The sequence below is a fragment of the Cherax quadricarinatus genome, unplaced genomic scaffold (genome assembly GCF_038502225.1).
Source record: "Cherax quadricarinatus isolate ZL_2023a unplaced genomic scaffold, ASM3850222v1 Contig1077, whole genome shotgun sequence".
NCBI lineage: Eukaryota > Metazoa > Arthropoda > Malacostraca > Decapoda > Parastacidae > Cherax > Cherax quadricarinatus.
This window is the reverse complement of record NW_027196103.1, coordinates 1-108,537: the sequence shown is the minus strand read 5'-3', so window position 1 is coordinate 108,537 and position 108,537 is coordinate 1. Positions and strand designations below refer to the sequence as shown.

The following is a 108,537-nucleotide window of genomic DNA, read 5'->3' as shown; positions in this document are numbered from 1 at the left end:
GGTCATCCTTCAGACGTGGCAGAGCGACTTTCTGCGGACATGAGCTTCATTAAGGTCAAGTTTTTGCCTCCTACTACCACTCCTCTCCTGCAGCCCATGGACCAGCAGGTCATTTCCAACTTCAAGAAACTGTACACAAAAGCTATGTTTCAGAAGTGCTTTGTAGTGACCACAGAAACTCAACTGACTCTAAAAGAGTTTTGGAAGGATCACTTTAATATCCTCAGTTGTATCAACCTTATAGGTAAGGCTTGGGAGGAAGTAACTAAGAGGACCTTGAACTCTGCTTGGAAACAACTGTGGCCAGAATGTGTAGACAAAAGGGATTTTGAAGGGTTTGAGGCTAACCCTGAGAATCCTATGCCAGTTGAGGAATCCATTGTGGCATTGGGGAAGTCCTTGGGGTTGGAGGTTAGTGGGGAGGATGTGGAAGAGTTGGTGGAGGAGGACAGTGACGAACTAACCACTGATGAGCTGCTAGATCATCTTCAACAGCAAGAGGCCAGACCTGAGGAAACTGATTCAGAGGAGGGGAGAGAGAAATTGAAGTTGCCTACTTCAAAGATTAAGGAAATGTGTGCAAAGTGGCTTGAAGTGCAAACCTTTTTTGATGAAAATCACCCTGACACAGCTACTGCAAGCCGTGTTGGCAACCTGTACACTGACAATGTTGTGAACCACTTTAGGAAAGTCATAAAGGAACGAGAGGTACAGGCCTCTATGGACAGATATGTTGTGCGACAGAAGTCCAGTGACTCTCAAGCTGGTCCTATTGGCATTAAAAGAAGAAGGGAAGTAATCCCGGAAAAAGACTTGCTACCTCAAGTCCTAATGGAAGGGGATAACCCTTCTAAACAGTAACAACCTTGACACTCTCCCCTCCTCCCATCCCATCAATCATTACCAGATCTTCATTAAAGGTAAGTGTCAATTATTCTCTTGTTATTAATGTATTGTTATTGTAATTATTTTATTGCATTAAGTTTAATATTTCATGTGGTAATTTTTTTTTTCATACTTTTGGGTGTCTTGCACGGATTAATTTGATTTCCATTATTTCTTATGGGGAAAATTAATTCGACTTTCGATATTTTCGACATTCGATAGCTCTCAGAAACGGATTAGTATTGAATGTCGAGGGTCCACTGTGTGTGTGTGTATATATATATATATATATATATATATATATATTATATATATATACATACATACAGGTCTCCCTCAACATTCACGTTTTCAACTTTTGCGGGCTTCATACATTCGCGAATTCCCAACCGCCAAATTCCCAGCCTCCAAATCATTTTTAAGTTTACCGCCATGAGTCCTTACTACCCTCCCTCCGACCCCCGCAACTGGCAGCCAGCCCTCCCACCACTGTGGTGAGTGTTTTGTTTGTTCATTATTTGCTATTAAACTACAGTATAAATAATGTAAACCCATTCATGACTGCATATTGGAATGGCTATTTGGACAGGTATTGGACGGTGACATCATGTGTTTACTCTTGAACACAGCAAAGAATCAAACATTTCTGCTACTGCTAATAATAATAATAATAATAATAATAATAATAATAATAATAAATACGATAGAATTGAAGAAGGAAATTGTACAAAAATACGAGGGTTGAAGCAGTGGTGGAGGAAGTGGTTGACGCATCGTCAGTGTGGCTTTGTTTATGCTGGAGTGAGTATTAGTCTCCCTGCTCTTCCAAACATTTCACAATAATTCATTGTGTTTGGTGCTTGTAGACTGAGTTAGACTGGAGTGGTTGAGGCAGTGGTAGAGGCAGTGATAGAGGCAGTGGTAGAGGCAGTGATAGAGGCAGTGGTAGAGGCAGTGATAGAGGCAGTGGTAGAGGCAGTGATAGAGGCAGTGGTAGAGGCAGTGATAGAGGCAGTGGTAGAGGCAGTGATAGAGGCAGTGATAGAGGCAGTGATAGAGGCAGTGGTAGAGGCAGTGGTAGAGGCAGTGATAGAGGCAGTGGTAGAGGCAGTGATAGAGGCAGTGGTAGAGGCAGTGATAGAGGCAGTGGTAGAGGCAGTGATAGAGGCAGTGGTAGAGGCAGTGATAGAGGCAGTGGTAGAGGCAGTGATAGAGGCAGTGGTAGAGGCAGTGATAGAGGCAGTGGTAGAGGCAGTGGTAGAGGCAGTGATAGAGGCAGTGGTAGAGGCAGACAGAGGCAGTGGTAGAGGCAGTGATAGAGGCAGTGATAGAGGCAGTGGTAGAGGCAGTGATAGAGGCAGTGGTAGAGGCAGTGGTAGAGGCAGTGGTAGAGGCAGTGATAGAGGCAGTGGTAGAGGCAGTGGTAGAGGCAGTGGTAGAGGCAGTGATAGAGGCAGTGATAGAGGCAGTGGTAGAGGCAGTTATAGAGGCAGTGATAGAGGCAGTGGTAGAGGCAGTTATAGAGGCAGTGGTAGAGGCAGTGATAGAGGCAGTGATAGAGGCAGTGGTAGAGGCAGTGGTAGAGGCTGTGATAGAGGCAGTGGTGGAGGCAGTTATAGAGGCAGTGGTAGAGGCAGTGGTAGAGGCAGTGATAGAGGCAGTGGTAGAGGCAGTTATAGAGGCAGTGGTAGAGGCAGTGCCTCTATAACTGTCTCTACCACTGCCTCAACCACTCCAGTCTAACTCAGTCTACAAGCACCAAACACAATGAATTATTGTGAAATGTTTGGAAGAGCACGGAGACTAATACTCACTCCAGCATAAACAAAGCCACACTGACGATGCGTCAACCACTTCCTCCACCACTGCTTCAGCCCTCGTATTTTTGTACAATTTCCTTCTTCAATTCTATCGTATTTATTATTATTATTATTATTATTATTATTATATTATTATTATTATTATTATTATTATTATTATTATTATATTATTATTATATTATTATTAATATTATTATTATATCATTATTATTATTATTATATTATTATTATTATTATTATTATTATTATTATTATTATTATTATTATTATTATTATTATTATATTATTATTATATTATTATTATTATTATTATTATTATTATTATTAGCAGTAGCAGAAATGTTTGATTCTTTGCTGTGTTCAAGAGTAAACACATGATGTCACCGTCCAATACCTGTCCAAATAGCCATTCCAATATGCAGTCATGGATAGGTTTACATTATTTATACTGTAGTTTAATAGCAAATAATGAACAAACAAAACACTCACCACAGTGGTGGGAGGGCTGGCTGCCAGTTGTGGGGGTCGGAGGGAGGGTAGTGGGGACTCGCATTGGTTGAGGCAGTGGTATTTAACCCTTTGAGGGTCGACAGGCCCTCTCCGAAACTCGTTCTCAGGGTCGGCCAAATTTTAAAAAAAAAAAAATTATTTTCTCTTATGAAAAGATAGAGAATCTTTTCCCGATCATAAAGACACCAAAAGTTTGAAATTTGATAGAAAACTTACGGAATTATGCTCTCGCAAAGTTAGCGGTCTCGGCGATGTTTACGCATCGGCGATTTTGCCCACTTTGAGCCCCATTTTCGGCCAATTTCACTGTACTAGTTGACAACAAACATGAATATTTCGCTAGAACTCCATTTTTTCTATCGAATGGGTGCAAGAAACCACTCATTTATGAAATTCAACTATCCAGTACAGTGGTCAGAATTTAGCAATTTTGCCAATTTCACACAAATTTCAAAAGATGCCAATTTCCGAATAGGGTCCAGAATAAACAAGAAAGACATTCCTGGCACTAAAATGACATTTCCTCTAGTCATTAGTCACGTCTCAAGGCCTCTCTTATATTCTTTTGCTTTCCACTTTGAATTTTTATTCTCACAAAAAATATAAGATTTACTGTTATGCAGACTACTGTATTAGTGTAAAAAATGGTATAAATATTATTGGTGCACTTGTGAAAGAATATTAGACTCACCAGTTGACGTGTATTGCACGCTTGGCACGATTTGTTTACTTTTGAAGTTTGGTAAAAATCGAACATTTCTGCTACTTTGAGCTCAATTTCAAGGCACCTTTCTTTGTAAAACCAGTCAAAATCATCTCAATTTCTGTAATATGTCTTCCATTCTATAAAATGAGACCAAGAAAACTAGAATACAACAATAAATACCATACGAAAATACACTGCAAAGTCGCTGATTTATTAAAAAAAATGGTCAAAGTTTTTTTTTTCTCATTATGCACTGTGTGCTGCAGGATTTTTTTTAGACTGTGCACACTGACCACATAGACCCATTCTTTCATATGAAGGCCTACCAGCTTTCTCCCACTAGATTTGAGGCCGCTAGAATTTATGAGTACTAGTACGTCAAAAACCCCTACGCGTAAGACGTACTAGTACGACGAAAACCCTCAAAGGGTTAATAACATACATGTTATTAAGGCATAACATATGTATTTAGTACAATTTACAACGTTTTCATGTACTTTATGATTGTTCATGGTTGGACAAGTTAAGGAAGCAGCATTGTATTATATTTCCCTACAATATATTGGGGCACCAAACATTCACGGTTTTTCAACATTCTCGAGGCTCTTGATCCCTTAACCCTCACGAATGTTGAGGGAGACCTGTATGTATATATGTATATATATATATATATATATATATATATATATATATATATATATATATATATATATATATATATATATATATATATATATAATATATATATACAGGAGGGCCCCACTTATATGGCAGGTTAGGTTCCAGGCTACCGCCGTAAAGCGGAAACCGCCGTAAAGTGGAACACCCTTTTTTTCCACTTATAAATGCATACAAACACTAGATAACAAGTTTACACTAACATATATTATGTTAACAATAGAACCAGGCATCAAAAAACAATAAAAAAAGTACAATACACACATAGTGCACTCATTACTTACCTTAAAATATTTATAGTCTTAATCTAGGGTGAGACAAGTAGTATTTATTGTAAGAAATCAAGTGTGGTATGTATGGTAATAGCCAGGCTACCTTACCAGGCCACCCCACCCACACATACTATTCTATGATATTTAAGCATCCCAGAGCGATAAAATGTATATACGCCCACAGGATGGGTATGGGGTGCATAATAAACATATTAAACTAACTACAGTTCACTCATTACTTACCTTAAAATATTTGTAGTCTTAATGTAGGGTCAGGAGTAAGTAAATGAGATAAAACGAATAAATGAGAGAGAGAAAGAATGAGTACATGAGAGGGGACAGGCGCAGAGTTATGTAAACAAACCAGGCGAACGTAAGTTTTGTAAACAAACGAAGTGTACACATCTGGTTTGTGTACAAGTTACATTGTGTACAGGTTGTCTCTACAATGATACGGTAGAATTAATAAAGAAGAACACTCCCATTCTCATGTAACATCATTTTGAGAAGAAATGAAGCTCTGAGTAAAGGCAATGGAAATAAGTCACACTGACTTTTTTGGGTTATCCTAGGTTCTCTACACGTATGTTGTTATGTATGATAATCTATGTAACTGTATTTGTGTATACCTGAATAAACTTACTTACATACATACGAAAGGAATAATTTTCTACAGTTACCCCCAGTAACACATTTTCTCTTATGTTAGATTAGAGAAAATGTTATTCTTGCCGTCACTTGTACAAGTTATGTGGCTCCCACATCTTATATTTATGTTTATTTATTCTATTGTGGGGTGTATTTATCATCTTTTTATGTTATGTATCGTGTTTATTATATAATTTTGAAAAAAAATATCATGGATGGATTAATGAAAATGTGTATATTAACGTAATATACGACATTTAATGAGACTCGGTGAGTATTGTTATTATTATTATTATTTCTAATATGGCGTCACTTGTGCAAGTCGTCTGCTACCACATCTCACATTTATGTTTATTTATTCTACTGTGGGGTGTATTTATCTTATTTATATGTTATGCATCATGTTTATTATATAATTTTGAAAAAAATATCATGGATGGATTAATGAAAATGTGTATATTAACGTAATATATGACATTTAAATGACTCGATGATTATTATTATCATTACTAATATGATGTCTGGAGACATAAGACACTTACCAATTTTAATGTGTACCTGCATGCCAGCACAGTATGTAAGTTTATTTAGGTACAGGTATACATAAGTATAATTATCAGAGTATATATAAAATATGAAATAACTTTTAAAAACATTTGAAATTTTGGAGTTTCCAGACAAAATGGAGAGACTTAGTGCTTACTGAGCTCATGGAGAATGTAAACAAACAGGGTGGGGCACGGTGACCGTATTAGAAAGTCAGGTGGGGGGAGCCGTATAGCGAGTTTTGGTCATAATTTGAAATGTCCGTATTAGCGGAACGCCGTAAAGTGAAACGCCGTAAAGTGGGGCCTTCCTGTATATATATATATATATATATATAAACTACTTTATAGAAAGCCCATTATTATGCAATGCATTTCAGGCAGCCTTGACCCTTTTAGGGTCCAGACCTCAAATCTGAAAATTCCCCACAGGGTCCAAGAATTTAACCCCTAAATTGTCCAAATGTATATATACGTTCTTACCACTAGCGCCTCGAATATACTATATATATACATTTTATTTTTCATTCCTTCAAAATTGGCGTCATAGGCCTGAGTCGCCTAGACATGAGAGAATGGGTCTGCACACTCAGTGTGTGCTGTATGAAAAAAATCGGGGACACCTGGGTACCACATGGTAGGACCAGTTCAGCTCCATCTTGGGTCAACATCATGGTACATCCTCTTGATTCACTCACGCCTCGTCGTATTAACACTACTATTCAAAGAAAGTGATATAGAATGTGAGTTTAGTGAATATGACACCAGTGGGGCCACTAATACAGTGGACCCCCGGTTAACGATATTTTTTTCATTCCAGAAGTATGTTCAGATGCCAGTACTGACCGAATTTGTTCCCATAAGGAATATTGTGAAGTAGATTAGTCCATTTCAGACCCTCAAACATACACGTACAAACGCACTTACATAAATACACTTACATAATTGGTCGCATTGGGAGGTGATTGTTATGCGGGGGTCCACTGTATTCAAGGAATTAGTGAAAATACAGTGGACCCCTGAGTTTCATGATTAATCCATTCCAGAGAGTCTGCCGAATGACGAAATTGCCGAATGGCGAAATCATTTTCTCCATAAGAAATAATGGAAATAAAATTACTCCGTTCCAGACACCCAAAAATATTAAAAAAAAAAAAAATTCAAATTAAATAAAGATTTACGTACAGAAAACAATGAGAAATCAAGTACATACATAAAATAATAATAACATTACACATACCTTTACTGAAGACTTCTGGGTGGATGGAAGACAGGAGGAGGGGATAGGAGGAAGGTGTACACTGTTGTTTGGAAGGGAAATCCCCTTCCATAAAAACTTCAGGTACCCAGTCCTTATCTGGGGTTGCTTCCCTTCTTTGTTTTTTAATGACACTGGGAACAACTTGAGAGTCACTGGACCCCTGTCGCACAAAATATCTGTCCAGAGAGCTCTGTTTCTGGCGTTTCTTTAAGATTTGTCTGAATTGGGACACAACACTGTCATTGTACATGTTGCCAACATGGCCTGCAACAGCTTTGTCAGGCTGAAGTTCATCCATAACTGATTGCACTTCAGTCCACTTTGCACGAATGTCCTTAATCTTTGAAGAAGGCATCTTCCTCCATCTCTCTTCCTCCTCGTCCTCTGCAGCAATTTCCTGAGCTGTGGTCTCTTGCTGTTGCAGATGAAGCTCTGCAGTGGTTAGCTTTTCATCGTGATCCTCCACCAACTCTTCCACATCCTCGAAATTCGCATCCAACCCCATGGAATTCCCCAGTGACACACTACTTTCCACAACTGGCATAGGCTCCCTAGGGTCAGCCCCAAACCCTTCAAAACCCCTCTCTTGTACACATTGTGGCCACAATTTTCTCTAAGCAGAATTCAAGGTCCTATTAGTCACTCCCTCCCAAGCCTTACCTATAAGGTTTGTGCAACTGAGGATCCTAAAGTGATCTTTCCAAAATTCTCTTAGGGTCAATTCAGTGTCTGAGGTCACTTCAAAGCACTTTTGAAACACTTCTTTGGTGTACAGTTTTTTGAAATTTGAAATGACCTGCTGGTCCATGGGCTGGAAGAGAGGAGAGGAGTGGTATTAGGAGGCAAAAACTTCACTTTTATGAAGCTCAACTCCCCTGCAATTCGCTCTGGCAAGTCTGAAGGATGAGCAGGAGCATTGTCTAATACCAGGAGGCACCTGAGGTCCAATTTATTTTCCAGGAGGTAATTTTTCACAGTGGGGCCAAACACATGATAGAACCAATCATAGAAAATGTCCCTAGTGACCCATGCCTTACTGTTTGCCCTCCACATCACACACAAATTAGCCTTGATGACACTGTTTTTCTTGAACACTCTGGGATTTTCAGAGTGATACATGAGTAGAGGCTTCACTTTGCAATCCCCACTAGCATTACAACAAAACATTAAAGTTAGCCTTTCATAGGCTTGTGTCCTGGCAGTGCTTTTTCCTCCTGTGTAATGTAGTTCCTGTTTGGCATTTTCTTCCAAAACAGGCCTGTTTTGTCACAATTAAACACTTGTCGGGGTTTTAATTTTTCAATGTCTGTGTACTCCTTGAATTCCTGCACATATTTTTCAGCCGGTTTTTTGTCACAACTGGCAGCCTCACCATGCCTTATCACACTGTATATGCCACTACAATTCTTAAATCTCTCAAACCAACCTTTGCTGGCCTTAACCCTTAACCCTTTGACTGTTTTCGACGTATAAATACGTCTTACGAGCCAATGTTTCTGACGAATATATACTCAATAATTCTAGCGGCTTCAAATCAAGCGGGAGAAAGCTGGTAGGCCCACATGTGAGAGAATGGGTCTGTGTGGTCAGTGTGCACCACATAAAAAAAATCCTGCAGCACACATTGCGTAATGAGAAAAAAAAAAACTGATCGTTTTTTTGGAATAAAACGCCAACTTTGAGGTGTATTTTCGTATAGTATTTATCGTTGTATTCGCGTTTTCATGGTCTTAGGTGATAAAATGGGAAACATATTACAGAAATAGAGATGATTTTCATTACTTTGATGAAAACGACCTTGAAACTGAGCTCAAAGTAGCGGAAATGTTCGATTTTTACCAATGTTCAGGAGTAAATAAATCACACCACACGTCCAATACACGTCAACTGGGGAGTCTAATATTCTTTCACTAGTGCACTGATATTATTTATACCATTTTTACAATAATGCAGTAGTCTGCATAACAGTAAATTTTGTATTTTTTTGTATGAATAAAAAATCAAAATAGAAAGCAATAATAATATAAGAGGGGCCTAGAGATGTGACTAATGAACAGAGCATATGTTATTTTAGTGCCACGAATGTCTACCTTGTTTATTCTGGACCCTATTTTGAAATTGGCATCTTTTTTAGTTTGCATGAAATTGGCCAAATTGCCAATTTCTGACCACCATATTGGGTACTCCAAATTAGTAAATGGGAGGTTTCTTGTACTCAGCTGATAGATAAAATGGAGTTCTAAAGAAATAGCTATGAGTTTGGTCAACTGGAAGAATGGAATTGGCTGAAAATAGGGCTCAAAGTCGGAAAAATTGCCAATACGCATATGTCGCCGAGACCACTAACTTCGCGGGAGCATAATTCCATGAGTTTTCGATCAAATCTCGAACTTTTGGTGTCATTACCATCGGGAAAAGATTCTCTATCATTTCATAAGAAAAAATAATTTTTTTTTTTTTTTTTTTCAAAAAATGAGCGACATAGAATGACAGTTTCAGAAAGGGGCCCGAAACAGTCAAAGGGTTAAACTGTCCAAACATAGATCTATGTTCACGTGGGTAGCACTCTGACCTTTATTTTCTCCATTTGAAAGCATGTAAAAAAACGTAGATCTATGTTTGGAGCGCTACGCACATCAACGTAGGTTAAATTCACTAACATCACCACTAGTTGCAGGCATTTTTTAATTAAATCATCATGCAACTGCTTTGCCTTTTCACATATTGACTGAGAAACACTATCTCCTGATAATTATTTTTCGTTCATCCACACCAACAACAGTCTCTCCGCATCTTCGAGTATTTGCAATCTCTGTTTTGAAAACATACTTGCACCTTTAACAACAACAGCTTCCTTGATTGCCTTTCTGTTGGAGAAGATAGTAGCGATGCTTGATTGGGGTTTGTTATACGACCTGGCCAGCTCGGAGGCACGCACTCCACTTTCGTACTTTGTTCAATTCCATAGTAATTTCTTTAATTCCATAGTAATTCTCACCCTTTTTACCACAGGGTTGGCACTAGAAGCTTTCTTGGGGCCCATGGTGGCTTATTTAGCAGTTACAAGCACTAAAAACAATGGAATGATACAAAATGGAACTGTCCGCAGAGGCTTGTAAACAATGGCACACTAGCTGAAGGCAGGGCAGCTGAGGTGCGCTCAGGCTGGATGGACAGGCAGATGCGTTCAAGACGAATGTCCTTACCCGAGTTTTCCATTGCTGGTCGAGCCAGTATTTTTACGCAAAAACGCATCGTTGCCCGATTTTATCGTTAGTTGATGCCATTGTTGGTCAAGGGTCCACTGTATTCAGGGCACTGGGCGAGAGAACGTATATATATATATGTTTGGACCATTTAGGGGTTAAAAAAAATTATTATTATTATTATGAAATGGTAGAGAATCTTTTTCTGAAGGTAATAACACAAAAAGTGCGATAAAGTTTAACGAAATTGCGCTATCGCGAATTTTGCCGTGTCAGCAATATTTATGCATTGGCGATTTTGCCCAGTTTGAGTCTTATTTTCGGCCACTTACATTGTTCCATTAGACCTAATTCTTAGCTGTTTTGCTAGTATGTGTTTCATTTTATCTATTGAGCACAAGAAATTGCTCAGTCAACTATTTTAATTACCCAGTAAAGTGATCAGGAATTAGTAATTTGGCCAATTCCACACGAAGTTCAAAATATTCTAATCTCAAAATAGGGTACAGAATAAACAGTGTAGGCATTTCTGGCACTAAAATAACATTTCCTCTGTTTATTAGTTATGTTTCCAGGCTTTACAGACGAATTCCATTTTGACTTTTTATTCACATTAAGAATTTTTATTCACACCAAGAAATAGAAGATTTACTGATGTGTATTGGACGTGTGATGTGATTTGTTTACTCTTGAACATCGGCCAAAATTGAACATTTCTGCTACTTTGAGCTTAATTTCAGCTATTTTCAGTACTAAAACTAATCAAAATCATCTCTATTACTGTAACTATCCTCCATTCTGTCAAATGAGACCAAGAAACCACAAATACAACTGTAAAAACCATACTAAAATATACCACAGTCACTGTTTTAATTCACAAACACGGTCATTTTTTTCTCATTATGCACTTCGTGCTGCAGGATTGGTTTTATATGGTGCACCCTTACCACATAGATGAATTCTCTCATATCTAGGCCCAAATTTACCACTCACAGCTTATCTGAGTGAGCTGAGCTCATGACGTAGTACAGGTTGGCCATCACTAATCAGGCAATCAGTTATCTGGTTCCATCAGTAATCCAACACTAATTTTGGCTAGCATAATTTCAGATTTCATCATTATACTGACTCAGAAATTGTACAGATGGTTGTGAATTTACAGCAGCAGGCCAGTGGAGGAGAAAGCAGTGATGAAAATGAGGAAGATGTAGCAGAAAGAGTCTCTCTTGATAGGTTAATTAAGTGTATTCTAACCTAACCACTCTGTAATCCAGCAAACTCACCAATCTGGCACACTACAGGTGCCAATGATGCTGGATAAGTGTGACTGACCTGTACTACAACTTGGACCTTGACTTCAAAGTCGTAAAACTCCAGGATGGACCCTCGATGGGTTCAAACTAAATTACGATTACTAGTACATGAGAATAAGAATACAAATGCTCCTTGACTAATGATGGTTCAACTTAGGATATTTTGACTTTACAATGGTGCAAAAGTAATTACTTTGAAGATGAAGGCTGCAAGTACAGGAGGCTCCTACTTTACAATGGTGCAAAAGTAATTACTTTGAAGATGACGGCTGCAAGTACAGGAGGCTCCTACTTTACAATGGTGCTAAAGTAATTACTTTGAAGATGACGGCTGCAAGTACAGGAGGCTCCTACTTTACAATGGTGCAAAAGTAATTACTTTGAAGATGACGGCTGCAAGTACAGGAGGCTCCTACTTTACAATGGTGCAAAAGCAATTACTTTGAAGATGAGGGCTGCAAGTACAGGAGGCTCCTACTTTACAATGGTGCAAAAGTAATTACTTTGAAGATGACGGCTGCAAGTACAGGAGGCTCCTACTTTACAATGGTGCTAAAGTAATTACTTTGAAGATGACGGCTGCAAGTACAGGAGGCTCCTACTTTACAATGGTGCTAAAGTAATTACTTTGAAGATGACGGCTGCAAGTACAGGAGGCTCCTACTTTACAATGGTGCAAAAGTAATTACTTTGAAGATGAGGGCTGCAAGTACAGGAGGCTCCTACTTTACAATGGTGCAAAAGTAATTACTTTGAAGATGAGGGCTGCAAGTACAGGAGGCTCCTACTTTACAATGGTGCAAAAGCAATTACTTTGAAGATGATGGCTGCAAGTACAGGAGGCTCCTACTTTACAATGGTGCAAAAGCAATTACTTTGAAGATGACGGCTGCAAGTACAGGAGGCTCCTACTTTACAATGGTGCAAAAGCAATTACTTTGAAGATGACGGCTGCAAGTACAGGAGGCTCCTACTTTACAATGGTGCAAAAGCAATTACTTTGAAGATGACGGCTGCAAGTACAGGAGGCTCCTACTTTACAATGGTGCAAAAGCAATTACTTTGAAGATGACGGCTGCAAGTACAGGAGGCTCCTACTTTACAATGGTGCAAAAGCAATTACTTTGAAGATGACGGCTGCAAGTACAGGAGGCTCCTACTTTACAATGGTGCAAAAGCAATTACTTTGAAGATGACGGCTGCAAGTACAGGAGGCTCCTACTTTACAATGGTGCAAAAGCAATTACTTTGAAGATGACGGCTGCAAGTACAGGAGGCTCCTACTTTACAGCGCTTCACTTTACACTGTTTCTCTAATACAACGCTTTTATACCCATTGTTCATTTATACAGTCTTCCTACAATAAATATATTTACCACTCACTATAAGCCAAGGACGAAAATATTTTTAGGTAAGCAATGTGTGTGTACTGTATATGCTTAATATATGAAAGTGTAAACATGTTATCAGTGTTTTATATGTAATTGAAAATGAAAAAAGAAGGCTATGTTTCACTTGACAGTGATTTTTCACTTTACAGCAGAAGCCTGGAACCTGCTGTATAAGTGGGGCCCTCCTGTATTTAACTTGTATTAATACAGCAGAAGCCTGGAACCTAACCTGCTGTATAAGTGGGGCCCTCCTGTATTTAACTTGTATTAATACAGCAGAAGCCTGGAACCTAACCTGCTGTATAAGTGGGGCCCTCCTGTATTTAACTTGTATTAATACAGCAGAAGCCTGGAACCTAACCTGCTGTATAAGTGGGGCCCTCCTGTATTTAACTTGTATTAATACAGCAGAAGCCTGGAACCTAACCTGCTGTATAAGTGGGGCCCTCCTGTATTTAACTTGTATTAATACAGCAGAAGCCTGGAACCTAACCTGCTGTATAAGTGGGGCCCTCCTGTATTTAACTTGTATTAATACAGCAGAAGCCTGGAACCTAACCTGCTGTATAAGTGGGGCCCTCCTGTATTTAACTTGTATTAATACAGCAGAAGCCTGGAACCTAACCTGCTGTATAAGTGGGGCCCTCCTGTATTTAACTTGTATTAATACAGCAGAAGCCTGGAACCTAACCTGCTGTATAAGTGGGGCCCTCCTGTATTTAACTTGTATTAATACAGCAGAAGCCTGGAACCTAACCTGCTGTATAAGTGGGGCCCTCCTGTATTTAACTTGTATTAATACAGCAGAAGCCTGGAACCTAACCTGCTGTATAAGTGGGGCCCTCCTGTATTTAACTTGTATTAATACAGCAGAAGCCTGGAACCTAACCTGCTGTATAAGTGGGGCCCTCCTGTATTTAACTTGTATTAATACAGCAGAAGCCTGGAACCTAACCTGCTGTATAAGTGGGGCCCTCCTGTATTTAACTTGTATTAATACAGCAGAAGCCTGGAACCTAACCTGCTGTATAAGTGGGGCCCTCCTGTATTTAACTTGTATTAATACAGCAGAAGCCTGGAACCTAACCTGCTGTATAAGTGGGGCCCTCCTGTATTTAACTTGTATTAATACAGCAGAAGCCTGGAACCTAACCTGCTGTATAAGTGGGGCCCTCCTGTATTTAACTTGTATTAATACAGCAGAAGCCTGGAACCTAACCTGCTGTATAAGTGGGGCCCTCCTGTATTTAACTTGTATTAATACAGCAGAAGCCTGGAACCTAACCTGCTGTATAAGTGGGGCCCTCCTGTATTTAACTTGTATTAATACAGCAGAAGCCTGGAACCTAACCTGCTGTATAAGTGGGGCCCTCCTGTATTTAACTTGTATTAATACAGCAGAAGCCTGGAACCTGCTGTATAAGTGGGGCCCTCCTGTATTTAACTTGTATTAATACAGCAGAAGCCTGGAACCTGCTGTATAAGTGGGGCCCTCCTGTATTTAACTTGTATTAATACAGCAGAAGCCTGGAACCTAACCTGCTGTATAAGTGGGGCCCTCCTGTATTTAACTTGTATTAATACAGCAGAAGCCTGGAACCTAACCTGCTGTATAAGTGGGGCCCTCCTGTATTTAACTTGTATTAATACAGCAGAAGCCTGGAACCTAACCTGCTGTATAAGTGGGGCCCTCCTGTATTTAACTTGTATTAATACAGCAGAAGCCTGGAACCTAACCTGCTGTATAAGTGGGGCCCTCCTGTATTTAACTTGTATTAATACAGCAGAAGCCTGGAACCTAACCTGCTGTATAAGTGGGGCCCTCCTGTATTTAACTTGTATTAATACAGCAGAAGCCTGGAACCTAACCTGCTGTATAAGTGGGGCCCTCCTGTATTTAACTTGTATTAATACAGCAGAAGCCTGGAACCTAACCTGCTGTATAAGTGGGGCCCTCCTGTATTTAACTTGTATTAATACAGCAGAAGCCTGGAACCTAACCTGCTGTATAAGTGGGGCCCTCCTGTATTTAACTTGTATTAATACAGCAGAAGCCTGGAACCTAACCTGCTGTATAAGTGGGGCCCTCCTGTATTTAACTTGTATTAATACAGCAGAAGCCTGGAACCTAACCTGCTGTATAAGTGGGGCCCTCCTGTATTTAACTTGTATTAATACAGCAGAAGCCTGGAACCTAACCTGCTGTATAAGTGGGGCCCTCCTGTATTTAACTTGTATTAATACAGCAGAAGCCTGGAACCTGCTGTATAAGTGGGGCCCTCCTGTATTTAACTTGTATTAATACAGCAGAAGCCTGGAACCTGCTGTATAAGTGGGGCCCTCCTGTATTTAACTTGTATTAATACAGCAGAAGCCTGGAACCTGCTGTATAAGTGGGGCCCTCCTGTATTTAACTTGTATTAATACAGCAGAAGCCTGGAACCTGCTGTATAAGTGGGGCCCTCCTGTATTTAACTTGTATTAATACAGCAGAAGCCTGGAACCTGCTGTATAAGTGGGGCCCTCCTGTATTTAACTTGTATTAATACAGCAGAAGCCTGGAACCTGCTGTATAAGTGGGGCCCTCCTGTATTTAACTTGTATTAATACAGCAGAAGCCTGGAACCTGCTGTATAAGTGGGGCCCTCCTGTATTTAACTTGTATTAATACAGCAGAAGCCTGGAACCTGCTGTATAAGTGGGGCCCTCCTGTATTTAACTTGTATTAATACAGCAGAAGCCTGGAACCTGCTGTATAAGTGGGGCCCTCCTGTATTTAACTTGTATTAATACAGCAGAAGCCTGGAACCTGCTGTATAAGTGGGGCCCTCCTGTATTTAACTTGTATTAATACAGCAGAAGCCTGGAACCTGCTGTATAAGTGGGGCCCTCCTGTATTTAACTTGTATTAATACAGCAGAAGCCTGGAACCTGCTGTATAAGTGGGGCCCTCCTGTATTTAACTTGTATTAATACAGCAGAAGCCTGGAACCTGCTGTATAAGTGGGGCCCTCCTGTATTTAACTTGTATTAATACAGCAGAAGCCTGGAACCTGCTGTATAAGTGGGGCCCTCCTGTATTTAACTTGTATTAATACAGCAGAAGCCTGGAACCTGCTGTATAAGTGGGGCCCTCCTGTATTTAACTTGTATTAATACAGCAGAAGCCTGGAACCTGCTGTATAAGTGGGGCCCTCCTGTATTTAACTTGTATTAATACAGCAGAAGCCTGGAACCTGCTGTATAAGTGGGGCCCTCCTGTATTTAACTTGTATTAATACAGCAGAAGCCTGGAACCTGCTGTATAAGTGGGGCCCTCCTGTATTTAACTTGTATTAATACAGCAGAAGCCTGGAACCTGCTGTATAAGTGGGGCCCTCCTGTATTTAACTTGTATTAATACAGCAGAAGCCTGGAACCTGCTGTATAAGTGGGGCCCTCCTGTATTTAACTTGTATTAATACAGCAGAAGCCTGGAACCTGCTGTATAAGTGGGGCCCTCCTGTATTTAACTTGTATTAATACAGCAGAAGCCTGGAACCTGCTGTATAAGTGGGGCCCTCCTGTATTTAACTTGTATTAATACAGCAGAAGCCTGGAACCTGCTGTATAAGTGGGGCCCTCCTGTATTTAACTTGTATTAATACAGCAGAAGCCTGGAACCTGCTGTATAAGTGGGGCCCTCCTGTATTTAACTTGTATTAATACAGCAGAAGCCTGGAACCTGCTGTATAAGTGGGGCCCTCCTGTATTTAACTTGTATTAATACAGCAGAAGCCTGGAACCTAACCTGCTGTATAAGTGGGGCCCTCCTGTATTTAACTTGTATTAATACAGCAGAAGCCTGGAACCTAACCTGCTGTATAAGTGGGGCCCTCCTGTATTTAACTTGTATTAATACAGCAGAAGCCTGGAACCTAACCTGCTGTATAAGTGGGGCCCTCCTGTATTTAACTTGTATTAATACAGCAGAAGCCTGGAACCTAACCTGCTGTATAAGTGGGGCCCTCCTGTATTTAACTTGTATTAATACAGCAGAAGCCTGGAACCTAACCTGCTGTATAAGTGGGGCCCTCCTGTATTTAACTTGTATTAATACAGCAGAAGCCTGGAACCTAACCTGCTGTATAAGTGGGGCCCTCCTGTATTTAACTTGTATTAATACAGCAGAAGCCTGGAACCTAACCTGCTGTATAAGTGGGGCCCTCCTGTATTTAACTTGTATTAATACAGCAGAAGCCTGGAACCTAACCTGCTGTATAAGTGGGGCCCTCCTGTATTTAACTTGTATTAATACAGCAGAAGCCTGGAACCTAACCTGCTGTATAAGTGGGGCCCTCCTGTATTTAACTTGTATTAATACAGCAGAAGCCTGGAACCTAACCTGCTGTATAAGTGGGGCCCTCCTGTATTTAACTTGTATTAATACAGCAGAAGCCTGGAACCTAACCTGCTGTATAAGTGGGGCCCTCCTGTATTTAACTTGTATTAATACAGCAGAAGCCTGGAACCTAACCTGCTGTATAAGTGGGGCCCTCCTGTATTTAACTTGTATTAATACAGCAGAAGCCTGGAACCTAACCTGCTGTATAAGTGGGGCCCTCCTGTATTTAACTTGTATTAATACAGCAGAAGCCTGGAACCTAACCTGCTGTATAAGTGGGGCCCTCCTGTATTTAACTTGTATTAATACAGCAGAAGCCTGGAACCTAACCTGCTGTATAAGTGGGGCCCTCCTGTATTTAACTTGTATTAATACAGCAGAAGCCTGGAACCTAACCTGCTGTATAAGTGGGGCCCTCCTGTATTTAACTTGTATTAATACAGCAGAAGCCTGGAACCTAACCTGCTGTATAAGTGGGGCCCTCCTGTATTTAACTTGTATTAATACAGCAGAAGCCTGGAACCTAACCTGCTGTATAAGTGGGGCCCTCCTGTATTTAACTTGTATTAATACAGCAGAAGCCTGGAACCTAACCTGCTGTATAAGTGGGGCCCTCCTGTATTTAACTTGTATTAATACAGCAGAAGCCTGGAACCTAACCTGCTGTATAAGTGGGGCCCTCCTGTATTTAACTTGTATTAATACAGCAGAAGCCTGGAACCTAACCTGCTGTATAAGTGGGGCCCTCCTGTATTTAACTTGTATTAATACAGCAGAAGCCTGGAACCTAACCTGCTGTATAAGTGGGGCCCTCCTGTATTTAACTTGTATTAATACAGCAGAAGCCTGGAACCTAACCTGCTGTATAAGTGGGGCCCTCCTGTATTTAACTTGTATTAATACAGCAGAAGCCTGGAACCTAACCTGCTGTATAAGTGGGGCCCTCCTGTATTTAACTTGTATTAATACAGCAGAAGCCTGGAACCTAACCTGCTGTATAAGTGGGGCCCTCCTGTATTTAACTTGTATTAATACAGCAGAAGCCTGGAACCTAACCTGCTGTATAAGTGGGGCCCTCCTGTATTTAACTTGTATTAATACAGCAGAAGCCTGGAACCTAACCTGCTGTATAAGTGGGGCCCTCCTGTATTTAACTTGTATTAATACAGCAGAAGCCTGGAACCTAACCTGCTGTATAAGTGGGGCCCTCCTGTATTTAACTTGTATTAATACAGCAGAAGCCTGGAACCTAACCTGCTGTATAAGTGGGGCCCTCCTGTATTTAACTTGTATTAATACAGCAGAAGCCTGGAACCTAACCTGCTGTATAAGTGGGGCCCTCCTGTATTTAACTTGTATTAATACAGCAGAAGCCTGGAACCTAACCTGCTGTATAAGTGGGGCCCTCCTGTATTTAACTTGTATTAATACAGCAGAAGCCTGGAACCTAACCTGCTGTATAAGTGGGGCCCTCCTGTATTTAACTTGTATTAATACAGCAGAAGCCTGGAACCTAACCTGCTGTATAAGTGGGGCCCTCCTGTATTTAACTTGTATTAATACAGCAGAAGCCTGGAACCTAACCTGCTGTATAAGTGGGGCCCTCCTGTATTTAACTTGTATTAATACAGCAGAAGCCTGGAACCTAACCTGCTGTATAAGTGGGGCCCTCCTGTATTTAACTTGTATTAATACAGCAGAAGCCTGGAACCTAACCTGCTGTATAAGTGGGGCCCTCCTGTATTTAACTTGTATTAATACAGCAGAAGCCTGGAACCTAACCTGCTGTATAAGTGGGGCCCTCCTGTATTTAACTTGTATTAATACAGCAGAAGCCTGGAACCTAACCTGCTGTATAAGTGGGGCCCTCCTGTATTTAACTTGTATTAATACAGCAGAAGCCTGGAACCTAACCTGCTGTATAAGTGGGGCCCTCCTGTATTTAACTTGTATTAATACAGCAGAAGCCTGGAACCTAACCTGCTGTATAAGTGGGGCCCTCCTGTATTTAACTTGTATTAATACAGCAGAAGCCTGGAACCTAACCTGCTGTATAAGTGGGGCCCTCCTGTATTTAACTTGTATTAATTGATTTACTTTTCAGTACTGGTATTTACCTAGTTACAGTAACTATTTGTTTATTTACTTGTTCAGTGACATTTATATGCTTATTTATTTATTTATTTAACATGTATTCATATTTGATTTAAAATATTTTTGGATATCACATTGGAGGGAGGGAGTATGGAAGAAGTGAATGTTTTCAGATATTTGGGAGTTGACTTGTCAGTGGATGGGTTTATGAAGGATGAGGTTAACCATAGAATTGATGAAGAAAAAAAGGTGAGTGGTGTGTTGAGATATCTGTGGGGACAAAAAAACGTTAACCATGGAGGCAAAGAAGGGAATGTACGAGAGTATAGTGGTACGAACACAATTATATGGTAGGCCAGGATGAATTACAGCAGTTGGATATGCTGAATGTTGAAGACAGAGTAAAACAACTGAAGCTAAATCATGTTTATAAAATTGCTCACGAACAGTGTCCAGAATATCTTGCTGTCAATTTTGTCAAGGTTGGGAACCAAAACAATTATAGTACTAGGGGGAGAGAGCACAACTTTGTAGTACCCACAGTCAGTGGCCAGGCTTCAAACACCTTTTATTGTACAGCAATAAAGGAATGGAACAGACTACCCACAAATGTCAAGGCCAGTCATAGCTTGAACCAGTTCAAGAAGACTGCCAAAAAGTGTCTGATGAATGAAGCAACAGAAAGGGAGGGGAATGATTTTCTATTTTTTAGCTAAAATACGTGTAAATTTTACCTTATCCCTAGTAATGACCCTCGTATTGTAGATAGTCGTAATGACCCTCGGGTAGTAGATAGTCTTAATGACCCTCGTATTGTAGATAGTCTTAATGACCCTCGTGTAGTAGATAGTCTTTTTAGTATGATAATAAGATGTTATCTTCATTATAGAATAATAAGAAAATATTATAACCTTTATATTATAATAATAAGGTAAAAGGACCCCAATGGAAATAAGTCACTCTGTCTGACTTTTTTGGGTTATCCTAGGTTCTCTACACATATGCTGCTATGTATGATAATTCTGTGTAACTGTATTTGTGTATACCTGAATAAATTTACTTACTTACTTACTTACTTACTTATGGTTGTGAAGCATGGAGGCTGGAGGCAGTGGAGATGTCATGTGTAAGGGCAATGTGTGGTGCAGATATTGTGCAGAGAATTCGTAATGTGGAAATTAGGAGGTGTGGAGTTACTAAAAGTATTAGTCAGAGGGCTAAAGAGGGGCTGTTGAGGTGGTTTGGTCATTTAAAGAGAATAGAATAAAGTAGAATAACTTGGAGAGTGTATAAATTTGTAGGGGAAGGAAGGCAGGGTAGGGGTCATCCTTGAAAAGATTGGAGAGAGGGGGTAAAGGAAGTTTTGTGGACTTCCAACGAGCATCTGTGAGCATGTTAAATAGGAGTGAATGGAGATGACTGGTTTTAGGACCTGACGAGCTGTTGGAGTGTAAGCTGGGTAATTTGTGAAGGATTTGGGGAAACTGGTTAGCTGGACTTGAGTTCTGGAAATGGGGAAGTACAATGCCTGCACTTAAAAGGAGGGGTTTGGGATATTGGCAGTTTGGAGGGACATCTAAACTGTCGTATCTGAGTGCCTCTACAAAGATAGTGATTATGTATGAGTGATGGTGAAAGTGTTGAATGGTGATGAAAGTTTTTCTTTCTCTTTGGGCTTTTCTTTCTTTTTGGGTCACCCTGCTTTGGTGGGAAACGGCTGACGTGTTAAAAAAATAAAATTTGACTTACAATGGGTTTGTCGGAAGTTAATCCCATCGTAAGTCAAGGATCACCTATACTTAGTTTATGTTGTATTGGAGGTATTCAGCAATTCAATAAAAAAATCTAATTATTGATAAGGTTGAAGCTTGGTACGTGAGTTGAAGGAGTGATGGAACAGTATTGAATGAAAGGCAGGTTTCAGGAATTGTTCAGTGTAGTAAATTGTTGTCAGGATCACATTAAGGAAAGGAAGTGTTTTTCAACAGTAGCTTTGAAGTGGCTGTAGATAGACACTCTGGAATCTTCAGGCAAAGAGTTCCAAATTTTAAATCCTTTTATGCACATTGAGTTTTTACACGGGTTGAGCCAGACACGGGGATTTTTTTTTTTTCAACGAACTGGCCGTATCCCATCGAGGTAGGGTGACCTAAAAAGAAAAACCTAAGTTTTTCTTTTTAAATTTAGTAATTCATACAGGAGAAGGGGGTTACTAGCCCCTTGCTCCCAGCATTTTAGTCGCCTCTTATGGCACACATGGCTTACAGAGGAAGAATTCCTTTCTACTTCCCCATGGAGAACACAGGAGATATCATAGAGATTTTTGTGTCTAGTATTATGTGTCTTGATAGCTGTAACAGAACTCACAAAGAGGTTCAGGGCAGGATTGTTATTAGAATTGATTGTTCTATATGTATATATTTTATGCACAGTAGTATGAGTGAATTTTATGTATATTAAGTTTAGACTTTTCAAGAGTGGGAGTGTGTGTTGTCTGGCACTGGACTAGTTGTTTAACCCTTTGAGGGCCTGTCTTGTAGTTCTGTGGCTTTGAGGGCCTGTCCTGTAGTTCTATGGCTTTGAGGGCCTGTCCTGTAGTTCTGTGGCTTTGAGGGCCTGTCCTGTAGTTCTATGGCTTTGAGGGCCTGTCCTGTAGTTCTATGGCTTTGAGGGCCTGTCCTGTAGTTCTGTGGCTTTGAGGGCCTGTCCTGTAGTTCTATGGCTTTGAGGGCCTGTCCTGTAGTTCTGTGGCTTTGAGGACCTGTCCTGTAGTTCTATGGCTTTGAGGGCCTGTCCTGTAGTTCTATGGCTTTGAGGGCCTGTCCTGTAGTTCTATGGCTTTGAGGGCCTGTCCTGTAGTTCTATGGCTTTGAGGGCCTGTCCTTTATATTATCCCTTGTACCTGTGTACCTGTCTACCCTCTTACTATCATATTATAATCAAGACATTACCATTGTTATTTTTTTACTATTATTCTTTTGGTACTTTAATTGTGAATTTTATTTTGTCAATTTAAATCTAGGTATAATCTTGATCTTGTCAACAACCTATACCAGACTCTAGTGCAATTGCAAGTACCATTTCAAATTGTATTTTTATATTATAAGTTTATATTATAATTCCTACCATCTGTCCATTTAACTTTGCTTACCATTACTTAATTTTAGTCCCTTATATATTTTCTCCTTTATTTTAGCTTTATATAACTATCCTAGTTTATATATTCACAATTGTTAAAATAATCAAGGTGCTATTCTTAGGTGCTAAAGTAGAATAAGTTCACAATTTTGCCATTATATTCCAAAGCTCATTTTTTTGATTACCACTTTATTGGTCACCACAACCTATATTAGTCCCTTTTATATTATAATTTTATACTATAATTCTAACTTTAAAAAATTACCTTTATAGTACTACCTACTATCATATTCCCAAGCTCCACTATTTGATCATCACTTTATTTGTATTAGTCCCTTAGCTCATTATTTTACATTTGTTAAATAATCCAGGTGCTATTTTTTAGCTTAAGACTATTTACTTTGTTTTATACTTAATTCAAACTATAGATTCACTACAAATCTTATGATTACAAGCATTGATCCTGATACCAACCTCTTATTTAATGACTTAAATGAATCAAACAGTAACTGTAATTACTACACTGCAGAACAATCAAAGGCACTTCTCAGTGCCAACAACAACATAACTATATTTAACTACAATATCAGATCTTTAAGCAAGCATTACGATGACCTCATAGCATTACTAAATTCCTTACATGCCAATATGTCCATCATTACACTAACTGAAACCTGGCTAAAGCCTGATAGTACAGATGTCTATGCCATTCCTGGTTACACAGCCATACACAACTGTAGGCCAGATCAACAAGGGGGTGGCACAGCCATATACTACTCAGACCAACTAGAATGTATCACTAATACTTGCACAAGGGATGAACATGGGGAATATATAATAGCTAAATTCAAATCAAAGTACCTACAAAAACCTCTCACATTGATAAACATCTACAGAGTTCCACAGTCAAACATTAGCCAATTTAGTCAAAATCTAGGAAGTATGATAACTGATGCACGCATGAACAAAGATCACTTACTACTCTCAGGTGACTTCAATATAAATCTCCTGCAAGACCAGGACCCACACGTTACTGAATTCACAAACACAATGAGTAACTGTATGTTACTACCAACAGTAACAAAACCTACAAGAGTTACAGAGACTAGTGTTTCCCTACTTGACCACATCTGGACCAACACCATATCCCCTTTAAAATCAGGCATAATTACAGATAATACCACAGACCACTACCCTACTTTCCTCATAACAACTCTTGGTAAACTACCCCAAGACACTACTAAAGTCACCTTCAGACTTCACAATGAGGCAGCCATTAATAACTTCACAACAGCAATAGCAAACATTGATTGGCACACTGAGCTAGAAACCTATACAGATATTGACGAATGTATTAATAATTTTCTAAAAAAAAACCAATACCTCTATAACAAGCACTGCCCTAAAAAAACTAAACAGATGACAGCAAAGAGACTGAACAGTCCCTGGCTAACACCCAGCATTCTCAAATCCATAAATACAAAACACCAATATGAAAAACAGTACAGAATGGGTCACATAACCAGAGACCAAACAAAACGTTACTCGTCAATCCTAACCAGCCTGATAAGAAGGGCAAAAAAATTGTATTATGAGAACAGATTATCCAACTTACGAGGTGATATAAAAAAGACCTGGAAAACCCTATCAGAAATTCTGGGAACAAAAAAGATATCACGAAATAGCGAAATAAAATTAGCAAAAACAGATGAACCCCAACTCCCACCAACAGAAACAGCAAACAGACTCAATGATTTCTTCTCCACTATAGGACAAAACCTTGCCAATAAAATCCCAAGCTCAGATACCCCACCAAATGACTACCTCACCGGCAACTACCCGAACACACTGTTCCTAGCTCCGACTAACCCATACGAAGTCTCCCTTATTATCAACGCACTAAAAAACAAGGCAGGAGATTTAAATACCTTACCACCCCTTATATACAAAAAAGTGTCACAAGTGCTATCACCAATCATTGCAACACTCTTTAACAAATCCATTGAATCCTCCACCTTCCCTACAGTACTCAAAATAGCAAGGGTCACCCCGATCCACAAAGGAGGAGACCAAACAGAGTTGAATAACTATAGGCCAATATCCAACTTACACCCTCTCTCAAAAATCTTCGAAAAATTAATTCATAAACGAATCTACTCCTACCTTATCTCCCAAAACATACTCAACCCCTGCCAATTTGGATTCAGGCCTAATAAAAATACTAATGATGCTATTATACACATGCTAGAACATATATACACTGCAATAGAGAAAAAAGAAGTCCCACTGGGGATCTTCATTGACTTACGTAAAGCTTTTGATACAGTTGACCATGACTTGCTCCACGTAAAATTGTCACACTATGGTATAAGAGGGCACTCCCTCAACTACCTCAAGTCTTACCTCAGCAACAGAAGCCAATATGTGTACGCAAATGGGGCAAACTCTTCTGCACAACCAATTACAGTTGGTGTCCCACAGGGAAGTGTCCTTGGCCCTCTTCTCTTTCTCCTATACATAAATGACCTTCCAAATGCTTCGCAATTACTCAAACCCACACTATTTGCAGATGACACTACATACGTCTTCTCTCACCCGAGCCCAGTCATGCTAGCCAATACTGTAAATTCCGAATTACATAAAATATCTACCTGGATGAGGACTAACAAACTTACACTAAACATTGACAAAACCTACTTCATTCAGTTTGGTAACAGAGCTACAGATGTCCCTCTTAACATAATGATAAATGGATCACCTATCACAAAACTAACAGAGGGAAAATTCTTAGGAATCCACCTTGATAATAGACTCAAATTTCATACACATATACATCAAATTTCTAAGAAAATTTCCAAGACTGTAGGCATACTATCGAAGATACGGTACTATGTTCCACAGTCAGCCCTCCTGGCCCTATATCACTCTCTTATTTACCCCTATCTCACCTATGGAATTTGTGCATGGGGCTCAACAACAATTAACCATCTCAGACCACTAATTACCCAACAAAAGGCTGCAGTTAGAATGATAACAAATTCTCACTACAGGCAGCACACTCCACCAATATTCAATACACTAAACCTACTCACCATACAAAACATCCATACTTATTACTGCACCTATTACATACATAGAACACTTAACTCTGATATTAACCCTCCCCTCAAACATCTCCTTGCAAACCTCAACAGAACACATGACCATAACACAAGGCACAGATCACTCTTTGATGTTCCTCGTGTCCATCTCACACTATGCAAAAACTCAATGCACATAAAAGGCCCTAAAATCTGGAATTCATTACCTGTAAATATAAAAGAAACACTACCTGTTTATAAATTCAAGTCTCTTCTCAAAGATTACTTACTCACCCAAAACCAAATAAATACTGAATAACTGAACATTATAAATTGTATATCTTAAATGTTTCTCACAATTATATCACATAAATGTTAAACCTAAAACCCAATCTAACTTTATTATTTTTTAAATACACTACCTAACAGAATCACTACCTAACTGAATGCAACCATATGACCTGTCTTTGTAATACTCACTTGTGCTTTATAGTTATCTGTTTACATTAATGTTTTATCACTGATTTCATCATTGCTTAGTAGCAGCGCTGTATAGTCCTTGTGGCTTAGCGCTTCTTTTTGATTATAATAATAATAATAATCATTGCTTAGTTAATCTTAAGTTAATTTTAAGCCAGCCCGTAATGCTATGCATAGTATAAGTGGCTTTGGCATACTGCTCTTATCTGTATTTTTTTGTACCTCTGTATGTGTGCACAAATTGGAAATAAATAAATAAAGTCAGGGGTCCAAGTTGTAGTTCTATGCCATGAGCGCAGCTCACTCAGATTAACTGTGAGCAGTAAATTTGAGCCTAGATATAAAAGAATTGATCTGTGTGGTAAATGTGCACCACAAATCCTGCAGCATGTAGTGCATAATGAGAAAAAAACTGCGACCGTGTTTTTAGATTAATACAGTGACTTTGCATTGTATTTTTGTATGGTTTTTACAGGTGTATTTGAGGTTTCTTTCAAATTCAAATTCAAATTCAAAGTTTATTCTCTATAAGGATTACAATGGAAAAGGCGTATGACAGGGTGGATAGGGGGGCAATGTGGCAGATGTTGCAAGTGTATGGTGTAGGAGGTAGGTTACTGAAAGCAGTGAAGAGTTTTTACGAGGATAGTGAGGCTCAAGTTAGAGTATGTAGGAAAGAGGGAAATTTTTTCCCAGTAAAAGTAGGCCTTAGACAAGGATGTGTGATGTCACCGTGGTTGTTTAATATATTTATAGATGGGGTTGTAAGAGAAGTAAATGCGAGGGTCTTGGCAAGAGGCGTGGAGTTAAAAGATAAAGAATCACACACAAAGTGGGAGTTGTCACAGCTGCTCTTTGCTGATGACACTGTGCTCTTGGGAGATTCTGAAGAGATGCTGAGTTTACAGAAATTTGGTTATTGTGTGGTTTACTTGTTGTAAAATAGTGATTACAGAGTGTACCACTAGAACGCTTAGCATGGCTAGGCATTTTGGGCAGACTTAGTTTTATTCTTAATTGTAAAATATTACAAATTATGAGGTAAGTTGGTATTATGGCTAAGTGACTAAATACTAGTTTGTGAGTTTAGCAATGTGAATGTTTTTGTTTTGGTCTCATTTGATAGAATGGAAGATATATTACAGAACTAGAGATAATTTTGAGTGGTTTTATTACTGAAAATAGCTTGAAATTGAGCTGAAAGTATTGTAAATGTTCAATTTTTTGCTGATGTTCAAGAAAAAACAAATCACATCACATGCCCAATACACGTCAGCTGGTGGGTCTAACGTGCATTCACAAATGTGCTGATATTATTTATACAATTACTACAATATTGCATAACAGTAAATCTTCTATTTTTTTGGTGTGAATAAAAATTCTTTGTGAATAGAAAATCAAAATGGAATTCATGTGTAAAGCCTGGAAATGTAACTAATAAACAGAGGAAATGTTATTTTAGTGCCAGGAATGCCTGCATTGTTTATTTTGGACCCTATTTTGAAATTTAAATATTTTGAACTGGCCGAATTACCAATTTCCAGTCACTTTATTGGGTAGCTGAAATAGTTAATTGGGCAGTTTCTTGTGCTCAATCAATAAAATAGAATTGATACTAGCGAAATAGCTAAGAATTTGGTCAACTGAAATAATGTAATTGGCCTAAAATAGGAGTCAAATTAGGTAAAATCGCTGATGCAGTGAAATTTGCGATAGTGTAATTTTGTAAATTTTTTTTGAAAATTCTTGGACCCATGGACAAAGCATAAAACTATGGCTTGGACCCTCAAAGGGTTAAAATCTTCATTATGCACCCCCATACCCATCTTGTGGGTGGTAGTTAGAAAATTAGAGTGGCACATAATGGGTCCAGGGATTGGGTAATCATTCATACAGCTGCTTTTTCTTGATTTGTTTTTGGCTTAACGTAATGTAGCAGATCCCCAGGCACAAATAGTGTAGGTGTGGTAGGAGTAGATTAGAGAGTAGTATAATGTAAGTATGTACAGTCAAACCTCGGTTTTCGCATGCCCTAGTTTTCATGCGATTTGTTTTTTTTTTTTTTTTTTTTTTTTTTTTTTTTTTTGTCCCAGTTTTCATACGTCCACTCGATTTTCATATATACTAGTTGAAAATGGTCCGTACCAAACTCGTCCACCTGCCCGTGTGACTTGGCCACTCATTTCTCAGAATCAAGCACCCATCAAGCACCCACACAAAGCATCCCACGTGTTCGTGGCTCAGTCTGCCTTTGTTCTTGAGTTATGGAGGAATCACTTCAATATCCTCAGTTGTATAAGCCTTATAGATAAGGCTTGGCAAGGAGTGACTTCCAGGACGATGAACTCTGCTTGGAGAAAATTTTGGCCAGGATGTTCCTCGAGATGGATTTTGAAGGGTTTGAGGCTGACCCTGACGACCCTACACCTGTTGTGGAATCTATTGTGTGTTTGGGGAAGTCCATGGGGTTGGATGTGAGTGACCAGGATATGGAAGAGTTGGTGATGACCACAGGGAAGAGCTAGCCACTGAAGAGCTGCAAGACCTTCAACTGGAACAGCAACAGAGCACAGCTGAGGAAATTGCTTCAGAGGAGGAGGAAGAGAGAGGGAAGAATGTACCTTCTTCAGTGATTAAGGACATGTGTGCACAGTGGAATGAGTTGCAAAGTTTTATGGAGAAATATCACCCTAACAGAGCTGTTGCAAGCTGTGTCTGCAACATGTTCACTGACAATGCCTTGTACCATTTTAGGCAAATCTTAAAGAGATACCAGAAACAGACCTCTCTGGACAGATTTTTTGTGCTACAGGGGTCCAGTGACACTCAAGCTGGTCCTAGTGCCAGTAAAAGACAAAGAAGGGAAGTAACCCTGGATAGGGCCTTGATACCTGAATTTCTTATGGACGAGTATTCCCCTTCCAAACAATAACCTCTCCTCCTCCCACTTCCCTCCTTGCCATCTTCCATACGCTATCAAGAGTCTCCAATAAAGGTAAAAGTGATGTTAAATGTTCATTTATCCATTTCATTACTCATTTATATTTATTTCTCATCATTTTCTGTATGTAAAACTATAGTTATTCTCTATAAAATGTATTTTTTGTTAATATTTTTGGGTGTCTGGAACGGATTAATTGGATTTACATTATTTCTTACGGGAAATATTGCTTCAGTTTTCATACGATTCGGCTTTCATCAGACTTTTTTGAATGGATTAATCATGAAAACTGAGGTTCTACTGTAGTTCTATTTAAGGTACATAGTAGCATGTCTTGGAGAGGATACCAACTGATTTGTATACTTTTTTTTGGTTGTGTGGAATGTGGGTGCTGAATTTCAAGTTGTTGTCAAGGAACAAACCTAAGAATTTTCTTACATTTTGTTTTGCAGTGGGAGGACCATTAATCATAACATAACGTAGGTCTTGTCAGTGTTATACTTGAGTTTATTGATAGTCAGAATTTGGATTTGGGTGGGAGATGATAAAAGGTGTGTCGTCTATAAAGAGTTAGGTTATTGAGATGGATCTGGAAGATCATTGATGTACTGTGTATGAGGAAAAGCCGAGAATAATGCCTTGGGGGACCCCTGTGTCGATAGGTCGAGTGGTAGAGGTTATGCCCTTGATGGAGACATTTTGGTGTCTGTTGTTAAGGTAGGACTTTATATAGTCAAGTGCACGACTTCTAATACCATATTGTTCAAGTTTAAGTTGCACTTGAACATTATGGTATCAGAGGTCATGCACTTGCATATATAAATTCCTACCCTAACAACAGACACCAATGTCTCCATCAAGGGTATAACCTCGACAATGCACCCTATCAATGTAGGTGTCCTATAGGGCAGTGTTCTCAGCCCTTTGCTTTTCTTTGTATACATCAATGATCTTCCAAATGCATCTCAGCAACTTAGACCTGTTCTCTTGAAGGTGACACACTAAGAACATTGTAACCTGTAAAATAGGTTGCAGTACTATACGGCTACTCTATTGTAAATAAAAATTAAAAATAAAGTTAAATGTACTGTACAGTAGTAATGTACATGTACAGTACAGTACAGTAGTAATGTACATGTACAGTACAGTACAGTAGTAATGTACATGTACAGTACAGTACAGTAGTAATGTACATGTACAGTACAGTACAGTAGTAATGTACATGTACAGTACAGTACAGTAGTAATGTACATGTACAGTACAGTACAGTAGTAATGTACATGTACAGTACAGTAGTAATGTACATGTACAGTACAGTAGTAATGTACATGTACAGTACAGTACAGTAGTAATGTACATGTACAGTACAGTATAGTTATTTTATATTAACTTCAGTAATTTTATTTACCTTTTGTGGTGGAGAGATATAGGTATTCACATTGGTCAGTAGTGGACGATTAAACAGGTTGTCTGGCAGTGAAGTTGGGTTGGTGTGTGGGTAAGATGGGAATGAGCATCTTGATATTTTGGCTGATTTGGATACTATTTGGTTTGTTTTAACAGATTTTTATGTAATACAGTATTAGGTTCTTGCTAATATTACTTGTTGGGGCTATTGTAACTGTTCTAGAACACATGAAAGTCAGTAAATTGTGGAGTGCATCACCACACTGCCACTGCCACATTATCTGTTCCTTCTGGTAAGTCATTTATATAAATTAGAAACATTATTAGGGCAAGTACAGATAATGTTGCACCCCAGTGGTAACATTCCCCCCCCTCCAAAAAAAAAAAAATTTGTTACTTCACATTCATCTTTTATTCCTCATAATTTTGAAGTTTCCATATTAGTTCCTAATGGGAAGGTCTGTCAGAACCTTTCCTAAAATTTTGATAAAAGAATAAGGAATAAAGATTTTGAACAAAATGTATGTCATCTTTCATTCGTCTACCAGTTTACGCTTTTGTAGTGAAATCCTAAAAAAAATTCAAAATGGACAACTCTGATCATCTGCAGATTCTTTTAAAACCCATGGTGCTATCTCATTGGGTCTTATTTTTTTTTTCTCAACATTAAGTGATGATTTATTTACTACCTCTTTAGTTATTTTTGTATCCTCTAACCTAATTGTTTTAGATTTAAATCTGCTACATATAAAATATTTTCCTTTGTAAATGCACTGAAGCTTTATATTTAGTATCTTGCACATTCACTCCTCCATTAATAACCCTTTCAGGGTCCGTGCCGTAGATCTACGGCTTTATGTTCAGGGTCCAAACCATAGATCTACGCCATGAGCTCAGCTCACTCTGATAAGCTGTGAGCAGTAAATTTGGGCCTAGATATGAGAGAATACATCTATGTGGTATGTGTGCACCACATAAAACAAATCCTGCAGCACACAGTGCATAATAAGAGACAAAAAATTGAGACCGTAATTTTCGATTAAAACAGCGACTTTGCAGTGTTTTTTCATATGTTTTTTATAGTTGTATTTGCAATTTCTTGGTCTCATTTGATAGAATGGAATATATACTACAGAAATAGAGATGATTTTGATTGGTTTTAGTACTGGAAATGGCTTGAACCTGTGCTCAAAGTAGCAGAAATGTTAAAGTTTTGCCAATGTTCAAGAGTAAACAAATGACCTCATAAGTCTAATACATGACAGCTGGTGGGTCTAATATACATTCACAAATGTGGTGATATTATTTATACAGTTATTACAGTACTGCATAACAGTAAATCTTCTATTTTTTGGTTTGAATAAAAATTCATTATGTGAATAAAAAATCAAAATGGAATTCATTTGTAAAGCCTCAAAACGTAACTAATGAACAGAGGAAATGTTAGCTTAGTGCCAGGAATACCTGCATTGTTTATTCTGGACCCTGTTTTGAAATTGGAATATTTTGAACTTTGCATTAAATTGGCCAAATTACCAATTTCCGGTCACTTTATTTTGTTGTTGAAACAGTTGACTTGGCAATTTCTTGTGCTCAGTAAATAGAATAGAAGTACAGTGGACCCTCAGCTAACGATATTAATCTGTTCCTGAAAGCTCATCGTTATATGAAATTATCGTTAGCTGAATTAATTTTCCCCATAAGAAATAATGGAAATCAAATTAATCCGTGCAAGACACCCCAAAGTATGAAAAAAAAATTTTTTACCACATGAAATATTAATTTTAATACACACAAACTGACACTTACCTTTATTGCAGATCTGGTGATACTTGATGGGATGGGAGGAGGGGAGAGTGGAAGTTGTTCATGTTTAGAAGGGGAATCCCCTTCCATTAGGACTTGAGGTATCAAGTCCTTTTCCAGGGTTACTTCCCTTCTTCTTGTAATGCCACTAGGACCAGCTTGAGAGTCACTGGACCTCTGTCGCACAACATGTCTGTCCATAGAGGCCTGTACCTCCCGTTCCTTTATGACTTTCCTAAAGTGGTTCACAACATTGTCATTGTAATAGTTGCAATAGCTGTGTGAGGGTGATTTTCATCAAAAAAGGTTTGCACTTCAAGCCACTTTGCACACATTTCCTTAATCTTTGAGGTAGGCAACTTATTCAATTTCTCTATCCCCTCCTCTGAAGCAGTTTCCTCAGGTCTGGCCTCTTGCTGTTGAAGATGATCTTGCAGCTCATCAGTGGTTAGTTCTTCATTGTCCTCCTCCACCAACTCTTCCACATTCTCCCCACTAACCTCCAACCCCAAGGACTTCCCCAATGCCACAATTGATTCCACAACTGGCATACACTTCTCAGGGTTAGCCTCAAATCCTTCAAAATCCCTTTTGTCTACACATTCTGGATACAGTTTCTTTCAAGCAGAGTTTAAGGTCCTCATAGTCACTCCCTCCCAAGCCTTACGTATAATGTTTACACAATTGAGGATGCTAAAGTGATCTCTCCAAAACTCTCTTAGAGTCAATCGAGTTTCTGTGGTCACTACAAAGCACATAGCTTTTGTGTAGAGTTTTTGAAGTTTGCAATGACCTGCTGGTCCATGGGCTGCAGGAGAGGAGTGGTATTAGGAGGCAAAAACTTGACCTTAACCCTTTGAGGGTTTCGGACGTACTAGTACGGCTTGTTGTTGAGGTGGTTCGGACATGTAGAGAGAATGGAGCGAGACAGAATGACTTCAAGAGTGTATCAGTCTGTAGTGGAAGGAAGGCGGGGTAGGGGTCGGCCTAGGAAGGGTTGGAGGGAGGGGGTAAAGGAGGTTTTGTGTGCGAGGGGCTTGGACTTCCAGCAGGCATGCGTGAGCGTGTTTGATAGGAGTGAATGGAGACAAATGGTTTTTAATACTTGACGTGCTGTTGGAGTGTGAGCAAAGTAACATTTATGAAGGGATTCAGGGAAACCGGCAGGCCGGACTTGAGTCCTGGAGATGGGAAGTACAGTGCCTGCACTCTGAAGGAGGGGTGTTAATGTTGCAGTTTAAAAACTGTAATGTAAAGCACCCTTCTGGCAAGACAGTGATGGAGTGAATGATGGTGAAAGTTTTTCTTTTTCGGGCCACCCTGCCTTGGTGGGAATCGGCCAGTGTGATAATAAATAAAATAGTACGGCTTACGACCCAGGGTTTTTGACGTACTAGTACGCCTAAATTCTAGCGCCCTCAAATCTAGTGGGAGAAAGCTGGTAGGCCTTCATATGAAAGAATGGGTCTATGTGGTCAGTGTGCACAGTCTAAAAAAAAATCCTGCAGCACACAGTGCATAATGAGAAAAAAAAAACTTTGACCATTTTTTTGGAATAAAACAGCGACTTTGCACTGTATTTTCGTATGGTATTTATTGTTGTATTCTAGTTTTCTTGGTCTCATTTTATAGAATGGAAGACATATTACAGAAATTGAGATGATTTTGACTGGTTTTACAATGAAAGGTGCCTTGAAATTGAGCTCAAAGTAGCAGAAATGTTCGATTTTTACCAAATTTCAAAAGTAAACAAATCGTGCCAAGCGTGCAATACACGTCAACTGGTGAGTCTAATATTCTTTCACAAGTGCACCAATAATATTTATACCATTTTTTACACTAATGCAGTAGTCTGCATAACAGTAAATCTTATAATTTTTTGTGAGAATAAAAATTCAAAGTGGAAAGCAAAAGAATATAAGAGGGGCCTTGAGACGTGACTAATGACTAGAGGAAATGTCATTTTAGTGCCAGGAATGTCTTTCTTGTTTATTCTGGACCCTATTTTGAAATTTGTGTGAAATTGGCAAAATTGCTAAATTCTGACCACTGTACTGGATAGTTGAATTTCATAAATGGGTGGTTTCTTGCACCCATTCGATAGAAAAAATGGAGTTCTAGCGAAATATTCATGTTTTTTGTCGACTAGTACAGTGGAATTGGCCGAAAATGGGGCTCAAAGTGGGCAAAATCGCCGATGCGTAAACATCGCCGAGACCGCTAACTTTGTGAGAGCATAATTCCGTAAGTTTTCCATCAAATTTCAAACTTTTGGTGTCCTTATGATCGGCAAAAGATTCTCTATCTTTTCATAAGAGAAAATAATTTTTTTTTTTTAAATTTGGCCGACCCTGAGAACGAGTTTCGGAGAGGGCCTTTCAACCCTCAAAGGGTTAATGAAGCTCATGTCCCCAGAAAGTCGCTCTGCCAAGTCTGAAGGATGACCAGGAGCATTGTCTAATACCAGGAGGCACTTAACCCTTTCAGGGTCCGTCCCGTAGATCTACGGCTTTACGTTCAGGGTCCAAACCGTAGATCTACGCCATGAGCTCAGCTCACTCTGATAAACTGTGAGTGGTACATTTGGGCCTAGATATGAGAGAATACATCTATGTGGTATGTGTGCACCACATAAAACAGATCCTGCAGCACACTGTGTATAATGAGAGAAAAAAAATGAAATCATGATTTTTCGATTAAAACAGCAACTTTGCAGTGTCTTTTCGTATGTTTTTTATAGTTGTATTTGTGATTTCTTGGTCTCATTTGATAGAATGGAAGACATATTACAGAAATAGAGATGATTTTGATTGGTTTTAGCACTGGAAATGGCTTGAAACTGAGCTCAAAGTAGCAGAAATGTTAAATTTTTGCCGATATTCAAGAGTAAACAAACGACCTCACACGTCTAATACACGTCAGCTGGTGGGTCTAATATACATTTACAAATATGGTGATGATATTTATACAATTATTACAGTATTGCATAACAGTAAATCTTCTATTTTTTGGTGTGAATAAAAATTCATTATGTGAATAAAAAATCAAAATGGAATTTATTTGTAAAGCCTCAAAACATAACTAATGAACAGAGGAAATGTTAGTTTAGTGCCAGGAATGCCTACATTGTTCATTCTGGACCCTATTTTGAAATTGGAATATTTTGAACTTTGTGTTAAATTGGCCAAATTAACAATTTCCGATCACTTTATTTTGTAGTTGAAACAGTTGACTTGGCGATTTCTTGTGCTCAATCGATAGAATAGAAGTAATACTAGTGAAATAGCTAAGAATTTGGTTGATTGGAATAATGTAATTGGCCTAAAATGGGAGTCAAAGTCGGCAAAATCGCCGATTCGTAAATATCGCTGACACATCAAAATTCGCGAGAGCATAATTTCGTCAATTTTCCACCAAATTTCGTACTTTTTGTTTTATTACCTTCACAAAAAGATTCTCTACGATTTCATAAGAAAAAATAACAAATTTTTTTTTTGAAAATTCTTGGACACTGGTGCGTGACTCCAGATTTGGGCCTTGGACCCTGAAAGGGTTAAGGTCCAATTTATTTTCCAGGAAGTAATTTTTCACAGTGGGGGCAAATGCATGGTGTAACCAGTCATAGAAAAGTTCTCCAGTGACCCATGCCTTACTGTTTGCCCTCCACATCACACACAAATTATCCTTGAGGACATTGTTTCTCCTGAACACTCTGGGAGTTTCAGAGTGATACACCAATAAAAGCTTCACTTTGCAATTAGCACTAGCATTAGCACACATCAAGAGAGTAAGCCTGTCTTTCATAGGCTTATGTCCTGGGAGTGCCTTTTCCTCCTGAGTAAGGCAGGTCCTGTTTGGCATTTTCTTCCAAAACAGGCCTGTTTCGTCGCAATTAAACACTTGTTCAGTTTTCAATTCTTCACTGTCTATGTAATCCTTGAATTCCTTCACATATTTTTCAGCTGCTTTTTGGTCCGAACTGGCAGCCTCACCATGCCTTATCACACTATGTACGCCAATACGATTCTTAAATCTCTCAAACCAACCTTTGCTGGCCTTAAATTCACTCACATCACCACTAGTTGCAGGCATTTTTCTAATTAAATCGTCATGCAACTTCCTAGCCTTTTCACATATGATCGCTTGAGAGATGCTATCTCCTGCTATCTGTTTTTCGTTTATCCACACCAATAACAGTCTCTCAACATCTTCTATCACTTGCGATCTCTTATTTGAAAACAAAGTTGCACCTTTTGCAAGAACAGCTTCCTTGATTGTCGTTTTCTTGGCCACGATAGTAGCGATGGTTGATTTGGGTTTGGTATACAACCTGGCCAACTCCGAGACACACATTCCACTTTCGTACTTAGCAGTTATCTCTTTCTTCATATCCATAGCAATTCTCACCCTTTTTCATGCAGGGTTGGCACTAGAAGCTTTCTTGGGGCCCATGGTGACTTATTTTGCAGGTACAATCACTAAAAACGCTGTGATAATATGAAATGTTCCGATTGTATGCGTGGATGCGACTGCACTCGCTGGCTTGTAAACACTGGCACCCACGGGACAACTGAGGCGCGCTCAGGCCACACTTGGACGCGTCTCGAATGAATCGCATTGGGTGAGTTTTTTAGCATTAACTGAGGCAAAATTTTTGTGTTAAAATGTATCATTAGCCGGATTTAACGTTAGCTGATGTCATCATTAGCTGAGGGTCCACTGTAATATTAGTGAAATAGCTAAGAATTTGGTTGACTGGAATACTGTAATTGGCCTAAAATGGGAGTCAAAGTCGGCAAAATCGCCGATGCGTAAATATCGCCGACATATCAAAATTTGCGAGAGCATAACTTCGTCAATTTTCCATCAAATTTCATACTTTTTGTTTTATTACCTTTAGAAAAAGATTCTCTACCATTTCATAAGAACAAATAAAATTATTTTCTGAAAATTCTTGGACCCTGGTGCACACTTTGAAATTTGGCCTCTGGACCCTGAGAGGGTTAAGGAGGAGTTGAAGGTTTCGGAGACCACTCCTTTATTTATGAACCGATTACATTCATTTTTGGTGTTAAAGGGATTTTGTTATTGACCTTGATTCTTTGTATTTTATCTTTAACATTTAGTTTACTTCTTATAGACTTGAATAAAAAAAAAATCTGGTTCCATCTTGCTTTTCTGTTTCTTTTTCAATGTTCCCTTTTCTTTTCTTTTTGTGTATTCATATCTGGCTAGTTTATATATCTGATATACTTGTGTCTCTGGATGACCTGCTTCTGACATTGGTTCTGAGTTCTTTCTTTATTTTGCATAACTCTCACACTTCATTTAATCAGTTTTTAATTTTTTATTACCCCTTTTTACATAACTCTCACACTTCATTTAATCAGTTTTTAATTTTTTATTACCCCTTTTTGGAATAAACTGTTTAACTCTTTCACTCTCCCCACATAAATTTATGTCATTGAATTCAAATCTTCCTGCCACACATAAATTCTAGCACCCTCAGATTTGGCATGAGAGGCCTGATAGTTCTAGGCATGAGAGAATGATCATAATGTAGTCAGTGTGTATGCAGTATACAGAAAAGTCTGGACCACTGCAATGCATCATGGCAGCCAATGTCCCTTAATTAGATATACACATAAATTCTAGCACCCTCAGATTTGGCATGAGAGGCCTGATAGTTCTAGGCATGAGAGAATGATCATAATGTAGTCAGTGTGTATGCAGTATACAGAAAAGTCTGGACCACTGCAATGCATCATGGCAGTGCCATCTTGGTTCACCATAATTCTCACTGCTACACAAACACAATACTCTTATTCCTAGGCACATTTCATGTCTTTTATTCCACAGTGATAGATCCAATAATGAAAATATGGAACCTGACAATGAATTTTATGGATTTGAAGACAGTGACAGAAATTGTCGAGGGGAAAAATGCCAGGAATAATGCTGAAAACCTTGATGACTCCCGGACATCTATGTCAGGCATCAAGCATGACCATACAAAGACTATGCCTTAAATGGAATCTAATATTCTCCCATTGTTTGGGCACGGTTGTGATAAGAAATGATACTTCTGCTGTTGCCCTTGATTTCCTAGCAACTGATTATCAGATAAGTGATAGTGATGGTAATTATTTGCCTGTGAAGTATCAGCTTATATGGCAATGCATAGTCTGGTGGTGTGTCTAGAGCTGTCCCCATGGAAGTAGATCACTGGACCCAACTCCAGTGAGTGATAGTGATGATGGTGATGATTCCATGGGCAGAAGGATTCAGGTAATGCTGCCAACACATACAGCACCAACTGAAAATAATGTGACACAAACCAACAGATACTACCATTATACAGTGGCAAACATTTGTTTCAGCATGGTCATAACTTCACAAATAGAAAGAAACCACTGTGGCAGAGATGTATCTCTTCTTTGCCACAATTATGCCACATGTGTACAAGCATAATATTGCATCATACTGGTCTATTAACCTCCTTATATGTACAGTAGCCCAGCATTCAGTGATCTCTTCCCAGTCAACACATTTATCCTGTTGCTGCATATGCTATGCTAATCAGGCAAGGCTAGGCCCAATAGGAACAACATTGTATGAGATTAGGGATGTTTTTATGTATTGGAAAATTAATTCATTTAGTTCTTTTTATCCTTTTTGGAAACTTGTCAGTGACAAGTCTCCAGTCCTGTTCAAAGGCAGACTGTCATTTAAGTAATATATACAAAGAAAGAGAAAATGCTCTGGTATTAAACTGTTTATTTTGTTTGACACTGAAAGTGGCTTAGTATTAGATGTGATTGTGTACACAGGAGGGAAAACATTGGAAAATACCAGAAAGTTACTAGAGATTTCCTCTTATGTGGTGAGGAAAATGTGCAACAGTTCTAGGAACATGACCAGTGCTGGTATGTGTGTGTACATATGTTAGAACAGTAAGATTGTGAAGCAAATGGATGTGTGTGGTTTACCTTTTTTTGTGAAATTGTCTTATAACTGTTTTGCTGTGTTAAAGACATTGACATAAAAACATTGTGCAGAATGTGTGTTCAAGACCACAGTGTGTACTTGCAAGAGTAAAGATATCAGAAATTACAAGAAAAATTTAAAATGTAAATATTATAATATGTAGCGTGCAGCAGCCCCCTGTATAGCTTTCATGGGGTGAACAACATTTTTGATATTTTGGAAACTATTTATGAAATTTTTGTTTTCTTTGTTTTATTACCATTAGAAAAATGTTACACCTGGCACAGGTGTAAATGATAATGGGAGCCCTTTGATTGAACTTTGTATAGAAAGGGGTTTAGTTATAGGTAATACATATTTTAAGAAAAAGAGGATAAATAAGTATACACGATATGATGTAGGGCGAAATGACAGTAGTTTGTTGGATTATGTATTGGTAGATAAAAGACTGTTGAGTAGACTTCAGGATGTACATGTTTATAGAGGGGCCACAGATATATCAGATCACTTTCTAGTTGTAGCTACACTGAGAGTAAAAGGTAGATGGGATACAAGGAGAATAGAAGCATCAGGGAAGAGAGAGGTGAAGGTTTATAAACTAAAAGAGGAGGCAGTTAGGGTAAGATATAAACAGCTATTGGAGGATAGATGGGCTAATGAGAGCATAGGCAATGGGGTCGAAGAGGTATGGGGTAGTTTTAAAAATGTAGTGTTAGAGTGTTCAGCAGAAGTTTGTGGTTACAGGAAAGTGGGTGCAGGAGGGAAGAGGAGCGATTGGTGGAATGATGATGTAAAGAGAGTAGTAAGGGAGAAAAAGTTAGCATATGAGAAGTTTTTACAAAGTAGAAGTGATGCAAGGAGGGAAGAGTATATGGAGAAAAAGAGAGAAGTTAAGAGAGTGGTGAAGCAATGTAAAAAGAGAGCAAATGAGAGAGTGGGTGAGATGTTATCAACAAATTTTGTTGAAAATAAGAAAAAGTTTTGGAGTGAGATTAATAAGTTAAGGAAGCCTAGAGAACAAATGGATTTGTCAGTTAAAAATAGGAGAGGAGAGTTATTAAATGGAGAGTTACAGGTATTGGGAAGATGGAGGGAATATTTTGAGGAATTGTTAAATGTTGATGAAGATAGGGAAGCTGTGATTTCGTGTATAGGGCAAGGAGGAATAACATCTTGTAGGAGTGAGGAAGAGCCAGTTGTGAGTGTGGGGGAAGTTCGTGAGGCAGTAGGTAAAATGAAAGGGGGTAAGGCAGCCGGGATTGATGGGATAAAGATAGAAATGTTAAAAGCAGGTGGGGATATAGTTTTGGAGTGGTTGGTGCAATTATTTAATAAATGTATGGAAGAGGGTAAGGTACCTAGGGATTGGCAGAGAGCATGCATAGTTCCTTTGTATAAAGGCAAAGGGGATAAAAGAGAGTGCAAAAATTATAGGGGGATAAGTCTGTTGAGTGTACCTGGTAAAGTGTATGGTAGAGTTATAATTGAAAGAATTAAGAGTAAGACGGAGAATAGGATAGCAGATGAACAAGGAGGCTTTAGGAAAGGTAGGGGGTGTGTGGACCAGGTGTTTACAGTGAAACATATAAGTGAACAGTATTTAGATAAGGCTAAAGAGGTCTTTGTGGCATTTATGGATTTGGAAAAGGCGTATGACAGGGTGGATAGGGGGGCAATGTGGCAGATGTTGCAAGTGTATGGTGTAGGAGGTAGGTTACTGAAAGCAGTGAAGAGTTTTTACGAGGATAGTGAGGCTCAAGTTAGAGTATGTAGGAAAGAGGGAAATTTTTTCCCAGTAAAAGTAGGCCTTAGACAAGGATGTGTGATGTCACCGTGGTTGTTTAATATATTTATAGATGGGGTTGTAAGAGAAGTAAATGCGAGGGTCTTGGCAAGAGGCGTGGAGTTAAAAGATAAAGAATCACACACAAAGTGGGAGTTGTCACAGCTGCTCTTTGCTGATGACACTGTGCTCTTGGGAGATTCTGAAGAGAAGTTGCAGAGATTGGTGGATGAATTTGGTAGGGTGTGCAAAAGAAGAAAATTAAAGGTGAATACAGGAAAGAGTAAGGTTATGAGGATAACAAAAAGATTAGGTGATGAAAGATTGAATATCAGATTGGAGGGAGAGAGTATGGAGGAGGTGAACGTATTCAGATATTTGGGAGTGGACGTGTCAGCGGATGGGTCTATGAAAGATGAGGTGAATCATAGAATTGATGAGGGAAAAAGAGTGAGTGGTGCACTTAGGAGTCTGTGGAGACAAAGAACTTTGTCCTTGGAGGCAAAGAGGGGAATGTATGAGAGTATAGTTTTACCAACGCTCTTATATGGGTGTGAAGCGTGGGTGATGAATGTTGCAGCGAGGAGAAGGCTGGAGGCAGTGGAGATGTTGTGTCTGAGGGCAATGTGTGGTGTGAATATAATGCAGAGAATTCGTAGTTTGGAAGTTAGGAGGAGGTGCGGGATTACCAAAACTGTTGTCCAGAGAGCTGAGGAAGGGTTGTTGAGGTGGTTCGGACATGTAGAGAGAATGGAGCATAACAGAATGACTTCAAGAGTGTATCAGTCTGTAGTGGAAGGAAGGCGGGGTAGGGGTCGGCCTAGGAAGGGTTGGAGGGAGGGGGTAAAGGAGGTTTTGTGTGCGAGGGGCTTGGACTTCCAGCAGGCATGCATGAGCGTGTTTGATAGGAGTGAATGGAGACAAATGGTTTTTAATACTTGACGTGCTGTTGGAGTGTGAGCAAAGTAACATTTATGAAGGGATTCAGGGAAACCGGCAGGCCGGACTTGAGTCCTGGAGATGGGAAGTACAGTGCCTGCACTCTGAAGGAGGGGTGTTAATGTTGCAGTTTAAAAACTGTAGTGTAAAGCACCCTTCTGGCAAGACAGTGATGGAGTGAATGATGGTGAAAGTTTTTCTTTTTCGGGCCACCCTGCCTTGGTGGGAATCGGCCAGTGTGATAATAAAATAATAAAAAATAGAAAAATGTTTTTTTTTTTTTTTTTTTTAGAAAAAAAATTTTGTTTTAAATCATGACACTGACAGCACTTTTAATGACAGTGAGAGGCTTAATCCCAATTTTATATATGATATGGAACTCTTTGTGTAAATTATTTATAAAAAAAATCCTGTTTTAGAGTCATTATATTTTCCTTATAATTTAGCTGTTCCTACCTCTTTCTCTTTTAACAGCAGTAGAACATGATTACTCTTTTCACTACTCTTTCCAAGTGGGTTTAGATAATTTATGTTAAAAATTTCTTCATCTTTTAGTAACTACTGGTCAGATGTTGACAATGTGTCACTTTCTCTCACTCATATTGCATCATATGTATATGCTGAGGTATAAACATAAGTCATTATGTTAAGGAACTCTAGTGGCCATTTAATTTCAGTTGCAGCCTCATAGGTTGCTTACATTATTTCTTTGTACACGTAATTTCTTTGTCATATAAACATCCCCCTCCAACAAACCACCCGTATCCCACTGAGGCAGGGCAGCCCAAAGGGAAAAATGAGAGTTTCTCCTTTTAAATTTAGTAATATATACAGGAGAAAGGGTTACTAGCCCCGCGCTCCTGGTATTTTAGTTGCCTCTTACGACACACATGGCTTATGGAGGAAGAATTCTCTTCTACTTCCCCATGGAGCATATAAACATGCAAGATTATAAATAAACTTTACATTTATTGTACACTTATCTGTACTTTCTTGTGTGTTTCCTTATAATTTTTATATTTATAATATTTCCTTTCCAATTTAGGAAGCCTGGTCTGAGACCAAGCTGCATAGGTGAAGGTTTCATTAACAGATTTAGCAATCTTAACTCAGTAATATTTTCCCCCCTAGTCTAAACAATAAAACCATGGGGGAGAAGCCAAATCAAACCAACCCAGTTGAGCAATATATATTATTGGCTAAACAAGCAAAAGGAGCAGCTTCTGTTGAACTAGTCAAGCAAGTGCTGGAGGCACCTGATGTTTATGTCTTCGGGGAACTCATGGAGATGCCAAATATTACAAATGTAAGTGTGCGAAGTCTTTTTATTAATGTCAAGTAGCATCAAGGCTAATACTGTATTTGTTTAAATTATTTGTTTATTAACTTACCATTGTATTAACTGATATTTCTAGTTCAGAATTTGTAAACTGTTTGGTTTAACAGTTAAAATACAGTATTGTATTACTAAATGTTGAAGTGTGAGTTAACATTTTTTTAACCCTTAAACTGTCCAAACATAGATCTACATTTTTCAACATTTGAAAGTATGTTAAAAAACCTAATCTTTTTTTTTTTTTTTACATTTGAAAGCGTGTAAAAAAACTTTGATCTACGTTTTTTTTTGTTTTTTGTTTTAATATGTAAAAAAAACGTAGATCTACTTTTGGAGCACTACACATGTGAACGTAGATCTATGTTTGGATATGATGTAATTTTATCAATCTTGTATAAAGCCTTTTGGATCATCATGCTCGTCGTGTGGTTACCTAGGTACAGTAATGTTACAAGGAGGGAAAGTGTCAGGAATTGTGTACAGTATAAGGGTATGAAATTTAAATTTGAATCATAAATTGTACCCAGTATGTACGATGGAAGACATGTGAAAGGTCAGTTGTAATTTTCATATTCAATGAATAAGTGTGTAGGCTGACACTAAAATTTTTATTCTGGAGGTCTAATGGACTGACCTTGATGCTAGAATGAACATTAAAAACTTTTTGGAATGAATGATTTAATACTGTATACTTACATACAAAGCAGAAGTGTTATAAGAAGAGCAGAGTATATGGAGAGTAAAAGAAAGGTGAAGAGAGTGGTGAGAGAGTGCAAAAGGAGAGCAGATGAAAGAGTGGGAGAGGCACTGTCAAGAAATTTTAATGAAAATAAGAAAAAATTTTGGAGTGAGTTAAACAAGTTAAGAAAGCCTAGGGAAAGTATGGATTTGTCCGTTAAAAACAGAGCAGGGGAGTTAGTAGATGGGGAGAGGGAGGTATTAGGTAGATGGCGAGAATATTTTGAGGAACTTTTAAATGTTGAGGAAGAAAGGGAGGCGGTAATTTCATGCACTGGCCAGGGAGGTATACCATCTTTTAGGAGTGAAGAAGAGCAGAATGTAAGTGTGGTGGAGGTACGTGAGGCATTACGTAGAATGAAAGGGGGTAAAGCAGCTGGAACTGATGGGATCATGACAGAAATGTTAAAAGCAGGGGGGGATATAGTGTTGGAGTGGTTGGTACTTTTGTTTAATAAATGTATGAAAGAGGGGAAGGTACCTAGGGATTGGCGGAGAGCATGTATAGTCCCTTTATATAAAGGGAAAGGGGACAAAAGAGATTGTAAAAATTATAGAGGAATAAGTTTACTGAGTATACCAGGAAAAGTATATGGTAGAGTTATAATTGAAAGAACATAAGAACGAAGGAACACTGCAGAAGGCCTACTGGCCCATGCGAGGCAGGTCCAAGTCTCCTACCGGCTTAAGCCAATGCACCCAACCTAGTCAGGTCAGGTCACATTGACTTAAGGGAGGAACACGGCAACCGACCTGGTAGCACAAGCTATCAGGTCCAACTCACACCCACCCACATCCACTCATGTATTTATCCAACCTATTTTTAAAGCTACACAACGTTCTGGCCTCTATAACTGTACTCGGGAGTTTGTTCCACTCATCCACAACTCTATTACCAAACCAGTACTTTCCTATATCCTTCCTGAATCTGAATTTTTCCAACTTAAAACCATTGCTGTGAGTCCTGTCTAGGCTAGATATTTTCAGCACACTATTTACATCCCCTTTATTTATTCCTGTCTTCCATTTATACACCTCAATCATATCCCCCCTAATTCTACGTCTTTCTAGAGAGTGCAGATTCAGGGCCCTTAGTCTATCCTCATAGGGAAGGTTTCTGATACATGGGATCAACTTTGTCATCCTCCTTTGTACATTTTCCAGAGAATTTATATCCATTCTGTAATACGGTGACCAAAACTGTGCAGCATAATCTAAATGAGGCCTAACCAAGGATGTATAGAGTTGAAGAACAACCTGAGGACTCCTATTATTTATGCTTCTTGATATGAAGCCAAGGATTCAGAGTGGGTAGGGGATGTGTAGATCAAGTGTTTACATTGAAGCATATATGCGAACAGTATTTAGATAAAGGTAGGGAAGTTTTATTGCATTTATGGATTTAGAAAAGGCATGTGATAGAGTGGATAGAGGAGCAATGTGGCAGATGTTGCAAGTTTATGGAATAGGTGGTAAGTTACTAAATGCTGTAAAGAGCTTTTATGAGGATAGTGAGGCTCAGGTTAGGGTGTGTAGAAGAGAGGGAGAATACTTCCCGGTAAAAGTAGGTCTTAGACAGGGATGTGTAATGTCACCATGGTTGTTTAATATATTTATAGATGGGGTTGTAAAAGAAGTAAATGCTAGGGTGTTCGGGAGAGGGGTGGGATTAAATTATGGGGAATCAAATTCAAAATGGGAATTGACACAGTTACTTTTTGCTGATGATACTGTGCTTATGGGAGATTCTAAAGAAAAATTGCAAAAGTTAGTGGATGAGTTTGAGAATGTGTGTAAAGGTAGAAAGTTGAAAGTGAACATAGAAAAGAGTAAGGTGATGAGGGTATCAAATGATTTAGATAAAGAAAAATTGGATATCAAATTGGGGAGGAGGAGTATGGAAGAAGTGAATGTTTTCAGATACTTGGGAGTTGACATGTTGGCGGATGGATTTATGAAGGATGAGGTTAATCATAGAATTGATGAGGGAAAAAAGGTGAGTGGTGCGTTGAGGTATATGTGGAGTCAAAAAACGTTATCTATGGAGGCAAAGAAGGGAATGTATGAAAGTATAGTAGTACCAACACACTTATATGGATGTGAAGCTTGGGTGGTAAATGCAGCAGCGAGGAGACGGTTGGAGGCAGTGGAGATGTCCTGTCTAAGGGCAATGTGTGGTGTAAATATTATGCAGAAAATTCGGAGTGTGGAAATTAGGAGAAGGTGTGGAGTTAATAAAAGCATTAGTCAGAGGGCAGAAGAGGGGTTGTTGAGGTGGTTTGGTCATTTAGAGAGAATGGATCAAAGTAGAATGACATGGAAAGCATATAAATCTATAGGGGAAGGAAAGAGGGGTAGGGGTCGTCCTCGAAAGGGTTGGAAAGAGGGGGTAAAGGAGGTTTTGTGGGCGAGGGGCTTGGACTTCCAGCAAGCGTGCATGAGCGTGTTAGATAGGAGTGAATGGAGACGAATGATACTTGGGACCTGACGATCTGTTGGAGTGTGAGCAGGGTAATATTTAGTGAAGGGATTCAGGGAAACCGGTTATTTTCTTATAGTCGGACTTGAGTCCTGGAAATGGGAAGTACAATGCCTGCACTTTAAAGGAGGGGTTTGGGATATTGGCAGTTTGGAGGGATATGTTGTGTATCTTTATACGTATATGCTTCTAAACTATTGTATTCTGAGCACCTCTGCAAAAGCAGTGATAATGTGTGAGTGTGGTGAAAGTGTTGAATGATGATGAAAGTATTTTCTTTTTGGGGATTTTCTTTCTTTTTTGGGTCACCCTGCCTCGGTGGGAGACGACCAACTTGTTGAAAAAAAAAAAAAAAAAAAAAAAAGTTACATACAGTTGCTAGCTAAAAAGGTATCAAAACACCTGTAGTAGAACTTCAAATCAGTATATTTCATAAATTTTTATGTAAAAAATATTCTGGTTCTGAAGTAATTGACCATTCCAGTGAGCACTATAGTAAATAATTTTGACAAAGAATATGATGTAAATTTATGGATCACTCACTCTGGTTGTTTTTTATTATTATTATCACACTGGCCGATTCCCACCAAGGCAGGGTGGCCCAAAAAAGAAAAACTTTCACCATCATTCACTCCATCACTGTCTTGCCAGAAGGGTGCTTTACACTACAGTTTTTAAACTGCAACATTAACACCCCTCCTACATGTATTAAATACAGTGGACCCCCGCATAACGATTACCTCCGAATGTGACCAATTATGTGAGTGTATTTATGTAAGTGCGTTTGTACGTGTATGTTTGGGGGTCTGAAATGGACTAATCTACTTCACAATATTTCTTATGGGAACAAATTCGGTCAGTACTGGCACCTGAACATACTTCTGGAGTGAAAAAATATCGTTAACCGGGGGTCCACTGTACATTGAAGCATCCAGAAGGCGACTATCCAGTAGGTGAATACAGTTAAGTCGTCATAGGGCACAGTGCTAAAATCAGTTACAGTAAGGTTAAGTCCTTGTTTTTAGTATTGTAGCTCAGTAAGTGGACAGTCAGTCAAAATTGTTTTGCCAAGTCATGTCATTCACAGTGCCTGGGACTTGGTACTGTCAGGTGGTGGCCATGTTCTTTTACTCATCAGTAAGTGCAGCACCTGAATAGTCAGGCAGTTCAATCTATTTTAATATGTCTATCATGCTACTGGAACAGCTATAGAATAATGTTTATTTATAGTAAACATTTTGCTCCAAATCCAAGGCATTATCTGTTTGAAAAGTTACTTATCTTGAATTTCATGTCATTGTTCTTGAGATTCTACTTATTGTAATTGGCAACATGGAGTGAAGAGAGAAAGATTTGATAAAGAAAAGAACCAAGAGTTATGAAATTTGCATCTTGTGTCAATAAAGAAAATGTGAAAATTATGAATGTCTAACCAAACAAAGATTTTCAAATATGCAATAGCACAAAAACTCATAAGGCTATTGATTGATTTTGTAAAATAGTAACCAAGTACAGGATGTGATCTGTTCAAGTGTAGCAAACAGTGACGCAGTACTGTAATAGCAAGTGTACTTAAGTAAACCCTTCATTTAAAGGACTTCAGAAATTATTATTTTTTTTATTATCACACTGGCCGATTCCCACCAAGACAGGATGGCCCGAAAAAGAAAAACTTTCACCATCATTCACTCCATCACTGTCTTGCCAGAAGGGTGCTTTACACTACAGTTTTTAAACTGCAACATTAACACCCCTCCTTCAGAGTGCAGGCACTGTACTTCCCATCTCCAGGACTCAAGTCCAGCCTGCCGGTTTCCCTGAATCCCTTCATAAATGTTACTTTGCTCACACTCCAACAGCACGTCAAGTATTAAAAACCATTTGTCTCCATTCACTTCTATCAAACACGCTCACGCATGCCTGCTGGAAGTCCAAGCCCCTCACACACAAAACCTCCTTTACCTCCTCCCTCCAACCTTTCCTAGGCCGACCCCTACCCCGCCTTCCTTCCACTACAGACTGATACACTCTTGAAGTCATTCTGTTTCGCTCCATTCTCTCTACATGTCCGAACCACCTCAACAACCCTTCCTCAGCCCTCTGGACAACAGTTTTGGTAATCCCGCACCTCGTCCTAACTTCCAAACTACGAATTCTCTGCATTATATTCACACCACACATTGCCCTCAGACATGACATCTCCACTGCCTCCAGCCTTCTCCTCGCTGCAACATTCATCACCCATGCTTCACACCCATATAAGAGCATTGGTAAAACTATACTCTCATACATTCCCCTCTTTGCCTCCAAGGACAAAGTTCTTTGTCTCCACAGACTCCTAAGTGCACCACTCACCCTTTTCCCCTCATCAATTCTATGATTCACTTCATTTTTCATAGACCCATCCGCTGACACGTCCACTCCCAAATATCTGAATACATTCACCTCCTCCATACTCTCTCCCTCCAATCTGATATCCAATCTTTCATCACCTAATCTTTTTGTTATCCTCATAACCTTACTCTTTCCTGTATTCACCTTTAATTTTCTTCTTTTGCACACCCTACCAAATTCATCCACCAATCTCTGCAACTTCTCTTCAGAATCTCCCAAGAGCACAGTGTCATCAGCAAAGAGCAACTGTGACAACTCCCACTTTGTGTGTGATTCTTTATCTTTTAACTCCACGCCTCTTGCCAAGACCCTCGCATTTACTTCTCTTACAACCCCATCTATAAATATATTAAACAACCACGGTGACATCACACATCCTTGTCTAAGGCCTACTTTTACTGGGAAATAATTTCCCTCTTTCCTACATACTCTAACTTGAGCCTCACTATCCTCGTAAAAACTCTTCACTGCTTTCAGTAACCTACCTCCTACACCATACACCTGCAACATCTGCCACATTGCCCCCCTATCCACCCTGTCATACGCCTTTTCCAAATCCATAAATGCCACAAAGGCCTCTTTAGCCTTATCTAAATACTGTTCACTTATATGTTTCACTGTAAACACCTGGTCCACACACCCCCTACCTTTCCTAAAGCCTCCTTGTTCATCTGCTATCCTATTCTCCATCTTACTCTTAATTCTTTCAATAATAACTCTACCATACACTTTACCAGGTATACTCAACAGACTTATCCCCCTATAATTTTTGCACTCTCTTTTATCCCCTTTGCCTTTATACAAAGGAACTATGCATGCTCTCTGCCAATCCCTAGGTACCTTACCCTCTTCCATACATTTATTAAATAATTGCACCAACCACTCCAAAACTATATCCCCACCTGCTTTTAACATTTCTATCTTTATCCCATCAATCCCGGCTGCCCTACCCCCTTTCATTTTACCTACTGCCTCACGAACTTCCTCCACACTCAAAACTGGCTCTTCCTCACTCCTGCAAGATGTTATTTCTTCTTGCCCTATACACGAAATCACAGCTTCCCTATCTTCTTCAACATTTAACAATTCCTCAAAATATTCCCTCCATCTTCCCAATACCTCTAACTCTCCATTTAATAACTCTCCTCTCCTATTTTTAACTGACAAATCCATTTGTTCTCTAGGCTTCCTTAACTTATTAATCTCACTCCAAAACTTTTTCTTATTTTCAACAAAATTTGTTGATAACATCTCACCCACTCTCTCATTTGCTCTCTTTTTACATTGCTTCACCACTCTCTTAACCTCTCTCTTTTTCTCCATATACTCTTCCCTCCTTGCATCACTTCTACTTTGTAAAAACTTCTCATATGCTAACTTTTTCTCCCTTACTACTCTTTTTACATCATCATTCCACCAATTGCTCCTCTTCCCTCCCTCACCCACTTTCCTGTAACCACAAACTTCTGCTGAACACTCTAACACTACATTTTTAAACCTACCCCATACCTCTTCGACCCCATTGCCTATGCTCTCATTTGCCCATCTATCCTTCAATAGCTGTTTATATCTTACCCTAACTGCCTCCTCTTTTAGTTTATAAACCTTCACCTCTCTCTTCCCTGATGCTTCTATTCTCCTTGTATCCCATCTACCTTTTACTCTCAGTGTAGCTACAACTAGAAAGTGATCTGATATATCTGTGGCCCCTCTATAAACATGTACATCCTGAAGTCTACTCAACAGTCTTTTATCTACCAATACATAATCCAACAAACTACTGTCATTTCGCCCTACATCATATCTTGTATACTTATTTATCCTCTTTTTCTTAAAATATGTATTACCTATAACTAAACCCCTTTCTATACAAAGTTCAATCAAAGGGCTCCCATTATCATTTACACCTGGCACCCCAAACTTACCTACCACACCCTCTCTAAAAGTTTCTCCTACTTTAGCATTCAGGTCCCCTACCACAATTACTCTCTCACTTGGTTCAAAGGCTCCTATACATTCACTTAACATCTCCCAAAATCTCTCTCTCTCCTCTGCATTCCTCTCTTCTCCAGGTGCATACACGCTTATTATGACCCACTTCTCGCATCCAACCTTTACTTTAATCCACATAATTCTTGAATTTACACATTCATATTCTCTTTTCTCCTTCCATAACTGATCATTCAACATTACTGCTACCCCTTCCTTTGCTCTAACTCTCTCAGATACTCCAGATTTAATCCCATTTATTTCCCCCCACTGAAACTCCCCTACCCCCTTCAGGTTTGTTTCGCTTAGGGCCTGGACATCCAACTTCTTTTCATTCATAACATCAGCAATCATCTGTTTCTTGTCATCCACACTACATCCACGCACATTCAAGCATCCCAGTTTTATAAAGTTTTTCTTCTTCTCTTTTTTAGTAAATGTCTACAGGAGAAGGGGTTACTAGCCCATTGCTCCCGGCATTTTAGTCGCCTCATACGACACGCATGGCTTACGGAGGAAAGATTCTTTTCCACTTCCCCATGGACAATAGAAGAAATAAAGAAGAACAAGAGCTATTTAGAAAAAGAAAAACCTAGATGTATGTATATATATATGCATGTGCGTGTCTGTGAAGTGTGACCAAAGTGCAAGTAGGAGTAGCAAGATATCCCTGTTATCTAGCGTGTTTATGAGACAGAAAAAGAAACCAGCAATCCTACCATCATGCAAAACAGTTACAGGTTTCTGTTTCACAGTCATCTGGCAGGACGGTAGTACTGCTGGGTCAGTAGATTTTGGAATAATGGACAAAGTCCTTTGGTCACAGAATTATTTAGTACAGTGGACCCTCGACATTCGATACTAATCCATTCCTGAGAGCTATGGAATGTCGAAAATATCGAAAGTCGAATTAATTTTCCCTATAAGAAATAATGGAAATCAAATTAATCTGTGCAAGACACCCAAAAGTATGAAAAAAAAAAATTTTACCACACGGGGCAGTTCAGGCCACACGTGGACACGTCTCGTACGAATCGTATCGAATGTCGGGTTTTCCATCAAATGTCGAGGCGAAATTTTTGCGTTAAAATGCATCGAATGTCGGATTTATCAAATATCGATGCCATTGAATGTCGGGGGTCCACTGTATTGTTGTAACCATAGGAAAACAATCTTTGTACCCACTACAAGTGTCATTACTGGCCACCCACCCCCCTCAATTAGTCTATCAAATAGAGGGTTTGCTTTATTTAATTTTTTCTTCTTATTGACTGCATTGATAATGGTGTGTTGTTGTATCTGAAATATTTTCTTTTCTCTTCCATAGCTCAAAAATAATCCTCAGCATGCACCATATTTTGAGCTTCTGCAGCTTTTTGCATATGGAGTTTATGGCGATTACGTAAAAGAAGCGTCCAAATTTCCACAATTAACTCCGACAATGCTGACCAAGCTGAGGCACCTTACAATTGTTTCCATGGCAACAGGACAGAAAAGCATCCCACTAGTAACTCTAGGCAACCAGTTGGGTCTCACCTCCACCAGAGAACTAGAGGACTTGATTATTGAGGCTATGTATACAGGTAGACTCACACTTTTGCAGTATATTAAAATACCTATTAAATGTGTTAGTAAGACACAATTTATATATGCTATCTTTTTTCCTCTCTCTCCATGACACTTGATAAAATCCCTGGTGGATGAAGCATCTTCTCAATAAAATGCCATGAACTTCATATTGTGTCTTGTTAACATACTTGTTGGTATATTCTACTACTGATATACACAAATCATTTTGTTGTTTATCCAGTCTTTGGCTCCACTTGTTTAATTAACACAGTTACTACATACTATTGACAATGATTCACTGGTCTACATTTGAAATGTTTTTAATTTTTATTTTTATTCATGGTTGCTATCTTACATATTCTTGTTTACCTGGAGTTTACCTGGAGAGAGTTTCGGGGGTCAACGCCCCCGCGGCCCGGTCTGTGACCAGGCCTCCTGGTGGATCAGCACCTGATCAACCAGGCTGTTGCTGCTGGCTGCACGCAAACCAACGTACGAGCCACAGCCCGGCTGATCAGGAACTGACTTTAGGTGCTTGTCCAGTGCCAGCTTGAAGACTGCCAGGGGTCTGTTGGTAATCCCCCTTATGTGTGCTGGGAGGCAGTTGAACAGTCTCGGGCCCCTGACACTTATTGTATGGTCTCTTAACGTGCTAGTGACACCCCTGCTTTTCATTGGGGGGATGGTGCATCGTCTGCCAAGTCTTTTGCTTTCGTAGTGAGTGATTTTCGTGTGCAAGTTCGGTACTAGTCCCTCTAGGATTTTCCAGGTGTATATAATCATGTATCTCTCCCTCCTGCGTTCCAGGGAATACAGGTTTAGAAACCTCAAGCGCTCCCAGTAATTGAGGTGTTTTATCTCCGTTATGCGCGCCGTGAAAGTTCTCTGTACATTTTCTAGGTCGGCAATTTCACCTGCCTTGAAAGGTGCTGTTAGAGTGCAGCAATATTCCAGCCTAGATAGAACAAGTGACCTGAAGAGTGTCATCATGGGCTTGGCCTCCCTAGTTTTGAAGGTTCTCATTATCCATCCTGTCATTTTTCTAGCAGATGCGATTGATACAATGTTATGGTCCTTGAAGGTGAGATCCTCCGACATAATCACTCCCAGGTCTTTGACGTTGGTGTTTCGCTCTATTTTGTGGCCAGAATTTGTTTTGTACTCTGATGAAGATTTAATTTCCTCATGTTTACCATATCTGAGTAATTGAAATTTCTCATCGGGCTGTTGATTGTAAATATCTAAACCATTTTGCTCTATCATGTGAGGATTTTGAATAAAATAAAAATTAATGATGAAAAATGTGAATTTTTAATTGTTAATTTATTAAAATTAGGCAAGTAATCATGGAAAAGCTCAGTCTCTTAGTTTTAACAACATATGAATTCCAAATCAACATGAATCAAATCAAATGATTTTATTAAAATAATATGCTCCCAATGGTTAGACTACATATTAAATCAAAGGAAGGAGGACCGCTTTGATTTTCATTTGTGCTGTGCATCGAGACTATTACGTTTCAGTGACCAGCAGTAATCCGCCATCATGCTGACATTCCATTTACCCTGGTATAGTTTCCATGGTGCAGATATCCTGCTGGAACTGCTCTCCTTATTCCTCACTGTAGTCTCCACAATTGTTGGGAAAATAGTCAAGATGTGAGTGCAAAAAGTGCATCTTCACAATCATTCTAGACCCAAGTTGTTGGAAACAACAGGTCTTGGATCATTTTTTCATATTTGGGGGAGCGCCTGTTTCCCAGGAAGTTGTGGACAGTCTGCTTGAATGAAAACCAGGCATTCACCTCAACCCCTACTAATGCTTCATCAGAATGTTAGTCCTTCATCAATTCCTGAATCTGAGGGCCAACGAAGATTCCTGCCTTTAGCTTGCCTTCACTTATATGAGGAAACTTTGACTCCAGGTACTTGAAAGCATGACTCAAGAAATTTGTGGTAGAAATATACCTAGTTGGATGAATCTTATTGTGGCTAGCTGGTCTAGTGGCTAACGCGACGGGCTGGAGTTTTGAGACTCTATGACCGCGGGTTCAATCCCGGCCGGGGGTATGGTTCACTTGAAAGCAGTTCCATTCTTGTTCAAGGCCTTCACAAAATTTGTCATAAGCCCTAATTTGATGTGGAGTGGTGGCAGCAGAATTTTCTTGGGGTCAACTAGTGGCACAGTTTTCTCGTTGTGATTTCTGGGTAAGAAGTTGGTTCTTGGTGGCCAGTCTTTTTGTTCATAGTGCTGGCTGTCTGTCCTACTATCCCAAAGACACAGAAAACATTTTAATTGGTAATATACCACTTTGTCATTTACTTATGTTATACAAAAAGAGTAAAGTAACATTTCTGTATAACTTGACAACCTGATGTGATAGAGATGAATAAAAAACACAGTGAACCACTATTTTCCATATATATATCAAGAAAGATACCATAGAGTCAATAAAACAGTCATGCAGACCAGTGTTATTTGTCAAAGAATTCCTTGGTATACAGTATTCAAAATGTGTCTGTTCATGAAATCTACTTATTGTTACATTTCCGGTTACTATTCAAACTCAAACTTTGATTTCATCAAAGCATATGTGAATATTCCAGCAAAATACATAGGTGTATCAATACAATAATTGCTTGTTCCAAGGAAAGCTCCTTGTATGCAAAACATTTCAGGCATACTGGGAAGAATTTCTTACGGGCTACTTAACACCAGTACTAACCAGTAACACACAGATTTTTTGTGTGAATAAAGTACAGTGGAACCTCTACTTGCGAGTTTAATCTGTTCCATGACCTTGCTCGCAACTGGATTTGCTCGTTTGGAGAGTCAATTTTCCTCATTTAAATTAAATGAAATTCAATTTATCCGTTCCACTGGAATTCTGTGCTTCAATAATTTCGCTAATATCTACAGCTTATTTATCTATCTCACTTCATCTAATATGACATAATAAACAATATAAATAACATAGAGACCTGATATATATACTCTAAAATGAATAAAATATGTAATTCATGTAGTGGTATGGGCGGTGTCGAAGGTGGACGAGAGTTTGTCTGGAGACCGGACAAAATACTTCTTGAATAATTTTGCTAATATCATCTATATGGCTTATTTATCTATCACAGTTCATCTAATATGACATAATAAACAATATAAATTACATAGAAACCTGATATATACTCTAGAATGAATAAAATATGTCATTATATATGCGGCAGCAGTCGACGAGAGTTTGTCTGGAGACAGGACAAAATACCTCTTCAATATTTCGCTATCATCAACTTTACGGCTTATTTATCTATCACAGTTCATCTAATATGAAATAAAACAATATAAATAACACAGAAACCTGATATATACTCTACAAAGAATAAAATATGCCATTATGTAACAGGTGGAGGCAGCCACAATCGCTCCCTCTTTGTTGTGGTAAACACTACCATCTAGTGATGGCCTTTTGAAGCGTCTGTTATTATGATTATTTTTTTTTTTTCAACAAGTTGGCCGTCTCCCACCGAGGCAGGGTGACCCAAAAGAAAGAAAATCCCCAAAAAAGAAAATACTTTCATCATCATTCAACACTTTCACCTCACTCCTACATAATCACTGTTTTTGCAGAGGTGCTCAGAACACAACAGTTTAGAAGCATATACGTGTATAAAGATACACAACATATCCCACCAAACTGCCAATATCCCGAACCCCTCCTTTAGAGTGCAGGCATTGTACTTCTCATTTCCAGGACTCAAGTCTGGCTATATAAAAATAACTGGTTTCCCTGAATCCCTTCACTAAATACTATTACCCTGCTCACACTCCAACAGTTCGTCAGGTCCCAATTACCATTTGTCTCCATTCACTCCTATCAAACACGCTCACGCACACCTGCTGGAAGTCCAAGCCCCTCGCCCACAAAACCTCCCTTACCCCTTCCTTCCAACCTTTTCGAGGATGACTCCTACCCCGCCTTCCTTCCCCTACAGATTTAAACACTCTCCATGTCATTCTACTTTGATCGATTCTCTCTAAATGACCAAACTACCTCAACAACCCCTCTTCAGCCCTCCACACCTTCTCCTAATTTCCACACTCCGAATTTTCTGCATAATATTTACACCACACATTGCCCTTAGACAGGACATCTCCACTGCCTCCAACCACCTCCTCGCTGCAGCATTCACAACCCAAACTTCACATCCATATAAGAGTGTTGGTACTACTACACTTTCATACATTCCCTTCTTTGCCTCCATAGATAACGTTTTTTTTCTCTACATATACCTCAACGCACCACTCACCTTTTTTCCCTCATCAATTCTATGATTAACCTCATCCTTCATAAATCCATTCGCTGACACATCAACTCCCAAGTATCTGAAAACATTCACTTCTTCCATACTCCTCCTCCCCAATTTGATATCCAATTTTTCTCTATCTAAATCATTTGATGCCCTCATCACCTTACTCTCTTCTGTGTTCACTTTCGACTTTCTACCTTTACACACACTCCCAAACTCATCCACTAACCTTTACAATTTTTCTTTAGAATCTCCCATAAGCACAGTATCATCAGCAAAAAGCAACTGTGTCAATTCCCGTCTTGCATTTGATTCCCCATAATTTAATCCCACCCCTCTCCCGAACACCCTAGCATTTACTTCTTTTACAACCCCATCTATAAATATATTAAACAACCATGGTGACATTACACATCCCTGTCTAAGACCTACTTTTACTGGGAAGTAATCTCCCTCTCTTCTACACATCCTAACCTGAGCCTCACTATCCTCATAAAAACTCTTTACAGCATTTAGTAACTTGCCACCTATTCCATATACTTACATCTGCCACATTGCTCCCCTATCCACTCTATCATATGCCTTTTCTAAATCCATAAATGTAGTAAAAACTTTCCTACCTTTATCTAAGTACTGTTCACATATATGCTTCAATGTAAACACTTGATCTACACATCCCCTACCCACTCTAAAACCTCCTTGCTCATCCACAATCCTATATTCTGTCTTACCTCTAATTCTTTCAATTATAACCCTACCATACACTTTTCCTGGTATACTCAGTAAACTTATTCCTCAGTAATTTTTACAATCTCTATTGTCCCCCTTCCCTTTATATAAAGGGACTATACATGCTCTCTGCCAGTCCCTAGGTACTTTCCCCTCTTTCATGCATTTATTAAACAAAAATACCAACCACTCCAACACTATATCCCCCCCTGCTTTTAACATTTCTGTCATGATCCTGTCAGTTCCAGCTGGTTTACCCCCTTTTATTCTGTGTAATGCCTCACACACCTCCCCCACACTCACATCCTGTTCTTCTTCACTCCTTAAAGATGGTATACCTCCCTGGCCAGTGCATGAAATTACTGCCTCCCTTTCTTCATCGACATTTAAAAGTTCCTCAAAATATTCTCGCCATCTACCCAAAACCTCCATCTCCCCATCTACTAACTCCCCTACTCTGTTTTTAACTGACAAATCCATTTGTTCCCTAGACTTTCTTAACTTGTTTAACTCCAAAAAATTTTCGTATTTTCATTAAAATTTCTTGACAGTGCCTCTCCCACTCTATCATCTGCTCTCCTTTTGCACTCTCTCACCACTCTCTTCATCTTTCTTTTACTCTATATATACTCTACTCTTCTTATAACACTTCTGCTTTGTAAAAACCTCTCATAAGCTAACTTTTTCTCTTTTATCACACCCTTTACTGCATCATTCCACCAATCACTCCTCTTTCCTCCTGCCCCAACCCTCCTATAACCACAAACTTCTGCCCCACATTCTAATACTGCATTTTTAAAACTATTTCAACTCTCTTCAACCCCCCTACTACTCATACTTGTCACCAGCCTCCTTTCTGCCAATAGTTGCTTATATCTCGCCCGAACTTCCTCCTCCTTTAGTTTGTACACTTTCACCTCCCTCTTACTTGTTGTTGCCATTTTCCCTCTCTAATTCTATTTGAAACCCCTGACCTAATCCCATTTATTCCTCTCCACTGAAACTCTCCCACCCCCTTCAGCTTTGTTTCACTTAAAGCCAGGACATACAGCTTCTTCTCATTCATAACATCCACAATCATCTCTTTCTTATCATTTGCACAACATCCACGCACATTCAGACTTCCCACTTTGACAATTTTCTTCTTCTTATTCTTTTTAGTAATCTTTACAGGAAAAGGGGTTACTAGCCCATTGTTCCCAGCATTTTAATTGACTTTTACAACATGCATGGCTTACGGAGGAAAAATTCTTATTCAACTTCCCCATGGATATACATGTAAAAGGAAAAGTAATAAGACCAAGAACCATTAAGATAAAATCAAAGAAAACTCAGATGAGTGTGTATAAATAAACATGTACATGTATGTGTAGTGTGACCTAAGTGTAAGTAGAAGTAGCAAGAAGTACAGACAAAAGACACCAGCAATCCTACCATCATGTAAAACAATTACAGGTTTTCGTTTCACACTCACTTGGCAGGACGGTAGTACCTCCCTGGGTGGTTGCTGTCTACCAAGCTACTACCACAGGATGGTAGTACCTCCCTGGGTGGTTGCTGTCTACCAACCTACTACCACAGGATGGTAGTACCTCCCTGGGTGGTTGTTGTCTACCAACCTACTACCACAGGATGGTAGTACCTCCCTGGGTGGTTGTTGTCTACCAACCTACTACCACAGGATGGTAGTACCTCCCTGGGTGGTTGTTGTCTACCAACCTACTACCACAGGATGGTAGTACCTCCCTGGGTGGTTGCTGTCTACCAACCTACTACCACAGGATGGTAGTACCTCCCTGGGTGGTTGTTGTCTACCAACCTACTACCACAGGATGGTAGTACCTCCCTGGGTGGTTGCTGTCTACCAACCTACTACCACAGGATGGTAGTACCTCCCTGGGTGGTTGTTGTCTACCAACCTACTACCACAGGATGGTAGTACCTCCCTGGGTGGTTGTTGTCTACCAACCTACTACCACAGGATGGTAGTACCTCCCTGGGTGGTTGTTGTCTACCAACCTACTACCACAGGATGGTAGTACCTCCCTAGGTGGTTGTTGTCTACCAACCTACTACCACAGGATGGTAGTACCTCCCTGGGTGGTTGTTGTCTACCAACCTACTACTACAGGATGGTAGTACCTCCCTGGGTGGTTGTTGTCTACCAACCTACTACCACAGGATGGTAGTACCTCCCTGGGTGGTTGTTGTCTACCAACCTACTACCACAGGATGGTAGTACCTCTTTGGGTGGTTGTTGTCTACCAACCTACTTCCACAGGATGGTAGTACCTCCCTGGGTGGTTGTTGTCTACCAACCTACTACCACAGGATGGTAGTACCTCCCTGGGTGGTTGTTGTCTACCAACCTACTACCACAGGATGGTAGTACCTCCCTGGGTGGTTGTCTACCAACCTACTACCACAGGATGGTAGTACCTCCCTGGGTGGTTGTTGTCTACCAACCTACTACTACAGGATGGTAGTACCTCCCTGGGTGGTTGTTGTCTACCAACCTACTACCACAGGATGGTAGTACCTCCCTGGGTGGTTGTTGTCTACCAACCTACTACCACAGGATGGTAGTACCTCTTTGGGTGGTTGTTGTCTACCAACCTACTTCCACAGGATGGTAGTACCTCCCTGGGTGGTTGTTGTCTACCAACCTACTACCACAGGATGGTAGTACCTCCCTGGGTGGTTGTTGTCTACCAACCTACTACCACAGGATGGTAGTACCTCCCTGGGTGGTTGTTGTCTACCAACCTACTACCACAGGATGGTAGTACCTCCCTGGGTGGTTGTTGTCTACCAACCTACTACCACAGGATGGTAGTACCTCCCTGGGTGGTTGTCTACCATCCTACTACCACAGGATGGTAGTACCTCCCTGGGTGGTTGTCTACCAACCTACTACCACAGGATGGTAGTACCTCCCTGGGTGGTTGTTGTCTACCAACCTACTACTACAGGATGGTAGTACCTCCCTGGGTGGTTGTTGTCTACCAACCTACTACCACAGGATGGTAGTACCTCCCTGGGTGGTTGTTGTCTACCAACCTACTACCACAGGATGGTAGTACCTCTTTGGGTGGTTGTTGTCTACCAACCTACTTCCACAGGATGGTAGTACCTCCCTGGGTGGTTGTTGTCTACCAACCTACTACCACAGGACGATAGTACCTCCCTGGGCGGTTGTTGTCTACCAACCTACTACCACAGGATGGTAGTACCTCCCTGGGTGGTTGTTGTCTACCAACCTACTACCACAGGATGGTAGTACCTCCCTGGGTGGTTGTTGTCTACCAACCTACTACCACAGGATGGTAGTACCTCCCTGGGCAGTTGTCTACCAACCTACTACCACAGGATGGTAGTACCTCCCTGGGTGGTTGTTGTCTACCATCCTACTACCACAGGATGGTAGTACCTCCCTGGGTGGTTGCTGTCTACCAACCTACTACCACAGGATGGTAGTACCTCCCTGGGTGGTTGCTGTCTACCAACCTACTACCACAGGATGGTAGTACCTCCCTGGGTGGTGGTTGTCTACCAACCTACTACCACAGGATGGTAGTACCTCCCTGGGTGGTTGCTGTCTACCAACCTACTACCACAGGATGGTAGTACCTCCCTGGGTATTTGTTGTCTACCAACCAACTACCACAGGATGGTAGTACCTCCCTGGGTGGTTGTTGTCTACCAACCTACTACCACAGGATGGTAGTACCTCCCTGGGTGGTTGTTGTCTACCAACCTACTACCTCAGGATGGTAGTACCTCCCTGGGTGGTTGTTGTCTACCAACCTACTACCACAGGATGGTAGTACCTCCCTGGGTGGTTGTTGTCTACCAACCTACTACCACAGGATGGTAGTACCTCCCTGGGTGGTTGTTGTCTACCAACCAACTGCCACAGGATGGTAGTACCTCCTTGGGTGGTTGTTGTCTACCAACCTACTTCCACAGGATGGTAGTACCTCCCTGGGTGGTTGTCTACCAACCTACTACCACAGGATGGTAGTACCTCCCTGGGTGGTTGTTGTCTACCAACCTACTACCACAGGATGGTAGTACCTCCCTGGGTGGTTGTTGTCTACCAACCTACTACCACAGGACGGTAGTACCTCCCTGGGTGGTTGCTGTCTACCAACCTACTACCACAGGACGGTAGTACCTCCCTGGGTGGTTTCTGTCTACCAACCTACTACCACAGGATGGTAGTACCTCCCTGGGTGGTTGTTGTCTACCAACCTACTACCACAGGATGGTAGTACTTCCCTGGGTGGTTGTTGTCTACCAACCTACTACCACAGGATGGTAGTACCTCCCTGGGTGGTTGTTGTCTACCAACCTACTACCACAGGACAGTAGTACCTCCCTGGGTGGTTGTTGTCTACCAACCTACTACCACAGGACGGTAGTACCTCCCTGGGTGGTTGCTGTCTACCAACCTACTACCACAGGATGGTAGTACCTCCCTGGGTGGTTGCTGTCTACCAACCTACTACCAGAGGATGGTAGTACCTCCCTGGGTGGTTGCTGTGTACCAACCTACTACCACAGGATGGTAGTACCTCCCTGGGTGGTTGCTGTCTACCAACCTACTACCACAGGATGGTAGTACCTTCCTGGGTGGTTCTTGTCTACCAACCAACTACCACAGGATGGTAGTACCTCCCTGGGTGGTTGTTGTCTACCAACCTACTACCACAGGATGGTAGTACCTCCCTGGGTGGTTGCTGTCTACCAACCTACTACCACAGGACGGTAGTACCTTCCTGGGTGGTTCTTGTCTACCAACCAACTACCACAGGATGGTAGTACCTCCCTGGGTGGTTGTTGTCTACCAACCTACTACCACAGGATGGTAGTACCTCTCTGGGTGGTTGTTGTCTACCAACCTACTACCACAGGATGGTAGTACCTCCCTGGGTGGTTGTCTACCAACCTACTACCACAGGACGGTAGTACCTCCCTGGGCGGTTGTTGTCTACCAACCTACTACCACAGGATGGTAGTACCTCCCTGGGTGGTTGTTGTCTACCAACCTACTACCACAGGACGGTAGTACCTCCCTGGGTGGTTGTTGTCTACCAACCTACTACCACAGGATGGTAGTACCTCCCTGGGTGGTTGTTGTCTACCAACCTACTACCACAGGATGGTAGTACCTCCCTGGGTGGTTGTTGTCTACCAACCTACTACCACAGGACGGTAGTACCTCCCTGGGTGGTTGTTGTCTACCAACCTACTACCACAGGATGGTAGTACCTCCCTGGGTGGTTGTTGTCTACCAACCTACTACCACAGGATGGTAGTACCTCCCTGGGTGGTTGTTGTCTACCAACCTACTACCACAGGATGGTAGTACCTCCCTGGGTGGTTTTTGTCTACCAACCTACTACCACAGGACAGTAGTACCTCCCTGGGTGGTTGCTGTCTACCAACCTACTACCACAGGATGGTAGCACCTCCCTGGGTGGTTGTTGTCTTCCAACCTACTACCACAGGATGGTAGTACCTCCCTGCGTGGTTCCTGTCTACCAACCTACTACCACTGGATGGTAGTACCTCCCTGGGTGGTTGTTGTCTACCAACCTACTACCACTGGATGGTAGTACCTCCCTGGGTGGTTGTTGTCTACCAACCTACTACCTAGAATTATCATTATATATGTATTATTATTATACGTATTATATTATTGTTATTGTATTATATTATTATACACCTACCATCCGACTTACGACCGAATTCAGTTCCGAGAAACCGGTCGTAAGTCGAACTTTACTACTGAATATCAACAAAACATTTTTGTAATGACTTTATTTTATTGTTTTATTTTGGTATTTCATGTTTTACTTTACTTTTTATGCTGTTAGTACAGGAGGGCCCCACTTATATGGCAGGTTAGGTTCCAGGCTCCCGCCGTAAAGCGGAAACCGCCGTAAAGTGGAACACCCTTTTTTTCCACTTACAAATGCATACAAACACTAGATAACAAGTTTACACTAACATATATTAAGTTAGCAATAGAACTAGGCATCAAAAAACAATAAAAAAGTACAATACACACATAGTGCACTCATTACTTACCTTAAAATATTTATAGTCTTAATCTAGGGTGAGACAAGTAGTATTTATTGTAAGAAATCAAGTGTGGTATGTATGGTAGTCAGCCAGGGTACCATACCAGGCCACCCCACCCACACATACTATTCTATGATATTTAACCCTGTCAGGGTCCGTCCCGTAGATCTACGGCTTTACCGTGAGTGTCCAAACCGTAGATCTACGCCATGAGCTCAGCTCACTCTGATAAACTGTGAGTGGTACATTTGGGCCTAGATATGAGAGAATACATCTATGTGGTATGTGTGCACCACATAAAACAGATCCTGCAGCACACTGTGTATAATGAGAGAAAAAAACTGAAATCATGATTTTTCGATTAAAACAGCAACTTTGCAGTGTTTTTTCGTATGTTTTTTATAGTTGTATTTGCGATTTCTTGGTCTCATTTGATAGAATGGAAGACATATTACAGAAATAGAGATGATTTTGATTGGTTTTAGCACTGGAAATGGCTTGAAACTGAGCTCAAAGTAGCAGAAATGTTAAATTTTTGCCGATATTCAAGAGTAAACAAACGACCTCACACGTCTAATACACGACAGCTGGTGGGTCTAATATACATTCACAAATATGGTGATGATATTTATACAATTATTACAGTATTGCATAACAGTAAATCTTCTATTTTTTGGTGTGAATAAAAATTCATTATGTGAATAAAAAATCAAAATGGAATTTATTTGTAAAGCCTCAAAACATAACTAATGAACAGAGGAAATGTTAGTTTAGTGCCAGGAATGCCTACATTGTTCATTCTGGACCCTATTTTGAAATTGGAATATTTTGAACTTTGTGTTAAATTGGCCAAATTAACAATTTCCGATCACTTTGTTTTGTAGTTGAAACAGTTGACTTGGCGATTTCTTGTGCTCAATCGATAGAATAGAAGTAATACTAGTGAAATAGCTAAGAATTTGGTTGATTGGAATAATGTAATTGGCCTAAAATGGGAGTCAAAGTCGGCAAAATCGCCGATTCATAAATATCGCTGACACATCAAAATTCGCGAGAGCATAATTTCGTCAATTTTCCACCAAATTTCGTACTTTTTGTTTTATTACCTTCACAAAAAGATTCTCTACGATTTCATAAGAAAAAATAACAAATTTTTTTTTTGAAAATTCTTGGACACTGGTGCGTGACTCCAGATTTGGGCCTTGGACCCTGAAAGGGTTAAGCATCCCAGAGCGATAAAATGTATATACAGTTCACTCATTATTTTATTATTTATTATCACACTGGCCGATTCCCACCAAGGCAGGGTGGCCCGAAAAAGAAAAACTTTCACCATCATTCACTCCATCACTGTCTTGCCAGAAGGGTGCTTTACACTACAGTTTTTAAACTGCAACACTAACACCCCTCCTTCAGAGTGCAGGCACTGTACTTCCCATCTCCAGGACTCAAGTCCGGCCTGCCGGTTTCCCTGAATCCCTTCATAAATGTTACTTTGCTCACACTCCAACAGCACGTCAAGTATTAAAAACCATTTGTCTCCATTCACTCCTATCAAACACGCTCACGCATGCCTGCTGGAAGTCCAAGCCCCTCGCACACAAAACCTCCTTTACCCCCTCCCTCCAACCCTTCCTAGGCCGACCCCTACCCCGCCTTCCTTCCACTACAGACTGATACACTCTTGAAGTTATTCTGTTTCGCTCCATTCTCTCTACATGTCCGAACCACCTCAACAACCCTTCCTCAGCCCTCTGGACAACAGTTTTGGTAATCCCGCACCTCCTCCTAACTTCCAAACTACGAATTCTCTGCATTATATTCACACCACACATTGCCCTCAGACATGACATCTCCACTGCCTCCAGCCTTCTCCTCGCTGCAACATTCATCACCCACGCTTCACACCCATATAAGAGCGTTGGTAAAACTATACTCTCATACATTCCCCTCTTTGCCTCCAAGGACAAAGTTCTTTGTCTCCACAGACTCCTAAGTGCACCACTCACTCTTTTTCCCTCATCAATTCTATGATTCACCTCATCTTTCATAGACCCATCCGCTGACACGTCCACTCCCAAATATCTGAATACGTTCACCTCCTCCATACTCTCTCCCTCCAATCTGATATTCAATCTTTCATCACCTAATCTTTTTGTTATCCTCATAACCTTACTCTTTCCTGTATTCACCTTTAATTTTCTTCTTTTGCACACCCTACCAAATTCATCCACCAATCTCTGCAACTTCTCTTCAGAATCTCCCAAGAGCACAGTGTCATCAGCAAAGAGCAGCTGTGACAACTCCCACTTTGTGTGTGATTCTTTATCTTTTAACTCCACGCCTCTTGCCAAGACCCTCGCATTTACTTCTCTTACAACCCCATCTATAAATATATTAAACAACCACGGTGACATCACACATCCTTGTCTAAGGCCTACTTTTACTGGGAAAAAATTTCCCTCTTTCCTACATACTCTAACTTGAGCCTCACTATCCTCGTAAAAACTCTTCACTGCTTTCAGTAACCTACCTCCTACACCATACACTTGCAACATCTGCCACATTTACTCATTACTTACCTTAAAATATAGGGTGAGATGAGTAGTATTTATTGTAAAAAATCAAGTGTAGTATGTATGGTAGTCAGGCAGGCTACCATACCAGAGAGAAAGAATGAGTGCATGAGAGAGGACAGGCGCAGAGTTATGTAAACAAACCAGGCGAAAGTAAGTTTTGTAAACAGTGTACACGTCTGGTTTGTGTACAAGTTACATTGTGTACAGGTTGTCTCTACATTGATACGGTAGAATAAATAAAGAAGAGCACTCCCATTCTCATGTAACATCATTTTGAGAAGAAATGATGCTCTGAGTGAAGGCAATGGAAGTAAGTCACTGACTTTTTTGGGTTATCCTAGGTTCTCTACACATATGTTGTTATGTATTTATGTTATGTATCGTGTTTATTATATAATTTTGAAAACAATATCACGGATGGATTAATGAAAATGTGTATATTAACGTAATATACAACATTTAACCCTTTGAGGGTCGACAGGCCCTCTCCGAAACTCGTTCTCAGGGTCGGCCAAATTTCAAAAAAAAAAAAATTATTTTTTCTTATGAAAAAATAGAGTATTTTTTTCTAAACATTATAGGCTAAACAAAAAATTTTTAACGTCAATACTTACCGAGATATGGAGGTGTGAAATTTGCCAAAATTGAGCAACATATGGTAACATCGCCGACTGCCGTCACCCGGTATTTTTCTATTTACTTTTTTATGTACTATTTTCAATTATTTTTCAATTTTTCTTTTTCTGAGTAACTTTTATGGCCTCTGAGGCCAACATGATCAGTATTTTGTAAGTTATTTCTTTTTCAATACTACACAATAAGGGCGTAAACACTGTTGTCATTATTTTGTTTACAGAAAATATTTACACAAACAAACAATATGAAATGTTGTTTATTACTATTTTTCTATATTTTATATACACATATACAGTCACAGGACATGTTTCTAGAAGTTCTGCAGCCTGTGGAACTCTTTGAAACATGGTGTCATGCACAGTGGAGTTTTGCACTCCTCACACATAAAACGAGTGTCTCTGCATTGTTGTGGGCGTTTTTTTGTATGTGAACAGACGTAACACCTCTTCTGAGCCTTTTTCTTCAAAGCAGTAGCAGGCAGTTTTACCAGGAAGTGATCACCATGCTTCAGACGAGCAGGTAGTTGTTGATAATTTGGTGGGCGGTCAATTGCAGGTGCATTTCCTTGGTACTTGAATACTATTTGTCTGATGACAGACAAACAGAATTCGCCGTACTGTGGTTTGTTTCTGGTGCTCATCTTATACATATTATAAGCATTGAGCATGGAAATGTCCAGAAGATGGAAAAACAGTTTGATGTACCACTTATAACTCTTGCGAACACAATCAGCAAACCCAATCTGCATGTCACATTTGTCCACTGAACGCATGTTGAAGGTGTAATCAATCACAGCTGCAGGTTTTAGAATGGGTTCATTTCTCTCTCTATGCTGCCTGCCACTGTCTGCCATTTCATTAGGGTGAACTGATGACAACAGTGTGACATCTCGTTTGTCATGCCACCGAAATGCCATGATGTCATTGGCAGCAAACGCCTGCACCTCACCTCTGCGAGTGCCAGCGTCAAACCTGGGCATATGTTTTCGATTTGCACGCACTGTGCCACACACATCTGTCATGTTCACTCGCAAAAAATCACTGAGTGAGGGGCTTGTGTACCAGTTATCTGTATATAATATATGCCCCTTACCAAGGTATGGTTCTATCATTGTTCGAACCACATCACCTGAGATGCCCAATAACTTCCTGGTATTTTGCAATGTATAACTTCCAGTGTACACAATAATATCCAATACCAGACCACTGTAACAATCACAAAGCACAAACAACTTTATACCAAAGCGTTTCCTCTTGCTTGGTATGTACTGCTTGAAAGAGAGTCTTCCTTTGAACAGAATCAAAGACTCGTCAATTACAAGCTTCCTGAAGGGATAAAAATGAGTACTGAATTTCTGTTTCAGATACACAAACACATTCCTAATCTTATATAACCTGTCAGTTCTGTCAGGCCTGGTTTTATCTGAGAAGTGAAGCATACGTAACATTAGCACAAATCGATTCACTGGCATTATATCACTGAAACCTGGTGTTGCAATCAGGGGGTCTGTTGACCAGTATGATTTCACTTTGTGCTTATACACATGTGGCATAAGCATTATTGTGGCAAAGAAAAGATACATCTCAGCCACAGTTGCCTCCTTCCATTGGTGTAGACGTGATTTTGGTGAAAGTATTGTGTTTGCCATGGTGTACTCGTAGTATGTGTTGCTTTCCATGACAATACTTTTCATCAGTGGTTCGTCAAAGAATAACTCGAAAGATTCCAGTTCAGTGGCATTGTTCCCAAGTGCACAAGATGGCCGTATTCCACTTTGGCTGCTATCAAACTGGTGGGGATTTGGAACAAAATTGACAGCTTCCTGCCAATCCCAGGTGCGGTCTGCTGGTGGGTACTGGACAATGACACGTGGTTGTGGTTGTGGAGGTTGTGGTTGTGGAGGCTGGTGTGGTGGGGGAGTGGGGGATGGTGGCCTTTGTTCTAGATCAGCTGAGGCAGCGGCGTGGGTGGCAGCATGGCCCACTGCTGGTGCCTCACCGCCGGCACCACTACCACCACGCACATTTTCCATCCCAATTGCAACAGTATCTTCGTCATTTTCACTGTCTGTTCCTGTTGTACAGCCACGGGATGTACTCCGAGATACACTCCTTCCCCTTGGTATAACATATGGCACACTTCCAGAGCGCATATATCGTCGTATATACTGACGCTTCACTGGGGAATATTGCACTTCACTATCACTACTGGAACTAGTTTGAAGAGCTTGTAGTTCATATTCACTATCACTATCATCACCCATGCTCTCATCTGAGTCTGGGATTTGGGAAAATAGAAGTTTCCTCTTGGGTTCTGGAACAACTGAACGTGAACACGAGGGCCCAGCACCAGAGGTGGAAGGCTGAGGGTCGTCTGGGTTTTCTTCACTATTACCGATATTATGGTCATTAGTTTCGGTCAAAACCTCACTAAAACCACGAAACTCATCTTCACTGGCACTTCCATCACTATTAGAACTGTCACTGGGGAACAAAAGTGTCCCAATTCGCCGAGGAGTGAGGAGCTTCTTACCGCGAGGCATGGTGGACATTGTTTACTAAGAGGGCATTCCCACAATGCACCACTGGGTCCCAGATTTTTTTTCTACCACGCACACTGACCACGCAGACCCATTCTCTCACACCTAGGCCTACCAGCCTTTTCGCGCGAGATTTGAGGCCGCTAGAATTTATGCATACTAGTACGTCAAAAACCCCTACGCGTAAGACGTACTAGTACGACGAAAACCCTCAAAGGGTTAATGATACACCGAGCTCAGACAGCGTAAACAAACAAACTCAACAGGTTGTGGACGATCACTCGGTCAGGCGAAATAGACGGTATTAATACGTGTCCAGTTTTAGTTCATTCATGTACATTTGTAAGAGTTTGTGAAACTTTTACCTTATAATATTTTTATTATTATTATAATTAAATCACGAAACAAATACTCTTACACTGTGTACAAGTTAGTACAGAATTATAGCTATAAAGTGAAGGCATACGAAAGGAATATTTTTCTACAGTTATCCCTAGTGACGGGCTAGAGAAAACGTAATTCTTCCGACACTTCTACAAACCATTTGGTAAACATCTCATATATATTTGTATAAATTTTTATACTGTGGGTGCATGTATCATGTTTGTGTGTTACATAATGTGTTTCTTATATAATTTTGAAAAAAATATCATAGATAGATTAAGGGAAATGTCTATATTAACGTAATATGCGACATTAATGCGCCCAAGAGATTATTATTATTACTATTATTATTATTATTATTATTATTATTATTATTATTATTATTATTATTATTATTATTATTGCATCAAGAGTAGAGAGACTCTTAGTGATTTTAATGTGTACCTACATGCCAGCACAGTGTGTAAGTTTATTTAGGTACAGGTGTACACAAGTTTAATTATCAAGTACAGTACATATAAAATATACAATAACTTTAAAACACTTGAAATTTTGGAAAGTTTCCAGACATAATAAGGAGATGTGCTCAGGGAGAATGTAAACAAACTCGGTGGGCCGCTGTGACCGTATTAGAAAGACAGGTGGGGGGAGCCGTATAGCGAGTTTTGGTCATAATTTGAAATGTCCGTATTAGCGGAACGCCGTAAAGCGAAACGCCGTAAAGCGGGGCCCTCCTGTACTGTATTTTATACTGTAAGGTTTAGGTTAAACACTGTGTGCAACACAAATAGTTGTTTTCTTCCCAGAAATTTGGCATAAAAAACACGGTCGTAAGTCGAGTGGTCGTAAGTCGAGCAGGTCGTAAGTCGGATGGTAGGTGTACATACTATTATTATTATACATATTATTATTATTATTATTATTATTGCAATATAAATAATATGTAATTTTTATTCACACAAAAAATATAAGATTTTACTGTTATGCCTTATTGCAATAATTATATAAAAAATGTCAACCTATTCATGACTGCATATTGGAATGGACAGTGATGTCATTTGTTTACTATTGAACAAATGGAACATTTCTCCTGTGTTGAGCTCAATTTCAAGGTACTTTTCGTTGGGAAAGCAATCAAAATCATATCTATTTCTGTAATATATCTTCCATTCTATCAAATGAGACCAAAAAACGAGAATACACCCATAAAAACCATACGAAAATACTGCTAAGGGGCGGCTAATTGCTGAGAAGCGAACTCCATTATTTATGCTTAGATTTCTTTCATTTTTTGGCGTACATTAAGAAGCATCTTTCCATCATACATTGCTAAAGTTTCAATAAGATAGTCCAACAAACAAATGAGATACAGTTTCCTAGATCAAGAGCAAGAGCTCCTCACCAGTGCTAAGGAACCTGCCTTGAGGTCTGCTCGCTTATGAAAATTTTGCTTGCGTATGGAAACAAAAAATCGACCCATCGACTGCTTGTATTTGGAAAAACTCGCATGTGGATGCGCTCGCAAGTAGAGGTTCCACTGTAGTTTAGACTACCACTGGGGCAACAGTGGATTATAATTGAGGATGAGCTGTACAAGTTATCTGTTTCATGTTTGTGTGTGCAAGCATCATGAAGATACTGTGCTAAAGGTTTTGTGTGCAAGGAACTTGGACATGCAGCAGGCATGTGTGAGCATGTTTGATAGGAGTGAATGAAGACAAATGGTTTTTGGGACCTAATGAGCTGTTGGAGTGTGAGCAGGGTAATTTTTTGTGAAGAGATTCAGGGAAACTGGTTAGCCAGACTTGACTCCTGGAGGTGGGAAGCATAATGCCTAAACTATAAAAGAGGGTTTTGGGATATTGACTGTTTGGAGTGACATCCAAACTGTTGTATATGAGCCCTTCTGCAAAGACAGTGATTGTGTGAGAATGATGGTGAAAGTGTTTCTTTTGTGGGTCACCCTGCTTCGGTGGGAGATTGCCGACGTGTTAAAAAAAAAATCTTAATTGATGAGAGTGCCAAAAAATCTTAACTATTTATGAATGCAGTTAGATAAGACATATTTGCATTTTAAAGAAATAATATAAGGCATGTCTTTTCAGATATTATTCATGGAAAATTGGACCAAAAAAATGGTATATTAGAACTAGATCATGCAATTGGTCGGGACGTGAAGCCAGAGGATTTGCCTAACATTGTAGCAACTTTACAAGTATGTATTGGTTGTTGTTTATTAACAGAATTATGTATTAAACTTATAAGAATGGTTCACTTGTTTCATCTCTCATGGTTTTGAATGGATCATGGTTGACAATGGAAAGGCTGGCAAATAAATATAGCAAAGCTGTGTGATTTACAGTTTTTATAAGTTTTGTAACATGCATTTTCTTGCACTTTAAACATGTTTCTACAGTTGAGTAAGTGTTACCCTAAAATTTCAATACATCATATGTTATGGAAAGAAATCAAAGAAGTATGAGAGTATGACTGTTTTAACTAGAGAGTATATAAGAATGAAAGTGAATTATGAGAAGTGGGTAAATGTTAGTGTTTTGTGCATCTAGATGTGTGAAAAGTGTAGAAGAGAATTTAAGGCAAGTGAGAGAATAGATGCTATAGGGGATTTGACCACAAAATTAGGATATTGTTGTGGAAGGTGTAGTATTTTATTATTATTAACACACTGGCCGATTCCCACCAAGGCAGGGTGGCCCAAAAAAAAAGAAAAACTTTCACCATCATTCACTCCATCACTGTCTTGCCAGAAGGGTGCTTTACACTACAGTTTTTAAACTGCAACATTAACACCCCTTTTTCAGAGTGCAGACACTGTACTTCCCATCTCCAGGACTCAAGTCCAGCCTGCCGGTTTCCCTGAATCCCTTCATAAATGTTACTTTGCTCACACTCCAACAACACTCAAATAATATTTATTTTCTATAAGAGGCAACTAAAATGCCAGGAGCAAAGAGCTAGTAACTTATACAGCAAAACCTGTATAAATTGCTAAATGTAAGGGGAAAAATTTCCATTTTTCTTTTTAGGTCACCCTACCTCAGTGGGATATGGCTGGTGCATTGAAAAAAAAAAGTTACATATGTTGGGTTAACAATTTTTTGTGAAGATTTCAGCAACTGGCTTTAAGAGGGAAATAACAAGGGTAAAGAAAGTTGTAATAGTGTTAAGAAGTCTGTAGTAAGAAAGAGGTTTGTCATTGGATGCAAAAATAGAAATGCCTCAGAGTTTAATGTCATTGTTTTTGTGTAGGTATGAGACAAAATCCTTTGAAAGGGATGATTGTGGGATGAATTTTATGTGGAGAATAATTTGCTGAAATTAAAAGAGGGGTTTTTTGGAATGAAAGACATTATTTAAAGAGCACAAGAGTTGAGATTGGTAATGTAGAAAGAATTAAGACAAGGTGTATAAAAGAGTACATTAGTCTGAGTTAGATGGAAAGTGTAGTGAGCTCAAGGAGGGTGTGAGTGAGGTACATAAAGGTAATAATTTGAGCATCTAACAGCATGTGTTTAACTGAAGTGATCAGAAACAAGTGATATGGCATAGAAAATTTGAAATGTTAGTGTGTATGAGGTAACACATCCATAGGGACTTTTTAAAATTGAGTATTTAGTCACATCATTTATGAGCCTATTTTTGGTGTTAACAGCAGTGCTATAATTACTTCCATGGTAAAGATTTCTAGTATTATATCATTCTATTAAACATCAGATATGTGTGCCTGTTCTGTATTTCTCTATTTTATTTGCATTCTGTGGTATGCATGGAATTCTGTTTTTTGAGCTGTGATCCTGATGGTTGAAGTGTAGATTTTTTTTCCAACAGTCTTCGTGTGACACATGTGACACTATGCTTGCTAATATTGATCAGCTGATCACCCATGCTAATTCAGACAAGGAGAAACTCCTAAAGCATCGTAATTCATTAGAAACTGAGGTAAGATGGTGAAATATTTATTAAATCTATATTGAATCTTTAGGTTCAATAGAAATTGAATCCCCCTTTGTGTAGCCACAGTTGATTTCAACAAATTATTTCGTCTTAAGGGTGGCATCGGTAAATATTGTCATGGAAAATTTAATGAAAATCACAATACACAGTAATTATGTTGACATTTTTTGTCAATCATTGCTGCATATAAGGTCATCCAAAAAACTGAGTGATAACTTATAAAATCACATTCTATCTTGTAAAGTGAGGACATTAAATGTATTTTATTTCCCACTTACCATAAGACGTACTGTAATTTGTTTTAACACACTGACCATTTTCTAATGCCAGGGTGACCCAGTGAAGAAAAAAACATTCACTATCACTCATTCCCTGACAATCTCTCCAGAAGTGCATAGATATCACATCATTCAAATGATCTGTTGAATTGCAGCATTTCCACCCACCTTTCAGATTGCAGGCACTGTACATACTTCTTACCCTCAAAGCTCAAGTCCAGCTAACTGGTTTTCCTGAGTCTCTTCATAGATATTTTCTTGCTAATACTTCATCTGTTTGTTGAAGCCCAAAAACCACTGATCTTGACTCCGACCTAACACACACACATGTGCCTGCTGGACGCTACAACTGAACACTTCCTTCACACCTTCCATCCATTTCTGGAATATATTTTACAGGTTCCATCTGCCTCAGATTTATATTATTGATCAACCTATATTGCTCCATCCTTTTTAAAGAGCCAAACTATCTAATTCCCTCATTTGATCATAAACATGACATCTTTAGTGACACTGGCTTCCTTGCTGCAGCACTCAAAAAAAAAAATAATTTAAAAATAATTAATTTTTTTTTTCAACAAACCAGCCATATCCCACTGAGGCAGGGTGACCCATAAAGAAACAAAAGTTTCTCTCTAAATTTAGTAATTTGTACAGGAGAAAGACTTACTAGCTCCATGCTCCTGGCATTTTAGTCGCCTCTTACAACACGCATGACTTACAGAGGAAGAATTCTGTTCCACTTCCTCATGGAGATAGGAAATAAACAAGAAAAAAACTAGTAAGGAAACAGAAGAAAATCCAGAGGGGTGTGTGTGTATATACAGGAGGGCCCCACTTATACGGCAGGTTAGGTTCCAGGCTACCGCCGTAAAGCGGAAATCGCCGTAAAGTGGAACACCCTTTTTTTCCACTTATAAATGCATACAAACACTAGATAACAAGTTTACACTAACATATATTAAGTTAGCAATAGAACCAGGCATCAAAAAACAATAAAAAGGTACAATACACACATAGTGCACTCATTACTTACCTTAAAATATTTATAGTCTTAATCTAGGGTGAGACAAGTAGTATTTATTGTAAGAAATCAAGTGTGGTATGTATTGTAATAGCCAGGCTACCTTACCAGGCCACCCCACCCACACATACTATTCTATGATATTTAAGCATCCCAGAGCGATAAAATGTATATACAGTTCACTCATTACTTACCTTAAAATATTTGTAGTCTTAATGTAGGGTCAGGAGTAAGTAAATGAGATAAAACGAATAAATGAGAGAGAGAAAGAATGAGTACATGAGAGGTAACAGGCGCAGAGTTATGTAAACAAACCAGGCTCCCACATCTTATATTTATGTTTATTTATTCTATTGTGGGGTGTATTTATCATCTTTTTATGTTATGTATCGTGTTTATTATATAATTTTGAAAAAAATATCATGGCTGGATTAATGAAAATGTGTATATTACCGCAATATACGACATTTAATGAGACTCGGTGAGTATTGTTATTATCACCACTTGTGCAAGTCGTCTGCTACCACATCTCACATTTATGTTTATTTATTCTACTGTGGGGTGTATTTATCTTATTTATATGTTATGCATCGTGTTTATTATATAATTTTGAAAAAAATATCATGGCTGGATTAATGAAAATGTGTATATTACCGTAATATACGACATTTAATGAGACTCGGCGAGTATTGTTATTATCACCACTTGTGCAAGTCGTCTGCTCACATCTCACATTTGTTTATTTATTCTACTGTGGGGTGTATTTATCTTATTTATATGTTATGCATCGTGTTTATTATATAATTTTGAAAAAAATATCATGGATGGATTAATGAAAATGTGTATATTACCGCAATATACGACATTTAATGAGACTCGGTGAGTATTGTTATTATGGCGTCACTTGTGGAAGTCGTCTGCTCACATCTCACATTTATGTTTATTTATTCTACTGTGGGGTGTATTTATCTTATTTATATGTTATGCATCGTGTTTATTATATAATTTTGAAAAAAATATCATGGATGGATTAATGAAAATGTGTATATTACCGTAATATACGACATTTAATGAGACTCGGTGAGTATTGTTATTATGGCGTCACTTGTGGAAGTCGTCTGCTCACATCTCACATTTATGTTTATTTATTCTACTGTGGGGTGTATTTATCTTATTTATATGTTATGCATCGTGTTTATTATATAATTTTGAAAAAAATATCATGGATGGATTAATGAAAATGTGTATATTAACATAATATACGACATTTAAATGACTCGATGTATGTAAGTTTATTTAGGTACAGGTATACATAAGTATAATTATCAGAGTATATATAAAATATGAAATAACTTTTAAAAACATTTGAAATTTTGGAGTTTCCAGACAAAATGGAGAGACTTAGTGCTTACTGAGCTCATGGAGAATGTAAACAAACAGGGTGGGGCACGGTGACCGTATTAGAAAGTCAGGTGGGGGGAGCCGTATAGTGAGTTTTGGTCATAATTTGAAATGTCCGTATTAGCGGAACGCCGTAAAGTGAAACGCCGTAAAGCGGGGCCTTCCTGTATATGCCTGTACATGACTTGAGTCCTGGAAATGGGAAGTACAATGCCTGCACTTTAAAGGAGGGGTTTGGGATATTGGCAGTTTGGAGGGATATGTTGTGTATCTTTATACGTATATGCTTCTAAACTGTTGTATTCTGAGCACCTCTGCAAAAGCAGTGATAATGTGTGAGTGTGGTGAAAGTGTTGAATGATGATGGAAGTATTTTCTTTTTGGGGATTTTCTTTCTTTTTTGGGTCACCCTGCCTCGGTGGGAGACGACCAACTTGTTGGAAAAAAAAAAAAAAACATGTATGTTTAGTGTGACCTCAGTGTAAGTAGAAGTAGCAGGACGCACCTGTAATCTTGCATGTTTTTTCTTCTTTCAATGTACCAGCTGTATCCCACCGAGGTGGGGTGGCCCAAAAGAAAAAAATAAAGTTTCTCCTTTTAAATTTAGTAATACATGTATATACAGGAGGAGGAGTTACTAGCTCCTTGCTCCCGGCATTTTAGTCGCCTCTTACGACACGCATGGCTTACAGAGGAAGAATTCTGTTCCACTTCCCCATGGAGATAAGAACAAGAATTAGAAAGAAAATAGAAGAAAACCCAGAGGGGTGTGTATATATATATGCTTGTACACGTATGTGTAGTGTGGCCTAAGTGTAAGTAGAAGTAGCAAGATGTACCTGTAATCTTGCATATTTATGAGACAGACAAAAGACACCAGCAATCCTACCATCATATAAAACAATTACAGGTGTCCATTTCACACTCACTTGGCAGAACGGTAGTACAGGTTGGCCATCACTAATCTGGCGATCAGTAATCTGGTTCCATCAGTAATCCAACACTAATTTTGGCTAGCATAATTTCAAATTTCTGGGGTCACCACACCAACCTGCCACTACTGTTTGGTGGTGCTTCTTACTACATAAGTCATTCCAATTTCTTTTTCTCCATTTATTGTTATAACCTGCTGACCTTTAGCCCTAGCCATGGTTCCAACGACTAAAAGAAATGTTTCTTGTTGTGTAAAGCACATACACTGTACATTGTCCATAAAAGATAAGGTGGCTCTGAAGCCACTGTCGGTTGCCATGAACTCAGCTCACTCAGATAAGCTGTAACTGGTAAATTTGGGCCTACATATGAGAGAATAGGTCGGCGTGGTAAGTGTGCACTATATAAAAAAAAAATCCTGCAGCACGCAGTGCATAACGAGAAAAAAAGGTGACTGCTTTTGGTGTAAAACAACGACTTTGCGGTGTATTTTTGTATGGTTGTTTTCTCTCTCTCTCTCTCTCTTTTTTTTTTTTTTGGATAGAATGAAAGATAAATTACAGAAATAAATATAATTTTGATGGTTTCACATCAGAAAGTACTTTAAAATTGAGCTCAAAGTAGTGGAAATGTTCGATTTTTGCCGATGTTCAAGAGTAAACATGACATCAACGTCCAATGCATGTCCAACTGGCCGGTCTAATACGCAGTCATGACTGGGTTGACATTACGTATTTATACAATTATTACAATAATGCAGTGGTCTGCATAACAGTAAATCTATTTTTTGTGGGAATAAAAATTTAAAATAGAAAGCAAGTATAATATAAGAGGGGCCTGGAGATGTGACTAATGAACAGAGAAAATGTTATTTTAGTGCTAGGAATTCTGCATTGTTTATTCTGGACCCTGTTTTGAAACTGTCTTGAAATTTGTGTGAAATTGGCCAAATTATCAATTTCTGACCACTATTGGGTAGTTGAGATAGGTAAATGGGAGGTTCCATGTACTCTGTCGCCAGAATAGAAGGAATACTAGTGAAATAACTATGAGTTTGTTTTACTGGAACAATGGAATGAGCCATAATAGGGCGTAAAGTGGGTGTAACCCTTGCAGATCTGCTGGGCTAAAAAAAAAAATTGTAGAAAACTTTGAGGTAACTAATTTTGTTACATCTGATATTGCATATAATAAACCTTTCACTTAATGGAATTAATAGGAGACCATCAGTTTTAATCAGGGGGAAGGAAGGGGGGTATTACTAAACCCTTAGGGGTCATCTACAACCTGGGGAATGGGAGGCATTCAGGTTTGATTCAAGGAAGGGAAGGATGATTCCAGTTTCTTGGATCAAGAGCCTCCCCCTCCTCACTAGCATTAAGGCATCTCCCTGGAGAGGTAATAGGAGGCAAGATTTTTAATAATTACAATTCTTTGTTTTCTTTCATACTTTGTTTATTTTGTGAAGTGAATTAATTTGTTTATGGAGAAGCTCTAAACCCATAGGGGTCATACAGTACTTGGGGAATGGGAGACAGGTGTAATCATATTCTTCAGATCAAGAGCCCCTCACTAGCATCAAGGGACTTACCACCCTTGGGGAAGGTGTGAAGGGAAATGATTCTCTATTTGTCTAGGGTTCATTAAAACTTTTTTAATTTAATTAGTGTAGGTATAGCTGGAGGCTATGTATATGAGTTACAGCTTGAGGTATTAGTACAGTGAAACATGTTTCAGTGTCACAGCAGAAGAACATAGTTGTTGGTGAGGCCAGCCTCAACTGATGCCATACTTCCCACCTTCACTTGCACATGTAGTAAACAGGTTTCAGTGTCACAGCAGAAGAACATAGTTGTTGGTGAGGCCAGCCTCAACTGATGCCATACTTCCCACCTTCACTTGCACATGTAGTAAACAGGTTGGCTACTCTAGGCTTTTTCAGTCCTAGTACAGTTGAATCCCTGAATTTGTATGGGTTGTGTTCTTAGAGGTTCTACAAATTTGGAATCCATGACTAATACAAATTGTCTGCATAGTAAATTTTGTTCCAGATTTGGGTTTATTTTGTATTACAGATTATATATCTACTTCAGTATATATCTAATCTGGCTAATATTGACATTTGTTATAGAAAGAGTGAGTTTTGGGTGTAGGAAAGTCATTAAGCATATTTTGAGCAAAATAGAGTAGGTCCTCAACTTATAGTGCTCCATACTTTTGACATTGGCACCTTTGAACAATTAATGACTTATAAATGCTGAATTCAGCTAGGAAAATGGCAAATACAGTAAACCCTCTCTTGTTACAAAAGTACATAGTGCAATGTTGTTTAACCATAATCCAAAAAATGTCATTTTTTTAACATGGCATGCAAAAACTCATGATATTATTCTCTGTAAATCTAAAAACATTAATTTGTGAAATTTGGGTAATAACTTATGTCAGTTTTCACAATAGGCTCACCAGACCACAAATGGTGACGCCATCCAGTGAGCAGCCAGGATTTCAATCTGGGAGGGGCTTAAAAATCATAAGATGCTGAAAAATTCAAAGAAATAATTTTTAAAAAACATATTTTTCAGTATGTATAGTACGTGAAATTTCTGAAACTTGTGCTTTCTTGGTCACTGATCAGTATCAAACAGTGAATATTAGCCATTAATTGGAAAAATAAAGAAAAAATATTTACTTCTAAGGGGGCATTAACCCCCTTTGTCCCCCCTCCTCCCCATGGTTGTGCCACTGTCCCCACTAACCCCAACCTCATACAATTCTTGTTGAGCTACAGGAAATCATGTCCTTGAGACAATCTTTTTTAAACAACCAATGTTTTCCAAAATTTATATAATTTATGAATGTTTAATTGCTAATATAAAACACACGTAAAAAATTTTGAAGAGAATACAGTGGACCCCCGCTTAACGATCACCTCCAAATGCGACCAATTATGTAAGTGTATTTATGTAAGTGTGTTTGTACGTGTATGTTTGGGGGTCTGAAATGGACTAATCTACTTCACAATATTCCTTATGGGAAAAAATTCGGTCAGTACTGGCACCTGAACATACTACTGGAATGAAAAAAGTTCGTTAACCGGGGGTCCACTGTATTTAGTGTATTAATATCAAGAATTATTAAAAGATCAGTAAAAGACAACTTGATTCAGATATTATCCCCAAAGGTTACTAACCCGGTATCATACATTATCATAATTATACGTTTCTGTGCCTCTAATTGGTGAACATAAAAAAGCTGTTTAAGCAAGATGCAACCATGGCAGTTGTTTCTTTGCTAGGGGTTTATGTCATATTGACCCATAGTTGGCATATCTCTCTACATCTTCCTGATACAACATCCTACCTACACCATCATTTTAATACAGTAATATTGTATTCATCTTTAGTACCTTTGAGTATGTCAATGATTTTGAAAGGAGTAGAGAAGAATGGTGTAGTCTTACTAGGGTTAGGTGGAAGATTGTTAGCTGAAGTTGATGTTCTGGTACTGATGTTGATGATTGTACTGGAGTAGTGAGAAATTCTGTAATGCATCTTTGGTCTCTTTTTCCCCTGCAGTATTTTATATAGATAATGGTAAAGCATCGTCAGCTTCTCTGGCTCCCATTTAAGAGTAGCGCTTCTAGATTTGTCAGAGTCCTCTTTAGTGAAAAAATCTGATAGTTTACCAGCAACAAAGAATTGCTTACATAACTATTGCAATGTTAATTGTTTTTCTTGGGGTCTTCTTCCTTATCTTCATCTGTTATCTGTCTGCCTTGTATCTGGGCATTGAGTTCTGCCAACATTCTAGATTTCTGTATTCATCATTATCGTCTAAGGGCTCATTCACTTCATCTTCCACCATATCTTCCAAGTCCTCGCCTGGCAATCTCTGCCAGCTGAACAATTTTCTGGATGTGTCTCTCAACTGTGAGGGAAAATGTGTACAAGTATTTGCCACACTAGGCCATTACTTTTCCCTGCCTGCATTTAATGTTGATTGGGGCACTTCATTCCTTGTACAGTGGAACCCCGAGTTTCATCCACCCAGAGTATTGTACGCTTCGAGTTTAGAACCGTTTTTCTGCTAAATTTTGTCCCGAGTTTCACACTGTGCCTCATGTTTCATCCCGCATACCAGACCTGTCCGCCTTCATGCCTTCCCACGCAGGCATCGTGAGTCAGTCTGGCTGCTTGTTTATCTTTGAACATTACCCTACGCACTCATCTAAACATTTCACAATTAATTAATTGTGTTTGGTGCTTGTTTATTGAGTGCAACTATGAAATAAGTTACCATGGGCCCAAAGAAACTTCCTAGTAGCACCCCTTTCGTAAAGAAAGTGAGAAACACCATAGAAGTGAAGAAAGAAATACAGTGGAACCTCAAATATTGAACTGCTCCCAACTCGACAAATTATAATAAAGTTGATAGAATTACCGACAATATGTAAAGTAAAAGGACACAAGTGCAACTATTGTGACATTTTATTGTGGCAACGTTTCGCTCTCCAGGAGCTTTGTCAAGCCGTTACAAACAGTACATGGACACAGAGGGTATATATAGGCTCAGAGTGAGGTGCAATACTAGTGGTAGTAGTAGTAGTAGTGATATAAGTAGTAGTAGTATTAGTAATATAATATGTTAGAACAATTAACTTGCACATGAGTAAAAGGATATAAAAGCTATTACTTGGGAAACATAAAAATAGGTTGGACAAATATTTCTATTGGAGGCTGGGTAGAGAAGGCCTGTTTCAGTGTTCATTCTCTGTTAATATGCTTGTGTAGTATTAACAGGAGAGACTATGTGATGGCAGGGTTTACTGTTTTCAGGAAGATTCTTGCTAAGACTTCAGATATGGTGAAGCTGCCTTTGTTTTGTTTAATTGTATTAGAAACGGCTATTAGTGAAGATTCAAGGCACTTGCGTCTGTGGAAATTAATTTCTTTGATCACTAGTTGGGCGTCCCTGAACATCATGAGATGATTGGTGGAATTTCGGTGTTGTATACAGGCGTTGTTCAAGTTATCGTTCCTACATGTGTAAATGTGTTCATTGAGGTGGGTGTCGAGGTTTCTTGCTGTTTCGCCCTGTGGAGGCTGCGACAAGATTTATGTAGGTGAAACAGCAAGAAACCTCGACACCCGCCTCAATGATAAGGTGGTTTTGAAGCCAGTGTCGGTTGCCATGAGCTCAGTCATGAAGCAGGAGAATATGCTTTATTATTATGCTAATATCAACACTACAGCTTATTTGCCTATCACAATTGATCTAATATGACATAAGAAACAATATAAATAACATAAAACATGTTAAATACTCCAGAATAAATAATACTTGGCATAACACTGAGTAGTTCGATGGACGTATGAAGAGGATATGGTATACAAACACCATTCTCCTATCCCTGTCTTGGTGGCTTATATTAGAGAAAACGGAGTATAGCACAGGGCTAACTGTGATATACACTCGTACTGCACCATGAACCTGAAACAAAAAAGTTATTTTCTCTATATAGATTATCACACATAGCAGCATATGTGTAGAGAACCTAGGATAACCCCAAAAAAGTCAACGTGGCTTATTTTTAATACCTGGCTTGGGTTAGCCATATATGATTTTTGGTAAATATTCGATTCCCAGCCAGGGTAGAAACATTAGGCGTGTTTCTTTACACCTGTTGCCTATGTTTACCCATCAGTAAATGGGGTACCTGGGTGTTAGTCGACTAGTGTGGGTGTTATCCTGGGACGTTGACCTAATTTTCTTGAAATACTCAGCATAACAAGTGCCTTTCTATACAGTAGTATGTCACTGATGTCAGCTAGGCCTGTATACCTTGTATATGTACGTGTAGTAAATATTATTATTATTATTATTTTCTCAGTTGTTTGTTGGGTTATCTTATTCAAACTTGGGCAATGTATGATGGAAAGATACTTCTTCACGTACACCAAAAATGAAAGAAATCAGACCATAAATAGCTGAGTTCACTTCTCAGCCATTAGCGGCCGCTTAGTGGTATATTTTTGTATGGTTGTTATGGTTATATTCTCATTTTTTCGGTCTCATTTGATAGAATGGAAGATATATTACAGAAATAGATATGATTTTGATTGCTTTCATGACGAAAAGTACCTTGAAATTGCGCTCACAGTAGCGAAAATGTTCTATTCTTTAGCGAAGCTCAAGAGTAAACAAATGACGTCACCGTCCAATACCTGTCCACCTGCCAGTCCAAATTCCAGTACGGAGTCAAGAATGGATTGACATTATTTATACAATTATTATAATAATGCAGCAAGAGTAATATGAGAGGGGCCTGGAGCCATGACTAATGAACAGTGAAAATGTTATTTTAGTGCCAGGAATGTCTGCATTGTTTATTCTGGATCCTATTTTGAAATTGGCATCTGTTGAAATTTGTGTGAAATTGGCCAAATTGCCAATTTCTGACCACTTTATTGGGTAGTTGAAATAAGTGAATGGGCGGTTTCTTGTACTCAGTCGACAGACTAGAAGTAAATAAGTTTATTCAGGTATACATAAATACAGATACATAGCAGTGTATGTATAGAGAGCCTAGGATAACCCAGAAAAGTCAGACAAAGTGACTTATTTCCAGTACCTGGCTTGGGCTTGCCATATATGATTTTTGGTAATTTTTTTTATTCTCAGTTGTTTGTTGGGCTATCTCATTGAAACTTGGGCATTGTATGATGGAAAGATGCTTCTTAATGTACAACAAAAATATAAAAGACGGACGATAAATAAGGGAGTTAACTTCTCGGCCATTAGCCGCCTCTTTGCGGAATATTTTCGTATGGTTTTTATGGTTGTATTCTCATTTTTTTGGACTCATTTGATAGAATGGAAGATATATTACAGAAATAGACATGATTTTGATTGCTTTCATGACGAAAAGTACCTTGAAATTGAGCTCAAAGTAGCGGAAATGTTCGAATTTTGCCGATGTTCAATGAACTGTGTAAGTTAAGATGGTTAATTTTATTAAGTGTATTCTAACCTAACCACTCTGTAATTCGGCAAACTCAGTAAACCGCCACACTGCAGGTCCCAATGATGCCGGATTTGTGATGGAGGACCTGTACTACCACTAGTATTGCACCTCACTCTGAGCCTATATATGCCCTATAAGTGGAAATATAAACACATATGCAGTATAATGTGATCCTTTATTGACAACGTTTCACCCACACAGTGGGCTTTTTCAAGTCACACATGGATCTACCTGGGGTGGAAGGTACGGGAGTATTTATAGTCATGTTCAGAATGTTGAGGTCAGGTGGAGAATGCTGCATCTGATGATCTACCGGGTGGGGTTATAGAGTCTTGGGTAGCTTGGCAGGGGTATTGGACAAGTTGTGAGTAGATCTTCTGCAGTGTTCTATGTTCTTATGTGGGATAGTGATGAAGAAGTTTCTTGGCGAGTGGTTCAGCTATGTTATAGAAGCCATTGTGCTGGTTGAAATTGTTGGTTATAGAGATAAGCGATGATTCCAGGATTCTTCGGTATTGAGTGTTGTCTTCTGTGGCGATAAGTCTTGAGTTTCTGTAGTTAATTAAATGGTTGTGTGAATTGCGATATTGTACACAGGCATTCCTTGTATCGTCAGTCCTGCTTGCATATTGGTGTTCTGAAATACGTGTTTGGAGGTCTCTTGATGTTTCGCCCACATATACATGTAATTTGTTGCAGTCATTACAAGGGATTATGTATACCCCTGCAGAGGATGGAGGCTTGTCCTGTCTACTACTGGTGATGTCCTTGATGGTCGTGGTTGTGGAGGTAGATACTTGGAATGATGTTTTGGAAAAGATGTTGGAAACATGTTTGGCAATGGAGTTGGTGGGGAGGACTATGTATCTCTTCCCGGCAGTGTCTTCTCTGGGTGTGTTGAAGATGTTTAATGCCCGCCGTCTGCAGTCTCTGATGAAGTGACGAGGATAGTGGAGTTTAGAAAATACTTGTTCAATTATAGTGCATTCTTCCTCAAGAAACTCATTGCTGCTTTTATAAGTGTATTTTTGAGGGTCTGAAATGAACTAATCTAATTTAAATTATTCCTGATGGGAATAAATTTGTTCGGTAACAGCACTCGAACAGCTGTCTGGAACGAAGAAATTTCGATATTTGAGGTTCCACTGTAGTACAAAAATACGAGTGTGGTGTGTGAGTTGTGGAGCTTGCCTGGATGTATGGCAAAAACAAATCAACAATCATTTCTATCCTGGTGAAGAGAAAAGAAATCAAGGAAGCTAATGTTGCAAAAGGTGTAGCCATGTTAACTAAAAATAGATCACAAACAATCGAATAGGTTGAGAAGTTGTTGGTGGTATGAATCAACAATAAACATATAGCGGGTGATAGTATTTCGGAGTCGCTCATTTGTGAAAAGGTAAGGCAGTTGCATGACGATCTCATAAAGAAAATGCCTTCAATGAGTACTGATATTAGTGAATTTAAGGCCAGCAGAAGCTGGTTTGACAGATTTAAGAAGTGTACAGCGGACCCCCGGATTAAGACGCCATTGGATTAAGTAATAATCAGATTAAGTAACGTTTTTGCATCAAAATATTGGCTCGGTTAACGACACTGAACTCTGGAAAAGACATTTGTCCCGAATGTGTCCATGCACCGTGAGTGGCCTGGACACTCCATTCCCAGCCAGTGTGCCATTGTTTACCAGTCATTGAGGACGAGCCCAAGTGTACATGCAATACATTTTGTATTATTCCATTGTTTTTAGTGCTTGTAACTGCTAAATAAACCACCATGAGCCCAAAGAAAGCTTCTAGTGCCAGCCTTTTTGTAAAGAGGGTGAGAAACATTATTGAATTGAAGTAAGAGATCATCGCAAAATACAAAAGTGGAGTGCGTATCTCCAAGCTGGCCAGTTTGTATAACAAACCCCATACAACCATCACTACTATCTTGACCAAGAAAAAGGCAATCAAGGAAGCTGCTGTTGCGAAAGGTGCAAATATGCTTACAAAGCAGAGATTGCAAATACTCGAAGGTGTGAGGACTTTGTTGGTGTGGATCAATGAGAAACAATTACAGGAGATAGTGTCATGCAGTCAGTTATATGTGAAAAGGCAAGGCAGTTGCATGATGATCTTGTAAAGAAAATTCCTGGAACTAGTGCTCATATTGGTGAATTTAAGGGCAGCAGAGGGTGGTTTGAGAGATTTAAGAATCGTAGGGGCATACACAGTGTGATAAGGCATGGTGAGGCTGCCAGTTCTGATAAAAAAGCGGCTGAAAAATATGTTCAGGACTCTAAGGGGTACATAGAGGCTGAAAAATTTAAACCCCAACAAGTATTCAATTGTGATGAAACAGGCCTGTTTTGGAAGAGAATACCAACAATACCACCAGTCCGATAACATTCTTCTTTGCAAATACACAGGGTCTAAAGCCAGCAACAAACAACAAAATACCTTTCATCCGTGGACTGCTTGCAGAGGCAAAGGCAATGTTTGCGGCTTTCACTGAGACCCACATAAAGGATCACTTGGACAATGAAATATGGATCCCAGGTTACAACCTATACAGATGTGACAGAGTGAACAGGCAAAAGGGGGGGGTTGGCCTGTACATTGCAGAGTCACTTGTTTGCACAGAACTGCTTAATGCCTCAAATGACGTAGTGGAAGTTTTAGCAGTAAAGGTCGAGAACCAAAACCTAGTCATTGTGGTAGTCTACAAGCCTCCGGATGCAACATCCCAGCAATTCCAGGAACAGCTGTTAAAAATTGACCACTGTCTGGAAAATCTTCCAGCTCCTGCACCCAACATCTTGCTCCTGGGGGATTTCAACTTAAGGCACCTAAAATGGAGGAATATAGCAAATAATATTGTTGCAGTAATAACACCAGGAGGCAGCTCTGATGAAAACTCACACTCACACGAGCTTTTAAATCTCTGCACAAAATTCAATTTAAACCAGCAAATAATAGAGCCTACTAGACTGGAGAATACACTAGACCTCATATTCACTAACAATGATGATCTGATAAGAAATGTCACCATATCAAAAACAATATACTCAGATCACAACATAATTGAGGTTCAGACATGTATGCGAGGAGCCCCAGACCGACAAAATGAGACTAGTCACGAGGGAGCTTTCACCAAATTCAACTTCAATAACAAAAACATAAAGTGGGACCAAGTAAACCAAGTCCTAACCGATATAAGCTGGGAAGATATACTAAGCAACACAGACCCAAACTTATGCCTAGAACAGATTAACTCGGTGGCACTCGATGTATGCACAAGGCTTATTCCTCTAAGAAAAAGGAGGAGTAGATGTAAAATAGAAAGAGACATGCGTTCCCTTTACAGGCGACGGAAAAGAATAACAGAGCGGCTAAAAGAGGTCAATATATCTGAAATGCGCAGGGAGACACTGGTCAGAGAAATAGCAAGCATCGAACTTAAGCTAAAAGAATCCTTTAGGAGTCAGGAATCGCGGGAAGAACTAAAAGCTATAAATGAAATCGAAAAAAACCCAAAGTATTTCTTCTCCTATGCCAAATCAAAATCGAGAACAACGCCCAGTATTGGGCCCCTACTTAAACAAGATGGGTCCTACACAGATGACAGCAAGGAAATGAGTGAGCTACTCAAGTCCTAATATGACTCAGTTTTTAGCAAGCCGCTAACCAGACTGAGAGTCGAAGATCAAAATGAATTTTTTATGAGAGAGCCACAAAATTTGATTAACACAAGCCTATCCGATGTTATCCTGACGCCAAATGACTTCGAACAGGCGATAAATGACATGCCCATGCACTCTGCCCCAGGGCCAGACTCATGGAACTCTGTGTTCATCAAGAACTGCAAGAAGCCCCTATCACGAGCCTTTTCCATCCTATGGAGAGGGAGCATGGACACGGGGGTCGTCCCTCAGTTACTAAAAACAACAGACATAGCCCCACTCCACAAAGGGGGCAGTAAAGCAACAACAAAGAACTACAGACCAATAGCACTAACATCCCATATCATAAAAATCTTTGAAAGGGTCCTAAGAAGCAAGATCACCACCCATCTAGAAACCCATCAGTTACACAACCCAGGGCAACATGGGTTTAGAACAGGTCGCTCCTGTCTGTCTCAACTACTGGATCACTACGACAAGGTCCTAAATGCACTAGAAGACAAAAAGAATGCAGATGTAATATATACAGACTTTGCAAAAGCCTTCGACAAGTGTGACCATGGCGTAATAGCGCACAAAATGCGCGCTAAAGGAATAACAGGAAAAGTCGGTCGATGGATCTATAATTTCCTCACTAACAGAACACAGAGAGTAGTCGTCAACAGAGTAAAGTCCGAGGCAGCTACGGTGAAAAGCTCTGTTCCACAAGGCACAGTACTAGCTCCCATCTTGTTCCTCATCCTCATATCCGACATAGACAAGGATGTCAGCCACAGCACCGTGTCTTCCTTTGCAGATGACACCCGAATCTGCATGACAGTGTCTTCCATTGCAGACACTGCAAGGCTCCAGGCGGACATCAACCAAATCTTTCAGTGGGCTGCAGAACACAATATGAAGTTCAACGATGAGAAATTTCAATTACTCAGATATGGTAAACATGAGGAAATTAAATCTTCATCAGAGTACAAAACAAATTCTGGCCACAAAATAGAGCGAAACACCAACGTCAAAGACCTGGGAGTGATTATGTCGGAGGATCTCACCTTCAAGGACCATAACATTGTATCAATCGCATCTGCTAGAAAAATGACAGGATGGATAATGAGAACCTTCAAAACTAGGGAGGCCAAGCCCATGATGACACTCTTCAGGTCACTTGTTCTATCTAGGCTGGAATATTGCTGCACTCTAACAGCACCTTTCAAGGCAGGTGAAATTGCCGACCTAGAAAATGTACAGAGAACTTTCACGGCGCGCATAACGGAGATAAAACACCTCAATTACTGGGAGCGCTTGAGGTTTCTAAACCTGTATTCCCTGGAACGCAGGAGGGAGAGATACATGATTATATACACCTGGAAAATCCTAGAGGGACTAGTACCGAACTTGCACACGAAAATCACTCACTACGAAAGCAAAAGACTTGGCAGACGATGCACCATCCCCCCAATGAAAAGCAGGGGTGTCACTAGCACGTTAAGAGACCATACAATAAGTGTCAGGGGCCCGAGACTGTTCAACTGCCTCCCAGCACACATAAGGGGGATTACCAACAGACCCCTGGCAGTCTTCAAGCTGGCACTGGACAAGCACCTAAAGTCAGTTCCTGATCAGCCGGGCTGTGGCTCGTACGTTGGTTTGCGTGCAGCCAGCAGCAACAGCCTGGTTGATCAGGCGCTGATCCACCAGGAGGCCTGGTCACAGACCGGGCCGCGGGGGCGTTGACCCCCGAAACTCTCTCCAGGTAAACTCCAGGTAAACAGGACCTACTTAGGAGGAAAAGGCACTCCCAGGACACAAGCCTATGAAAGAGAGGCTAACTCTCATGTTTTGTAGTAATGCTAGTGGGGATTTGAAAGTGAAGCCTTTACTGGTGTATCACTGAAAAATCCCAGAGTGTTCAAGAAAAACAGTGTCGTCAAGAGTAAATTGTGTGTGATGCGGAGGGCAAACAGTAAGGCATGGGTCATGAGGGACATGTTCCTTGATTGGTTCCATGACGTGTTTGGCCCCAGTGTGAAAAAATACCTCCTGGGAAATAAATTGGAATTCAGGTGCCTCCTGGTAATGGACAGTGCTCCTGCTCATCCTCCAGACTTGGAAGAGCGAATGGTGCCAGAGTTTCGTTTCATCAAAGTGAAGTTCTTGCCCCCTAATACCACTCCTCTCCTCCAGCCCATGGACCAGCAGGTCATTTCAAATTTCAAAAAACTGTACACTAAAGCAGTGTTTCAAAAGTGCTTTGAAGTGACCCTAAGAGAGTTTTGGAAAGATCACTTCAGTATCCTCAGTTGCATAAACCTTATAGGTAAGGCTTGGGAGGGAGTGACTTGCAGGAGTTTGAACTCTGCTTGGAGAAAATTGTGGCCAGAATGTGTACAGGAGAGGGATTTTGAAGGGTTTGGGGCTTATCCTGAGGAGCCTATGCCAGTTGTGGAATCTATTGTGGCATTGGGGAATTCCATGGGGTTGGATGTGAGTTTGGAGGATGTGGAAGAGTTGGCGGAGGACCACAATGAAGAGCTAACCACTACAGAACTGCAAGATCTTCAAGTGCAACAGCAACAGACCACAGCTCAGGTATTTGCTTCAGAGGTGGAGGCAGAAAGATGGAGGAAGTTGCCTTCTTCAATGATTAAGGATATTTGTACAGTGTAGACAAAGGATGAACATCACCCTGACACAGCTGTTGCAAGCCGTGTTGGCAATATCTACAATGTGAGTGTTTTGTCCCATTTTAGGACAACAGAGCTGTCTGGACATAATTTGTGCGTCAAGGGTCAAGTGACTCGAGCTGCTCCTAGTGGCATTAAAAAACAAAGAAGGAAAGTAACCCCAGAAAAGGACTTTGTACCTAAAGTCTTTATGGAAGAGGTTTTCTCTTCCATACAATAGTACACCTCCATCCTCTCCCCTCCTCCCATCTCATCAATCATCAATGTCTTCAATATGGGTAAGTCTTATTTTAGTAATGTTTTACTCAGCATGTGTCATTATTTTCTGTGTAGGGAAATGTATATTTCATGTAAAAAAAATTTTTTCTTTAATACTTTTGGGTGTCTGGAACGGATTAATTGGATTTCCTTCATTTCTGATAGGGAAAATTAATTCGGAATAAGTCAGATTCGGGGTGAAACACACACTCTGGAATGGATTAATTACGTTATCTAGGGGTCCACTGTACTGGCATACACAGTGTGGTAAGGCATGGCGAGGCTGCCAGTTCTGACAAACATGCAGCTGAAAAATTTGTAAATGAATTTAACCCTTTGAGGGTTTCGGCCGTACTAGTACGGCTTACAACCCAGGGTTTTTGATGTACTAGTACGCCTAAATTCTAGCGCCCTCAAATCTAGTGGGAGAAAGCTGGTAGGCCTACATATGAAAGAATGGGTCTATGTGGTCAGTGTGCACAGTATAAAAAAAATCCTGCAGCACACAGTGCATAATGAGAAAAAAAACTTGGACCGTTTTTTTGGAATAAAACAGCGACTTTGCACTGTATTTTCGTATGGTATTTATTGTTGTATTCTAGTTTTCTTGGTCTCATTTTATAGAATGGAAGACATATTACAGAAATTGAGATGATTTTGACTGGTTTTACAATGAAAAGTATCTTGAAATTGAGCTCGAAGTAGCAGAAATGTTCGATTTTTACCAAAGTTCAAAAGTAAACAAATCATGCCAAGCGTCCAATACACATCAACTGGTGAGTCTAATATTCTTTCGCAAGTGTGCCAATATTATTTATACCATTTTTTACACTAATGCAGTAGTCTTATCAAACACAAACAATATAAATCAGGAACGTACACCAGTAAGCTGTCCAATATACAAGTACAGTTAGAAATAGAAATACAAATAGCTAGAGCTTCATTTAAGGAGGTTATTAACCCTTTGAGGGTTTTGGTCGTACTAGTACGTCTTACGCGTAGGGGTTTTTGACGTACTAGTACTCATAAATTCTAGCGGCCTCAGATCTAGTGGGAGAAAGCTGGTAGGCCTTCATATGAAAGAATGGGTCTATGTGGTCAGTGTGCACAGTCTAAAAAAAATCCTGCAGCACACAGTGCATAATGAGAAAAAAAAAACTTTGACCATTTTTTTTTAATAAATCAGCGACTTTGCAGCGTATTTTCGTATGGTATTTATTGTTGTATTATAGTTTTCTTGGTCTCATTTTATAGAATGGAAGACATATTACAGAAATTGAGATGATTTTGACTGGTTTTACAATGAAAGGTGCCTTGAAATTGAGCTCAAAGTAGCAGAAATGTTCGATTTTTACCAAACTTCAAAAGTAAACAAATCGTGCCAAGCGTGCAATACACGTCAACTGGTGAGTCTAATATTCTTTCACAAGTGCACCAATAATATTTATACCATTTTTTACACTAATGCAGTAGTCTGCATAACAGTAAATCTTATATTTTTTGTGAAAATAAAAATTCAAAGTGGAAAGCAAAAGAATATAAGAGGGGCCTTGAGACGTGACTAATGACTAGAGGAAATGTCATTTTAGTGCCAGGAATGTCTTTCTTGTTTATTCTGGACCCTATTCGGAAATTGGCATTTTTTGAAATTTGTGTGAAATTGGCAAAATTGCTAAATTCTGACCACTGTACTGGATAGTTGAATTTCATAAATGGGTGGTTTCTTGCACCCACTCGATAGAAAAAATGGAGTTCTAGCGAAATATTCATGTTTTTTGTCGACTAGTACAGTGAAATTGGCCGAAAATGGGGCTCAAGGTGGGCAAAATCGCCGATGCGTAAACATCGCCGAGACCGCTAACTTTGCGAGAGCATAATTCCGTAAGTTTTCTATCAAATTTCAAACTTTTGGTGTCTTTATGATCGGGAAAAGATTCTCTATCTTTTCATAAGAGAAAATATTTTTTTTTTTTTTTAAATTTGGCCGACCCTGAGAACGAGTTTTGGAGAGGGCCTGTCGACCCTCAAAGGGTTAATAGAGTATTCAAGAGGTTGCTAGTAGAATTACAGTAAATCAACCATTCAAATCATTATGAAGCTCTGTGTAGTCTGCAGTCAATCAAACGGGCTTCCACATGGATAAATTGTAATTTTTGTGGAAATTGGTGTCACGCCCCTTGTGCAGATATCCAAGAACTAGCTACAAGCAGTATTAAAACAGGGAAGTGTTTTTGGGTATGCCCAAATGAGATAAATCTGTGGACTAAAATCACAAGGGTATTAAAAGAGGATAACATCAAAGCTGCTTTCATAGAAAACCTGGAAGCTTTCTACAACAGATGGGAACATAAAAAGTCTGGGCTGAATGGTACTGCCCTTGATACTGGCCATGTAGTCAGAAACTGTAAGGCTGGAGGTGATGCCCTGGTAGTCAGTAAATGTGGGGCTGATAGTGCTATCCTGGGAGACAGTAATGGTGAAGCTGGAGGTGCTGTCCTGGGAGACAGTAATGGTGAAGCTGGAGGTGCTGTCCTGGGAGACAGTAATGGTGAAGCTGGAGGTGCTGTCCTGGGAGACAGTAATGGTGAAGCTGGAGGTGCTGTCCTGGGAGACAGTAATGGTGAAGCTGGAGGTGCTGTCCTGGGAGACAGTAATGGTGAAGCTGGAGGTGCTGTCCTGGGAGACAGTAATGGTGAAGCTAGAGATTTTGTCCAGGTAGTTGGGAATTATACGCAGGAAGGAATACATATAAATGACCTCATAGGGGACAGGAGCCGTAGTTGGGAAACAAGTGTAGTCAAAGATAAGATAAAACCAATATTGCAAACTAGAAATACCACAGGAAATAGCAAACAAGAGGACTCCACTAGCAGTAGTGAGGATATATTACCAAAAACAACTGGTGGGAGCTCCATTGTTGGTGCTAGGGAGGATAGGAATAAGACAGGGAAACATGCACCAACAGGGAATACAGTCACAGAAACCCAAGGCAAACAGAAACCAAGCCTGTGCACATACTATGCACTTGGTATCTGCAGACATGGGAAATCTGGAAAAACAGACGGGACGTGCAACTATGACCACCCTAGAAAATGCCGTGCCCATATGACAACAGGAAAATGCAAACTCACTTCCTGTAAGCTTTTTCACCCTGAAATGTGTACCTCTTCAGTACAGGAAAGACTGTGCTATAACTTAAATTGCCAGGCATACCATCTAAAGGGGACAAAAAGATACAAAACATCCAGGCCATGGGAAAACCTGGGTAGCCACAGCCACTCAAGAGGGAGAGGTTTTTTAGTGCCAGGAAGGAAAAAAACTGGCAGGAAATGGCAGAAATCGTACACCAAATCCAGTCATTCCTGGAGTGGAACCACAGTCGATGGCCTCCACTCCAAAGCAACAGATACAGATACTAATGCCGGAACCCCCTCCCCCCAGTACCAACAATACCACCAGTATGATGACATTCTTCTTTGCAAATATACAGGGTCTAAAGCCAACAACAAACAATAAAATACCTTTCATCTGTGGACTGCTTGCAGAGGCAAAGGCAATGCTCGCGGCTTTCACTGAGACCCACATAAAGGATCACTTAGACAACGAAATATGGATCCCAGGTTACAACCTATATAGATGTGACAGAGTGAACAGGCAAAAGCAGGGGGGTTGGCCTGTACATTGCAGAGTCACTTGTTTGCACAGAACTGCTTAATGCCTCAAATGATGTAGTGGAAGTTTTAGCAGTAAAGGTCGAGAACCAAAACCTAGTCATTGTGGTAGTCTACAAGCCTCCGGATGCAACATCCCAGCAATTCCAGGAACAGCTGTTAAAAATTGACCACTGTCTGGAAAATCTTCCAGCTCCTGCACCCAACATCTTGCTCCTGGGGGATTTCAACTTAAGGCACCTAAAATGGAGGAATATAGCAAATAATATTGTTGCAGTAATAATACCAGGAGGCAGCTCTGATGAAAACTCACACTCACACGAGCTTTTAAATCTCTGCACAAAATTCAATTTAAACCAGCAAATAATAGAGCCTACTAGACAGGAGAATACACTAGACCTCATCTTCACTAACAATGATGATCTGATAAGAAATGTCACCATATCAAAAACAATATACTCAGATCACAACATAATTGAGGTTCAGACATGTATGCACGGAGCCCCAGACCGACACAATGAGATTAGTCACAAGGGAGCATTCACCAAATTCAACTTCAATAAAAAAAACAAAGTGGGACCAAGTAAACCAAGTCCTAACCGATATAAGCTGGGAAGATATACTTAGCAACACAGACCCCAACTTATGCCTAGAACAGATTAACTTGGTGGCACTCGATGTATGCACAAGGCTTATTCCTCTAAGAAAAAGGAGGAGTAGATGTAAAATAGAAAGAGACAGGCGCTCCCTTTACAGGCGATGGAAAAGAATAACAGAGCGGCTAAAAGAGGTCAATATATCTGAAATGCGTAGGGAGACACTGGTCAGAGAAATAGCAAGCATCGAACTTAAGCTAAAGGAATCTTATAGGAGTCAGGAATCGAGGGAAGAACTAAAAGCTATAAATGAAATCGAAAGAAACCCAAAGTATTTCTTCTCCTATGCCAAATCAAAGTCGAGAACAACGTCCAGTATTGGGCCCCTACTTAAACATGATGGGTCCTACACAGATGACAGCAAGGAAATGAGTGAGCTACCTACAAGTCCCAATATGACTCAGTTTTTAGCAAGCTGCTAACCAGACTGAGAGTCTAAGATCAAAATGAATTTTTTATGAGAGAGCCCCAGAATTTGGTTAACACAAGCCTATCCGATGTTATCCTGACGCTAAATGACTTCGAACAGGCGATAAATGACATGCCCATGCACTCTGCCCCAGGGCCAGACTCATGGAACTCCGTGTTCATCAAGAACTACAAGAAGCCCCTATCACGAGCCTTTACCATCCTATGGAGAGGGAGCATGGACACAGGGGTCGTCCCACAGTTACTAAAAACAGACATAGCCCCACTCCACAAAGGGGGCAGTAAAGCAACAGCAAAGAACTACAGACTGATAGCACTAACATCCCATATCATAAAAATATTTGAAAGGGTCCTAAGAAGCAAGATCACCACCCATCTAGAAACCCATCAGTTACACAACCCAGAGCAACATGGGTTTAGAACAGGTCGCTCCTGTCTGTCTCAACTATTGGATCACTACGACAAGGTCCTAGATGCACTCTAAGACCAAAAGAATGCAGATGTAATATATACAGACTTTGCAAAAGCCTTCGACAAGTGTGACCATGGCATAATAGCGCACAAAATGCATGCTAAAGGAATAACAGGAAAAGTCGGTCGATGGATCTATAATTTCCTCACTAACAGAACACAGAGAGTAGTCGTCAACAGAGTAAAGTCCGAGGCAGCTACGGTGAAAAGCTCTGTTCCACAAGGCACAGTACTCGCTCCCATCTTGTTTCTCATCCTCATATCTGACATAGACAAGGATGTCAGCCACAGCACCGTGTCTTCCTTTGCAGATGACACCCGAATCTGCATGACAGTGTCTTCCATTGCAGACACTGCAAGGCTCCAGGCGGACATCAACCAAATCTTTCAGTGGGCTGCAGAAAACAATATGAAGTTCAACAATGAGAAATTTCAATTACTCAGATATGGTAAACACGAGGAAATTAAATCTTCATCAGAGTACAAAACAAATTTGGGCCACAAAGTAGAGCGAAACACCAACGTCAAAGACCTGGGAGTGATCATGTCGGAGGATCTCACTTCAAGGACCATAACATTGTATCAATCGCATCTGCTAGAAAAATGACAGGGTGGATAATGAGAACCTTCAAAACTAGGGAGGCCAAGCCCATGATGACACTCTTCAGGTCACTTGTTCTATCTAGGCTGGAATATTGCTGCACACTAACAGCACCTTTCAAGGCAGGTGAAATTGCTGACCTAGAAAATGTACAGAGAACCTTCACAGCGCGCATAACGGAGACAAGGATGTGTGATGTCACCGTGGTTGTTTAATATATTTATAGATGGGGTTGTAAGAGAAGTAAATGCGAGGGTCTTGGCAAGAGGCGTGGAGTTAAAAGATAAAGAATCACACACAAAGTGGGAGTTGTCACAGCTGCTCTTTGCTGATGACACTGTGCTCTTGGGAGATTCTGAAGAGAAGTTGCAGAGATTGGTGGATGAATTTTGTAGGGTGTGCAAAAGAAGAAAATTAAAGGTGAATACAGGAAAGAGTAAGGTTATGAGGATAACAAAAAGATTAGGTGATGAAAGATTGAATATCAGATTGGAGGGAGAGAGTATGGAGGAGGTGAACGTATTCAGATATTTGGGAGTGGACGTGTCAGCGGATGGGTCTATGAAAGATGAGGTGAATCATAGAATTGATGAGGGAAAAAGAGTGAGTGGTGCACTTAGGAGTCTGTGGAGACAAAGAACTTTGTCCTTGGAGGCAAAGAGGGGAATGTATGAGAGTATAGTTTTACCAACGCTCTTATATGGGTGTGAAGCGTGGGTGATGAATGTTGCAGCGAGGAGAAGGCTGGAGGCAGTGGAGATGTCATGTCTGAGGGCAATGTGTGGTGTGAATATAATGCAGAGAATTCGTAGTTTGGAAGTTAGGAGGAGGTGCGGGATTACCAAAACTGTTGTCCAGAGGGCTGAGGAAGGGTTGTTGAGGTGGTTCGGACATGTAGAAAGAATGGAGCGAAACAGAATGACTTCAAGAGTGTATCAGTCTGTAGTGGAAGGAAGGCGGGGTAGGGGTCGGCCTAGGAAAGGTTGGAGGGAGGGGGTAAAGGAGGTTTTGTGTGCGAGGGGCTTGGACTTCCAGCAGGCATGCATGAGCGTGTTTGATAGGAGTGAATGGAGACAAATGGTTTTTAATACTTGACGTGCTGTTGGAGTGTGAGCAAAGTAACATTTATGAAGGGATTCAGGGAAACCGGCAGGCCGGACTTGAGTCCTGGAGATGGGAAGTACAGTGCCTGCACTCTGAAGGAGGGGTGTTAATGTTGCAGTTTAAAAACTGTAGTGTAAAGCACCCTTCTGGCAAGACAGTGATGGAGTGAATGATGGTGAAAGTTTTTCTTTTTCGGGCCACCCTGCCTTGGTGGGAATCGGCCAGTGTGATAATAAAAAAAAAAAAACACCTCAATTACTGGGAGCGCTTGAGGTTCCTAAATCTGTATTCCCTGGAATGCAGGCGGGAGAGATGCATGATTATATACACCTGGAAAATCCTAGAGGGACTAGTACCGAACTTGCACACGAAAATCACTCACTACGAAAGCAAAAGACTTGGCAGATGATGCAACATCCCCCCAATGAAAAGCAGGGGTGTCACTAGCACATTAAGAGACCATACAATAAATGTCAGGGGCCCGAGACTGTTCAACTGCCTCCCAGCATACATAAGGGGGATTACCAACAGACCCCTGGCAGTCTTCAAGCTGGCACTGGACAAGCACCTAAAGTCGGTTCCTGACCAGCTGGGCTGTGGCTCGTACGTTGGTTTGCATGCAGCCAGCAGTAACAGCCTGGTTGATCAGGCTCTGATCCACCAGGAGTCCTGGTCACAGACCGGGCCGTGGGGGCGTTGACCCCCGGTACTCTCTCCAGGTAAACTCCAGTCTGCATAACAGTAAATCTTCTATTTTTTGTGAGAATAAAAATTCAAAGTGGAAAGCAAAAGAATGTAAGAGGGGCCTTGAGACGTGACTAATGAACAGAGGAAATGTCATTTTAGTGCCAGGAATATCTTTCTTTTTTATTCTGGAAACTATTCGGAAATTGGCATCTTTTGAAATTTGTGTGAAATTGGCAAAATTTCTAAATTCTGACCACTGTACTGGATAGTTGAAATTGGTAAATGGGTGGTTTCTTGCACTCATTCGATAGAAAAAATGGAGTTCTAGCGAAATATTCATGTTTTTTGTCGACTAGTACAGTGGAATTGGCCGAAAATGGGGCCCAAAGTGGGCAAAATCGCCGATGCGTAAACATCGCTGAGACTGCTAACTTCGCGAGAGCATAATTCCATAAGTTTTCCATCAAATTTCATACTTTTGGTGTCATTATGATCAGGAAAAGATTCTCTTTCCCTGTGTCCCTCACTATGGACTCAGTCTTAACCCTTTCAGGGTCCACAGGCCCTCTCAGGGTCCCCCAAATTTCAAAAAAAAAAAAAAAAATTCTTACGAAAAGATAGTTTTTTTTAAAACATTATAGGCTAAACAAAAATTTTTTACCACCAATACATACCAAGATATGGAGGCGTGAAGTTGACAGAAAATGCCCGGTATATGGTAACATCACAGACTGCCGTCACCCAGTATTATTTTTTTTCCAAGTAACTTTTATGGCCTGTGAGACCAATATTAGCACTATTTTATAAGTTTTTCTCTTTATTTACTACACAATAACTCCACAAATACTGTTGTCCTTATATTGTTTATAATTGTTTTCACACACAAACGATATAAAATGTTGTTTATTACTATTTTTCTATATTTTATATACACACATACAGTCACAGGGAATGTTTCTAGAAGTTCTGCAGCCTGTGGAAGTCTTTGAAACATGGTGTCATGCACAGTGGTGTTTTACACTCCTCACACATAAAACGAGTGTCTCTGCGTTGTTGTGCGCGTTTTTTTGTATGTGCACAGACGTAACACCTCTTCTGAACCTTTTTCTTGAAAAAGCAGTAGCAGGCAGTTTTATTAGGAAGTGATCACCATGCTTCAGACGAGCAGGTAGTTGTTGATAATTTAGTGGGCAGTCTATTGCAGGTGTTATGCCTTGGTACTTGAATAATATTTGTCTGATGACAGACAAACAGAATTCGCCATATGATGGTGTGTTTCTGGTCCTCATCTTATACATATTATAAGCATTGAGCATGGAAATGTCTAGAAGATGGAAAAAGAGTTTTATGTACCACTTGTAACTCTTGTGAACCCAATCTGCATGTCACATTTGTCTACTGAGCGCATATTGAGGATGTAATCAATCACAGCTGCAGGTTTTAGAATGGGTTCATTGCTCTCTCTATGCTGCCTGCCAGTGTTTGTCATGCCACCGAAATGCCATGATGTCATTGGCAGCAAACGCCTGAACCTCGCCTGTACGAGTGCCAGCGTCAAACCTGGGCATATGTTTACGATTTGCACGCACTGTGCCACACACATCTGTCATGTTCACTTGCAAAAAATCACTGAGTGAGGGGCTTGTGTACCAGTTATCAGTATATAATATATGCCTCTTACCAAGGTATGGTTCTATCATTGTTCTAACCACATCACCAGAGATGCCCAATAATTTCTTGGTATTTTTCAATGTATAACTTCCAGTGTACACAATAATATCCAATACCAGTCCACTGTAACAATCACAAAGCACAAACAACTTTATACCAAAGCGTTTCCTTTTGCTTGGTATGTACTGCTTGAAAAAGAGTCTTCCTTTGAACAGAATCAAAGACTCGTCAATTACAAGCTTCCTGAAGGGATAAAAATACATATTGAATTTCTCTTTCAGATACACAAACACATTCCTAATCTCATATAACCTGTCGTTTCTGTCAGGCCTGGTTTTGCCTGAGAAGTGAAGCATATGTAATAGTAGCACAAATCGATTCATTCCCATTATATCACTGAAAGCTGGGGTTGCAATCAGGCGGTCTGTTGACCAGTATGATTTCACACTGTGCTTATACACATGTGGCATAAGCATTATTGTGGCAAAGAAAAGATACATCTCAGCCACAGTTGTCTCCTTCCACCTTTGTAGCCGTGAGCTTGGTGAAAGTATTATGTTAGCCATGGTGTACTCATAGTATCTGTTGCTTCCCCTGACAATAATTTCCATCAGGGGTTCGTCAAAGAATAACTCAAAACATTCCAGTTCAGTGGCATTGTTCCTCAGTGTACAACATGGCCGTATTCCACTTTGGCTTTCATCAAACTGGTGAGGAATTGAAACAAAATTGACAGCTTCCTGCCAATCCCAGGTGCGGTCTGCTGGTGGGTACTAGACAATGACAGGTGGTTGTGGTTGTGGAGATTGTGGTTGTGGAGGCTGGTGTGGTGGGTGGGTGGGGGATGGTGGCCTTTGTTGTAGATCAGCTGAGGCAGCGGCGTGGGTGGCAGCATGGCCCACTGCTGGTGCCTCACCGTCGGCACCACCACCATGCACATTTTCCATCCCAATTGCAACACTGTCATCGTCATTTTCACTGTCTGTTCCTGTTGTACAGCCATGGGATGTACTCCGAGATGTACTCCTTCCCCTTGGAATAGCATATGGCACACTACCGGAACGCATGTATTGTCGTATATACTGACACTTCACTGGAGAATATTGCAATTCACTATCACTACTGGAACTGGTTTCAAGAGCTTGTAGTTCATATTCACTATCACTATCATCTCCAATGCTCACATCTGAGTCTGGGATTTGGGAAAATAGGAGTTTCCTCTTTGATTCTGGTACAACTGAACGTGAACAAGACAGCCCAGCAGCAGAGGTGGAAGGCTGAGGCTTGTTTGGGTTTTCCTCACTACCAATATTATGGTCATTAGTTTCGGTCAAAACCTCACCAGAACCTTGAAACTCATCTTCACTGGCACTTCCATCTGTATTAGAACTGTCACCGGGGAACAAAAGTGTCCCAATTCACCGAGGAGTGAGGAGCTTCTTACCACGAGACATGGCGAACAACACCTACTAAAATGGCATTCCCACAATGCGCCACTGGGTCCCAGATTTTTTTTCTACCGCGCACACCGACCACACACACACCCATTCTCTCAAACCTAGGCCTACCAGCCTTTTCTTGCGAGATTTGAAGGCGCTAGAATTTATGCGTACTAGTACGTCAAGGACCCTGGCGCGTAAGCCATACTAGTACAGCCAAAACCCTGAAAGGGTTAAAGCCCTCAAAGCCCCCTTTCAGCCACTTTTGGCCACAAATTACTTCAAGCAGAGTTCATCGTTCTGTATGAAACTTCCTGGCAGGCTTTGTCAATGAGAGTTATGCAATGGGTGGTAGTAAAGTGATCTTTCCAAAACTCTTTCAGGATTAACTCTGTGTAAGAGGCACTTCAGAGCAGTGTCGTGACTCATTTTGACCCATACAAGTTCTAGCACATGAGTCATATTCCAAACAAAGGTTGTATGTCAAGCAAAAATTTTCGCATCCAAACAGGACATTTACCAAGTTGGACTTATTCCAAAACGGACGTATACCGACGTACCACTGTACAAAAAAAAAAAAAAAATTCTAGGAAATTTTGGGTTTTAAAAACAAAGATTAAAAGCAAAAAATAAGCAAGCAGTATAAAATTACATGTTGATAGGTATGAGCACTTACAAAAACATAGATGAGAAACCTGCATAGCAAGGTTTGGTGCCAAAAAATTTGTGGCACTGAAGTGTGACTTAGTAGGATTTTTCCTCATCAGAGGGAGCAGCAGCATTTCTTACAAATACAGTTCAAATCAGATCAGTAATATTGTATAGTATCTAGGCAAAATAAAGAAGTAAATCACTTGTAACTATTAAGCCTTAAACGGTCTAAATAGATCAATGTTCAAATCTGTAGCACTCCAAAAGTAGATCTATTTTGTTTTTTTACATATTTTCAAATATAACAAAAAAAAAAGTAGATAAAAGTTTTTTTTACACATTTTCAAATGTAAAAAAAAAAAAGATGATGTACATTTTTTTACATAGTTTCAAATGTTGAAAAAACATATATATAGGTTTGGAGCATTTAAGGGATAATGAAGGGTTCTCACTTGTTTTGAAATAAATGCAAGAGACAAAACTGACAAGCTGATGTGACTGCTGTACTTGACTGATCACCACATATACAGGAGGGCCCCACTTATACGGCGGGTTAGGTTCCAGGCTACCGCCGTAAAGTGGAAACCGCCGTAAAGTGGAACACCCTTTTTTTCACTTACAAATGCATACAAACACTAGATAACAAGTTTACACTAACATATATTATGTTAGCAATAGAACCAGGCATCAAAAAACAATAAAAAAGTACAATACACACATAGTGCACTCATTACTTACCTTAAAATATTTATAGTCTTAATCTAGGGTGAGACAAGTAGTATTTATTGTAAGAAATCAAGTGTGGTATGTATGGTAGTCAGCCAGGCTACCATACCAGGCCACCCCACCCACACATACAATTCTATGATATTTAAGCATCCCAGAGCGATAAAATGTATATACAGTTCACTCATTACTTACCTTAAAATATAGGGTGAGATGAGTAGTATTTATTGTAAAAAATCAAGTGTGGTATGTATGGTAGTCAGCCAGGCTACCATACCAGAGAGAAAGAATGAGTGCATGAGAGAGGACAGGCGCAGAGTTATGTAAACAAACCAGGCGAAGGTAAGTTTTGTAAACAGTGTACACGTCTGGTTTGTGTACAAGTTACATTGTGTACAGGTTGTCTCTACATTGATACGGTAGAATAAATAAAGAAGAACACTCCCATTCTCATGTAACATCATTTTGAGAAGAAATGATGCTCTGAGTGAAGGCAATGGAAGTAAGTCCCTCTGACTTTTTTGGGTTATCCTAGGTTCTCTACACATATGTTATGTATTTATGTTATGTATCGTGTTTATTATATATTTTTGAAAAAAATATCACGGATGGATTAATGAAAATGTGTATATTAACGTAATATACAACATTTAATGATACACCGAGCTCAGACAGCGTAAACAAACAAACTGAACAGGTTGTGGACGATCACTCGGTCAGGCGAAATAGACGGTATTAATACGTGTCCAGTTTTAGTTCATTCATGTACATTTGTAAGAGTTTGTGAAACTTATACCTTATAATATTTTTATTATTATAATAATTAAATCACGAAACAAATACTCTTACACTGTGTACAAGTTAGTACAGAATTATAGCTATAAAGTGAAGGCATACGAAAGGAATATTTTTCTACAGTTATCCCTAGTAACAGGTGACGGGCTAGAGAAAACGTAATTCTTCCGACACTTCTACAAACCGTTTGGTAAACATCTCATATATATTTGTATAAATTTTTATATTGTGGGTGCATGTATCATGTTTGTGTGTTACATAATGTGTTTCTTATATAATTTTGAAAAAAATATCATAGATAGATTAAGGGAAATGTCTATATTAATGTAATATGCGACATTAATGCGCCCAAGAGATTATTATTATTATCATTATTATTATTATTATTATTATTATTGCATCAAGAGTAGAGAGACTCTTAGTGATTTTAATGTGTACCTACATGCCAGCACAGTGTGTAAGTTTATTTAGGTACAGGTGTACACAAGTTTAATTATCAAGTACAATACATATAAAATATACAATAACTTTAAAACACTTGAAATTTTGGAAAGTTTCCAGACATAATAAGGAGATGTGCTCAGGGAGAATGTAAACAAACTCGGTGGGCCGCTGTGACCGTATTAGAAAGACAGGTGGGGGGAGCCGTATAGCGAGTTTTGGTCATAATTTGAAATGTCCATATTAGCGGAACGCCGTAAAGCAAAACGCCGTAAAGCGGGGCCCTGCTGTATACTACCATTTTATGATTTTTTTCCCTAGAGTAACTTTAAAGTAAATAATTGTTATAGAAGCACTGGAAAAGCAGGGCCTGTCGGTATAATATATACATACTGTGAAATTAATGTTATTACATTAGCTGTCATATACAGTGTGTGTATGTTTGGTGATGCACAACAATATTACTTTTTAATCTATATGATGTTTATTGTCTTCCCATAATTTTTTAAATATAATTTTCAGGTTTTGTAGAATTATTTAAATTAATATTTATAATACACTAATAATAAGTTTGAAGAGGATTGAATTTGGTCGAACGTGTTATTTCTTCTGATATGTTAACATTATTCATGAGCTAGTCACTTGATATAAGTTATCTACTTTTTTCTAGCTACTTGATCATGCAAGAATGTTGGCGATGTCAGCCTACACAACGACCAACTTTCAAAAAGCTTGTCGAGGACCTCGACTGCATTCTCACATTGTCCTCAACTGTTGCAAGTTTTTAGCCAGCTATGTTTTATGGAATGTATTTGAAGTGTGGAGTTATTAAAAGTATTATTCAGAGGGCTGAGGAGGGGTTGTTGAAGTGGTTTGGTTATTTAGAGAGGATGGAGCAAAATGAGATGACTTTGAGGGTGTATAAATCTGTAGTGGAGGGAAGGAGGGGTAGGGGTCATGCTAGGAAAGGATGGAGGGGGTAAAAGAGCTTTTGTGTGCAAGGGGTTTGGACATGCAGCAAGCATGTGTGAGCATGTTATATAGGAGTGAGTGGAGATAAATAGTTTTTGGGACGTGAGCTGTTGGAGTGTAAGCAGGGTAATATTTTGTGAAGGGATTCAGGGAAACTGGTTAGCTGGCCTCGAGTCCTGGAGGTGGAAGTACAATGCCTGCACTTTAACCCTTTGACTGTTTCAGTCGTATATATACGTCTTACGAGCCACCGTTTTTGACTTACGTATACTCATAAATTCTAGTGGCTTCAAATCAAGCAGGAGGAGCTGGTAGGCCCACATGTGAGAGAATGGGTCTGTGTGGTCAGTGTGCACCATATAAAAAAAAACCTGCAGCATGCAGTGCAAAATGAGAAAAAAAATCCAACCGTTTTTTTTAATTAAAATGCCGACTTTGTGGTCTATTTTCGTATAGTATTTATGAGTGTATTCTCGTTTTCTTGGTCTCGGTTGATAAAATGGAAAACATATTATAGAAATAGAGGTGATTTTGATTGGTTTTGCTATGAAAATAACCTTGAAATGGAGCTCAAAGTAGGGGAAGTGATTTTTGCTGATGTTCAAAAGTAAACAAATGATGTCATTTTCCAATAAATGTCCAAGTAGCCATTCTAATATGCAGTCATGAATGGGTTGACACTATTTATACAATTATTACAATATTGCAGTAGTCTGCATAACAGTAAATCTTCTATTTTTTGTTTGAATAAAAATTCAAAATAGAAACTTAGAGTAATATCATAGGGGCCTCGACCCTATTTTGAAATTGTCATATTTTTTAATTTTCATGAAATTGCAAATTTCTGACCACGTTATTGGATAGTTGAAATCGGTAAATGGGCAGTGTCTCATACTCAATCGATAGAAAAATGGAGTTCTAAAGAAAAAGCTATGAGTTTGGTCGACTGGAACGATGGAATTAGCCGAAAATAGGGCTCAAACTGCGCGAAATCGCCGATTTGCAAATATTGCTGAGGTCGCTAACTTCGCGAGAGCGTAATTCCGCCAGTTTTCCATCAAATTTTGTTCTTTTGGCGTCATTACAATCGGGAAAAGATTCTGTATCATTTTATAAGAATTTTTTTTTTTTTTTAGAAACTTTGCAACACCAGGAGACACCTGAGGATTTGGGGTTGTGACAGTCAAGGGGTTAAAGGAGAGGTTTTGGATATTTGCTGTTTGGAGTGACATCTGAACTGTTGTATCTGCATGCCTCTGCAAAGACAGTGATTATGTGTGAATGATGGTGGAAGTGGTTTTATTTTTGGGGGGTCACCCTGCCTCGGTGGGAGATGGCTAGCGTGTTGAGGATACAAAAAAATATTTACAGAATTCACAAGAATAAATACACAGTGAGTGTAAAACAAAAGCTTGTAATTGTTTTACATGATGGTAGGATTGCTGGTGTCTTTTGTCTCTCATAAACATGCAAGATTTCAGGTACATCTTGCTACTTCTACTTACACTTAGGTCACACTACACATACATGTACAAGCATATATATACATACATACCCCTTTGGGTTTTTTTTTTATTTTCTTTCTAGTTCTTATTTATTTCCTCTTATTTCCATGGGGAAATGGAACAGAATTCTTCCTCCGTAAGCCATGCATGTCGTAAGAGACGACTAAAGTGCCGGGAGCAAGGGGCTAGTAACCCCTTCTCCTGTATATATTACTAAATTTAAAAGGAGAAACTTTTGTTTTTCCTTTTGCGCCGCCCCACCTCAGTGGGATACGGCTGGTGCGTTGAAAGAAAGAAAATACACAGATGTATATTTCCCTATGGAACTCTTATACTGTTACACCTCCATCCCCTCCCATCACCACTACTATTGAACTCTTATACTGTTACACCTCCATCCCCTCCCATCACCACTACTATTGAACTCTTATACTGTTACACCTCCATCCCCTCCCATCACCACTAAATTGAAAATCTTTGTCCACATTTTTAAAAACAAAATTCTTTAAAAAATAGTCCAAAAGAAATACTGTAGGTATTTCAACCACTAAAGCAACTTTCCCAAGGCCTTTCCATTTTTGAATCCATGGTCATGCACAAAATTGACATTTTTCCCAATTTTTGGCTAATAAACCATAACCAACAATTGAAGCCAATCTAATAAAAAATAAAGATGGGGTGGGGAGGGGGCCAGGAAAAAATAATCTATATTAGCCACTTCTTGCCTATTTCACACTTACAAATCTTGTGTAATTTACTAGCATGTCTGTTGGCACCAAGAAACAGCCATGAAAACCACCTTAGAAAATGCCCTTAATTTTCTGTTTTAACCCAAATGCAGGGTCAGAGGTTAGCCATTCATATGCACTACATGGGGCAGGAATCTTATTGAGAGGCCTGGTTACAAACTGGGCTGCGGGTACGTTGACCCCCGAATCCCTCGCCAGGTATACTGCACTCGCCCCACCCTATAGACCCATTCTATAACATCTAGGCCAAAATTTGTCATTTGCAGCAAATGTGAAGGTGCTATAAACAATGCTTATTAGTACATCATGGACTCTGCTATTATGTACTGGTCCATAGAAGATAAAGTACACTACAGTTAGATCAAGTGGTGAAGGTGCTATAAACAATACTTATTAGTACATGATGGACTCTGCTATTATGTACTGGTCTCTAGAAGATAAAGTACACTACAGTTAGATCAAGTGGTGAAGGTGCTATAAACAATACTTATTAGTACATGATGGACTCTGCTATTATGTACTGGTCTCTAGAAGATAAAGTACACTACAGTTAGATCAAGTGCTAAACCTGTGGAGAAAAGAATTTTATCCATGTAAGCAAGGAAGGGAATATATCAGAGTGCAGTGGACTCTCGAATTTAGTAGTGCCTTTTCTGTATGCAAAATAGTTTTACATACAGAAAAGACT

General features: G+C 39.7%; 1 protein-coding gene across 1 annotated transcript; it reads left to right on the top strand.

Annotated features, from left to right (window-relative positions):
• Positions 1-43,385: 43,385 nt before the first annotated feature.
• On the top strand, positions 43,386-107,169 carry LOC138851578 (COP9 signalosome complex subunit 7b-like). Its single transcript, XM_070080828.1, has 5 exons — positions 43,386-43,580; positions 52,538-52,793; positions 72,149-72,258; positions 73,893-74,003; positions 105,294-107,169. The coding sequence occupies exons 1-5, from the start codon at positions 43,422-43,424 to the stop codon at positions 105,453-105,455; spliced, it is 798 nt and encodes a 265-aa protein (XP_069936929.1). The 5' UTR covers positions 43,386-43,421; the 3' UTR covers positions 105,456-107,169.
• The last annotated feature ends 1,368 nt before the right edge of the window (positions 107,170-108,537 follow it).

Excerpts from the sequence above, each read along its gene's own strand:
- LOC138851578 (XM_070080828.1), top strand. The coding sequence starts at position 43,422 with ATGGGGGAGAAGCCAAATCAAACCAACCCAGTTGAGCAATATATATTA. Across the intron at positions 72,259-73,892 it reads ACATTGTAGCAACTTTACAA|TCTTCGTGTGACACATGTGA; the intron begins GTATGTATTGGT and ends TTTTTCCAACAG. Across the intron at positions 74,004-105,293 it reads GTAATTCATTAGAAACTGAG|CTACTTGATCATGCAAGAAT; the intron begins GTAAGATGGTGA and ends ACTTTTTTCTAG.